Source organism: Staurois parvus, unplaced genomic scaffold, assembly GCF_062004578.1.
Source record: "Staurois parvus isolate SC_StPar_1 unplaced genomic scaffold, SC_StPar_1.0 ptg001683l, whole genome shotgun sequence".
NCBI classification, from domain to species: domain Eukaryota; kingdom Metazoa; phylum Chordata; class Amphibia; order Anura; family Ranidae; genus Staurois; species Staurois parvus.
The window spans coordinates 1-110,000 of NW_028319479.1; the positions used below are offsets into that span (position 1 = coordinate 1).

General features: G+C 53.5%; 2 protein-coding genes across 4 annotated transcripts; one reads left to right on the forward strand and one right to left on the reverse strand.

Moving 5' to 3' along the window:
- Nucleotides 1-10,730: 10,730 nt before the first annotated feature.
- LOC149434764 (chloride channel protein ClC-Kb-like) lies at nucleotides 10,731-48,093 on the forward strand. 2 transcript variants are annotated; one of them, XM_089663417.1, is made up of 20 exons: nucleotides 10,731-11,789; nucleotides 19,634-19,771; nucleotides 23,974-24,102; nucleotides 26,363-26,491; nucleotides 26,899-27,038; nucleotides 29,321-29,398; nucleotides 29,684-29,762; nucleotides 30,187-30,312; nucleotides 32,592-32,676; nucleotides 33,223-33,324; nucleotides 34,447-34,531; nucleotides 35,702-35,875; nucleotides 38,301-38,370; nucleotides 38,480-38,590; nucleotides 39,913-40,126; nucleotides 42,563-42,696; nucleotides 44,760-44,857; nucleotides 45,882-45,965; nucleotides 46,045-46,131; nucleotides 47,336-48,093. In XM_089663417.1, exons 2-20 carry the CDS (start codon nucleotides 19,675-19,677, stop codon nucleotides 47,372-47,374), a joined length of 2,061 nt encoding a protein of 686 aa, XP_089519543.1. In that variant the 5' UTR covers nucleotides 10,731-11,789; nucleotides 19,634-19,674; the 3' UTR covers nucleotides 47,375-48,093. The 2 variants fall into 2 exon arrangements, with proteins under 2 accessions (XP_089519543.1, XP_089519544.1); XM_089663418.1 differs by having other exon boundaries at nucleotides 19,637-19,771.
- A 2,017-nt stretch (nucleotides 48,094-50,110) lies between these two features.
- LOC149434765 (protein FAM131C-like) lies at nucleotides 50,111-94,866 on the reverse strand. 2 transcript variants are annotated; one of them, XM_089663420.1, is made up of 6 exons: nucleotides 94,733-94,866; nucleotides 61,091-61,254; nucleotides 59,198-59,291; nucleotides 56,052-56,234; nucleotides 54,039-54,149; nucleotides 50,111-51,171 (listed from the first exon to the last, which is right to left on the reverse strand). In XM_089663420.1, the coding sequence occupies exons 1-6, from the start codon at nucleotides 94,758-94,760 to the stop codon at nucleotides 50,825-50,827; spliced, it is 927 nt and encodes a 308-aa protein (XP_089519546.1). In that variant the 5' UTR covers nucleotides 94,761-94,866; the 3' UTR covers nucleotides 50,111-50,824. The 2 variants fall into 2 exon arrangements, with proteins under 2 accessions (XP_089519546.1, XP_089519545.1); XM_089663419.1 differs by lacking the exon at nucleotides 94,733-94,866 and adding an exon at nucleotides 87,272-88,483.
- Between the last annotated feature and the right edge of the window lie 15,134 nt (nucleotides 94,867-110,000).

A 110,000-nucleotide genomic window follows, 5' to 3' on the forward strand; every position in this document is an offset into this window, starting at 1 on the left:
TGGACCCCGCATTCACTATATCCGCTCTCCCCGGACCCCGCATTCACTATATCCGCTCTCCCCGGACTCCGCATTCACTATATCCGCCCTCCTTGGACCCCGCATTCACTATATCCGCTCTCCCTGGACCCCGCATTCACTATATCCGCTCTCCCCAGACCCCGCATTCACTATATCCGCTCTCCCCGATCCCCGCATTCACTATATCCGCTCTCCCCGGACCCCGCATTCACTATATCCGCTCTCCCCGGACCCCGCATTCACTATATCCGCTCTCCCCGGACCCCGCATTCACTATATCCCCTCTCCCCGGACCCCGCATTCACTATATCCGCTCTCTACGGACCCCGCATTCACTATATCCGCTCTCCCTGGACCCCGCATTCACTATATCCGCTCTCCCCGGACCCCGCATTCACTATATCCGCTCTCCCCGGACCCCGCATTCACTATATCCGCCCTCCTTGGACCCCGCATTCACTATATCCGCTCTCCCTGGACCCCGCATTCACTATATCCGCTCTCCCCAGACCCCGCATTCACTATATCCGCTCTCCCCGGTCCCCGCATTCACTACATCCGCTCTCCCCGGACCCCGCATTCACTATATCCGCTCTCCCCGGACCCCGCATTCACTACATCCGCCCTCCCCATACACCGCATTCAATATATCTGCTCTCCCCGGACCCCGCATTCACTATATCCCCTCTCCCCGGACCCCACATTCACTACATCCGCCCTCCCCGTACCCCGCATTCACTATATCCGCCCTCCCCGGACCCCGCATTCACTATATCCGCTCTCCCCGGACCCCGCATTCACTATAGCCGCACTCCCCGGACCCCGCATTCACTATAGCCGCACTCCCTGGACCCCGCATTCACTATATCCGCTCTCCCACAGTACACACCTCAACCCTACTGAACAGTCTTCGAATTAAATGGAATGGTGGGGATTGTGGCGGTGGAGGGATTAATGGTTGGGATTGTGGTGGTGGAGGGGTTAATGGTGAGTACTCTGGTGGTGGAGGGGTTAATGGTTAGGATTTCTGGTGGTGGAGGGGTTAATGGTTAGGATTCTTGTGGTGGAGGGGTAATGGTGAGGATTCTGGCGGTGGAGGGGTTAATGGTGAGGATTCTGGTGGTGGAGGGGTTAATGGTGGGGATTGTGGTGGTGGAGGGGTTAATGGTGAGTATTCTGGTGGTGGAGGGGTTAATGGTGGGGATTGTGGCGGTGGAGGGGTTAATGGTGAGGATTCTGGCAGTGGGGGGGGTTAATGGTGAGGATTGTGGCGGTGGGGGGGTTAATGGTGGGGATTGTGGCGGTGGGGGGGGTTAATGGTGAGTATTCTGGCGGTGGAGGGGTGAATGATGAGGATTCTGGTGGTGGAGGGGTTAATGGTGATGATTCTGGTGGTGGAGGGGTTAATGGTGAGGATCCTGGTGGCGGTGGGGTTAATGGTGAGGATTCTGGTGGTGGAGGGGTTAATGATGAGGATTCTGGTGGTGGAGGGGTTAATGGCGATGATTCTGGTGGTGGAGGGGTTAATGGTGGGGATTCTGGTGGTGGAGGGGTTTAATGATGAGAATTCTGGCGGTGGAGGGGTTAATGATGAGGATTCTGGTGGTGGAGGGGTTAATGGCGATGATTCTGGTGGTGGAGGGGTTAATGGTGGGGATTCTGGTGGTGGAGGGGTTAATGGTGAGGATTCTGGTGGTGGTGGGGTTAATGGTGAGGATTCTGGTGGTGGAGGGGTTAATGGCGATGATTCTGGTGGTGGAGGGGTTAATGGCGGGGATTGTGGCGGTGGAGGGATTAATGGTTGGGATTGTGGTGGTGGAGGGGTTAATGGTGAGTACTCTGGTGGTGGAGGGGTTAATGGTTAGGATTCTGGTGGTGGAGGGGTTAATGGTTAGGATTCTGGTGGTGGAGGGGTAATGGTGAGGATTCTGGCGGTGGAGGGGTTAATGGTGGGGCTTCTGGTGGTGGAGGGGTTAATGGTGAGGATTCTGGTGGTGGAGGGGTTAATGGTGGGGATTCTGGTGGTGGAAGGGTTAATGGTGAAGATTCTGGAGGTGGAGGGGTTAATGGTGGGGATTGTGGCGGGGGAGGGGTTTAATGGTGGGGATTGTGGCGGTGGAGGGGTTAATGGTGGGGATTGTGGCGGTGGAGGGGTTAATGGTGAGGATTCTGGTGGTGGAGGGGTTAATGGTGGGGATTCTGGTGGTGGAGGGGTTAATGGTGAGGATTCTGGTAGAGGAGAGGTTAATGGTAAGGATTCTGGCAGTGGAGGGGTTAATGGTGAGGATTCTGGAGGTGGAGGGGTTAATGGTGGGGATTGTGGTGGTGGAGGGGTTAATGATGAGGATTCTGGTGGTGGAGGGGTTAATGATGAGGATTCTGGTGGTGGAGGGGTTAATGGTTGGGATTGTGGTGGTGGAGGGGTTAATGGTGAGGATTCTGGTGGTGGAGGGGTTAATGGTTGGGATTGTGGTGGTGGGAGGGGTTAATGGTGAGTATTCTGGTGGTGGAGGGGTTAATGGTGGGGATTGTGGCGGTGGAGGGGTTAATGGTGAGGATTCTGGCAGTGGGGGGGTTAATGGTGAGGATTGTGGCGGTGGGGGGGTTAATGGTGGGGATTGTGGCGGTGGGGGGGGTTAATGGTGAGTATTCTGGCGGTGGAGGGGTGAATGATGAGGATTCTGGTGGTGGAGGGGTTAATGGTGATGATTCTGGTGGTGGAGGGGTTAATGGTGAGGATCCTGGTGGCGGTGGGGTTAATGGTGAGGATTCTGGTGGTGGAGGGGGTTAATGATGAGGATTTCTGGTGGTGGAGGGGTTAATGGCGATGATTCTGGTGGTGGAGGGGTTAATGGTGGGGATTCTGGTGGTGGAGGGGTTAATGGTGAGGATTCTGGTGGTGGTGGGGTTAATGGTGAGGATTCTGGCGGTGGAGGGGTTAATGGCGATGATTCTGGTGGTGGAGGGGTTAATGGCGGGGATTGTGGCGGTGGAGGGATTAATGGTTGGGATTGTGGTGGTGGAGGGGTTAATGGTGAGTACTCTGGTGGTGGAGGGGTTAATGGTTTAGGATTCTGGTGGTGGAGGGGTTAATGGTTAGGATTCTGGTGGTGGAGGGGTAATGGTGAGGATTCTGGCGGTGGAGGGGTTAATGGTGGGGCTTCTGGTGGTGGAGGGGTTAATGGTGAGGATTCTGGTGGTGGAGGGGTTAATGGTGGGGATTTCTGGTGGTGGAAGGGTTAATGGTGAAGATTCTGGAGGTGGAGGGGTTAATGGTGGGGATTGTGGCGGGGGAGGGGTTAATGGTGGGGATTGTGGCGGTGGAGGGGTTAATGGTGGGGATTGTGGCGGTGGAGGGGTTAATGGTGAGGATTCTGGTGGTGGAGGGGTTAATGGTGGGGATTCTGGTGGTGGAGGGGTTAATGGTGAGGATTCTGGTAGAGGAGAGGTTAATGGTGGGGATTTCTGGTGGTGGGGGGGTTAATGGTGAGGATTCTGGCGGTGGAGGGGTTAATGGTGAGTACTCTGGTGGTGGAGGGGTTAATGGTGAGGATTCTGGTGGTGGGGGGGTTAATGGTGAGGATTCTGGTGGTGGGGGGGTTAATGGTGAGGATTCTGGCAGTGGAGGGGTTAATGGTGAGGATTCTGGAGGTGGAGGGGTTAATGGTGGGGATTGTGGTGGTGGAGGGGTTAATGATGAGGATTCTGGTTGTGGAGGGGTTAATGATGAGGATTCTGGTGGTGGAGGGGTTAATGGTTGGGATTGTGGTGGTGGAGGGGTTAATGGTGAGGATTCTGGTGGTGGAGGGGTTAATGGTTGGGATTGTGGTGGTGGAGGGGTTAATGGTGAGTATTCTGGTGGTGGAGGGGTTAATGGTGGGGATTGTGGCGGTGGAGGGGTTAATGGTGAGGATTCGGGCAGTGGGGGGGTTAATGGTGAGGATTGTGGCGGTGGGGGATTAATGGTGGGGATGTGGCGGTGGGGGGGGTTAATGGTGAGTATTCTGGCGGTGGAGGGGTTAATGATGAGGATTCTGGTGGTGGAGGGGTTAACGGTGATGATTCTGGTGGTGGAGGGGTTAATGGTGAGGATTCTGGTGGTGGAGGGGTTAATGATGAGAATTTCTGGCGGTGGAGGGGTTAATGATGAGAATTCTGGTGGTGGAGGGGTTAATGGCGATGATTCTGGTGGTGGAGGGGTTTAATGGTGGGGATTCTTGTGGTGGAGGGGTTAATGATGAGAATTCTGGCGGTGGAGGGGTTAATGATGAGGATTCTGGTGGTGGAGGGGTTAATGGCGATGATTCTGGTGGTGGAGGGGTTAATGGTGGGGATTTCTGGTGGTGGAGGGGTTAATGATGAGAATTCTGGCGGTGGTGGGGTTAATGATGAGAATTCTGGTGGTGGAGGGGTTAATGGCGATGATTCTGGTGGTGGAGGGGTTAATGGTGGGGATTCTGGTGGTGGAGGGGTTAATGGTGAGGATTCTGGCGGTGGGGGGGTTAATGATGAGGATTCTGGTGGTGGAGGGGTTAATGGCGATGATTCTGGTGGTGGAGGGGTTAATGGTGGGGATTCTGGTGGTGGAGGGGTTAATGGCGATGATTCTGGTGGTGGGGGGGTTAATGGTGGGGATTATGGTGGCGGTGGGGGGGTTAATGATGAGGATTCTGGCGGTGGAGGTGTTAATGGTGAGGGTTCTGGCGGTGGAGGGGTTAATGGCGATGATTCTGGTGGTGGAGGGGTTAATGGTGGGGATTATGGTGGTGGAGGGGTTAATGGTGGGGATTATGGTGGTGGAGGGGTTAATGGTGGGGATTATGGTGGTGGGGGGGTTAATGGTGGGGATTATGGCGGTGGGGGGGTTAATGGTAGGGATTCTGGTGGTGGAGGGGTTAATGGTGATGATTCTGGTGGTGGAGGGGTTAATGGTGGGGATTCTGGTGGTGGAGGGGTTAATGGCGATGATTCTGGTGGTGGAGGGGTTAATGATGAGGATTCTGGTGGTGGAGGGGTTAATGGTGGGGATTCTGGTGGTGGAGGGGTTAATGGTGGGGATTCTGGTGGTGGAGGGGTTAATGGTGGGGATTATGGCGGTGGAGGGGTTAATGGTGGGGATTATGGTGGTGGGGGGGGTTAATGGTGGGGATTATGGCTGTGGGGGGGTTAATGGTGGGGGATTATGGCTGTGGGGGGGTTAATGGTGGGGATTATGGTGGTGGAGGGGTTAATGGTGGGGATTGTGGTGGTGGGGGGGTTAATGGTGGGGATTGTGGGGGTGGGGGGTTACTGGTGGGGATTTTGGGGGTGGAGGGGTTAATGGTGGGGATTGTGGGGGTGTGTGTGTGGGGGGGGGGGTAATAGTGGGGATTCTGGTGGTGGAGGGGTTAATGGTGGGGATTATGGTGGTGGGGGGGGGGGGGGTAATAGTGGGGATTCTGGTGGTGGAGGGGTTAATGGTGGGGATTCTGGTGGTGGGGGGGTTAATGGTGGGGATTATGGTGGTGGGGGGGTTAATGGTGGGGATTATGGTGGTGGAGGGGTTAATGGTGGGGATTATGGTGGTGGGGGGGTTAATGGTGGGGATTGTGAGAGTGGGGGGGTTAATGGTGGGGATTGTGGGGGTGGAGGGGTTAATGGTGGGGATTCTGGTGGTGGGGGTAATGGTGGGGATTATGGTGGTGGGGGGGTTAATGGTGGGGATTATGGCTGTGGGGGGTTAGTGGTGGGGGGGGGGGGGTAATAGTGGGGATTCTGGTGGTGGAGGGGTTAATGGTGGGGATTATGGTGGTGGAGGGGTTAATGGTGGGGATTGTGGTGGTGGAGGGGTTAATGGTGAGGATTATGGTGGTGGGGGGGTTAATGGTGGGGGTTATGGTGGTGGGGGGGTTAATGGTGGGGATTCTGGCGGTGGGGGGGGTTAATGGTGGGGATTGTGGTGGTGGAGGGGTTAATGGTGAGGATTATGGTGGTGGGGGGGTTAATGGTGGGGATTGTGGTGGTGGGGGGGTTAATGATGAGGATTCTGGTGGTGGAGGGGTTAATGATGAGGATTCTGGTGGTGGAGGGGTTAATGATGAGGATTCTGGTGGTGGAGGGGTTATTGATGAGGATTCTGGTGGTGGAGGGGTTAATGGTGGGGATTGTGGTGGTGGGGGGGGTTAATGGCGATGATTCTGGTGGTGGAGGGGTTAATGATGAGGATTCTGGTGGTGGAGGGGTTAATGATGAGGATTCTGGTGGTGGGGGGGTTAATGATGAGGATTCTGGTGGTGGAGGGGTTAATGGTGGGGATTGTGGTGGTGGGGGGGGGTTAATGGCGATGATTCTGGCGGTGGAGGGGTTAATGGTGGGGATTATGGCGGTGGGGGGGGGGTTAATGGTGGGGATTGTGGCGGTGGGGAGGTTAATGGTGGGGATTCTGGCGGTGGGGGGGTTAATGGTGGGGATTCTGGCGGTGGGGGGGGGTTAATGGTGGGGATTATGGCTGTGGGGGGGGGTTAATGGTGGGGATTATGGCTGTGGGGGGGTTAATGGTGGGGATTATGGTGGTGGAGGGGTTAATGGTGGGGTTTCTGGTGGTGGGGGGGTTAATGGTGGGGATTCTGGTGGTGGAGGGGTTAATGGTGGGGATTATGGTGGTGGGGGGGTTAATGGTGGGGATTGTGGGGGTGGAGGGGTTAATGGTGGGGATTGTGGGGGTGGGGGTAATGGTGGGGATTATGGTGGTGGGGGGGTTAATGGTGGGGATTATGGCGGTGGGGGGGTTAATGGTGGGGATTGTGGGGGTGGGGGTAATGGTGGGGATTATGGCGGTGGGGGGGTTAATGGTGGGGATTATGGTGGTGGAGGGGTTAATGGGTGGGGATTATGGTGGTGGAGGGGTTAATGGTGGGGATTATGGTGGTGGGGGGGAATGGTGGGGATTATGGTGGTGGGGGGGTTAATGGTGGGGATTGTGGTGGTGGGGGGGTTAATGGTGGGGATTGTGGTGGTGGGGGGGGTTAATGGTGGGGATTCTGGCGGTGGGGGGGGGTTAATGGTGGGGATTGTGGCGGTGGGGGGGTTAATGGTGGGGATTCTGGCGGTGGGGGGGGGGGTTAATGGTGGGGATTGTGGTGGTGGGGGGGTTAATGGTGGGGATTATGGTGGTGGGGGGGTTAATGGTGGGGATTCTGGCGGTGGGGGGGGGGTTAATGGTGGGGATTGTGGCGGTGGGGGGGTTAATGGTGGGGATTCTGGCGGTGGGGGGGTTAATGGTGGGGATTATGGTGGTGGAGGGGTTAAATGAGGTGGGGATATGGTGGTGGGGGGTAATGGTGGGGATTCTGGTTGTGGGGGGTTAATGGTGGGGATTGTGGCGGTGGGGGGGTTAATGGTGGGGATTCTGGCGGTGGGGGGGTTAATGGTGGGGATTATGGTGGTGGAGGGGTTAATGGTGGGGATTCTGGTGGTGGGGGGGTTAATGGTGGGGATTATGGTGGTGGAGGGGTTAATGGTGGGGATTATGGTGGTGGGGGGGTTAATGGTGGGGATTCTGGTTGTGGGGGGGTTAATGGTGGGGATTCTGGTTGTGGGGGGGGGTTAATGGTGGGGATTCTGGCGGTGGGGGGGTTAATGGTGGGGATTATGGTGGTGGGGGGGTTAATGGTGGGGATTATGGTGGTGGAGGGGTTAATGGTGGGGATTATGGTGGTGGGGGGGTTATGGTGGTGGTGGGGGGGGGGGGGTTAATGGTGGGGATTCTGGCGGTGGGGGGGGTTAATGGTGGGGATTCTGGTGGTGGGGGGGTTAATGGTGGGGATTGTGGTGGTGGAGGAGTTAATGGTGGGGATTCTGGCGGTGGGGGGGTTAATGGTGGGGATTCTGGCGGTGGGGGGGGGTTAATGGTGGGGATTATGGTGGTGGGGGGGTTAATGGTGGGGATTATGGTGGTGGGGGGGTTAATGGTGGGGATTCTGGCGGTGGGGGGGGTTAATGGTGGGGATTGTGGCGGTGGGGGGGTTAATGGTGGGGATTCTGGTGGTGGGGGGGTTATGGTGGGGATTATGGTGGTGGGGGGGTTATGGTGGTGGTGGGGGGGGGGTTAATGGTGGGGATTCTGGTGGAGTAGTGATACGCGGCCCCCCGGATCCTCTCCCGATCCCATTGTTCCATATTATGGAGATTCTCAGATGTTGCTGTCCCCCCGGTTGGTCGGTCAGTGGGATCCGGTTGGGTCCAGGAGGAGGTGATGGGGGTCATTGGCTGTGACCAGTGATGGGGGAGGTGGGAGGATTCTGGGGAAAGTGCTATAGAAATATGATGATTTATGGGGCAGCACAGTGGCTGAGTGGTCAGCACCTCCGCCTGGCAGTAATCGGGTCGTTTGTTCGAATCCCAACCACGGCACCACCTGCCTGGAGTTTGCATGTTCTCCCTGTGCCTGCGTGGGTTTCCTCCGGGTACTCTGGTTTCCTCCCACATTCCAAAGACATGCTGGTAGGTTTGTTGGCTCCTGTCTATATTGTCCCTAGTCTGTGTATGTATGAATGTGAGTTCGGGACCTTAGACTGTACGCTCCTCGGGGGCGGGGCCTGATGTGAATGTAATATAGATGTAAAGCGCGGAGTACATTGAGGGCGATATATAAGTACCTGAAATAAATTTATGATTGATTATGATCTGCCACAGCGGTCCACTGTAGTCACCCTCAGGAAACTCGCCCTGGGGCCCGTGGGGACAGGAAGTGGCTGCAGAGAGGCCGCAGGAGACGTGCAGCGCTGAGCGAAGGATACATAAAGGTGAAAGCGATGATTGTAGAATAAATCATGACCATCGTTGCTGATCATGTCCCCGGTGGGGGGGGGGCACACCGGGGGGGAGGTGTCACATTGGTATGGGGGTGTCACATCGGTGTGGAGGGGCACACCAGGGGGGGGTGTCACATTGGTATGGGGGAGGTCACATCGGTGTGAGGGGGCACACCAGGGGGGTTGTCACATTGGTATGGGGGGGGTCACATCCGTGGGGGGGCACACTGGGGGGGGGGTGTCACATCGGTGGAGGTCACACCAGGGGGGGGTCACATCGGTGTGGGGGGGCACACTGGGGGGGGGTCACATCGGTATGGGGGAGGTCACATCGGGGGGGTCACATCGGTGTGGGGGGGCACACTGGGGGGGGGTGTCACATCGGTGGAGGTCACATCGGGGGGGTCACATCGGTGTGGGGGGGTCACACCGGGGGGGGTCACACCGGTGACATTGGAGATTCCAGTGACATGACGGCGCTCAGCCGTGGTGCTCGGCGTGGACATACATGGACGTGGCGGAGTACGCGGTGAGATCCCGGCGGGTCGGACAGCTGCTGTCCCGGCTGAGTCACGGCTCTTCCTGATGTCTGACATCAGCCATGATCCATTCCTGGGCCACCCTTCCCCCGCCCTCTGCTGGCCGAGCACCGTCATGTTTGTCCTCCCAGTACGCCCCCAGATCCCTCCCCGGGGTGAACCCCGACACTGAGCGGCTGATCTGGTGCGCGGCTAGCAGTCTGCACAGACCACGGGCAGCAACGGAAGAAATGAAGCTAATTGGTTTTATCTCAGCAGTTGTTCAGTATCATGCTCACTGCACTGCCTGCTCTCCTCACCGCCACCAGAGGGAGTACCTGTGAAGGGTGGTGGGCAGCCATGTTGGCAGAAAGAGGGTGTGACCTCCTCTGTTGTAAAATCACTTTTATTAAATGTTTTCACAACATTGAGACGGTGTTGTCACAACACCCCGGGGGGGGAGGGGGGGGGCACTCCGCACCACAGACAGCACTGAAACCCCAACAATTCCCGCACCAATAATCTGTGTGTGTGGAGGAATCATCTGCAGAATATATCAGTATGGATCTGTCAGGAGGGGGAGGGACGGAGCGATGTTCTGCAGATCTGTAGTGAGGTCATTGGTGGGATAATCTGCAGAATATATCAGTATGGGTCTGTCAGGAGGGGGATGGGACGGAGCGATGTTCTGCAGATCTGTAGTGAGGTCATTGGTGGGATAATCTGCAGAATATATCAGTATGGGTCTGTCAGGAGGGGGAGGGACGGAGCGATGTTCTGCAGATCTGTAGTGAGGTCATTGGTGGGATAATCTGCAGAATATATCAGTATGGGTCTGTCAGGAGGGGGATGGGACGGAGCGATGTTCTGCAGATCTGTAGTGAGGTCAGTGGAGGAATCATCTGCAGAATATATCAGTATGGGTCTGTCAGGAGGGGGATGGGACGGAGCGATGTTCTGCAGATCTGTAGTGAGGTCAGTGGAGGAATCATCTGCAGAATATATCAGTATGGGTCTGTCAGGAGGGGGATGGGACGGAGCGATGTTCTGCAGACCCCCATAGAGGTCAGTGGAGGAATCATCTGCAGAATATATCAGTATGGATCTGTCAGGAGGGGGAGGGGACGGAGCGATGTTCTGCAGATCTCTAGAGGGGTCAGTGGAGGAATCATCTGCAGAATACATAACTATGGATCTGTCAGGAGGGGGATGGGACACAGGACAGGGAATGTGGCCCCTCACACACCTCTGGGGCCCCTCTGGAAAGGTTTTGGCCCCCAGGATCTGGAGGGAGGGGTGGAGGGATGATATGGCCCCTCCCCCGTGCTATGAAGGTGACTGGCCAGGAATTTGGATACACCTGCTGAGAATTTTTATTCCACGCACAGGACGCCCCGGGGCCACTTCCACCTGACTTGTCAAGGACTTCCTGACCATTCCTACAAACCTCTCTGTGCTGGGGACAGAAGGGGGGACCCTGGGGTGTCTCTGGGGGTCTCATCACTGCAGGATCACCCCATCAGGGGGACTGTGGGGGTACCACCACCATCACTGGAGGATCACCCCATCAGGGGGACTGTGGGGGCACCACCACCATCACTGGAGGATCACCCCATCAGCGGGACTGTGGGGGCACCATCACTGGAGGATCACCCCATCAAGGGGACTGTGGGGGCACCATCACTGGAGGATCACCCCATCAAGGGGACTGTGGGGGCACCATCACTGGAGGATCACCCCATCAGGGGGACTGTGGGGGCACCATCACTGGAGGATCACCCCATCAGGGGGACTGTAGGGGCACCAACACCATCACTGGAGGATCAGACCATTAGTGGGACTGTGGGAGTACCACCACCATAACTGGAGGATCACCCTATCGTGGGGGACTTTGGGGACCTCACTGTCATCACTGAAGGATTAGCCCATCAGGGGGACTGCAGGGGTACCACCACCATCATTGGAGGATCACCTCATCAGGAGGACTCTGGGGGTACCACAACTCGGGGATTATAACATTGGGGTGACCCTAGGGGCACCACCACCATCACTGGAGGATAACCCCATCAGGGGGACTGTGGGGGCACCACCACTGTAGGAGAACCCCATTGAGGTGACTCTGGGGGTACCACCACCATCACTGTAGGAGAACCCCATTGAGGTGACTCTGGGGGTACCACCACCATCACTGTAGGAGAACCCCATTGAGGTGACTCTGGGGGTACCACCACCATCACTGTAGGAGAACCCCATTGAGGCGACTCTGGGGGTACCACCACCATCACTGTAGGAGAACCCCTTTGAGGTGACTCTGGGGGTACCACCACCATCATTGGAGAAAAACCTCATTAGGGGGACTGCAGGGACACCACCAACACCACTGGAGGATCAGCCCATCGGGGTGACACCAGGAAGGAACACCTCAGAGGGGTCACCGCCGAGACCTCGTCTGGCACAGGTGAGTGCGGTCTGCATGGAGGGTGTACCGGCATAGGTTGGTGATATCTGTAGGTGTAGCTGTCCGTTCGTCTCCATGGTTTCCGGCCGGAGGACGTCCTCCTGATCACATTGTTATCAATTCCTATCAATACCTTTCCAGGGGAGATATTGACGGATTTCCTCCTTTATCTGTTTGGGGTTCAGCAGGGGGACCCCAAAGTGGATCAGAACCGGGAATGATGGCGGGGGAGGTGGGGGGGACCCCAAAGTGGATCAGAACCGGGAATCATGGCAGGGGAGGGGGGGGGGCCAAAAGTGGATCAGAGCCGGGAATCATGTCGGGGGAGGTGGGGGGGACCCAAAGTGGACCAGAGCCGGGAATCATGGCGGGGGAGGTGGGGGGACCCCAAAGTGGACCAGAGCCGGGAAACATGGCGGGGGAGGTGGGGGGACCCCAAAGTGGACCAGAGCCGGGAATCATGGTGGGGTGAACGCAAAGGCGCAGGCAATACCGATATCGACGACGCCCTTCACTGAAACGCATTGTAGACCCGCGTGCCACACGTTACAACGCACGCTGGCGTGTCACTGCGCCCCGCTGTGCCCCACTGCGCCCCGCTGCGCCCCGCTGTGCCCCACTGCGCCCCGCTGCGCCCCGCTGTGCCCCACTGCGCCCCGCTGCGCCCCACTGCGCCCCGCTGCGCCCCGCTGCGCCCCGCTGTGCCCCGCTGCGCCCCGCTGCGCCCCGCTGTGCCACAGACATACAGAGAAGTAAAACCGCTAAAGGTCTATTAAGAAGCTGCTGCGCGCGGTGACACGCATGCGTTACGCAGATGATGACACGCCCTGCGCGCTGTGAAGGAACCGAACGTTTCTATGATCTCTCAGCCGCCATCCTCCTCATTGGTAACATTATGTCACCGGTCACACGGCTGCGATTTCGGCGCGATTTGTGAAGACTTTATTGCGACTTGTGAAGATTTTCAGCGATTTCTGGCGATTTGCGGAGCGATTTCCATTCTATTCCATGTCTGTGAAATCGCAATAAACTGCAGAAAAAGTCACAAAGAACTACTTTATAAATGGCGCCGCAGCAAATCGCACGTTAGGACGCAACATTCACATTCATTAGATGCGATTTCAGGCGTGATTTCCATTCCCGAATCGCAGCGACGTGACCGGCACTCAGAGGAAATCTTTTCTGTACTGAGCAACAAAGTATCTGATTTCCCGAATGTGCCCCTCCCCCGGCCGGAGGGGGTATAATGGCGGGATGGGACATGGAGGGTGTCTGGGGTATTAATAGATGGAGTATGTCTGGTGCGGAATGTCAGATTATCATTGTACAGCTGAGATAAAACCGGAGGGGAGGGCAGACCCAGCGCCTGACTGCGACTCGCTGTGACCTTGGCGGAGGTCGCTGCATCCATCGCATACACAGCGCCCCCTACGTGTCATCATTGTTACTACGAGTACAGGACACCGCCTGCAGAACATGTATGTAATGTGTACAGGGCCCCTCCCACCTCTGCAAAACATGTATGTAATGTATACAGGGCCCCTCCCGCCTCTGCAGAACATGTAGGTAATGTATACAGGGCCCCTCCCGCCTCTGCTGAACATGTATGTAATGTGTACAGGGCCCTCCCGCCTCTGCAGAACATGTATGTAATGTGTACAGGGCCCTCCCAGCTCTGCAGAACATGTATGTAATGTGTACAGGGCCCCTCCCACCTCTGCAGAACATGTATGTAATGTGTACAGGGCCCTCCCGCCTCTGCTGAACATGTATGTAATGTGTACGTGGCCCCTCCCGCCTCTGCAGAACATGTATGTAATGTATACATAGCCCCTCCCACCTCTGAAGAACATGTATGTAATGTGTACAGGGCCCCTCCCACCTCTGCAGAACATGTATGTAATGTGTACAGGGCCCCTCCCACCTCTGCAGACCATAAAGGGGGTGACAACATTACTTGTGTGTCTCCACCCCGCCTCCCACCTGTGAGGTCATCAGTTCTGCATTCTCTCCTTCATGTGACTCCACCCACAACCCTCCCCTGCTGCTTATTTGCTCACAGAGTAGCCACTCCCCCTGTAAGTCTGATTCCTTCCTTCGCCTGGTGTGTATTATCAGCATCAAATCCTCTGGAATTTCTCCACCCTTAATAAATGATTTCCTAATTACTGAACAAGTCCTGTTCACCGGGGCTGACTGGTACCAGGCTCCGCCCCAAACCGCACACCGGAGAGCTCTTCATTGTGACCGACTGGTACTAGGCTCCGCCCCAAACCGCACACCGGAGAGCTCTTCATTGTGACCGACTGGTACTAGGCTCCGCCCCAAACCGCACACCGGAGAGCTCTTCATTGTGACCGACTGCTACTAGGCTCCGCCCCAAACCGCACACCGGAGAGCTCTTCACTGTGACCGACTGGTACTAGGCTCCGCCCCAAACCGCACACCGGAGAGCTCTTCACTGTGACCGAGTGGTACTAGGCTCCTCCCCAAACCGCACACCGGAGAGCTCTTCACCGGGACCGACTGGTACTAGGCTCCGCCCTAAACCGGACACCGGAGAGCTCTTCATTGTGACCGACTGGTACTAGGCTCCGCCCCAAACCGCACACCGGAGAGCTCTTCACCGGGACCGACTGGTACTAGGCTCCGCCCTAAACCGGACACCGGAGAGCTCTTCATTGTGACCGACTGGTACTAGGCTCCGCCCCAAACCGCACACCGGAAAGCTCTTCACTGTGACCGAGTGGTACTAGGCTCCGCCCCAAACCGCACACCGGAGAGCTCTTCACCGGGACCGACTGGTACTAGGCTCCGCCCTAAACCGGACACCGGAGAGCTCTTCATTGTGACCGACTGGTACTAGGCTCCGCCCTAAACCGGACACCGGAGAGCTCTTCACTGTGAACGACTGGTACTAGGCTCCACCCCAAACCAGATCCAGTGCCGGGGTCATGGCTGAAGTGTCTGTAGACCCTCCATGTCCCCAGTGCAGTGACCGGCCTCAGGTGATACACAGAGAGGAAACCCAATCTCCTACAGAAGTTGTAGCTGTTTATCTGCAGCTCTCTCTCCTCTACAGCCATTCAAAGTGCAGAATTTATACATCTTGTTTGAGGTGTCAGAAAGCAGGGGGTGGGGAGCTGAAGTCACACACTGCAGAGCTCAGTGAGGAGAGCTCTGAGAGCTGATTGGATGGAAGGAACCCCCCCCCTCCTCCTTTGCACACAGGAACAGAGCTGGGGCTGTCAATCACAGGCTGTGTGCTGGAGCTCCTCCCCTGTCCCCATTTTTCTCCTGGTGTCAGATGTGACTTATGCTGATAGCAGAGGAAGGAGGCAGCAGACAGAGGTGACACTCAGTGCTCTGGACTGAGACGAGGACACACTATGGAGGGATGTGCTTTGCTCATATTTCATGTCTGAGGGTCACAATGAGGGGTGGTCCTGCGTCCAGTACTTGTAGTGCGTCTCCATGCATTGCGCTGCAGTGGGGCTCACATGACACGCAGGGCAGACCAATCATTGCGACTCTTCTGCGGTGCAACGAACGGCAACAGATGTGTACTGGGTGACAACTCGCCAAGCTATAAAAGTGCGTTTGCTTGTCCTATCACCCCGTAAAATTCCGACTTCTGGCCGCATTACCGCCCCCCCTCCCGTCACAGGACATATATTTATATATACACACACAGGGAGGGACAGGGACTTCACCAGGTCACATGTCTCCCCCTGCTGGTTCACAAGGACAGTGACAGCCTCTTCCCCACCTCCGCACTCCGTGATTGGATAATTGATAATTGATCAGTCTGTCCGGGTGGTACTGTCACCTGCTGACCTGACACCATCCCATCAAAAGTAAAAGAAATCCCAAAAATTTGGGGTTGTCACCAGAACAGGAATAGAGAGGAAATCATCCAACGGGGACACTGATTCTGGTGACCTGGGGAAGGGGGGGGGGGGGGGGCAATGGATTCCCTTAAGTCTATGAGAAAAGAGATTTATCAGGTTATATTTACTAAAATAATTGCATTTCCATGTTGTGTGTACTGTGGGAGTGGGATATAGTGAATGCGGGGTCCGGGGAGACCGAATATAGTGAATGCGGGGTCCGGGGAGACCGAATATAGTGAATGTGGGGTCCGGGGAGAGCGGATATAGTGAATGCGGGGTCCAGGGAGAGCGGATATAGTGAATGCGGGGTCCGGGGAGAGCGGATATAGCGAATGCGGGGTCCGGGAGAGCGGATATAGCGAATGCGGGGTCCGGGGAGAGCGGATATAGCGAATGCGGGGTCCGGGGAGAGCGGATATAGTGAATGCGGGTCCGGGGAGAGCGGATATACTGAATGTGGGGTCCGGGGAGACCGAATATAGTGAATGTGGGGTCCGGGGAGAGAGGATATAGTGAATGCGGGGTCCGGGGAGAGCGGATATAGTGAATGCGGGGTCCGGGGAGAGCGGATATAGCGAATGCGGGGTCCGGGGAGAGCGGATATAGTGAATGCGGGGTCCGGGGAGAGCGGATATAGTGAATGCGGGGTCTGGGGAGAGCGGATATAGTGAATGCGGGGTCCGGGAGAGCGGATATAGTGAATGCGGGGTCCGGGGAGACCGAATATAGTGAATGCGGGGTCCGGGGAGACCGAATATAGTGAATGCGGGGTCCGGGGAGAGCGGATATAGTGAATGCGGGGTCCGGGGAGACCGGATATAGCGAATGCGGGGTCCGGGGAGAGAGTATATAGTGAATGCGGGGTCCGGGAGAGCGTATACAGTGAATGCGGGGTCCGGGGAGAGCGGATACAGTGAATGCGGGGTCCGGGGAGAGCGGATACAGTGAATGCGGGGTCCGGGGAGAGCGGATACAGTGAATGCGGGGTCCGGGGAGAGCGGATATAGTGAATGCGGGGTCCGGGGAGAGCGGATATAGTGAATGCGGGGTCCGGGGAGAGTGGATATAGGAAATGCGGGGTCTGGGGAGAGCGGATATAGTGAATGCGGGGTCCGGGGAGAGCGGATATAGTGAATGCGGGGTCCGGGGAGAGCGGATATAGTGAATGCGGGGTCCGGGGAGAGCGGATATAGTGAATGCGGGGTCCGGGGAGAGCGGATATAGTGAATGCGGGGTCCGGGGAGAGCGGATATAGTGAATGCGGGGTCCGGGGGAGAGGATATAGGGAATGCGGGGTCCGGGGAGAGCGGATATAGTGAATGCGGGGTCCGGGGAGAGCGGATATAGTGAATGCGGGGTCCGGGGAGAGCGGATATAGTGAATGCGGGGTCCGGGGGGAGAGAATATAGTGAATGCGGGGTCCAGGGAGAGCGGATACAGTGAATGCGGGGTCCAGGGAGAGCGGATACAGTGAATGCGGGGTCCGGGGAGAGCGGATATAGTCAATGCGGGGTCCGGGGAGAGCGGATACAGTGAATGCGGGGTCCGGGGAGAGCGGATATAGTCAATGCGGGGTCCGGGAGAGCGGATATAGTGAATGCGGGGTCCGGGGAGAGGGGATATAGTGAATGCGGGGTCCGGGGAGAGGGGATATAGTGAATGTGGGGTCCGGGGAGAGCGGATATAGGGAATGCGGGGTCTGGAAGAGCGGATATGGTGAATGCGGGGTCCGGGAAGAGCGGATATAGTCAATGCGGGGTCCGGGGAGAGCGGATATAGTGAATGCGGGGTCCGGGGAGAGCGGATATAGGAATGCGGGGTCCGGGGAGAGCGGATACAGTGAATGTGGGGTCCGGGGGAGAGCGGATATAGTGAATGCGGGGTCCGGGGAGAGCGGATATAGTGAATGTGGGGTCCGGGGAGAGCGGATATAGGGAATGCGGGGTCCGGGAGAGCGGATACAGTGAATGCGGGGTCCGGGCAGAGCGGATACAGGGAATGCGGGGTCCGGGGAGAGCGGATATAGTGAAACCAACTAGCACTAAACAGGAGGGGAGGACAGAGGAAGATACCAAAACCACACAGTAAACAAGTTGCAGTGCCCCAAAACCACCACTAGATGTCCGCATACTACCAAACAATAACAACCTAATGCAATGCAATACCATAGATAGTGGGGCAGAACATTCCCGGATGGGAGATTTCTCCTGGCTGTGTCTCCAGTCCCTCTGTCTGCGGGGACCCCCCTGTTCTAGTTGGGGGGGTCAGTCATGCAGCAGATATAGAGAGTGCTAATATAAAGACGGGTCGGGGGCCGTATACTGGCTGTATGTACAATACATGGGATGCTTCCGAGGACAGCGCTGGTCAGTAGAGTTCTTCTTTAGGTTTTCTTCATGTGTTTCCCTTTCCTCCTGCTTTTCATATCTGCCCCCCCCAGTATATAATACTGCTGCCCCATTCGCTGTATTCTGCCCCCCCCGGTATATAATACTGCCGCCCCATTCGCTGTATTCTGCCCCCCCGGCCGGTATATAATACTGCTGCCCCATTCGCTTTTCATATCTGCCCCCCCCAGTATATAATACTCCCGCCCCATTCGCTGTATTCTGCCCCCCCCAGGTATATAATACTGCCGCCCCATTCGCTGTATTCTGCCCCCCCCCCCGGTATATAATACTGCCGCCCATTCGCTGTATTCTGCCCCCCCGGGTATATAATACTGCCGCACCATTTGCTGTATTCTGCCTCCCCCCCCCCCCGGTATATAATACTGCCGCACCATTTGCTGTATTCTGCCTCCCCCCCCCCCCGGTATATAATACTGTCGCCCAATTTGCTGTATTCTGCCCCCCCGTATACAATACTGCCGCCCCATTCGCTGTATTTTGCCCCCCCGGTATATAATACTGCCCCCCCATTCGCTGTATTCTGCCCCCCCCCGTATATAATACTGCCGCTCCATTCGCTGTATTTTGCCCCCCTGGTATATAATACTGCCCCCCATTCGCTGTATTCTGCCCCCCCCTGGGTATATAATACTGCCGCCCTGTTCGTTGTATTCTGCCCCCCCGGTATATAATACTGCTGCCCCATTCGCTTTACTCTGCCCCCCCCGGGTATATAATACTGCCGCCCCATTCGCTGTATTCTGCCCCCCCCCGTATATAATACTGCCGCTCCATTCGCTGTATTTTGCCCCCCCCTGGGTATATAATACTGCCGCCCTGTTCGTTGTATTCTGCCCCCCCGGTATATAATACTGCTGCCCCATTCGCTTTACTCTGCCCCCCCCGGGTATATAATACTGCCGCACCATTTGCTGTATTCTGCCTCCCCCCCCGGTATATAATACTGCCGCCCCATTCACTGTATTCTCCCCCCCCAGTATATAATACTGCCGCCCCATTCACTGTATTCTCCCCCCCCAGTATATAATACTGCCGCCCCATTCGCTGTATTCTCCCCCCCCAGTATATAATACTGCTGCCCCATTCGCTTTACTCTGCCCCCCCCGGGTATATAATACTGCCGCCCCATTCGCTGTATTCTGCCCCCCCGGGTATATAATACTGCCGCCCTGTTTGCTGTATTCTCCCCCCCCAGTATATAATACTGCCACCCCATTCGCTGTATTCTGCCCCCCCCGTATACAATACTGCCGCCCCATTCGCTGTATTCTGCCCCCCCCCGTATACAATACTGCCCCCCCATTCTCTGTATTCTGCCCCCCCCCGTATATAATACTGCCGCTCCATTCGCTGTATTTTGCCCCCCTGGTATATAATACTGCCCCCCCATTCGCTGTATTCTGCCCCCCCCCCCGTATATAATACTGCCGCCCCATTCGCTGTATTTTGCCCCCCTGGTATATAATACTGCCCCCCATTCGCTGTATTCTGCCCCCCCAGTATATAATACTGCCCCCCATTCTCTGTGTTCTGCCCCCAGCAGGGAAGTAGAGGACCTGAAGGACCTGGAAGGAGGGGGCCATGGATACGACCACCATTGAGCAGGGGGAGGAGGAGCGGTTGATGGTGCGGAAGGACGTGTTCCGGCCGTGGCCCAAGACCCGGCGCACAGTGAAAGGTGAGGAGGAAGATTCCATCGATGAGGAATTATTGGGGAAGTTCGTCTGTCCCGGTGTGAGAATCCCTCCATGTCAGGGGGGCTACTTCTGCCGGGGCAAGGGGTGGGCAGGAGGGGCAGCTGCCCTGGGCGCAGTGGTGTCATGTGAGGTGGGGGGGGGGGGCTGGTGGAGAGTTCCTACCGACAAACTGCCAGGAGGAGTGACAGCAGCTACAGAGGAACAAACATTTGGGGTGGGGATGAGTATTTGTGTAAGGAGGGGGAGGGAGAGGAGGATTAGTGCTAGGAGGGGGATTGGGGGGAGATATGTGCTAGGAGGGGGAGTTTGGGGGGGAGATATGTGCTAGGAGGGGGAATTGGGGGGGAGATATGTGCTAGGAGGGGGATTGGGGGGGAGATATGTGCTAGGAGGGGGAATTGGGGGGGAGATATGTGCTAGGAGGGGGAGTTTGGGGGGGAGATATGTGCTAAGAGGGGGATTGGGGGGAGATATGTGCTAGGAGGGGGAGTTTGGGGGGGAGATATGTGCTAGGAGGGGGAATTGGGGGGGAGATATGTGCTAGGAGGGGGATTGGGGGGGAGATATGTGCTAGGAGGGGGAATTGGGGGGGAGATATGTGCTAGGAGGGGGATTGGGGGGGAGATATGTGCTAGGAGGGGGAATTGGGGGGGAGATATGTGCTAGGAGGGGGAATTGGGGGGGAGATATGTGCTAGGAGGGGGATTTGGGGGGGGGGATATGTGCTAGGAGGGGGAATTGGGGGGGAGATATGCGCTAGGAGGGGGAATTGGGGGGGAGATATGTGCTAGGAGGGGGAATTGGGGGGGGGAAATATGTGCTAGGAGGGGAAATTGGGGGGGAGATATGCGCTAGGAGGGGGAATTGGGGGGGAGATATGTGCTAGGAGGGGGAATTGGGGGGGAGATATGTGCTAGGAGGGGGAATTGGAGGGGAGATATGTGCTAGGAGGGGGATTGGGGGGGAGATATGTGCTAGGAGGGGGAATTGGGGGGGGGGGGGATATGTGCTAGGAGGGGGAATTGGGGGGAGATATGTGCTAGGAGGGGGAATTGGGGGGGGGGAATATGTGCTAGGAGGGGGATTTGGGGGGGGGGGGGGATATGTGCTAGGAGGGGGAATTGGGGGGGAGATATGCGCTAGGAGGGGGAATTGGGGGGGAGATATGTGCTAGGAGGGAAATTGGGGGGGAGATATGTGCTGGGAGGGGGGATATGTGCTAGGAGGGGGTATTGGGGGGGAGATATGTTCTGGGAGGGGGGATTGGGGGAGAGATATGTGCTAGGAGGGGGGATTAAGAGGGAGATATGTGCTAGGAGGGGGGGATTAAGAGGGAGATATGTGCTAGGAGGGGGAATTGGGGGGGGGGTGGGGTATGTGCTGGGAGGGGGTATTGGGGGGAGATATGTTCTGGGAGGGGGGATTAGGGGGGAGATACAGTCAGGTCCATAAATATTGGGGACATGGACACAATTCTAACATTTTTGGCTCTATACACCACAATGGATTTGAAATGAAACAAACAGGATGTGCTTTAACTGCAGACTGTCAGTTTTAATTTGAGGGTATTTACATCCAAATCAGGTGAACGGTGTAGGAATTACAACAGTTTGCATATGTGCCTCCCACCTGTTAAGGGACCAAAAGTAATGGGACAATTGGCTTCTCAGCTGTTCCATGGCCAGGTGTGTGTTATTCCCTCATTATCCCAATTACAATGAGCAGATAAAAGGTCCAGAGTTCATTTCAAGTGTGCTATTTGCATTTGGAATCTGTTGCTGTCAACTCTCAAGATGAGATCCAAAGAGCTGTCACTATCAGTGAAGCCATCATTAGGCTGAAAAAACAAAACAAACCCATCAGAGAGATAGCAAAAACATTAGGCGTGGCCAAAACAACTGTTTGGAACATTCTTAAAAAGAAGGAACGCACCGGTGAGCTCAGCAACACCAAAAGACCCGGAAGACCACAGAAAACAACTGTGGTGGATGACCGAAGAATTCTTTCCCTGGTGAAGAAAACACCCTTCACAACAGTTGGCCGGATCAAGAACACTCTCCAGGAGGTAGGTGTATGTGTGTCAAAGTCACCAATCAAGAGAAGACTTCACCAGAGTGAATACAGAGGGTTCACCACAAGATGGAAACCATTGGTGAGCCTCAAACACAGGAAGGCCAGATTAGAGTTTGCCAAACGACATGTAAAAAAGCCTTCACAGTTCTGGAACAACATCCTATGGACAGATGAGACCGACATCAACTTGTACCAGAGTGATGGGAAGAGAAGAGGATGGAGAAGGAACTGCTCATGGTCCTCAGCATACCACCTCATCAGTGATCATGGTGGTGGTAGTGTCATGGCGTGGGCATGTATGGCTGCCAATGGAACTGCTTCTCTTGTATTTATTGATGATGTGACGGCTGACAGAAGCAGCCGGATGAATTGTGAAGTGTTTCGGGAATATTATCGGCTCATATTCAGCCAAATGCTTCACAACTCATTGGACGCTTCACAGTGCAGATGGACAATGACCCAAAGCAGACTGCAAAAGCCACCAAAGAAGTGGAATGTTCTGCAATGGCCAATCACCTGACCTGAATCCGATGGAGCATTTCACTTGCTGAAGATAAAACTGAAGGGAAAATGCCCCAAGAACAAGCAGGAACTGAAGACAGTTGCAGTAAAGGCCTGGCAGAGCATCACCAGGGATGACACCCAGCGTCTGCTGATGTCTATGCGTTTCCACACTTCAGGCTGTCATTGACTGCAAAGGATTTGCAACCAAGTATTAAAAAGTGAAAGTTTGATTTATGATTATTATTCTGTCCCATTACTTTTGGTCCCTTAACAAGTGGGAGGCACATATGCAAACTGTTGTCATTCCTACACCGTTCACCTGATTTGGATGTAAATACCCTCAAATTAAAGCTGACAGTCTGCAGTTAAAGCACATCTTGTTCGTTTCATTTCAAATCCATTGTGGTGTATAGAGCCAAAAATGTTAGAATTGTGTCCATGTCCCAATATTTATGGACCTGACTGTATGTGCTAGGAGGGGGCATGGGGGGGGAAATATGTTCTGGGAGGGGGGATTAAGGGGGATTTATGTGCTGGGAGGGGGATGGTTGGGGAGATATGTTCTGGGAGGGGGGAGTAGGAGGGAGATATGTGCTGGGGGGGAATATGTGCTAGGAGGGGGGATTGGGGGGGGGGGGAGATATGTGCTAGGAGGGGCGATTGGGGGGGATTTTTACTGGGAGGAGGAAATTTAGGGGTGCATATAACTTATTTTAGGAAGCAAAATCTGGGCGAGAGGGGGCTGTGGAGAGGATTTGTGCCGGGGGGGGGGGGGGATTTTGGGGGTTTGTGTAAGGAAAAGAGATCTGGGAGAGGGGGGATTTGTGCTAGGTAGGGATGAATTGGGGGAGATTTGTGCTAGGCAGGGGAATCAGGGAGAAAGATCTGTGCTATGGGGGGATTTGGAAGAGGAGAGGATTTATGCTCAGGGGGGAAATTTGAAAGATAGAGGATTTGTGCTGAGGTAATGGGGGGGGGGGTTACTGGGAGGGGTGATCTGGGGGGATTTGTGCTGGGAGGAGGGATGGAAAAAAAAGGATTTGTGCATGGAGGGAGGATGTATGTTAGGAAGAGAGACCTGGGGGAAAGATTTGTGCTAGTAGGGAAGAATTGGGGGGGGGGGGAATTTGTGCTAGGAAGGGGATTTGGAGGGGTAGAGGATTTTTGCTAGGAGGGGGGGAATTTTTGTCTGTGGAGAATTTTGGCTTGCTAGAGGAAGTTACGCTTGGGAGTAAGCGTGCAAATTCTTGCCTGAATTTTTTTTTGGGGGGTGGGGATTTTTGCTGACACATAATGCTCATACTTTTTTTTTTTGGGGGGGGGGGGCATTTGGACCTCTTCTGGAGATATAGACATAGGCCAGGCCAGCGCCATGCCGGAATAAAGCTGTAGAAGTGCTTAGGGGGGTGTTTGCCTTTACAATAAGCATGTGATCGATTCCAGATCAAGGCTTTCTCCATAGACATGCATACATGACATCATGACGTCATTGACGTCATCAGGGCAGGAAACCCGAAGGCATTGCTGGGGATGCCACATTCATACACAGGATGTGGAGTTCCATGTCAAAACTAACCAGCTGACCGTTCCTCTCCATCTCCTGCAGCCTGCCTTCTGGCCATCAAAGGGATCCTGTTCCGAGTTGGAGATGACTGGTACTTCCTCTTCGCACTGGGAGTCATCATGGCCCTCATCAGCTTCACCATGGACTTCACCGTCTCCAGGATGCTGAATGGTAGAGGATTCCCTCCCGTACCGGTTTAGTCACACCATTAATAGACCCTTCCACCAGTATGCCCGCCATTCCTGCCATTAGAACGTGATTTGGCCTTTACATGACTATGAAGATTTCCCTCATTAATACCAGGGTCCCCTCGTCATCCTGGGGGGGTACACCCGGCCATGTGTGGAAGGAGTTGTCTTGGCCGGTTCACCTAGTTTGTGTAACATTTATATAATATTATTGCATTGAACAGGATTGGTCTGCTGGTATATATGGTCCTGACCAATCAAAATCTTTTATTGTTGGGCCTCTGAAGTCTACATGGGGTGTCTGTTGTGATGTGTCTTCTGTTTACTGGTCCAGGTTTCTGTATATGGTGGGTCTGAGGTTCTCTATATGAAGGGTCTGAGGTTCTCTATGTGGTGGGTCTGAGGTTCTCTATATGGTGGATCTGAGGTTCTCTATGTGGTGGGTCTGAGGTTCTCTATATGAAGGGTCTGAGGTTCTCTATGTGGTGGGTCTGAGGTTCTCTATGTGGTGGATCTGAGGTTCTCTATGTGGTGGATCTGAGGTTCTCTTTGTGGTGGATCTGAGGTTCTCTATGTGGTGGATCTGAGGTTCTCTTTGTGGTGGATCTGAGGTTCTCTATATGAAGGGTCTGAGGTTTTCTATATGAAGGGTCTGAGGTTCTCTATATGGTGGGTCTGGGGTTCTCTATGTGGTGGATCTGAGGTTCTCTATGTGGTGGATCTGAGGTTCTCTTTGTGGTGGATCTGAGGTTCTCTATATGAAGGGTCTGAGGTTCTCTATATGGTGGGTCTGAGGTTCTCTATATGGTGGATCTGAGGTTCTCTATATGGTGGATCTGGGATCCTCTTTATTATGGGTATTGGTTCCTCTCTATAGTGATTAATGTTTTTTATGGTCCAGGGTCCTCTGTATGCTTTTTCAAGGTACTCTATATGGTGGGCCTGAGATCCTCTACATGCTGGATCTTGGGTCAGCTATATATTGTGTATTGGGACCTCTATATGATGGGTCTTGGATCCTTTATATAGTGTGTCTTGGGTCCGCTACATGGTACAACTTGGGTCCTCTATATGGTCTGTTTGAGATTCTCTATATGGTGTATCTTGGGTCATCTGTATGGTGTATCTTGGGTCCTCTATGGTGTGTCTAAGATCCTCTCTATGGTGTATCTTTGGTCCTCTATGGCGTGTCTTGGGTCCTCTATGGTATGTCTAAGATCCTCTCTATGGTGTGTCTTGGCTCCTCTATATGGTTGGCATGGGTCATCTATATGGTGGTCCTCTATATGGTGTGTTTTGGGTCCTCTATATGGTTTGTTTTGGGTCCTCTATATAGGGTGTCTTGGGTCCTCTATATGGTGGATCTTGGGTTCGGTATATATGATGGATATGGAATTCTCCGATCTGAGTGTTGGGTCCTCTTTATGGTGTGTTTTGGGTCCTCTATATGGTGTGTTTTGGGTCCTCTATATGGTGTGTTTTGGGTCCTCTATATGGGGTGTCTTGGGTCCTCTATATGGTTTGTTTTGGGTCCTCTATATGGGGTGTCTTGGGTCCTCTATATGGTGGATCTTGGGTTCGGTATATATGATGGATATGGAATTCTCAGATCTGAGTGTTGGGTCCTCTATATGGTGCGTTTTGGGTCCTCTATATGGGGTGTCTTGGGTCCTCTATGTGGTGTGTTTTGGGTCCTCTAAATGGTGGATCTTGGGTTCGTTATATGGTGAGTATGGAATTCTCAGATCTGAGTGTTGGGTCCTCTACATGGTGGGTGTGGGGTGTTCAAGATGGTGGGTCTTGGGTCCTTTATATGGTGGGTCTTGGGTCCTCTATATGGTGGATCTTGGGTTCGGTATATATGATGGATATGGAATTCTCAGATCTGAGTGTTGGGTCCTCTATATGGTAGGTGTGGGGTGTACAAGATGATGGGTCTTGGGTCCTTTATATGGTGGGTCTTGGGTCCTCTATATGGTGGATCTTGGGTTCGGTATATATGATGGATATGGAATTCTCAGATCTGACTGTTGGGTCCTCTACATGGTGGGTGTGGGGTGTTCAAGATGGTGGGTCCATTATATGGTGGGTTTCATTAATAGGTCTACAAATTGTGCTGGCTAAGAGAAGATAATGTGTTGGTACAGAACCCCCCTACAAGTACCCATCGCCCCCCGTTCTGTACTAGAAGTGTGTGATTGCAAGGCTGTGTTCTGATTCTCCTACCTCTGATTCTTCATCAGTTCACCGCTGGCTTCAGCAAGAGTTGGGGGGACACACACTGCTCCGCTACCTCTCCTGGGTGGTCTACCCCATCGCCTTGGTGTCTTTCTCCACAGGATTTGCTCAGAGCATAACACCTCACTCCGGAGGTAAGATGTCCTCTTTGAAGTATGAGTGGGTCACTTCAGGGGTAAGATGTTCTCTCTGGGGTACAATGTCCCTTCTAGGGGTACAAGGGGTCACTTTGGGGGTGTGATGTCCTGTCTGGGGTAGAAGGGGGTCACTCTGGGTGTAAGATGTTCTCTCTTTTGTACAAGGGAGTCACTGTGGGGGCAAGATATTCTCTCTGGGGTATAAAGGGGTCCCTCAGGGGGTCCATCAGTTGACACAGGAGGAGAACATTCCATAGAGGATGAGCTGGTTGGTGGGAATGATACGGTCGCAGATTTCCAGGGAAATTGTAATAACGGGGAAGATTGGTGAATTCGGGATATAATAGGCCGGGTGCTGCTGCCACATATATGGGATCAACACACACGCCTTTCTGAATGCGCAGGCTCTGGAATCCCAGAACTGAAGACCATCCTCAGCGGGGTCATCCTGGAGGAGTATCTGACCATAAAGAACTTTGGAGCCAAGGTGGTGGGTCTGACCTGCACCCTGTCCGCGGGCAGCACCATGTTCCTGGGCAAAGTGGTGAGCAATGCAAGAAGAAACATCATCATCAACCCAGAGTATGAGAGTTCCGATGATACTGACGCGGCATTACTGCGCTGGGACCCTGGACGCACTTCCACCAAGATTCTGTCTGCATGGAGTGTGTACACGGTGTCTGCGGTTCACAAAAACAGTGTGACTGTGGGGGAGGGGACATTAGAGTGTAAGCTCCTCTGGTACAGAGACTAATGGGACTGTGGGGGGGGGGGGGGGTTATTAGAGTGTAAGCACCTCTGGCATAGAGACTGATGTGACTGTGGGGGAGGGGACATTAGAGCGTAAGCTCCTCTGGCACAGAGACTGATGGGACTGTGGGGGAGGGGACATTAGAGTGTAAGCTCCTGTGGTACAGAGACCGATGTGACTGTGGGGGAGGGGACATTAGAGCGTAAGCTCCTCTGGCACAGAGACTGATGGGACTGTGGGGGAGGGGACATTAGAGCGTAAGCTCCTCTGGCACAGAGACTGATGGGACTGTGGGGGAGGGGACATTAGAGCGTAAGCTCCTCTGGCACAGAGACTGATGGGACTGTGGGGGAGGGGACATTAGAGTGTAAGCTCCTCTGGTACAGAGACCGATGTGACTGTGGGGGAGGGGACATTAGAGCGTAAGCTCCTCTGGCACAGAGACTGATGGGACTGTGGGGGAGGGGACATTAGAGCGTAAGCTCCTCTGGCACAGAGACTGATGTGACTGTGGGGGAGGGGACATTAGAGCGTAAGCTCCTCTGGCACAGAGACTGATGTGACTGTGGGGGAGGGGACATTAGAGCGTAAGCTCCTCTGGCACAGAGACTGATGGGACTGTGGGGGAGGGGACAGTAGAGTGTAAGCTCCTCTGGTACAGAGACTGATGGGACTGTGGGGGAGGGGACAGTAGAGTGTAAGCTCCTCTGGTACAGAGACTGATGGGACTGTGGGTGAGGGGACATTAGAGCGTAAGCTCCTCTGTACAGAGACTGATGGGACTGTGGGGGAGGGGACATTAGAGTGTAAGCTCCTCTGGTACAGAGACTAATGGGACTGTGGGGGGGGGGGGGGTTATTAGAGTGTAAGCACCTCTGGCATAGAGACTGATGTGACTGTGGGGGAGGGGACATTAGAGCGTAAGCTCCTCTGGCACAGAGACTGATGGGACTGTGGGGGAGGGGACATTAGAGTGTAAGCTCCTCTGTACAGAGACTGATGGGACTGTGGGGGAGGGGACATTAGAGCGTAAGCTCCTCTGGTACAGAGACTGATGGGACTGTGGGGGAGGGGACATTAGAGTGTAAGCTCCTCTATACAGAGACTGATGGGACTGTGGGGGAGGGGACATTAGAGCGTAAGCTCCTCTGGCACAGAGACTGATGGGACTGTGGGGGAGGGGACATTAGAGCGTAAGCTCCTCTGGCACAGAGACTGATGGGACTGTGGGGGAGGGGACATTAGAGCGTAAGCTCCTCTGGCACAGAGACTGATGGGACTGTGGGGGAGGGGACATTAGAGCGTAAGCTCCTCTGGCACAGAGACTGATGGGACTGTGGGGGAGGGGACATTAGAGCGTAAGCTCCTCTGGCACAGAGACTGATGGGACTGTGGGGGAGGGGACATTAGAGCGTAAGCTCCTCTGGTACAGAGACTGATGTGACTGTGGGGGGAGGGGACATTAGAGCGTAAGCTCCTCTGGTACAGAGACTGATGGGACTGTGGGGGAGGGGACATTAGAGCGTAAGCTCCTCTGGTACAGAGACTGATGTGACTGTGGGGGAGGGGACATTAGAGCGTAAGCTCCTCTGGTACAGAGACTGATGGGACTGTGGGGGAGGGGACATTAGAGCGTAAGCTCCTCTGGTGCAGAGACTGATGGGACTGTGGGGGGAGGGGACATTAGAGTGTAAGCTCCTCTGGTACAGAGACTGATGGGACTGTGGGGGAGGGGACATTATAGTGTAAGCTCCTCTGGTACAGAGACTGATGTGACTGTGGGGGGAGGGGACATTAGAGCGTAAGCTCCTCTGGTACAGAGACTGATGGGACTGTGGGGGAGGGGACATTAGAGTGTAAGCTCCTCTGGTACAGAAACTGATGTGACTGTGGGGGGAGGGGACATTAGAGCGTAAGCTCCTCTGGTACAGACTGATGGGACTGTGGGGGGAGGGGACATTAGAGCGTAAGCTCCTCTGGTACAGACTGATGGGACTGGCTCAGCGATCTCTGTACTGCGCTGCAGTATATGTCAGAGCTATGTCAATGTAAGAACTCATTTCTCCATTTCCCAGGGTCCCTTTGTTCATCTCTCCAGCATGATTGCCGCGTACCTGGGTCGAATGAGGTCCTCGGTCACTGGGGACTATGAGGTACGGACCCCCGATCAGCCCTTCTCCATTCTTAGTTTTTCTTCCAACAAACATTGATATAGGGTACCTTCAGTGCCATGTACTACCTGGCTGGACCAGCAGGCGGCGCCATTGTTTTGCCCTTTGACTTTCTGTACATTGCCCTGAATGTAATAAACACATAAAATGACACAAACAGTAATAATTGTATCCATAAAGATAATGATCCGTGTCACCGCCATGCGTGCCATAAATAAACACGTGTGTCTGATGCGGTGGAGCAGTACATGCATCTTCTCATTGCAGAATAAAAGTAAGGAGCACGAGATGCTGGTGGCGGCCGCGGCGGTGGGCGTGTCTACAGTATTCGGAGCTCCAATAAGCGGTAGGAAGAAGATCTTCTAAATGCTCTCTTGAATTTTTTCAACCTAAGTTACTAGAAATGTTCAACTTATCAAATAAATACGAATTTTATTTTATTGTTCGATATGAATTTGGGTGGAAATCATCTCCAGGAGATAACTGAACAAGAAGATCCTCCTTCCTGCGTATGAATCCCTGTTTGGTTCATCCAGAAGAAGACACAATGGGGGGATATTTACTAAAACTGGAGAGTGCGAAATCTGGTGCAACTCTGCAAAGAAGATAATCAGCTTCCAGGTATTATTGTCAAAGCTTCATTGAACAAGCTGAAGGTAGAAGCTGATTGGCCGCCATATACAACACCAGATTCGGAGTGCTCCACTTTTATTAAATCTCCCCCAATGTTACCTGTTGCGTCGCTCTCCTCACCATGGCTCTCATTGCAGGCGTGCTGTTCAGCGTGGAAGTAATGTCATCGCATTTTGCTGTCAGAAATTATTGGCGTGGATTCTTCGCTGCGACCTGCGGGGCGTTTATGTTCCGACTTTTGGCTGTCTTCAACAGTGAACAGGGTAACTTGGCGTAGAATGTATAGGCCATGGATTGGTAGTAAAGAGCGGATTTGGTGCAGAGAGTACAGGATATGGGTTGTTAGGAGAGTGCAGAGGCGGTGTAGAGGGTACAGGCCATGGGTTGGTAGTAGAGCAGTATGGTGGTGTAGAGGGTACAGGCCATGGGTTGGTAGTAGAGCACTATGGTGGAGTAGAGGGTACAGGCCATGGGTTGGTAGTAGAGCAGTATGGTGGAGTAGAGGGTACAGGCCATGGGTTGGTAGTAGAGCACTATGGTGGTGTAGAGGGTACAGGCCATGGGTTGGTAGTAGAGCAGTATGGTGGTGTAGAGGGTACAGGACATGGGTTGGTAGTAGAGCACTATGGTGGTGTAGAGGGTACAGGCCATGGGTTGGTAGTAGAGCAGTATGGTGGTGTAGAGGGTACAGGCCATGGGTTGGTAGTAGAGCAGTATGGTGGAGTAGAGGGTACAGGCCATGGGTTGGTAGTAGAGCACTATGGTGGTGTAGAGGGTACAGGCCATGGGTTGGTAGTAGAGCAGTATGGTGGTGTAGAGGGTACAGGACATGGGTTGGTAGTAGAGCAGTATGGTGGTGTAGAGGGTACAGGACATGGGTTGGTAGTAGAGCACTATGGTGGTGTAGAGGGTACAGGCCATGGGTTGGTAGTAGAGCACTATGGTGGTGTAGAGAGTACAGGACATGGGTTGGTTGGTGGTAGAGTGCAGAGGCGGTGTAGAGGGTACAGGCCATGGGTTGGTAGTAGAGCAGTATGGTGGAGTAGAGGGTACAGGCCATGGGTTGGTAGTAGAGCAGTATGGTGGAGTAGAGGGTACAGGCCATGGGTTGGTAGTAGAGCAGTATGGTGGAGTAGAGGGTACAGGCCATGGGTTGGTAGTAGAGCACTATGGTGGTGTAGAGGGTACAGGCCATGGGTTGGTAGTAGAGCAGTATGGTGGTGTAGAGGGTACAGGACATGGGTTGGTAGTAGAGCACTATGGTGGTGTAGAGGGTACAGGCCATGGGTTGGTAGTAGAGCAGTATGGTGGTGTAGAGGGTACAGGCCATGGGTTGGTAGTAGAGCAGTATGGTGGAGTAGAGGGTACAGGCCATGGGTTGGTAGTAGAGCACTATGGTGGTGTAGAGGGTACAGGCCATGGGTTGGTAGTAGAGCAGTATGGTGGTGTAGAGGGTACAGGACATGGGTTGGTAGTAGAGCACTATGGTGGTGTAGAGGGTACAGGCCATGGGTTGGTAGTAGAGCACTATGGTGGTGTAGAGAGTACAGGACATGGGTTGGTTGGTGGTAGAGTGCAGAGGCGGTGTAGAGGGTACAGGCCATGGGTTGGTAGTAGAGCACTATGGTGGTGTAGAGGGTACAGGCCATGGGTTGGTAGTAGAGCAGTATGGTGGTGTAGAGGGTACAGGCCATGGGTTGGTAGTAGAGCACTATGGTGGTGTAGAGGGTACAGGACATGGGTTGGTAGTAGAGCACTATGGCGGTGTAGAGGGTACAGGACATGGGTTGGTAGTAGAGCACTATGGCGGTGTAGAGGGTACAGGACATGGGTTGGTAGTAGAGCACTATGGTGGTGTAGAGAGTACAGGATATGGGTTGGTTGGTGTTAGAGTGCAGAGGCGGTGTAGAGGGTACAGGCCATGGGTTGGTAGTAGAGCACTATGGTGGTGTAGAGGGTACAGGACATGGGTTGGTAGTAGAGCACTATGGTGGAGTAGAGGGTACAGGCCATGGGTTGGTGGTAGAGCACTATGGTGGAGTAGAGGGTACAGGCCATGGGTTGGTAGTAGAGCAGTATGGTGGAGTAGAGGGTACAGGCCATGGGTTGGTAGTAGAGCACTATGGTGGTGTAGAGGGTACAGGCCATGGGTTGGTAGTAGAGTACTATGGCGGTGTAGAGGGTACAGGACATGGGTTGGTAGTAGAGCAGTTGGTGGAGTAGAGGGTACAGGCCATGGGTTGGTAGTAGAGCAGTATGGTGGAGTAGAGGGTACAGGCCATGGGTTGGTAGTAGAGCACTATGGTGGTGTAGAGGGTACAGGACATGGGTTGGTAGTAGAGCACTATGGTGGTGTAGAGGGTACAGGCCATGGGTTGGTAGTAGAGCAGTATGGTGGTGTAGAGGGTACAGGCCATGGGTTGGTAGTAGAGCAGCATGGTGGAGTATACGGATCACGGGTTGTCGGTATGAGAATACACGGAGAGGAAACAGCCATTATAAATGGTCAGACACATAAATGAACCCCTGGTGTCCCCTGCAGAGACAATTCTGGCCATCTTCAAGACCAGCTTCAGGATCTCGTTTCCCTTTGACCTCCCGGAGATGTTCTTCTTCATGATTCTGGGGTGAGTGTGGCCGGCACGTCTGATGTGTGAATGCAGGAATGTCTGTGTGTGATGTCAGCGCCGGAGCCCCGCTGACACCATCCCGCATTCTATGAATCGGTGGATTAGGTCAGACGGCCGGGAGGTTGGATCATGTGGCAGGAAAAGGCTGCAGGTCCATGAAGATTGGGAGGCCCACGATGGCACGGAGCGCCTCTGTAACCCACAGGGTCAAATAATTCATCCATATGTATAGATCCTAATGGATATCATTGATCGAATTATCTGAAATAAGAACTGTCTGTGTTGCCTGATAATTCTCAATGAAAGTCATCATCAATATTAGAACCTTTAGAAATGAGGCCAATCCATTGAGTAGGGTGAGGCCATCAATAGGTCTTGTAATGGCGGCAGCAGGAGGGTGGATCTGGGAACTGTGAAATAATACTTATTCTAGTCCTAGCGATGTCATCACTTGGTCTCTGTGCTTCTCTATGCAATGCAGGCAGATCATGGCCGGCAGGGTGCTGTACATAGCTTTCTGAAAATGTTTCTTGTCGTATACAGGGTGATCTGTGGGACGGTGAGCTGCGCCTATCTCTTCTGCCAGCGCTGGCTCCTCGGCTACGTCAGGCGGAGTCCCATCACCTCCAGGCTGTTGGCGTCGGAGTGAGTGCCGGTTTTATCTTCCAATCCTGAGATCAGCCCCGACCAATGGGAAGGCAAGACAGGCGACGGCCTAGGGCAGCACAGCTTCGGGGGCCAGCACACGTCTGGCCTTGTGCTTTCATCTTCCAGTCACATGTCTGTGCAGATCCTTCGATCTCATAGAGCCTCATACATCTGCCTGTGCAGGCCATGCTTGTACTTGTAGTTCACCAGCAATTGGGGAGTCCCATGTGGATGTGGGAGTCTTTGTGACAGAACTGAACTCCGGACACCAATATATCCATCAAAAGAAACATGGAGGCCATTAACGTCCCCTCGGAAGCCTGGCTGAAAAACTCCCAGAGATGACATCATCCCATCCTGCCTTGTTGCTAGGATGTTGCTAAGACACTCCCAGCTGTTACTGCTTACCCCCCCACCCCACCCCCATCTCTGATTCAGACCCCCCCGCATGCTCTTTCTCTCCCCTGTTGCGGTAGATCCGAGCTCAGTGTTTGAGAGCTCACTCCTGTGCTGGTGGGGGTGAGCAGTAACGGATGGGAGCGTCTTAGCAACATCCTAGCAACAAGCTGGGAGCGTCTTAGCAACATCCTAGCAACAAGCTGGGAGCGTCTTAGCAACATCCTAGCAACAAGGCAGGATGGGATGATGTCATCTCTGGGAGTTTTTCCGCCAGGCTTCAGGAGGTACACCTATAGCAGGGGCATTATTTAACTTTGTTCAAAGCTGCACAGTTTGTTTGTATCTACAGATGCCCCTGACCTGCAGATCTCTGGTAAAGGTGAACTATGCCTTTAAATGCCTGAATTTGGCAGCAGCACTTAGTCTGGGAGCCAATCAGGTGTGCTGTATGCTGAGGATCATGCTGGTAGGGTGAGAGAGCAGAGGGATGGGCTCGTTTGTCTGCTGTTGGGTGGAGAGGTCACCTAGCTGTATTGCTCAGCTTTAGTAGAGAACGGGTCACTGGGCTAGATATGGTGTATGGCAGAGCAGTGTAAATCTCAGGACCGCATGGAAATGCATACAGATCCGTTGGCAGGTGAATTTCTTTCTAGATGTACATTCTGGTTATTCAGCCATTTTCATGGAGATCTAATGATATATCTGAGCTTCTCTCCCCAGGAAACCCATGTATTCAGCCTTGGTGGCCATACTGATATCCACCATCACATTCCCGGACTTCTTGGGGCGGTTCCTGGCCTCCCGGGTGAGTTCAGGGTCAGGTTGTCCTGTGGACAGGTTCAGGGTCGGGTTGTCCTGTAGACAGGTTCAGGGTCAGGTTGTCCTGTGGACAGGTTCAGGGTCAGGTTCAGGGTTGGGTTGTCCTATGGATAGGTTCAGGGTCAGGTTGTCCTGTGGACAGGTTCAGGGTCGGGTTGTCCTGTGGACAGGTTCAGGGTCGGGTTGTCCTGTGGACAGGTTCTGGGTTAGGTTCAGGGTCGGATTGTCCTGTGGACAGGTTCTGGGTCAGGTTGTCCTATGGAGAGGTTCAGGGTCGGGTTGTCCTGTGGAGAGGTTCAGGGTAGGGTTGTCCTGTGGACAGGTTCAGGGTCGGGTTGTCCTGTAGACAGAGTTTCAGGGTCGGGTTGTCCTGTAGACAGGTTCAGGGTCAGGTTGTCCTGTAGACAGGTTCAGGGTCAGGTTGTCCTGTAGACAGGTTCAGGGTCGGGCTGTCCTGTAGACAGGTTCAGGGTCAGATGGTCTTGTAGACAGGTTCAGGGTCGGGCTGTCCTGTAGACAGGTTCAGGGTCAGATGGTCTTGTAGACAGGTTCAGGGTCGGGTGGTCTTGTAGACAGGTTCAGGGTCAGGTTGTCCTGTAGACAGGTTCAGGGTCGGGTGGTCTTGTAGACAGGTTCAGGGTCAGGTTGTCCTGTAGACAGGTTCAGGGTCGGGCTGTCCTGTAGACAGGTTCAGGGTCAGGTGGTCTTGTAGACAGGTTCAGGGTCGGGTGGTCTTGTAGACAGGTTCAGGGTCGGGTGGTCTTGTAGACAGGTTCAGGGTCGGGCTGTCCTGTAGACAGGTTCAGGGTCAGGTGGTCTTGTAGACAGGTTCAGGGTCGGGCTGTCCTGTAGACAGGTTCAGGGTCAGGTGGTCTTGTAGACAGGTTCAGGGTCGGGCTGTCCTGTAGACAGGTTCAGGGTCGGGTGGTCTTGTAGACAGGTTCAGGGTCGGGTGGTCTTGTAGACAGGTTCAGGGTCGGGCTGTCCTGTAGACAGGTTCAGGGTCAGGTGGTCTTGTAGACAGGTTCAGGGTCGGGTGTCCTGTAGACGCTCCCATAGACATAAGATATAGATTGGATGGATTGTCCACCAATACTAGGAGGTGGGAATTAGACATTCTTGTTGGTCTGCTGAGTTTCTTCTTCTTGTCCTCCAGCTGACTATGAAGGAACTCCTCGTCTCGCTCTTCGACCACCGCACATGGTGGACGCTTTCCCAGAATGCCTCTGCGGAGCGGCCCGTGGGAGTTGACCCCAACAACCTGTGGCTGGAGTGGGCGGACCCCCAATTCACCATCTTCGGTACGCTGGCATTCTTCATCGTCATGAAGGTAAGGGACACAATGATCTGATCTGTTCACTGTTCAGGTACAGTCCTCCGCCTATAAATGAATTCTGAGACTTCGCATTACAAGCGGCGCCCCCCGGTGGCTGTGTGTCTGAATTGTTGTATGTTCCTGGAACACATCCACCTTCAGGGGCGCAGACCACGTTCAGCAATGGGTGACCTGGTGTGAGGTGGAACCGGCTGATCCAGTTGGTTCATAGTCCATCAAAGCTCTGTAGATACAATGTGACTCTATCAGCCTTTATATAGAGGGGAATATTATAAAGCCGTGAATGTGACTTTCACCAAACATTCTCTGCTGGAGAATCAATCTGTGCCATGTAAAACCCCCAGACCTGGAGGGTTCACTTGTGGAGAATGTTTGGTGGATGTCACCTTCGCAGGTTCAGGGTCGGGTTGTCCTGTGGACAGGTTCAGGGTCGGTTTGTCCTGTAGGCAGGTTCAGGGTCGGTTTGTCCTGTAGGCAGGTTCAGGGTCGGGTTGTCCTGTAGACAAGTTCAGGGTCGGGTTGTCCTGTGGAGAGATTCAGGGTCGGGTGGTCTTGTAGATAGGTTCAGGGTCAGGTGGTCTTGTAGACAGGTTCAGGGTCGGGTGGTCTTGTAGACAGGTTCAGGGTCAGGTGGTCTTGTAGACAGGTTCAGGGTCAGGTGGTCTTGTAGACAGGTTCAGGGTCGGGTTGTCCTGTAGACAGGTTCAGGGTCGGGTTGTCCTGTAGACAGGTTCAGGGTCGGGTTGTCCTGTGGACAGGTTCAGGGTCGGTTTGTCCTGTAGGCAGGTTCAGGGTCGGTTTGTCCTGTAGGCAGGTTCAGGGTCGGGTTGTCCTGTAGACAAGTTCAGGGTCGGGTTGTCCTGTGGAGAGATTCAGGGTCGGGTGGTCTTGTAGATAGGTTCAGGGTCAGGTGGTCTTGTAGACAGGTTCAGGGTCGGGTGGTCTTGTAGACAGGTTCAGGGTCAGGTGGTCTTGTAGACAGGTTCAGGGTCAGGTGGTCTTGTAGACAGGTTCAGGGTCGGGTTGTCCTGTAGACAGGTTCAGGGTCGGGTTGTCCTGTAGACAGGTTCAGGGTCGGGTTGTCCTGTAGACAGGTTCAGGGTCGGGTTGTCCTGTAGACAGGTTCAGGGTCGGGTTGTCCTGTAGACAGGTTCAGGGTCGGGTGGTCCTGTAGACAGGTTCAGGGTCGGGTGGTCCTGTAGACAGGTTCAGGGTCGGGTTGTCCTGTGGACAGGTTCAGGGTCAGGTTGTCCTGTAGACAGGTTCAGGGTCGGGTTGTCCTGTAGACAGAGTTTCAGGGTCGGGTTGTCCTGTAGACAGGTTCAGGGTCAGGTTGTCCTGTAGACAGGTTCAGGGTCAGGTTGTCCTGTAGACAGGTTCAGGGTCGGGCTGTCCTGTAGACAGGTTCAGTGTCAGGTGGTCTTGTAGACAGGTTCAGGGTCGGGTGGTCTTGTAGACAGGTTCAGGGTCGGGTGGTCTTGTAGACAGGTTCAGGGTCAGGTGGTCTTGTAGACAGGTTCAGGGTCGGGTGGTCTTGTAGACAGGTTCAGGGTCGGGTGGTCTTGTAGACAGGTTCAGGGTCGGGTGGTCTTGTAGACAGGTTCAGGGTCGGGTTGTCCTGTAGACAGGTTCAGGGTCGGGTTGTCCTGTAGACAGGTTCAGGGTCGGGTTGTCCTGTAGACAGGTTCAGGGTCGGGTGGTCCTGTAGACAGGTTCAGGGTCGGGTGGTCCTGTAGACAGGTTCAGGGTCGGGTGGTCCTGTAGACAGGTTCAGGGTCGGGTGGTCCTGTAGACAGGTTCAGGGTTGGGTTGTCCTGTAGACAGGTTCAGGGTCGGGTGGTCCTGTAGACAGGTTCAGGGTGGGGTTGTCCTGTAGACAGGTTCAGGGTCGGGTTGTCCTGTAGAAAGGTTCAGGGTCGGGTTGTCCTGTAGACAGGTTCAGGGTCGGGTGGTCCTGTAGACAGGTTCAGGGTCAGGTGGTCCTGTAGACAGGTTCAGGGTTGGGTTGTCCTGTAGACAGGTTCAGGGTCGGGTGGTCCTGTAGACAGGTTCAGGGTGGGGTTGTCCTGTAGACAGGTTCAGGGTTGGGTTGTCCTATCAGCCTTTATATAGAGGGGAATATTTATAAAGCTGTGAATGTGACTTTCACCAAACATTCTCTGGTGGAGAATCAATCTGTGCCATGTAAAACCCCCAGACCTGGAGGGTTCACTTGTGGAGAATGTTTGGTGGATGTCACCTTCGCTGCATTCGAAACATCGCTATGAATTGTAGAAGGAGGCCATGGAAATCCATACAACATGGAGTCGGACTCTTCTACAAGGAGGACAGGGCGGCCTCTGGTTATACAGAGAGATCCCACCCTATGACATCATCATGACATCACAATTCCTCGGTTTCATTCTCTCCTCTCTTCCAGTTTTGGATGTTCACGTTGGCGACCACCCTGCCCATGCCCGCCGGGTACTTCATGCCGGTCTTCATATATGGTGAGCTGTGTGTCCACCCTAGGGGGCGTGTCCTACTGACCGGAAAATGTATTAATCGCCAATCACAGGCATTGATCCCATCAGATAGTGACATTGGTATCGTCCGCAGGGGCCGCTATCGGGCGCTTGGTGGGAGAAACCGTCTCGTACATTTTCCCGGGAGGCATCACGTCAGACGGAGTGGCCAATCCCATCATCCCCGGGGGATACGCGCTGGCAGGTGAGAGGATCAGTAGCTGGTGGGAATTACGACGCTGGAGTGGCTGACAGGAAATGACATCATAACCATGTAGTTCCCCTAGACAGAGGGAGCAATTCACTACCCAAGCATTAAACATCAACGCTGCCACCTCATGGCTGAACTATGAACTGCAGTATAAAATATGAGAATGGCTGTTGCACCTCGGTCTGCATGAACGTCACACCAACACCCCCTATGAATAGCATGGCTCCATAGAGCATGGCACAGTGGGTAGTAATGTTTATGGGACTCTCAGCACAGTGGGTAGTAATGTTTATTGCACCCTTGACTCAGTGGGTAGTAATGTTTATGGCACCCTTGGCACAGTGGGTAGTAATGTTTATGGGACCCTTGGCACAGTGGGTAGTAATGTTTATAGGACCCATGGCACAGTGGGTAGTAATGTTTATGGGACTCTCAGCACAGTGGGTAGTAATGTTTATGGGACTCTCAGCACAGTGGGTAGTAATGTTTATGGCACCCTTGGCACAGTGAGTAGTAATCTTTATAGGACCCATGGCACAGTGGTTAGTAATGTTAATGGGACCCAGGGCACAGTGGGTAGTAATGTTTATGGAGCCCATGGCACAGTGGGTAGTAATCTTTATAGGACCCAAGGCTCAGTGGGTAGTAATCTTTATAGGACCCATGGCTCAGTGGGTAGTAATCTTTATAGGACCCATGGCACAGTGGGTAGTAATGTTTATGGAACCCATGGCACAGTGGGTAGTAATCTTTATGGGACCCATGGCACAGTGGGTAGTAATGTTTATGGAGCCCATATCACAGTGGGTAGTAATCTTTATAGGACCCATGGCACAGTGGGTAGTAATGTTTATGGAGCCCATGGCACAGTGGGTAGTAATCTTTATAGGACCCATGGCACAGTGGGTAGTAATGTTTATGGAACCCTTTGCACAGTGGGTAGTAATGTTTATGGCACCCATGGCTCAGTGGGTAGTAATGTTTATGGCACCCATGGCTCAGTGGGTAGTAATGTTTATGGCACCCATGGCTCAGTGGGTAGTAATGTTTATGGAGCCCATGGCTCAGTGGGTAGTAATGTTTATGGCACCCATGGCTCAGTGGGTAGTAATGTTTATGGCACCCATGGCTCAGTGGGTAGTAATGTTTATGGAACCCATGGCTCAGTGGGTAGTAATGTTTATGGGGCCCATGGCACAGTGGGTAGTAATGTTTATGGAACCCATGGCTCAGTGGGTAGTAATCTTTATAGGACCCATGGCTCAGTGGGTAGTAATGTTCAGGTATCTGAGCGTGGACTTTCCATCTCTCTCCAGGAGCGGCGGCCTACTCGGGGGCGGTGACCCACAGCCTGTCTACGGCTCTGCTGGCGTTGGAAGCCACGGGTCAGATCGCACACATCCTCCCGGTGATTCTGTCGGTTCTGGTCGCCAACGCCATCTCCCAGAAGTTCCAGCCGTCCTTCTATGATGGAACCATTATTGTGAAGAAACTTCCGTACCTTCCCCGGATCCGGAGCCGCCAGATAAAGTGAGCGCCATCTACAGGACACTCAGCAAGAACCATCAGGGTTACCCAGTGTGGGCGGAGTCACTCCTGGCGTCTGCCATAGATCTGGCTCTGTTCCCGCCCACTTTGGCGTTTCTGTTTCTCATTCTCCATATTATATATATAAATATACAGTGTATCTATCTGTATCTATATATTCCGGCAGGGAGGGTTAGCGCCCTTACAATGCCCCCTTACCAATATTATGGCCCCGGATCCCGGGACACTGGTGACCCCGCCCTTGGTCAGCGTTTTATTTGGATGTGCCCACATCATGCCCACTTTACAGGTTGCTCCTCTGGGGACCTCCCATCACAGGTCCATCCTGTCCAAAACCCGCACATCTAAATTGGGGGGACCCCTGACTTGCAGTCCCGATCCCCTCAGAAGAAAAGGTTGATTGTGGGATTCGGGGACACAGCCCAGGACACAGCACTGGTGGGACAGAAAACCAGGATGTGGGAGTGTCCCTGGCAGATTCCAGCCAGTTGGCATCTATGATTATGAAGTGTGCAGACCAGGGGCGGACTGACAACTCATGGGGCCCCCAGGCAATAGGGGATCATGGGGCCCCTGTGTTCTCGCCCACACCCAAAAAAGCCCATGAAAAAGCCATTGAAAGGTACCAGGGGCATCTCATGGGGCCCCCTACTGACCCCGGGCCCTCGGGCAGTGCTAGAGTGCTCAAATGGTCAGCCCACCCCTGGTGCAGACCGAGGACCTCAGCATAGAGATTAGAGCCCGGTACGTGGTCTGACTCTCCAGCAGCCAAGAAAGCATGAAATGTCAGCATTAGGTGGACTGACCCCCGTAAATATCCTTGCACGTGGTATAATTCGGGGGGGAATGTGGGGGGTATGAGGGGGGGAACATGGGGGGAACGCGGGGGGAAATGTGGGGGGAACGCTGGGGGGAATGTGGGGGGAACGCTGGGGGAACCTGCAGCACTGAATATGTAATGGCGAGGGGTGCTGGGGTGTATTGGAAGGTCTATTGACACTGGCTTCTAGGGGATCTATTGTTACTGGAGGGGATTTTGTTCTGCATGGCGGTCTTCTGCTGCTTGGGGAGGTCTGTTGTTGCTTATGGGGGGGATTTATTGTTGCGGGGGGCAATTGTTTCTGGAAGGGATCTACTGTTAAGGGTTGGGGTCTCTTATTGCTGCCTCCTGGAGAGTCTATTGATGCTGACCACTGGGAGATCTGTTGTTGTTGCTGGGGATCTACTGTTGCTAGGATGGTATTATGTTGTGGGGGTCCATTGTTGCTGCAGGAATCTATTGTTGCTGGGGGGTCTATTGTTGGTGGCTGCGGGGAATCTATTTTACTGCTTTTCTTGTTATCATTAACAAATTGCTTAGCAACACAAAATAATACTCTGCTCTGTTTATTCTAAAAGGAGCTGTATGGGAGGTGGGTAGGAGGGGGAACCGAGGGACAATGCTCAGAGGTGGGTAGGGGTGGAACCAAGGGATGATGCTCGGAGGTGGGTAGGGATGGAACCAAAGGATGATGCTCGGAGGTGGGTAGGGATGGAACCAAAGGATGATGCTCGGAGGTGGGTAGGGATGGAACCAAAGGATGATGCTCGGAGGTGGGTAGGGATGGAACCAAAGGATGATGCTCGGAGGTGGGTAGGGATGGAACCAAAGGATGATGCTCGGAGGTGGGTAGGGATGGAACCAAAGGATGATGCTCGGAGGTGGGTAGGGATGGAACCAAAGGATGATGCTCGGAGGGGGGTAGGGGTGGAACTAAGGGATGATGCTCGGAGGTGAGTAGGGGTGGAACCAAGGGACGATGCTCGGAGGTGGGTAGGGGGTAGAACCAAGGGATGATGTTCGGAGGTGAGTAGGGGTGGAACCAAAGGATGATGCTCGGAGGTGGGTAGGGGGTGGAACCAAGGGACGATGCTCGGAGGTGAGTAGGGATGGAACCAAAGGATGATGCTCGGAGGTGGGTAGGGGGTGGAACCAAGGGACGATGCTCGGAGGTGGGTAGGGGGTGGAACCAAGGGACGATGCTTGGAGGTGAGTAGGGGTGGAAGCAAGGGACGATGCTCGGAGGTGGGTAGGGGTGGAACCAAGGGACGATGCTCAGTGGTTGATAGGGGGTGGAACCAAGGGACAAAGCTCGGAGGTGGGTAGGAGGTGGAACCAAGGGATGATGCTCGGAGGTGGGTAGGGGGCAGAGACAAGAAGTGACTCAGAAGGGGGAGTTCCTGCACCTATTCTCTGAGAAATAAAGCCCTGGTTATAGCTGTTTAAGTCAGTAGAGGGATAATTACCTCCCTGCTGGGATATTGACTTACATGTAATGAAAGGTCCATGTCCTGTGTTTGGGTCATGTTGGTTAACCCGTGTGTCCAGGTAACCCTTGTGTCCTCTCCTGTATTACGATGTTTGTGACGCTCCTCCAGCTCCTACAAGGTGAACACCCAGGAGTTCATGAAGACAGACCTCGAGGTCTTGGCTAAGGACGCAAGCTTTGAAGATGTTCTTCAGGTCGTAACGTCATCTGACTACTTGGAGTATCCAGTGGTGGACAACACAGGTAAGTGTACATTTGGGTGGCACAATAAGTAAGGGACTTCGTGTTTAGGATATGCTACATTTGTCAGGGGTGTGTAAGCTCCAGGTTGGTATACAGATAGACTGGAGGGTGGAGGACCACTGTAGGGTGGATGGTGGACTCTTGGTCAGCATGGAAAGTGTTCTCCCCCCTCCTCTTCCCCATTTTCCTGGCATTGGGGTGCCATTTGGGTGGCACAATAAGTAAAGGATTCAAGGTTTAGGATATCATGCATTTGTCAGGCGTGTTGGTATACAGGTATACTGCAGGATGGAGGACCACTGTAGAGTGCATGGCGGACTCTTGGACAGCATGGACAGCATGTGCCTCCTCTTCCAACGCCTCCATTTTGTTTTCGTGGCATTGGGGTGCCATTTGGGTGGCACAATAAGTAACAAAGTGGCGGTATAGGAGATTTAGAACATTTTTCAGGGGTGTATAGGCTCCATGTTGGTATGCAGTCATACTTGGGCTTGGAGGACCACTGTAGGGTAGATGGTGAACTCTTGGATAGCATGGAATATGTGCCTCCTCCATTTTTTTTTCCTGGCATTGGGGTGCCATTTGGGTGGCACAATAAGTAAAATAGTTGCGGTTTAGGAGATTTAGGACCTTTGTCAGGGGTGTATAGGCTCCATGCTGGTATGCAGTCATACTTGTGCTTGGAGGACCACTGTAGGGTAGATGGTGAACTCTTGGACATCATGGAATATGTGCTCCCCCCCCCTCCCCTTATTCCTAGCTCTTAATACAAATTTCTGCATTTTTTATGGAATTCTTGCACCAGAAACTGGACGGACGGACGGGGGGGGGGGGGGGGGCATTGTAAATTGAAGGGGTGTGTACACTTACTTTGGATGTGAAGGACATTCGGGAGGAGCCCATAATTCACTTTGGGGGAGGTATGACTTTGCATGCAGCTGAGTAGAGAAGTTTTCTATGGAACTGAATTGTCTTCTGTTAGGAAGCTCATTTCCTATCCGAGGTTTGATGACCGGTTCACTTTGAGGAACCCCGGGGTGGGTATTTGAGGAGCCCCTCGTACAAAAAGTTCATATCACTTGGAGGTCTTTTTGAAGCATGTATTGGTTAAGCGCATCAGTCACATCCAGCATGTTCCGGGGGAAGGGCCCTTCCTCAGGGCTGAGCAGATGAGGATGAGATGCAATAGGAGACCTCCATTACAAAGACTATCAGCACTATGAACCTCCAGGTGGGTCACTCTGAGGGTTCAGGCACTGAGTCATGTCTCCTGGATTCTCGGTGGAGACCGTTCTTCACTCTGGGAATGCTGGGTAGACAAGTGTGTCGGCCTTCCCAGGGTAAGGAACGGTCTCCACCGAGAATCCAGAAGATTCCTCCACAGGAAATATGACTTGGCGCCTAAAGAGGGAATCCGACCTGTAGATAGGTTGGCACCACTGATGGACACGCTTTGCACTGACCACCACCGATGAACCTCCAGGTGGGTCACTCTGAGGGTTCAGGCACTGAGTCACTTCTCCTGGATACTCGGTGGAGACCGTTCTTCACCCTGGAAATGCTGGTAGACGAGTGTGTCGGCCTTCCCAGGGTAAGGAACGGTCTCCACCGAGAATCCGGAAGATTCCTCCACAGGAAATGTGACTTGGTGCCTAAACAGTGAGACCTGTAGATAGGTTGGCACCACTGATGGACACGCTCTGCACTGACCACCACTGATGGACACGCTGTGCACTGACCACCACTGATGGACACGCTGTGCACTGACCACCACTGATGGACACGCTGTGCACTGACCACCACTGATGGACACGCTGTGCACTGACCACCACTGATGGACACGCTGTGCACTGACCACCACTGATGGACACGCTCTGCACTGAACACCACTGATGGACACGCTCTGCACTGACCACCACTGATGGACATGCTCTGCACTGACCCCCACCGATGCACCTCCCAGGAAGCCAATAGGAATACAGAATTCACGTGTTCAGTGTAGAGAGGACTATATATACAATAGACTGCATAGAATGAGCCCCCTGTGTGTGACTTCTCCGCAGAGTCCCGGGTCCTGGCGGGCACCGTGAAACGCTCTCAGCTGATCCGATTCCTGGAGACACACGAGTCCCAGCAGGGGCCACCAACCGCAGATCACAAGGTGAGTGTCACCATCCACCTAACTCTGCTGCAAAATCTCCACCATATCGCTACTATGGCGCCCGACTGCGGTCAGTCCTGCGATCTGCACGGGGCAAGTCTGATGGGGAATCCAAAAACCTGTCTGGAGGAAACGGTCCTTTACATAGTCCTGGGTGCAGCTCCAGATCCTGAGAGCGATCGGGCTGGGCCGCGGGGTGGGCTAAAGAGGCTTCCAAATGCGTTTTCAATGCGTTTCAGATGCGTTTTCAATGCGTTTCGGATGCGTTTTCCGTTTGTTTCAATGGGGATATGCGTTTTTGCTGCATTTTTGTGCGTTTTCTGGATTCCTGGCTCCCAGCATGCACCTGTTAACCTGGGTCATGCGACTCAAAAATGCATATGCGGTTTTACTGCATTTACTGCGTTTTCTGGATTCTTGGCTCCCATCATGCATCTGTGAAACTGGTACATGCGACTCCGAAATGCATATGCGTTTTACTGCATCTTGGTGTGTTTACTGGATTCCTGGCTCCCAGCATGCATCTGTGAACCTGTAACATGTGACTCAAAAAAATGCACGGGGAGATGCGTTTTTGGTGCATATTTTAAACATGTGCCAAAAATGAAGCATGCGGGACTTTTTAAAACGCAGCGCAATGGTGTGAAGAGTTCCAGGGGATTTATAGGGACGCATTTTTCATGCATTTTTCTGCTCTTTTAAACCCCAAAATCGCATCAAAACCTGATGAGCGTGAAGAGTCCCGCAGGCTGCGTTTGTGCTGCATCACCAACAACACGCCTCCCCATGGAAATGAATGGAAAACGCATCCGACACGCGTGGAAATCGTGATCCGCATTTCTGCCAAGCGCGCCAGCGTGGAAAGGGCCCCGGAAATCAATGTGCAGCGGCTGAAGGGTCACAGAGAACAATCAGAATGTTTTTATTATGGGCGGCGATGGAGAGATTCGGGCTGCGGAAGGTACAGCGCCCCCCGGGGGGCTCTCCTGCAATGTTCTGCTGACAGGCGCTCCTCCATTTTCAGGTTTCCTGCGCTGGCACGCTGGGAGAGGGATGCGTCATTGATCCGGTCACTTTCCAGCTCTCCTCCTGGACTTCCCTGCATGAGGTAAGAGCGCCGCTATGTCCAGCACGCTGGAAATTTCTTCTGTGTCCAGCCTGTAACATGTCTCCCCCATCCCCTGCAGGCCCATCACCTATTCGAGCTGCTCAGCCTCCAGCATGCTTTTGTCACCGAATTCGGCAAAGTCGTCGGCTGCGTCACCCGGAAGGAGGTAAGTCGCCCCAATCATCCTCATTCTCTCACCCAATGAATGGAAGAGGGCGCCACTATCAAAGTGTAGGCTGGAGATGGTGGCGCCCTCTTCTGTTTATTCACAAAAAGTGCATTAGGGTCATGCACAGCCTGGATTTGAGGGGCTGCAGCCATCTATGGTGACTAATCTACACTTTGATGGTGGCGCCCTCTTCTGTTTATTCCCAGTAAGTGCATTAGGGTCACGCTAGACCCGGATCTGAGGGGCTGCAGCCATCTATGGTGACTAGTCTACACTTTGATGGTGGCGCCCTCTTCTGTTTATTCCCAGTAAGTGCATTAGGGTCACGCTAGACCCAGATCTGAGGGGCTGCAGCCATCTATGGTGACTAGTCTACACTTTGATGGTGGCGCCCTCTTCTGTTTATTCCCAGTAAGTGCATTAGGGTCACGCTAGACCTGGATCTGAGGGGCTGCAGCCATCTATGGTGACTAATCTACACTTTGATGGTGGCGCCCTCTTCTGTTCACAATAAGTGCATTAGGGTCACGCTAGACCCGGATCTGAGGGGCTGCAGCCATCTATGGTGACTAGTCTACACTTTGATGGTGGCGCCCTCTTCTGTTTATTCCCAGTAAGTGCATTAGGGTCACGCTAGACCTGGATCTGAGGGGCTGCAGCCATCTATGGTGACTAATCTACACTTTGATGGTGGCGCCCTCTTCTGTTCACAATAAGTGCATTAGGGTCACGCTAGACCCGGATCTGAGGGGCTGCAGCCATCTATGGTGACTAGTCTACACTTTGATGGTGGCGCCCTCTTCTGTTTATTCCCAGTAAGTGCATTAGGGTCACGCAAGACCCGGATCTGAGGGGCTGCAGCCATCTATGGTGGCTAATCTACACTTTGATGGTGGCGCCCTCTTCTGTTTATTCACAGTAAGTGCATTAGGGTCACGCAAGACCCGAATCTGAGGGGCTGCAGCCATCTATGGTGGCTAATCTACACTTTGATGGTGGCGCCCTCTTCTGTTTATTCACAGTAAGTGCATTAGGGTCATGCAAGACCTGGATTTGAGGGGCTGCAGCCATCTATGGTGGCTAATCTACACTTTGATGGTGGCGCCCTCTTCTGTTTATTCACGGGGGGGATAGCATGGGGGTAAATAATAATAAAACCTGACAAGGGGGTCTAACTTTATAATGTGATTTTCCATTTCAGATGGGAAAAGCCATCGAGGATCTCGCCAACCCCAAGTAATGGCGCCATCTGATGGCCGGAGGAGGACTCTTTGCTTTATATTGTCTGTGGAATCCTCAAATGTCACTGAATGTTGATACATTTTATACACTCCAATCCCTCCATCATGGTACCGCCCCCAGGCTTAACCCCGTATGTACCGCCTCCATGCCGGCCCTTGGATTCATTCTTCACTCGGGACAAAGTGCCCCAAAAACCCCTACAAGGGGCGGGAGCCAGATTTCCCCAACGTATATTTGCAGCAAGAGGGGTGAGACTGCAACCCAGAGTCAGTTTATAGAGGTTTGGGTCAAGGGGGGGGAATTCTCATCTGTAGAAAGTAGATACAGCCAGTGCCGGGACAAGGTCATCCAGCGCCCAGGACAGACTGCGCCCCCCCCCTCGCCCCTCCCCCGTTCAGCATTTGCAAGGTGAGGGAGAGTCTACGCCCAGAAGTCATCACTTGTCAAAGTCACTCCTGTCAGCCTTGTAACAGAAGGAAGGCGCCCCCTACAGTACACCATTGTGCCCGGGGCGGCCGCCCCTCCTGCCCACCCCTTGTCCCAGCCCTGCATACACGACCTGATCACTGACATGTTGCGCCCCCTCTGTGAGATCCTTCCAATGAATCTTCCGTTATATATGGAATCGGCCGTCTGATGTTCCCTCTGATGATCGCTGGACGCAGATTTGGGTTTTTTTTTCTATATTTATACAATTTAATAAAATGAATCAGTTTTTTTGGTCTTCTCCATTTATTATGTGGGCCAGCAGGTGTCAGTAGAGCTCCGTGGACTTTCACTGGGAGCCTGCCGGCACTATTATATTCTGAGGAGGTGATGAGTTGCTGCAGGTGACACCCGTCTGTCAGTTCGTGACGCGTCTCGGCGCCGGGGCCCCTGCGATACGCCTGCTTCTGTTCCAACGGCCCGTTCAGACTTTTGCAGTAAAAGGCGCATTTTCCTGCCCATTACCGCAACACGCCGGAACTGACGGAACAAATGCAGCGAATGCGCCTTGGCAGGACGTTCTCGAGGGTGTCACCGCGTATCTGGGGGGGGGGGGCAGGGGGGGGTTCAACGCACGCTGCTTGATGAACCTGCAAAACTGATTTTTTCCAAGCAACAGTGCAGTCCAATAACGCTTTGTAAATGGGCCCCCAGAATGTAAATGGGTGTCCAGAATATAAATGGACCTCTAAAATGTAAATGGGCCCCTAAAGTGTAAATTAACCCCTAAAAATGTAAATGGGCCCCAGAATGTAAATGGGCCCCTAAAGTGTAAATGAACCCCTAAATGTAAATGAACCTCTAAATGTAAATGGACCCCTAAAATGTAAATGGGCCCCTAAAATGTAAATGGACCCCTAAAATGTAAATTGGTCCCCAAACTGTAAATGAACCCCTAAAATGTAAATGGCCCCCAGAATGTAAATGGGCCCCTAAAGTGTAAATGAACCCCCAAAATGTAAATGGCCCCCAGAATGTAAATGGGTCCCTAAAGTGTAAATGGGCCCCTAAAATGTAAATGGGTCCCCAAAATGTAAATCAAACCCCCTAAAATGTAAATGGCCCCCAGAATGTAAATGGGCCCCTAAAGTGTAAATGAACCCCTAAAATGTAAATGAGCCCCCAAAATGTTAATGGGCCCCTAAAATGTGAATGGTCCCCAGAATGTAAATGGCCCCCAAAAGGTAAATGAACCCCTAAAATGTAAATGAGCCCCCAGAATGTAAATGGGCCCCTAAAATGCTCTGCAACTGTTATAAACCCAGACACTGTGTTGGAGATTTGCGCCCGGCGCCCACTCAGCGCCATCGCTCTCCTCCCTCGCCCCTCAGCGCCATCGCTCTCCTCCCTCGCCCCTCAGCGCCATCGCTCTCCTCCCTCGCCCACTCAGCGCCATCGCTCTCCTCCCTCGCCCCTCAGCGCCATCGCTCTCCTCCCTCGCCCCTCAGCGCCATCGCTCTCCTCCCTCGCCCACTCAGCGCCATCGCTCTCCTCCCTCGCCCCTCAGCGCCATCGCTCTCCTCCCTCGCCCCTCAGCGCCATCGCTCTCCTCCCTCGCCCCTCAGCGCCATCGCTCTCCTCCCTCGCCCACTCAGCGCCATCGCTCTCCTCCCTCGCCCCTCAACGCCATCGCTCTCCTCCCTCGCCCCTCAGCGCCCTCGCTCTCCTCCCTCGCCCACTCAGCGCCATCGCTCTCCTCCCTCGCCCCTCAGCGCCATCGCTCTCCTCCCTCGCCCCTCAGCGCCATCGCTCTCCTCCCTCGCCCCTCAGCGCCATCGCTCTCCTCCCTCGCCCACTCAGCGCCATCGCTCTCCTCCCTCGCCCCTCAGCGCCATCGCTCTCCTCCCTCGCCCCTCAGCGCCATCGCTCTCCTCCCTCGCCCACTCAGCGCCATTGCTCTCCTCCCTCGCCCCTCAACGCCATCGCTCTCCTCCCTCGTCCACTCAGCGCCATCGCTCTCCTCCCTCGTCCACTCAGCACCATCGCTCTCCTCCCTCGCCCCTCAGTGCCATCGTTCTCCTCCCTCGCCCCTCAGCGCCCTCGCTCTCCTCCCTCGCCCCTCAGCGCCATCGCTCTCCTCCCTCGCCCCTCAGTGCCATCGTTCTCCTCCCTCGCCCCTCAACGCCATCGTTCTCCTCCCTCGCCCCTCAGCGCCCTCGCTCTCCTCCCTCGCCCACTCAGTGCCATCGCTCTCCTCCCTCGCCCCTCAGCGCCCTCTCTCTCTCTCCCAGGAAAGACGCCACAAAGCTGGTGATCGATCGATATATTCGCACAGTAGATGGGACACAGAATTGCCAATCACTGGAATCAATACAGCGACATGACCTCACGGAACGCCAGCGCCAACAAACGTACATGAAAGCACAAGGTACGGGCCGACTCCACCTCAGCCTGCATTTCAGTTATGTGTGGAGCCGACTCATTGTCCCAGCCCCTCCCCCCCAGCAGCCATTACTAAGCACAGAAGTCTCACTCCCTCTGCTGCATTCTTTTGTGTAATGGCCGTGGAAGGTGGGAACACTCCCCTGGAAGTCAGAGAAGCCGACCACCGGCATCCACATAAAACTGAAATGGCGGTTCGGGGTGGACTGGCCATTGAAGTAAAGTAAGGCTTTGGGTCGGAGCCTCCTTCAGCAGAGAAGGCCGGGCCCTCCGAAGTGACAGACATATTGCTGATGTGTGGGGGTCCCGTCCCGCTCAGCTGCTGCAAGTCCAGTGGCTCCCCCCTCCCCCCACCGGGTCCCAAAATGCTCCGCAGCAGTCTCAGCCTCCTCGCCTCTAGAGGCAGCAGCCTCCCCCAGCTGGGAATTCGGAGATTGGTAGGCTTCCCTCTCTACTTCTTTAATGAGTCCCAGGAGGAAAGGCTGGAGTCCACGTAGTCCCTCCCCCGAGGAGCACCTGAAAAACACCAGGAAAGGGGCTCATTCGTCAGCCACAGAATGCCGGCCTCCCAGCAGTGCAGTCAGTTGTAGAAGACCTCGTCCTCCGACAGCGAGCTGCTGTCCACGTAGTGGAGCGATTGGTTGAGCCGGGGTTTGCAGGTTTCAGGGGGGACCTCCCCCTCCGCCGTCGCCGGCGCTTTGGAGTTGTCCGAGCTGCTGCTTCTGCCACCGTCCACCGGGGGGCACTGGAAGGCAGAGGGGGGCTCCGACACGTCCCATCTATCCATGGGCAGCAGCTGCTGGGAAGTGGCAGCCAAGGACACGGCGGAGGAATAGGAGAGGCCGGGCAGGCTGCCCCCCAGATCCGAGCCGCAGGCCCCGTGGGCGTAGCTCAGCAGTCGGCTCTGCAGGTAGAAGCTCTCCAGATCTGCGGGGAAAAAAGAAAAGAGAAATACATTGACAACCTTCAGCCACTAGAGGGCGACTCAGAAATATAACTTCCAAAGCTGCTGCCACTCAGGGTCTCTCTGTAGAGCAACATGCTCCGGCATCCTCACCAAGAGGTATAGAGATCCCAGGAAGACGACTTCTATATAGAACCGTCAGGGCTTTATGGTTTTACTGCCCCCCTCCAGAGTACACACAACACGCTCACCTGCCTGGGGTGCTTCTCTATGTCCCATGTGATCCATCCTGTCAAATGTCTACTGTGCGAGATTTACCTTCTCCTGGTCTTGGTGTCACCAAGACAGGAAGTGATGGGAAAATCCACAATATGACAGTTGTCAGGAACCGAATCTTCCAACGGGGACACCTGTTTCGGTAACCGTTGTCCACAATGGGACTTTCCCCACTTTACAGAGATTTATTCTCACTTCCTGTTGTGTCTCCTGGACAGGAAGTGAAGGGAAATCTCCCCAGTGGGACACAGACGAGGAAAAAAAAAACTCAACAGAGGATTTAATCCTTTCCTACCCAGGGCTTTTCTTTTGGGGGAACGCAGATCCGGCACCTCCAGCACTGAATGTATGTAATGGCAAGGGGTGCTGGAAGGTCTATTGATGCTGGCTGCTGAGGGATCTATTGTCACTGGAGGGGGTCTGTTTTTGCATGGTGGTCTGTTGCTGGTGAGGGATCTATTGCTGCTGGAAGGGATCTACTGCTGAGGGAGGGGTCTGTCATTTCTGGCTGCTGCTGGGGGATCCATTGTTGCTGCTGGGGGATATATTGTTGACGTTAGGGGCACATTGTTGCTGCTGGGGGATCCATTGTTGCTGTCGGGGTCTGGTGTGTTATTATGGCCTATTGTTGCTGCTGGGGGTAAGTTTTTGCTGCTGAGGGTCTATTGTTGCTGCTGGTTGCTCTATTGTTGCTGCTGGAGGTAAATTGTTGCTGCTGGTTGGTCTATTGTTCCTGCTAGGGGTCTGTTGCTGCTGGGAGTCTATTTTTTCTGCTGGGTGTTTATTGCTGCTGCTGAGGGTCTATTGTTTCTGCTGAGGGTCTATTGTTGCTGTTATGGGGCCTATTGTTGCTGCTGTGGGTCTATTGTTTCTGCTGGGAGGTTCTTGCTGCTGCTGCGGTCTATTGTTGCTCCTGGGGGCATGAAGGGGTCCAGACTACGGGTCCATGGGGGGTAATCAGCAGCACCGGGAAGGTGAACGGCGTTTTGTTAAAGGGGAGATCCATCAATGCAGCAGGTGGGGGGCGGGGACAGACACTGATGGATTGTCACGCAGACGGTGTCACTGCCCCCTAGTGGATAGGATGAGGTCAGAGAGGAGAAGCGGGGGATCTTCCTTCCGGGGGGGGGGGGGGGGGACTATCCGAAACTCTATCCAAAGCTAAAGAAAAAAGTTGGGGGTGGAGTGACCCTTTAAGGACCCCCATTGCGGCTCCTCAGGCTCCCGCCCGCTGCCTACACTGGGTTGGTTCCATTCATCAGGAGCAGAAGGCGCTGCGCGGGCCCAGAGCTTCCCAGGAGGACGCAGCGGATGGCGGTGCCCCGAGGGGCCTGCGGGAGTTCACAGATGGGCCCCATTAATCCTCGCTCTGCCGGCCCATCTTCCATACAGCACACCCTCATAAGGGGCAGGAGTCATGTGACCCGGTGTGCTAATAATAGCCCAGCAGAGCAGATTCCCCGCCCCCCCCCCCTTCCCCAGACGATAACCCCTCCACTAGTCACCACTGAAGCGGAAGAGCGCCGTGCGGAGCTTACTAAGAATAGCCGCGTGAGCGGAGCATCATGGGAGAAGCACAACCGGGGAAGATATTCGCTTTCTGAAAATAGGAAACAAAATTGACCGCCATTGTTTCCCTTTTAGGACGTTCCTCCGTAAACCCTTCTCATTGGTGGCTGAGCGGGGGGGGGGGGGGGCATCCGCTCTCACCAAGCCTGCAGTACCACACAAGGGCCCATCGGCTCCCAACTAACCCACCCACTGCAGCGAACAAATAACTCAATATCCTTTTACCCAGGGCTTTGTATCTCAGAAGATAGGTGCAGGAACCCCGCCCCCCCTTCTGAGTCACCCCTTGTCTCCGCCCCCTACCCACCTCCGAGCACCTTCACTTGTCTCCGCCCCCTACCCACCTCCAAGCACCTTCACTTGGTTCCACCCCCTACCTACCTCTGAACACCCTCACTTGGTTCCACCTCTGAGCACCTTCACTTGTCTCCACCCCCTACCCACCTCCAAGCACCTTCATTTGGTTCCTCCCCCTACCTACCTCTGAGCACAGTTAGCAACAATAAACCCCCCTCAGCAGTAACAGATCTTCCCCACAGCAATAGATCCCACTAGCAACAAGTGCCCCCAGTTACAATAGATCTACGCCAGCAATAATAGACCAAAAACAGCAATAATAGATCTCCCAGCAGTTAGCATCAACAGAAGATCCCACCCAGCAACATAACCCCCCAGCAACAATAGATCCCCTCCAGTATCAATAGACTCACACAGCAACATAACCCCCCCCAACAACAATAGATCCCCTCCAGTATCAATAGACTCACACAGCAACATAACCCCCCCCGGCAACAATAGATCCCCTCCAGTATCAATAGACTCACACAGCAACATAACACCCCCCGGCAACAATAGATCCCCTCCAGCAACAACAGACCTCCAGCACACCCCAGCAGTCCTTGCTATTGATTCATTCCTGGGGGTGCCGGAGCTGCGTCCCCCACCCCCCCCAATCCCTGGTTTCACCCAATGAGGACGATTCTATGTTATGGCCATTTTGCGATGGTTGGCCCCTAACTGGCAGAGCGATGGAGATATCTGTTACCTTGAAGCTGCCGCATCTCCTGGGAGCCCAACCCATAATGCATCTCTTCATCGTCCAGCGAGGACCAGGCACTCAGGGTGGCTTCAGTGATGGCAAACTGCTCGGCAACCCCTGAAAGAGACAGCAAAGGGTGAAATCTGCCCCGGGCGGCTCTACACAGCTACAGTGCCATTCCCGAACCAGAATCCTTGGTCTGACCAGTCCTGATAGTCCCAGGTGGAGAGTCCTAGGAGGGAGGTCCCAGGTGGAGAGTCCCAGGTGGAGAGTCCCAGGGGGAGAGTCCCAAGGAGGGGAGTCCCAGGGGGAAAGTCCTAGGAGGGGAGTCCCAGGGGGAGAGTCCCAGGTGGAGAGTCCTAGGAGGGGAGTCCCAGGTGGAGAGTCCCAGGGGGAGAGTCCCAAGGAGGGGAGTCCCAGGGGGAAAGTCCTAGGAGGGGAGTCCCAGGGGGAGAGTCCCAGGGGGAGAGTCCCAGGTGGAGAGTCCTAGGAGGGGAGTCCCAGGTGGAGAGACCCAGGTGGAGAGTCCCAGGTGGAGAGTCCTAAAAGGAGAGTCCCAGGGGGAGAGTCCTAGGAGGAGAGTCCTAGGAGGGGAGTCCATGGGGGAGAGTCCCAGGGAGGGAGTCCCTTGGGGGGAGAGACCCCAGGGGAGAGTCCAGGGGGAGAGTCCCTCGGGGAGAGTCCCAGGTGTCTGACCTAATGGTGAAAAATGCCTCTGGGTGGAGGAAATCTGTAACTGGTTCTGCTCACTTCTACATCTTCCAGCTGTGTCAAAGTGGCAGTTGAAAGGGTAGGTAGGCAGACATGAGGACCGACCAATCACCACATTTCAGACTGTTAAGTGGGACCTAACTCAGTCCCGCCAGCACCGCGCCCTTCTTGCCCCTTAGATGTTCATCTACAGGCAGCCCTGAGATTGATGGGGGGCGGTAATGGGGGGAATCTCCATCCACGAGGCTCTGAGGGTGAATACAGGACGTTCCCATCGGCGGGGATCCGCAGAGCTCCATCATCGGGTTCATCTGACATTTATTATCGCAGACGTGAGAAGCAGCTGCACAGCAGATCTGCCCCAGAAATGTGACACTTCCAGGGCCGGGAGGAACCCCGGGGGGGGGGGCAAAATGAGGCCTAATAATCCATGAATCATGAAGATTGTCCGAGGATTCCCCGGGGACGGGCGAGGGGGAGGAATGGGGTCACCCAGGAGAGAGAAGACTGACCGGCAGATGTAACACCAATGATGACCGCCTGCCTGACCTCTGCTCCCTACTGAACCTCTGCTGCCTGCCTGACCTCTGCTCCCTACTGAACCTCTGCTGCCTGCCTGACCTCTGCTCCCTACTGAACCTCTGCTGCCTGCCTGACCTCTGCTCCCTACTGAACCTCTGCTGCCTGACCTTCTCTGCTCCCTACTGAACCTCTGCTGCCTGCCTGACCTCTGCTCCCTACTGAACCTCTGCTGCCTACCTGACCTTCTCTGCTCCCTACTGAACCTCTGCTGCCTGCCTGACCTTCTCTGCTCCCTACTGAACCTCTGCTGCCTGCCTGCCTGCTTGCCTGACCTTCTCTGCTCCCTACTGAACCTCTGCTGCCTGCCTGCCTGACCTTCTCTGCTCCCTACTGAACCTCTGCTGCCTGCCTGACCTTCTCTGCTCCCTACTGAACCTCTGCTGCCTGCCTGACCTTCTCTGCTCCCTACTGAACCTCTGCTGCCTGCCTGACCTTTTCTGCTCCCTGCTGAACCTCTGCTGCCTGCCTGACCTCTGCTCCCTACTGAACCTCTGCTGCCTGCCTGACTTCTGCTCCCTACTGAACCTCTGCTGCCTGTCTGACCTTCTCTGCTCCCTACTGAACCTCTGCTGCCTGCCTGACCTTCTCTGCTCCCTACTGAACCTCTGCTGCCTGCCCTCCATGATCTCTAGCTGGTCATGGTCCTAGTCATGGTCATCCTCTTCAGGTGTGGTCATCTGGTGGAGGAACATTCTGCGCCCCCCACGCTGTGTTGGCCCCGCGTACCGGCTGCAAATCGCGCCTCCTTCAGCTCATCGGTGAGATCGGAGTAATGCTCCTCATCGGTCAGCGAAGGTTCCCAGCCGGACTGGGGGGCGCTCCAACCCTTCCACTCTATCAGGTGGGCCACTCGTCCCCGAGCCATGGCTGTCGGCTTGGTGATGTGATCCTTGATGGTCTGAACCAAACCTGGGAACCGGGAGAAAGGACATGTGAGAGATCGATCGTTGTATGTGAGAGATCGATCGTTGTATGTGAGGGACCGATCGTTGTATGTGAGGGACCGATCGTTGTATGTGAGAGATCGATCGTTGTATGTGAGAGATCGATCGTTGTATGTGAGGGACCGATCGTTGTATGTGAGAGATCGATCGTTGTATGTGAGAGATCGAGGGACCGATCGTTGTATGTGAGGGACCGATCGTTGTATGTGAGAGATCGATCGTTGTATGTGAGGGACCGATCGTTGTATGTGAGAGATCGATCATTGTATGTGAGGGACCGATCGTTGTATGTGAGAGATCGATCGTTGTATGTGAGAGATCGAGGGACCGATCGTTGTATGTGAGAGATCGAGGGACCGATCGTTGTATGTGAGGGACCGATCCTTGTATGTGAGGGATTGATCGTTGTATGTGAGAGATCGATCTTTGTATGTGAGAGATCGATTGTTGTATGTGAGGGACCTATTGTTGTATGTGAGAGATCGATCGTTGTATGTGAGGGACCAATCGTTTTATGTGAGAGATCGATCGTTGTATGTGAGGGATCGATTGTTGTATGTGAGGGATCGATCGTTGTATGTGAGAGATCGATCGTTGTATTTGAGAGACCGATCGTTGTATGTGAGGGACCGATCGTTGTATGTGAGGGATCGATCGTTGTATGTGAGAGATCGATCGTTGTATGTGAGGGACCGATCGTTGTATGTGAGAGACCGATCGTTGTATGTGAGGGACCGATCGTTGTATGTGAGAGATCGATCGTTGTATTTGAGAGACCGATCGTTGTATGTGAGGGACCGATCGTTGTATGTGAGGGATCGATCGTTGTATGTGAGAGATCGATCGTTGTATGTGAGAGACCGATCGTTGTATGTGAGGGACCGATCGTTGTATGTGAGGGACCGATCGTTGTATGTGAGGGACCGATCGTTGTATGTGAGAGACCGATCGTTGTATGTGAGAGACCGATCGTTGTATGTGAGAGACCGATCGTTGTATGTGAGGGACCGATCGTTGTATGTGAGAGATCGATCGTTGTATGTGAGGGACCGATCGTTGTATGTGAGGGACCGATCGTTGTGAGAGATACCCCCTTCAACCCCCCCTGTACAAATCCCCTCCCCCTGTACAAATCCTCCCCCCTCAACCCCCCAACCTCCAGCACAAATCCTCCCTCAGCTCCCCCCTCCCACCACAAATCCTCTTATTAACCCCCATCCCCCCTCCCAGCATGAATCCCCCCTCCCAGGACAAATCCTCCCCAATTCAACTCCCCCCAGCATAAATCCTCCCCTTTACCCCCCCTCGTAGCACAGATCCCACCCCTCAACCCCTCCCACCTCCAGCACAACTCCCCCCTCCCACCACAATTCCTCTTATTAACCCCCCCCATTACTCCCCCCCCCGCCCACTAATCTTTGTTAACTGCTCCACCCCCTTTGGGTCAGATGCCCCCCCCAGTCCCTTCCCCCGGTTCCTCCTCCTCTTGCAATGGCAGCTGCTGCAGAGGGCAGGATGGGGGTGCTAGAGAGACTCGGGGCAGGTCCCCGGGGGGAGGGGCATTTGTGGTGGAACATGTCCTGGCACTGGATCCGCAGGGAGCCGGGACTTTGCTGAATTCTCGGGACAGTCCTGCAGAGTCCAGGATAGTCGGGAAGTTTCATTTTGCCCCTCTAAGAATTGTGCGCCCAGGAAAATGGTCCCTGTGGCCCCGCCCACATCACACCACTGGAGGATGGCCCCGCCCCATCTCCGACCTAGGAGCCGGTTGTGGCTCTTCTATCATGGCCATTCATTGGTCCATGTTGGACCATCTATGGTGGGCTTCTATGGACCTCTGACCAGGGTGGGGCTGGGGGGGTCTTCTCCCTCCCATAGGGACATGATTCCATATTTCCGTGTTTTACAAACCTCCTGACATGCGGGCCCCGGAACGTTCAGTTTGTGGAAAGGCGAAGGGGCCCAATGAGGGTCAGGAGTGTGCGGTTTCCACAGAAACGGTCATCAAATCGCTCTCAAGATCCGAGCTAATTACTTGAATGTCTGCAAGTGGGAGACCCTCCAACCCCCCGCCGGCGGCTGCATACAGATCCCAGAATTAGCCCATGATTGGGGAGAAGACAACCGGAACCCCGGCGGAGACCTAGCGGGGCCACGATGTGCCGACATGTCCCTGACCTATATCACCATGATTGGGGAGAAGACAACCGGAACCCCAGCGGAGGCCTAGCGGGGCCACGATGTGCCGACGTGTCCCTGACTGATATCACCATGATTGGGGAGAAGACAACCGGAACCCCGGCGGAGGCCTAGCGGGGCCACGATGTGCCGACATGTCCCTGACCTATATCACCATGATTGGGGAGAAGACAACCGGAACCCCGGCGGAGGCCTACCGGGGCCACGATGTGCCGACATGTCCCTGACCTATATCACCATGATTGGGGAGAAGACAACCGGAACCCCGGCGGAGACCTACCGGGGCCACGATGTGCCGACATGTCCCTGACCTATATCACCATGATTGGGGAGAAGACAACCGGAACCCCGGCGGAGGCCTAGCGGGGCCACGATGTGCCGACGTGTCCCTGACCTATATCACCATACCGGAACCCAGGCGGCGACCTACCGGGGCCACGATGTGCCGACGTGTCCCTGATTGATATCACCATGATTGGGGAGAAGACAACCGGAACCCAGGCGGAGGCCTACCGGGGCCACAATGTGCCGACGTGTCCCTGACTGATATCACCATACCGGAACCCCAGCTGAGGCCTACCGGGGCCACGATGTGCCGACGTGTCCCTGACTGATATCACCATACCGGAACCCCAGCTGAGGCCTACCGGGGCCACGATGTGCCGACGTGTCCCTGACTGATATCACCATACACCCCCTGGAGGCGGCCACATACACTGCGCCACTCACCGATCAGAGATGAGGTCGCCAACTCTGTGATGTCATAGCTGACCGAATTCGATTTGGATTCGCACATCAAGCCGTTGGGGGTCTTAAAACATTTCTGTAAAAGAATCAGAAGACGGCAGAGGTTAGTTCAGGGTGATCGATCGCTGATCAATGATCGATCAATAACAACCACCCAACGGGTCACCGACCTTCCGTGATCAATGATCGATCAATAACAACCACCCAACCAATCACCGACCTTCCGTGATCAATGGAGCCGGAGAAAGAGAGGATATCAGATAGAAAGGAATGCCGAGGTTTTCCCTCACATGGAACCCTAACACTGATCCTCACGGGACCCAAACGCTGACCCTCATGGGACCCCAATGCTGACCCTCATGGAACCCTAACACTGACCCTCACGGGACCCCAACGCTGACCCTCATGGGACCCCAACGCTGACCCTCACGGGACCCCAACGCTGACCCTCATGGAACCCCAATGCTGACCCTCATGGAACCCTAACACTGACCCTCACGGGACTCCAACACTGACCCTCACGGGACCCCAACGCTGACCCTCACGGAACCCCAACACTGACCCTCACGGGACCCCAACACTGACCCTCATGGAACCCCAATGCTGACCCTCATGGAACCCTAACACTGACCCTCACGGGACCCCAATGCTGACCCTCACGGGACCCCAATGCTGACCCTCACGGGACCCCAATGCTGACCCTCACGGGACCCCAACGCTGACCCTCACGGGACCCCAACGCTGACCCTCACGGGACCCCAACGCTGACCCTCACGGGAACCCTAACACTGACCCTCACGGGACCCCAACACTGACCCTCACGGGACCCCAACACTGACCCTCACGGGACCCCAACACTGACCCTCATGTGCCGCTCTGCTCAGTAGCCAATCAGCTTCCTGGAGTTATTGTCGAACCTTCGTTGAAGAAGCTGAAGTTAGAAGCTGATTGGTTCTTCTCTGGGCTCCAGTTTTAGTGAATCTCCCCCATAAGAATCTCCGGGGGTCTGCACACAGCGGGAATCATTGACATGAACACTGCATTGCTGGGAATCAAACAATCCCCCCCCCCCCCCCCAAGGTCGGCTCTCTTGGGGATCCTCACTGTGGGGATTCTGCTCTGGAGATGTGGAGAGGGGCCACAATGAGGGCTTATGGAGAGCTTCTCCCATCACATGAGCGTTCCTTTAGTTCCCTGCACCCCTCGTGTCCCTCATCGGAGGTGAAGCCACTAAACCTTCAGATGCTGCGGGGGGCACTGCGGGGGGCACTGCAGGGGACGCTGTGGGGGATGCTGTGGGGGGCACTGTGGGGGATGCTGCGGGGTACACTGTGGGGGACGCTGCGGGGTACACTGTGGGGGACGCTGCGGGGGACGCTGTGAGGGATGCTGCGGGGGACGCTGTGGGGGACGCTGCGGGGTACACTGTGGGGGATACTGCGGGGGGCGCTGCGGGGGACGCTGCGGGGGACGCTGTGGGGGACGCTGTGGGGTACACTGTGGGGGGCACTGCGGGGGGCACCATATTCCATTCAGCAGGCTGCCTGCACATGAACACACAAGGGTCCCAACAGTATATGGCAGCTGAAGTCACTTGCAGATCTTCACTTCTCCTGTACAATCCAGGCTGAGCCCAAACCTCCCATTTCCCTTTATTATGACGGACAGCCCCAGTGACCAATAGGGAGGAAGGGGCGGGACCTGGCCGGGCATTAATAGGAGGAGTGCTGATCTGCACATGACTTCAGCCGCCTGTCTGGATCCGGTGATGACATTCCGTTCAGTCTGCATGGCCCAAATCCCATCAGTTGCACACCAATCCGTCTGGTTCAATCCCCGCCCCCCCCATCCGTCCAGCCCCTCTGGAGGACTCACCTTCCCCAGGACATCCTCATCCTCCTCTTCCTCATCCTCCTCTGGGCTCTCGGTGGGGGCAGCGCCCTCCGGTGGTGGGGGGATTTCTTCGGCCGGCGGGGGGTTCGCTGGTTTGGTGTTCTGATTGGACAGTTGGAACTCTTTGTGACCGCTGAAGAAGAATTCTGAAAGAGAGGAAAAGTTCGATGGAGGTTTACTGAGCGACTCGTGTCCTCGCCTCGTCCCAAGAGCTGACAGTCTGCAATGTGGAATCCACTGATACCTTCAATCAATTGATATTAAAGTGGACCTGTCAGTGTTCCGTCTCCATGACTACAGTCCTGACGTCCCCATAGAGGATCATCACCCACATCTAATCGTCAGTGACTGCGCCTAGGCTGGGGTGATGTCATCAGTCTGCTGCAGGCAGGAGCAGGAGTTTCCTCAGTCTCCCCTCCCCCAGTGATCAGACTGTACATTGTAACTTTGTAGAAGTGGGAGGAGGCATTTCCTCAGTCTCCCCTCCCCCAGTGATCAGACTGTACATTGTAACTTTGTAGAAGTGGGAGGAGGCATTTCCTCAGTCTCCCCTCCCCCAGTGATCAGACTGTACATTGTAACTTTGTTGTCTCCCCCATCCCGTGTGTCTGCCCCTCCCCCTCGTCTCCCCCATCCTGTGTCTCTGCCCCTCCTCCCGTCTCCCCCATCCTGTGTCTCTGCCCCTCCCCCCGTCTCCCCCATCCTGTGTCTCTGCCCCTCCCCCCGTCTCCCCCATCCCGTGTCTCTGCCCTTCCCCCCATCTCCCCCATCCCGTGTCTCTGCCCCTCCCCCCGTCTCCCCCATCCCGTGTCTCTGCCCTTCCCCCCGTCTCCCCCATCCCGTGTCTCTGCCCCTCCCCCTCGTCTCCCCCATCCTGTGTCTCTGCCCCTCCTCCCGTCTCCCCCATCCTGTGTCTCTGCCCCTCCCCCTCGTCTCCCCCATCCTGTGTCTGCCCCTCCCCCCGTCTCCCCCATCCTGTGTCTCTGCCCCTCCTCCCGTCTCCCCCATCCTGTGTCTCTGCCCCTCCCCCTCGTCTCCCCCATCCCGTGTCTCTGCCCTTCCCCCCGTCTCCCCCATCCCGTGTCTCTGCCCTTCCCCCCGTCTCCCCCATCCCGTGTCTCTGCCCTTCCCCCCATCTCCCCCATCCCGTGTCTCTGCCCTTCCCCCCATCTCCCCCATCCCGTGTCTCTGCCCCTCCCCCCGTCTCCCCCATCCCGTGTCTCTGCCCTTCCCCCCATCTCCCCCATCCCGTGTCTCTGCCCTTCCCCCCATCTCCCCCATCCCGTGTCTCTGCCCCTCCCCCTTGGTACAGAGCGCTCAGCGGCGTCTCTCCCTCCGGTTGGTACAATGAGGCCGTTTTGTTCCCCTTTTGATGTCACCTCGGAGCTCCATCCATCGCTATGGTAACCAAGCTCTGCGTTCAGCATCGCCGTAACAAAGCTCTGCGGGGGGCGAGCGCCTCCAATAGATGGCGGAGAGGAAGGCGAGACAGTTACCATGGCGACTGAGACACGCTCCAATGAGAAACACACCAAACACACAAACAGCGCACACATGGCGGGGGACCACCAGCCATACCAGGGACCGCCAGACAAGCCAGGGACCACCAGCCATACCAGGGACCACCAGCCATACCAGGGACCGCCGGCCATACCAGGGACCACCAGCCATACCAGGGACCGCCGGCCATACCAGGGACCACCAGCCATACCAGGGACCGCCAGCCATACCAGGGACCGCCAGCCATACCAGGGACCACCAGACAAGCCAGGGACCGCCAGACAAGCCAGGGACCACCAGCCATACCAGGGACCGCCAGACAAGCCAGGGACCGCCAGACAAGCGAGGGACCGCTGACCATGCCAGGGACCACCAGACAAGCCAGGGACCGCCAGACAAGCCAGGGACCACTGGCCATACCAGGGACCGCCAGACAAGCCAGGGACCGCCAGACAAGCCGGGAACTACCAGACAAGCCAGGGACCACCAGACAAGCCAGGGACCGCCAGACAAGCCGGGGACCGCCAGACAAGCCGGGGACCACCAGACAAGCCAGGGACCACCAACCATACCAGGGACCGCCAGACAAGCCAGGGATCGCCAGACAAGCTGGGAACCACCAGACAAGCCAGGGACCACTGACCATGCCAGGGACCGCCAGACAAGCCGGGGACCACCAGACAAGCCAGGGACCACCAACCATACCAGGGACTGCCAGACAAGCCAGGGACCGCCAGACAAGCCAGGGACCGCTGACCATGCCAGGGACCACCAGACAAGCCAGGGACCACTGGCCATACCAGGGACCACCAGACAAGCCTGGGACCGCCAGACAAGCCAGGGATCGCCAGACAAGCTGGGAACCACCAGACAAGCCAGGGACCACTGATCATGTCAGGGACCGCCAGACAAGCCGGGGACCACCAGACAAGCCAGGGACCACCAACCATACCAGGGACCGCCAGACAAGCCAGGAACCGCCAGACAAGCCAGGGACCACTAACCATACCAGGGACCGCCAGACAAGCCGGGAACCACCAGACAAGCCAGGGACCACTGACCATGCCAGGGACCACCAGACAAGCCAGGGACCACCAGACAAGCCGGGGACCACCAGACAAGCCAGGGACCGTCAGACAAGCCGGGGACCACATAACTAGACATCTGTGTTGTGTATTACAATGTAACCGCAGGACTCCAGTACATATCTATAGTATTTAAATCAAAAAAACACACAGCGCCCAGGACCAATCTATTAACAACCAATTATAAGTGCTGCTGTGCATAGATATATAAACCAAAACAAATATTCCAATATAAACCAGCGCAAAACACAAATGTTAAAATAATAAGTGAATATAAAGTTATTATTTTATAAATAATCTTTAAAGTCCAGTGATAAAGGTAAGTGACCACAATCCCGTGACATATAAAAACGAAAAAAAACTAGACATTTTTTTTTCATAAATCAAAAGTCCAGTGATCCCTAAGAAAACTTTCTAAAAAATAAACTTCAGTTCTTCAAATAATTCTTCCACCATCCACCAACATAAACCGCACTCACCAGATATTGCTGAGTAAAACACCTTTCAGGATTATTTGGGGCTCCTGGACCCTCTTTGAGGACTCCTCTATTTTCCACCTCAGATCTCTGGGTATTTCTCCACTCGTCTCCTCGCCAAATCACCAAGTTCCAAAAAGGAGAAAAAAACGAATAGTGTGATACTGTTATACCCCTTTTATAATTCATTCAAGCCGAACCACTTACATTTCATAGGATAAAAACCAGCATTTATTTAAGGACATCAAACGAATTTCCGAATAGCAAAACGAATTTCCACAACTCCTAGGAACTCACAGCCTTGTGTGCAGCAGGACGACAGTAGTACAGTTGCAAGAAAAAGTATGTGAACCCCTTGGGATTCCGTGGAGTTTTGCATGAATTGGGCATAAAATGTGCTCTGAACGTCATCTAAGTCACAACAATAGAAGAACACAGTCTGCTGAACATAATACTACACAAACATTAGATGTTGCCATGGTTTCATTGCACATAACATGTAAACATTCACAGTGCAGGGAGGAAAAAGTATGTGAACCTTTGGACTTAATAACTGGTTGACCCTCCTTTGGCAGCAATAACCTCAACCAAACGTTTCCTGTAGTTGCAGATCAGACCTGCACAATGATCTGGAGTCATTTTGGACCACTCCTCTTCACAAAACTGTATCAGTGTAGCAATATTCTTGGGATGTCTGGTGTGAATCGCTCTCTTAAGGTCATGCCACAGCATTTCAATGGGGTTGAGGTCAGGACTCTGACTGGGCCACTCCAGAAGGCGTATTCTGTGCTGTTGCAGCCATTGTTTTGTTGAATGACTTGTATGCTTTGGGTCATCATTGTCCTGTTGCATCACCCATCCTCTGCGGAGCTTCAGTTGGCGGACAGATGGTCGTACATTTTCCTGCAAAATGTCTTGATAAACTCTGGCATTCATTTTCCCATCAATGACAACAATCCGTCCAGCCCTGAGGCAGCAAAGCAGCCCCAAACCATGATGCTCCCTCCGCCATGTTTCACAGTGGGGATGAGGTTTTGATGTTGGTGTGCTGTGCCTTTTTTTCTCCACACATAGTGTTGTGTGTTCTTCCCAAACAACTCAATCTTGGTTTCATCTGTCCACAGTATATTCTGCCAGTAGTGATGTGGAACATCCAGGCGCTCTTTTGCAAACTTCAAACGTGCTGCAATATTCTTTTTGGACAGCAATGGCTTCCTCCGTGGTGTCCTCCCATGTACTCCATTCTTGTTTCATGTTTTCCTGATTGTAGATGTGTCAACAAAAATGTTAGCATGTGCCAGAGATTTCTGTAGGTCTTTAGCTGACACTCTGGGATTCTTCTTTACCTCATGCAGCATTCTGCGCTGTGCTCTTGCAGTCATTTTTACAGGACGACCACGCCTAGGGAGAGTAGCAACAGTGCTAAACTTTCTCCATTTGTAGACAGTCTGTCTTACCGTGGACACATGAACATCAAGGCTCAAGGAGATACTTTTGTAACCCTTTCCAGCTTCATGCAAGTCAACAATTCTTGATCGTAGGTCTTCTGAGAGCTCTTTTCTGCGAGGCATGGTTCACATCAGACAGTGCTTCTTGAAACCAGTAAACCCAAAACAGGTGTCAGCAACACATCCAATATCATCACACTGATTGGAGTCAAGGTTGGCTCACTCTTGGCTCCAATTGGCTCTGGGAGAAGTCATTAAGCTAGGGCCTCACATACTTTTTCCTCCCTGCACTGTGAATGTTTACATGTTATGTGCAATTAAACTATGGCAACATCTAATGTTTGTGTAGTATTATGTTCAGCAGACTGTGTTCTTCTATTGTTGTGACTTAGATGACGTTCAGAGCACATTTTATGCCCAATTCATGCAAAACTCCACGTAATCCCAAGGGGTTCACATACTTTTTCTTGCAACTGTAGCTATAAAAGTGCTTTGTTAATGGAAGTAGGCGTCTTGAGAACGCCCTGTGGGTGGGCCGAAACGCGTTGACGTACTTCCGGTTGGTCTCCCGAACAACCGACGTCATTTCCGTTGAGTGGAACGCACACCGAGGGATGCGTTCCAGGCGGCCATTTTGACTAGTGAAGAAAGTTCGTTTGTTATGGAGGCTGTCATCCTGCTGCACACAAGGCTGTGAGTTCCTAGGAGTTGTGGAAATTCGTTTTGCTATTCGAAAATTCGTTTGATGTCCTTACATAAATGCTGGTTTTTATCCTACGAAATGTAAGTGGTTCGGCTTGAATGAATTATAAAAGGGGTATAACAGTATCACACTATTCGTTTTTTTCTCCTTTTTGGAACTTGGTGATTTGGCGAGGAGACGAGTGGAGAAATACCCAGAGATCTGAGGTGGAAAATAGAGGAGTCCTCAAAGAGGGTCCAGGAGCCCCAAATAATCCTGAAAGGTGTTTTACTCAGCAATATCTGGTGAGTGCGGTTTATGTTGGTGGATGGTGGAAGAATTATTTGAAGAACTGAAGTTTATTTTTTAGAAAGTTTTCTTAGGGATCACTGGACTTTTGATTTATGAAAAAAAAATGTCTAGTTTTTTTTCGTTTTTATGTGTCACGGGATTGTGGTCACTTACCTTTATCACTGGACTTTAAAGATTATTTATAAAATAATAACTTTATATTCACTTATTATTTTAACATTTGTGTTTTGCGCTGGTTTATATTGGAATACATATCTAGAGTAGATTACAATGTAACTTGATGATCATATATCTTTGTAGCAATATAACTATAAATCAATGTAACGATATAACAATGTAACCGTTCAGTGACGGCACAAACCTAGATATCTACAGTCTGTATCAATGTAACTATATTACAACTATTTCCCAATGGAACTCCTCAACAACTAAACAATGGATGCAGCAATGTAACTATATTACAATGTAACAACAGAACATGTATCTAGGTAACCATGCCAACATACAACAATGTAACCACGCAGTATAACGATGTCATTGCAGTATATATGTATCAATGTAACGATATAATCAGATAACAATGTAACGGTGAACCTCTGCAGAGATCTGACATTGTAACTCTGTAACTAGGTAACAGATTGTCATGTAGGACAGGGAATGGAGGTCACATCTGATTGGTTACTGGCAGGGTCACCAGTTTCTCCCCCCCCCCCTCCCCTCCCCCATAATGGAATATTTTTTATTCTTTATAACAATTTATTCCAATGATATTACAGGTGAGTGCGGAGCGTCGGTGTCACTGAACTCCCCATATATCGGTGTCACTGAACTCCCCATATATCGGTGTCACTGAACTCCCCATATATCGGTGTCATCGCCAATCAGACGGTTCTCCCTGTGGAGATGTAACATCACCGGTGACGTCAGAGACCGGGGAGGACGGGGAATGGGGGGGGGGTTAACTATTATTATTCCAGTGCCATGTACAGACTCCCAGCCTCCGATACACCGCTCCCAGCCTCCGATACGCCGCTCCCAGCCTCCGATACCACCGCTCCCAGCCTCCGATACGCCGCTCCCAGCCTCCGATACACCGCTCCCAGCCTCCGATACACCGCTCCCAGCCTCCGATACCACCGCTCCCAGCCTCCAATATGCCACTCCCAGCCTCCGATACACCGCTCCCAGCCTCCGATACCACCGCTCCCAGCCTCCGATATGCCACTCCCAGCCTCCGATACGCCGCTCCCAGCCTCCGATACGCCACTCCCAGCCTCCGATACGCCGCTCCCAGCCTCCGATACCACCGCTCCCAGCCTCCGATACCACCGCTCCCAGCCTCCGATACCACCGCTCCCAGCCTCCGATACGCCGCTCCCAGCCTCCGATACACCGCTCCCAGCCTCCGATACCACCGCTCCCAGCCTCCAATATGCCACTCCCAGCCTCCGATACTCCGCTCCCAGCCTCCGATACCACCGCTCCCAGCCTCCGATACGCCGCTCCCAGCCTCCGATACACCGCTCCCAGCCTCCGATACCACCGCTCCCAGCCTCCGATACGCCGCTCCCAGCCTCCGATACGCCGCTCCCAGCCTCCGATACGCCACTCCCAGCCTCCGATACCACCGCTCCCAGCCTCCGATACGCCGCTCCCAGCCTCCAATACGCCGCTCCCAGCCAGTGATCTGCTGTCAATGTTCTTTTACTGAAGTGGCGTCCGCAGCCGCCGACATGCGATTTTACTCGGTATAGATTGTAAGCTCTCAGGAGCCGGGCCCTTCTAGCCCTTCGAACTCTTTATTTCAATGTGACCCCCAACACCCCTCCCCCCCGACATGAACAGGCCGATAAAGGTCACAATCACTAGAATCCGTGAGAAAAGGAAAGATTGAATTTAGCATTTTATGAAAAGGGCGCAACTCACAAATCTAATGCTGGAAACGGATACGAGCCGCCTCCCACCTCTCATGACCATCGAGGAATGCCGGCATTTATTATATGTTATTACATACAAGGAGAGCCCCCAATACACGCATGACGCGGGGGACCTCGGGATGGTAACATTTATTATAAAATATGTTATTACATACAAGGAGAGCCCCCAATACACGTATGACGCGGGGGACCTCGGGGATGGTGACATTTATTATAAAATATGTTATTACATACAAGGAGAGCCCCCAATACACGTATGACGCGGGGGACCTCGGGATGGTGACATTTATTATATGTTATTACATACAAGGAGAGCCCCCAATACATGTATGACGCGGGGGACCTCAGGGATGGTAACATTTATTATATGTTATTACATACAAGGAGAGCCCCCAATACACGTATGACGCAGGAGACCTCGGGGATGGTGACATTTATTATAAAATATGTTATTACATACAAGGAGAGCCCCCAATACACGTATGACGCGGGGGACCTCGGGGATGGTGACATTTATTATATGTTATTACATACAAGGAGAGCCCCCAATACACGTATGACGCGGGGGACCTCGGGATGGTAACATTTATTATTAAATATGTTATTACATACAAGGAGAGCCCCCAATACACGTATGACGCGGGGGACCTCGGGGATGGTGACATTTATTATGTGTTATTACATACAAGGAGAGCCCCCAATACACATATGACGCGGGGGACCTCGGGGATGGTGACATTTATTATATGTTATTACATACAAGGAGAGCCCCCAATACATGTATGACGCGGGGGACCTCAGGGATGGTAACATTTATTATATGTTATTACATACAAGGAGAGCCCCCAATACACGTATGACGCGGGGGACCTCGGGATGGTAACATTTATTATAAAATATGTTATTACATACAAGGAGAGCCCCCAATACACGTATGACGCGGGGGACCTCGGGATGGTAACATTTATTATTAAATATGTTATTACATACAAGGAGAGCCCCCAATACACGTATGACGCGGGGGACCTCGGGGATGGTAACATTTATTATAAAATATGTTATTACATACAAGGAGAGCCCCCAATACACGTATGACGCGGGGGACCTCGGGGATGGTGACATTTATTATAAAATATGTTATTACATACAAGGAGAGCCCCCAATACACGTATGACGCGGGGGACCTCGGGGATGGTAACATTTATTATTAAATATGTTATTACATACAAGGAGAGCCCCCAATACACGTATGACGCGGGGGACCTCGGGATGGTAACATTTATTATTAAATATGTTATTACATACAAGGAGAGCCCCCAATACACGTATGACGCGGGGGACCTCGGGATGGTGACATTTATTATATGTTATTACATACAAGGAGAGCCCCCAATACACGTATGACACGGGGGACCTCGGGAATGGTGACTTTTATTATATGTTATTACATACAAGGAGAGCCCCCAATACACGTATGACGCGGGGGACCTCGGGATGGTGACATTTATTATTAAATACTGCGATCTCTCCCAATCCTCTCACTGGAAGAATAATTGGAGAATAACTCCGAAATCCGACCCGATAGATGATTTATCGAAGCCGTGAGACTGCCGGGAGCCGTCCAGATTCCTCCTTATATGTTCTCTTGGTTTTTATTATATTTCCATTATCGTTACTAGATCTAAATTGGTTCTTTATTGTGACATTTCCATCGATTTTGATTTCTTTTTATATTTACATGAAGATTTATTATAATATTTGCGTTGATTAGGATTTATTATTACATTTAAATGATTATTTATTATTAGATTCATTACGATCTATTATTATATTTAGGTGATTTATTATAATATTTACATTATTTAGGATTTATTATTATTATTATTATTATTGCATTTGCTATCATTGTTGCGATTATTATGTTTCTTGTATTTATATTCTCGTTGTTTCCTATTATAGTTCCTCTGGTTACAATGTATTATTATGTTTGTGTTGATCTGATATTGTGATGACGTTTTCTTTGTTTTTTCCCCCCCCCTCCCCCCTCCCCCGATGTCTGGACTTTTATTATGATTTCAATGAATACAAATATAAATCACAAATCTGACAGAGCGGGATGAGGATGGTTGTTTTCGGATCTGAAGATGGCAGTTGCAGGGCTGAAGGTGAAGATCCTCATCGGGGTGATATGGGGACGTCTGTGGCCGGCGGAATGGCTGAATCCGGGAAAACCCGATCAATAAAATCTCAAATCATCTCCGCCATGTGAAAGCTGAACTCCGGGCACAAAAGCCTTCGTTTATATATGTTCCTCGATAGACATGAAGGATATAAATGCACTTTGTGAGCACCGAATGTCTTTACAAACCCAGATATTACCTTGTAAACTAAACGGTGACATCATCACTGTGCTGTGCAGAGAGCAGAGCTGTGGGAGGGGCCCAGCAGGCTTCACCAGCCACAGGAGGGGGTGGAGACAAGACCAGTCCACTCTGCACAAAGGGAGAGAGCATAGCTGTGGGAGGGGCCCAGAAGGCTCCACCCATTATGGAAAACTACAGGAGGGGGTGGAGACAAGACCAGTCACCCTGCAGAAGGAGAGAGAGCAGAGCTGTGGGAGGGGCCCAGCAGGCTCCACCCACCACAAGAGGGGGAGGAGACAAGACCAGTGCACCTGCACAAGGAGAGAGAGCAGAGCAGTAGGAGGGGCTCAGAAGGCTCCACCCACCACAGAAGGGGGTGGAGACAAGTCCAGTACCTCCTGCACAAGGAGAGAGAGCAGAGCTATGGGAGGGGCCCAGCAGGCTTCACAATCCACAGGAGGGGGTGGAGACAAGACCAGTCCACTCTGCACAAAGGGAGACAGCATAGCTGTGGGAGGGGCCCAGAAGGCTCCACCCATTATGGAAAACTACAGGAGGGGGTGGAGACAAGGCCAGTCACCCTGCACAAGGAGAGAGAGCGGAGTTGTGGGAGTGGCCCAGCAGGCTCCACCCACCACAAGAGGGGGAGGAGACAAGACCTGTCCCTCCTGCACAAGGAGAGAGAGCAGAGCTGTAGGAGGGGCTCAGAAGGCTCCACCCACCACAGAAGGGGGTGGAGACAAGACCAGTCCCTCCTGCACAAGGAGAGACAGCAGAGTTGTGGGAGGGGCCCAGCAGGCTCCACCCATTATGGAAAACTACAGGAGGGCGGAGTCAAGACCAGTCGCCCTGCACAAGGAGAGAGAGGAGCAGTGAGCGGGTGACAACTTCCTGTTATAGGGTGACAGCTTCCTGTTATAGGGTGACAACTTCCTGTAATAGGGTGACAGCTTCCTGTTATAGGGTGACAACTTCCTGTTATAGGGTGACAACTTCCTGTTATAGGGTGACAGCTTCCTGTTGAAGGGACTCCTCTATGTTGCTGGCACTTGTAACCTAACACCCCGCAGAGCTAAAAAGTGCAGCAATGGTGGTGATGGCCCAGCTCCGCCCCTTCTCTGTCATTTAGGTCACACCCTCTTGTCAGCCTGATGTGAACTTTCGGCTGGTGTGTAGAGACGCCCGCCATTTTGAAGAGATTGCGCCGAGCGCAGAGAGGATTTCCGTGTTGTCTGGATGGAATGGCGTTCTCCAGGCGGATGTTTGTCACGTCTCAGTGACAGATAATGGCTTTCCCATTGTCCTCGCCGCTCGCTAAAAGCTTTCATCGCAGTCAGCGCACTCGCAGATCTACCTGGAGGAACGCCGTGCGCATTTTGTTCAGGGGGAGGGGAGAGGCAAAGCAGTAATGAGCGCACTGCGATGGGCGCGATTTATTAACGGATAATCGGCGTCCGCTAAGTGCCACTTGTGACATCGGGGTCCGAAGATCACGGATCGATGTCGCCATGGGAACGATGACGGCGTGACGTTCAGACGTGGAGAGCGAATATTATCCGGCTAAACTCCGAGTGCAGCGAGGAACCCAACTGACCGACCGGACGCGCTTCTATTGTACGCGGATGTCTGACGCAAAACATGGCGGCTGCAACCTGAGGATTGGTTCACACCTGCAGCCGCATTTCTCTGTCTTCTTCTTGCATGTATGCGTGAGAACCATACACAGCGCAGGTACATGGGGGGGATTAACAACCAATGGCATCACTGCGTGTGCTACATGTGATGGGAAAGTGCGCAATTATATGTACCTACCCTACACGTGTAGATACAAACCTAGACTAACGCTGGCCCCAAGCTTTCCCACCAGTGGGGGGCCCATACCTGAATGTGACCTGGTATCAGCTTCCTGCACAGCAGAGCTCAGGCTGGGAGAAGTATTGCTCCCCCCCATATCATGTGATTCAGGTGTTCCAATCCCCTCATATCATGTGATTCAGGTGTTCCAATCCCCTCATATCATGTGATTCAGGTGTTCCAATCCCCTCCATATCATGTGATTCAGGTGTTCCAATCCCCTCATATCATGTGATTCAGGTGTTCCAATCCCCTCATATCATGTGATTCAGGTGTTCCAATCCCCTCATATCATGTGATTCAGGTGTTCCAATCCCCTCCATATCATCTGATTCAGGTGTTTCAATCCCCTCCATATCATATGATTCAGGTGTTCCAATCCCCTCCCAATCATGTGATTCAGGTGCTCCAATCCCCTCCCAATCATGTGATTCAGGTGCTCCAATCCCCTCCATATCATGTGATTCAGGTGTTCCAATCCCCTCCCAATCATGTGATTCAGGTGATCCAATCCCCTCCCAATCATGTGATTCAGGTGCTCCAATCCCCTCCATATCATGTGATTCAGGTGTTCCAATCCCCTCCATATCATGTGATTCAGGTGTTCCAATCCCCTCCATGGACACAGGTGTATACAATCAAGCCCCTAGGCATGCAGACGGCTTCTACAAACATTGGTGAAAGAATGAGTCGCTCTCAGGAGCTCAGTGACTCCAAGCGTGGTCCCGTGATAGGTGGCCACCTGGGCAATAAGTCCATCCGTGACATTTCCTGGCTACTAAATATTCCACGCTCAACTGTTAGTGGGATTATAACAAAGTGGAAGTAACTGGGAACAACAGCCACTCAGCCACCAAGTGGTAGGCCACGTCACATGACAGGGCGGGGTCAGCGCATGCTGAAGCGCACAGTGCGCAGAAGTCACCAACTGTCTGCAGAGTCAATAGCTAAAGACCTCCAAACTTGGTGTGGCCTTCAGATGAGCCCAACAACAGTGCGTAGAGATCTTCATGGAATGGGTTTCCATGGCCGTGCAGCTGCATCCAAGCCTTCCATCACCAAGTGCTATGCAAAGCGTCGGATGCCGTGGTGTAAAGCAAGCCGCCACTGGACTCTACAGCAGAGGAGGCGTGTTCTCTGGAGGGACCAATCATGCTTCTCTGTCTGGCAATCCGATGGACGTGTCTGGGTTTGGCTGTTGCCAGGAGAACAGTACTTGCCTGACTGCATTGTGCCAAGTGTAAAGTTTGGTGGAGGGGGGATTATGGTGTGGGGGTGCTCAGGGGTTGGGCTTGGCCCCCTAGTTCCAGTGAAGGGAACTCTTAAGGCGACATTTTGGACAATCTCATGCTCCCAACTTTGTGGGAGGAGTTTGGGGATGGCCCCTTCCTGTTCCAACATGACTGCCCACCAGTGCACAAAGCAAGGTCCATAAAGACATGGAGGAGCCAGTTTGGGGTGGAGGAACTTGACTGTCCTGCACAGAGTCCTGACCTCAACCCCATAGAACACCTTTGGGATGAATTAGAGCGGAGACTGCGAGCCAGGCCCCCTCCCCCGACATCAGTGCCCCTCCCCCGACATCAGTGCCTGACCTGACAAATGTGCTTCTGGAAGAATGGTCCAACCTTCCCATAGACACCCTCCTAAACCTTGTGGACGGCCTTCCCAGAAGAGTTGAAGCTGTTATAGCTGCAAAGGGCGGGGCCAACTCAATATTGAACCCTACGGACTAAGACTGGGGGGCCATTAAAGGTCATGTGTGTGGAAAGGGCGGGGCCAACTCAATATTGAACCCTACGGACTAAGACTGGGGGGCCATTAAAGGTCATGTGTGTGGAAAGGGCGGGGCCAACTCAATATTGAACCCTACGGACTAAGACTGGGGGGCCATTAAAGGTCATGTGCGTGGAAAGGGCGGGGCCAACTCAATATTGAACCCTACGGACTAAGACTGGGGGGCCATTAAAGGTCATGTGCGTGGAAAGGGCGGGGCCAACTCAATATTGAACCCTACGGACTAAGACTGGGGGGCCATTAAAGGTCATGTGTGGGGAAAGGCCGTTGGCCCAATACTGAACCCTCCGGACTAAGACTGGGGGGTCATTAAAGGTCATGTGTGTGGAAAGGGCGGGGCCAACTCAATATTGAACCCTATGGACTAAGACTGGGAGGCCATTTAAGGTCATGTGTGGGGGGGGGAAAGGCGGGGCCAACCCAATATTGAACCCTACAGACAAAGACTGGGAGGCCATTACAGGACATGTGTGTGGAAAGGGCGGGGCCAACTCAATATTGAACCCTACGGACTAAGACTGGGGGCCATTAAAGGTCATGTGTGTGGAAAGGCCAGTGGCCCAATATTTGGGGCAATATACAGTATATATTTTTTTTTGTAATCTTCAACAAAAAAATTGCCCGATGCCCATATAGACAATAATAAAGAATCGTGGTGACAACAATTCGATTACTCGATTCATTCTCTCATGTCCCTCAAAGCCCGACGTGAATTCTCGTGTCCATAAAAATGATAGGCGACCATTCAAAGTTTTTTTTTCTTGTTTGTGAGATTTTAGACCACCAAAAAAAGTGTTCTTCCTCCACCGAACAGATGAAACGTTCTCACCGGAGCGATATGGTGGTGAAATCATCGACCTGTGGCTGTGGGAGTGACGATCTGCGCCTCCAGGGGCCTCTTAGAACGGCACATTCACCTCATATTCACTCATAGAAGGAGAGGAGAACGTCCACAGCGTGAAAACATTCACCATATGTATTCGAATAAAACAACAGAAGACCACTCACATCGAATTGTGCCTCTAATCCATCTAAAACCGCGAAGACTCAACCCGCCGTGTGTGGTGACGTCACCTCCTGGCCCCACCCTGCGCGTTTCGTCACTTGAGGTCCTCTGGGAGAATATAACCGATTACTGGACTCGTCTAATGCGCCGCTCGAATTCTCCCTCTTTGGCCCCCCCCAGGAAACGATCTCACACTCACATCGAATTGTGTCTCTAATCCATCTAAAACCGCGAGACTCAACCTGCCGTGCGTGGTGACGTCACCTCCTGACCCCACCCTACGCGTTTCGTCACTTGAGGTCCTCTGGGAGAATATAACCGATTACTGGGCTCATCTGATGCGCCGCTCGAATTCTCGCTCTAGACACCCCCAAGAAACGATCTCATACACACAAATCAATGTTTCTAAAGATTTTGCTAGACTGAAACAACTTCCTGTGATGTCACCACACACTGGGAGCGTCTCACAATGTGCATTAGAAGCTCCAGCCAATCAGATAGAGCTCCGCCCCATTTCCTGGCTGGGGGACGTCCAGCATCATCTAGTGCTTTCCGCTGCAGAATGACTGCCCCTGCCCGCCTTTAACTGGATTTCAGTTACTGCAATCATGGAGGCTCAGCATGACTTGTGGGTGTTACCTATGCAAATGCAGCCTAGGCACGCCCACTCCTCCACACCCATCAACACATTCTGATATTTCCATAACTCCTCCCAAGAGCCCGCCCACTGATTGTATCAGGGCTGAGGACTCCTGAGAGAAGCACTGAGGCAGGGTGCTGTGATGTGTTCAGGAAGCTATGCACAGCCCCCTGCTGGCCCCTCCCATCAGCCATAATCTGCCTGCATTGCATAGAGAAGCACAGAGACCCAGCGATGACATCATTGGTTCTAAAATAAGGTATGTTGTGAAAATAGAAAGGTTTTATTTAAAAATGTCATTATCACATTGACGCGGGGAGGGGGGGGGACCAGGGAAGGTGAAATATAAGCAGATTAAACTTCATCTTGTGGTAAATATTCGCAAAGTTGCGCAGATTCTGGTAGTAAAACTTTGCACCTCCCTTCCCCCGCACACACCTCATTATCACTTCTGAAGACGCTCCTCATGTTCCTGTATGGTGGGGATGAGGAATATGGCGGCTCCTCAGTGCCCCGGTTCTGCTCCCTCGCGCGCGCCATCCATCATTTTGTAGTCCGCCGGCGCAAGTGAACCGACGTGCGGAAAATCAACTGAAGACCATGGAGGGGTTCTGCTGTGTCCTGTACAGAATGGGTAAAAAGAGGGGGATGGGGAGTCATCTGGGGGCCCCCTGTCCTATTGGGCCCCGGGACAGCTGCCCTCCGGGGTCACACCTTACACGGTTGGAGGCTCATCATCCCAGGGCCCCTCCCCCCCACAGAAGCCAGATAGTCAGGCGACAGCGTTGTCAGGGGCTCGCGTGCCATGAACACACATGGCGCCATCACACGCGGTTTGTCTTCATCTTCATAACCGCCATGACATCCACAGAGGAGACCCCGTCATAAAGGAGACCTCCGCTGAGCGCCGTCTGCATGGACACTGGACGCACAACGTCATCAGGCGGATCTGGTCCCCAGCCGTTCGGTGGATCGGATTGGATAGCAGTTGGATGGAATCAGACAGGCGATCCTTTTCCATCCCCGTAGAGGACAGCGGGCTGTGTCTGTGTCCGCTCTGCATAGGGGACCCATACATGTCATCCGCCCGCTCAGCGGGGATCAGCGGGGGTTAGTGGGGATCAGCGAGGGTTAGTGGGTATCAGCGGGGGTTAGTGGGGGTCAGCGGGGATCATTGGGGGTTAGTGAGGATCAGCGGGGATCAGTGGGTATCAGTGGGGGTCAGCGGGGATCAGCGGGGGTCAGTGGGGATCAGCGGGGGTTAGTGGGGATCAGCGGGGGTTAGTGGGTATCAGCGGGGGTTAGTGGGGGTCAGCGGGGATCATTGGGGGTTAGTGGGGATCAGCAGGGATCAGCGGGGGTTAGTGGGTGTCAGTGGGGGTCAGCGGGGATCAGCGGGGGTCAGTGGGGATCAGCGGGGATTAGTGGGGATCAGCAGGGGTTAGTGGGGGTCAGCGGGGGTTAGTGGGTGTCAGTGGGGGTCAGCGGGGATCAGCGGGGGTCAGTGGGGATCAGCGGGGGTTAGTGGGGGTCAGCGGGGGTTAGTGGGGATCAGTGGGGGTGAGCAGGGGTCAGAGAAATCTGAGATGGCTCCAGACCATCTGAAAGGGCCCATCAGTCAGGAACATCTGAAAGGGTGACTACATGAGATCCTCCTCACGCCTAGTCCCCTGGAGGTGAGGAGGATCTCATGTATGTAGGTCTGTACATGCTGGGCCGTGGGAACACTGGGGGGGGGGGGGCAGGAGGGGCGGCTGCCCTGGGCACTGTGGTATCATTTGAGGTTGGGGGGGGGAACTGGAAGGAGACTGGGGGGGAGATTTGTGTTGGGAGGGGAAATGTGAAGGACGGTAGGGGGAAAGAATAGTTGTGTTAGGAAGAAGGACCTGGGGGGAGGATTTTTGCTGGGGGGGAGGTTGTGATAGGTGGAGGTATGGATGGGGGCTTTGGAGTGGGGGGGGGATTTGTGCTCAGAGGGGAAATTTGAGGGGCAGAGGATTTGTGCTGGGGGATGGGGGGGGGGGGTTGTGTTAGGAAGAAGGACCTGGGGGAGGATTTTTGCTGGGGGGGAGGTTGTGTTAGGAAGAGGGACCTGGGGGGAGGATTTGTGCTGGGAAGGGTTGTGTTAGGAAGAGGGACCTGGGGGGAGGATTTGTGGTGTGGGGGGGGGGGGTTGTGTTAGGAAGAGGGACCCGGGGGGAGGATTTGTGCTGGGGGGGGTTCTGTTAGGAAGAGGGACCCGGGGGGAGGATTTGTGTTGGGGGGGTTGTGTTAGGAAGAAGGATCTGGGGGGGGGGAATTTGTGATAGGTGGACGTATGGATGGGGGCTTTGGAGTTGGGGGGGAGATTTGAGGGGTAGAGGATTTGTGCTGGGAGGAGGAGGGTTAGGAAGAGGGACCTGGGGGGAGAATTTGTGATAGGTGAGGGTATGGATGGGGGCTCCCCCAGTCTGAGCTCTGCTGTACAGGGAGGTTGATAAGGTCACACTCACTGCTTGTGTGTAAACATACATGAGATGATGATCGGCGCTGAGCTGCCTCCACTCGGGCCCCTATGGAGGTCAGCTATAGGGCCCTCTGGGGTCAGAGGATGGAGAACAGAGGAAGCCAAATATAGAAACCCGCAATCTACGGAACATTCAGTGGAGTGGAGGAGACACAATGGGAGGTACAATAATACATTGTATGACTCTGGGCTGCTCTATTATGGGATGTACGCAGATAATATTCACACATTCCATACGATGGGATCAGAATCGTGTACATCAGACCCCCCAGCACGCCCCCCCGTAGGGTACGCAGGACCCCAATCCTGGACTTCTCTGAGAGAAATCACCTGACAGCTAAACACAAGTACAGAGAACCCCAGGAGGGGAGTATTGATGCTGCACAGAGGAGGTCATGATAGAGGTTACTCTGCGTTAGAGTGTAAGCTCTTCTACCTCTGTATCCCCTGTTATCCCCTAATAGAGTGTAAGCTCTTCTACCCCTCTATCCCGTATACCCCAATAAAGTGTAAGCTCTTCTACCCCTGTATCCTCCCGTATACCCCAATAGAGTGTAAGCTCTTCTACCCCTGTATCCTCCCGTATACCCCAATAGAGTGTAAGCTCTTCTACCTCTGTATCCCCTGTTATCCCCTAATAGAGTGTAAGCTCTTCTACCTCTGTATTCCCTGTTATCCTCTAATAGAGTGTAAGCTCTTCTACCCCTGTATCCCCTGTTATCCCCTAATAGAGTGTAAGCTCTTCTACCCCTGTATCCCCTGTTATCCCCTAATAGAGTGTAAACTCTTCTACCTCCTGTATCCCCTGTTATCCCCTAATAGAGTGTAAGCTCTTCTACCCCTGTATCCCCTGTTATCCCCTAATAGAGTGTAAGCTCTTCTACCCCTGTATCCCCTGTTATCCCCTAATAGAGTGTAAGCTCTTCTACCTCTGTATCCCCTGTTATCCCCTAATAGAGTGTAAGCTCTTCTACCCCTGTATCCCCTTTTATCCCCTAATAGAGTGTAAGCTCTTCTACCTCCTGTATCCCCTGTTATCCTCTAATAGAATGTAAGCTCTTCTACCCCTGTATCCCCTGTTATCCCCTAATAGAGTGTAAGCTCTTCTACCTCTGTATCCCCTGTTATCCCCTAATAGAGTGTAAGCTCTTCTACCCCTGTATCCCCTGTTATCCCCTAATAGAGTGTAAGCTCTTCTACCCCTGTATCCCCTGTTATCCCCTAATAGAGTGTAAGCTCTTCTACCTCCTGTATCCCCTGTTATCCCCTAATAGAGTGTAAGCTCTTCTACCCCTGTATCCCCTTTTATCCCCTAATAGAGTGTAAGCTCTTCTACCTCCTGTATCCCCTGTTATCCTCTAATAGAATGTAAGCTCTTCTACCCCTGTATCCCCTGTTATCCCCTAATAGAGTGTAAGCTCTTCTACCTCCTGTATCCCCTGTTATCCCCTAATAGAGTGTAAGCTCTTCTACCCCTGTATCCCCTGTTATCCCCTAATAGAGTGTAAGCTCTTCTACCTCCTGTATCCCCTGTTATCCCCTAATAGAGTGTAAGCTCTTCTACCCCTGTATCCCCTGTTATCCCCTAATAGAGTGTAAGCTCTTCTACCCCTGTATCCCCTGTTATCCTCTAATAGAGTGTAAGCTCTTCTACCTCTGTATCCCCTTTTATCCCCTAATAGAGTGTAAGCTCTTCTACCTCTGTATCCCCTGTTATCCCCTAATAGAGTGTAAGCTCTTCTACCTCCTGTATCCCCTGTTATCCCCTAATAGAGTGTAAGCTCTTCTACCCCTGTATCCCCTGTTATCCCCTAATAGAGTGTAAGCTCTTCTACCTCTGTATCCCCTGTTATCCCCTAATAGAGTGTAAGCTCTTCTACCCCTGTATCCCCTTTTATCCCCTAATAGAGTGTAAGCTCTTCTACCTCCTGTATCCCCTGTTATCCTCTAATAGAGTGTAAGCTCTTCTACCCCTGTATCCCGTTATCCTCTAATAGAGTGTAAGCTCTTCTACCTCCTGTATCCCCTGTTATCCCCTAATAGAGTGTAAGCTCTTCTACCTTCACCTTCTGTATCCTCCCTTTTATTCTAATGGATTGTCAGCTCCTACGTCTCCTGTTTGGGGACTCTCTGGGGGGTCTGGGGGGGGTGTTCTCTCTCACAATATCTCACACTGCAGAGGGGCTCCGGAATCACAAAGCGCCGTTTTTGCCGCTGACAGCCGTAGACGCGATAAAAGTGAATAATACATTCTGACGCGTTGGGGAAGGAATGGCGGTCGGTCGCAATCTCGTCTTTCTGGTAATATTTCGGATCCTTCGCTTCCTTCCCCGAATTATCACCACGTTGGCGTGCGCGCTGATCGCCCGGGCGGAAGCGCGAGAAGCTGGCCGGCGCTCCATTCCAAGCCAATTAGAGCTTCCTTCAGCCTCCCCCGCCTCTGCGGCGTCATCGGGAAAACAGCACCTGGACTGCCAGTTCCCGAAGCCGTCAACAACAGCTGCTGCTCGGCACCGCGCCGCGAATCGTGTGGGAGGGCAAAACATTTCCAGACATCAGGAAGCACAACAAGCGACTGCTGTCATGTGTGCAGACTGTGACCTTCGCGGCGACCCCCGGGGACGCAGCGTTTCATCATCATTAGCGCCGCGTCTTTATTAGGAACCGCCAGATCCGATAACGTTGTGCGCTGAAAACAAACAGGCGCTGTCATTGGTCGGGTCAGGTACCCGCGACGCAGCCATGTGACTGCGAGGAATAATGAATAGCTCTGGTCCCAGAAGTAGCGCTCAGGTGGCGTCTCTCCCGCGCCGTCTGACGCTCGATAGTGAATCTCCCCCCTAAACAGACATCAGATTTCATCCAATCCACACAGATACAGCGTAACCGTCCAATCAAACGAATCGATATTCTGAAAAGTGCGGACAATTCTGTTGTTTGGCGTTGATGAATTTCCTTCGCTTGGGCCAATCGACTTGATCATTTTCAATCGATGAAAAAATCCAAGTGCGTGAGAGCCATGGACCAATCGCCTTCGGCAATTGCTCATTGGTTGGATCAACGCGGTCAGACGGCCCGCCGGGTTTTTGTACCTTTTTGGAATTTTTGATTGTGAAAAAAAAGATCTGCCTACAACCAGGGGCGGACTGACTGTTTGGAGACTCGGGCACTGCCCGGGGGCCCAGGGTCAGTAGGGGGCCCCATGAGATGCCCCTGGTACCTTTTTCATAGGCTTTTTTTGAGCTTTGGCAAGGACACAGGGGCCCCATGATCCCCTATTGCCCGGGGGCCCCATGATCCCCTATTGCCCGGGGGCCCCATGATCACCTATTGCCCGGGGGCCCCATGATCCCCTATTGCGCGGGGGCCCCATGATCCCCTATTGCCCAGGGGCCCCATGAGTTGTCAGTCCGCCCTTGCCTACAACCAATTGCAGAGTTGTGCAGGCCATAGACGGATCGTTTATCGGCCGATTTTCGCACCATTAGTGGGGCAATGGCATCGGATGATTTTTGCGATTCCTTCTCATTTCTTTTACCGAGTTCCAGCCGGCTACTCGGTATCATCCAATAAAATGCAAATCTTTATTAGCTACATAATAAAACACAAATGTGTCGTCCCAACGCGTTTCGACTTTGGTGGCCTTCTTTGTGGCATAGACTTGCTACGAGGAAGGCTGCCGCAGCCGAAACGCGTTGGACAGACACATTTGTGTTTTATTATGTAGCTAATAAAGATTTGCATTTTATTGGATGATACCGGGTAGCCGGCTGGCACTCACTACAAATATGAAGAGGTGGATTGTGGGTCACAGGAAGGCGGTGATCTCGCCCTGGCCACACATTGGTAATGCAGGCCATAGATGGTTCATTTATCGGCCGTTTTTCGCACTATTAGTGGGGCGATGGCATCAGCCGATTTTCGCGGTTCCTCCTAATTTCTTTTATCGGTCATGCTGGAAAATTTGCGAAAAACGGACGATTTTTGCAATCATTGGTGGCAACAGAACAACCGATGTTTCGTTTTTCGGATGAAAAATCGGCCGATAAACGAACCGTCTATGGCCTGCATTACCAATGTGCATTACCAATGTGTGGCCTGCATTACCTTCCTGCTACCCACAATCCACCTCTTCAGATTTGTAGTGAGTTCCAGCCGGCTACTCGGTATCATCCAATAAAATGCAAATCTTTATTAGCTACGTAAAACACAAATGTGTCTGCCCAACGCGTTTCGACTTTGGTGGCCTTCTTCGTGACACAGACTTGCTATGAGGAAGGCTGCCGCGGCCGAAACGAGTTGGTAAGACATTTGTGTTTTACTACGTAGCTAATAAAGATTTGCATTTTATTGGGTGATCCGAGTAGCCGGCTGGATCTCGTTACTCATTTTGCCGTTTGAGTGTGGAGACACTTCATGGAGAGCGCCGGGCCGGCCACAGGACGCTGTATTTGTGGTAGAACAGACCTTCTCCTCAGAAGAGGAGGTGCAGCAGCTGCTGAGCGCTGAAAGGAGTTGGCATTTGTTCAAATCTGATTTAACGACCCATGAGATGGAAATTGTTGGATTTGTGGAAACTATCCAGCGGGCTGGAAAATCTCTACCTAAGCTGCAGGGAAGAAGAGCGACCAGGCAGGTGATTGTGTTTGGCTTCAGCAGAATGTGACCTGACCAGAAGGGCCACTGTAGGAGGCTGTGACTGTGCGACCTGCCAAGGTGACCTAAGGGGGCGACCTTCTGCTCTTTCCCTGCATAACGAGCATCAAAGTGCGACCTGCCAAGGTGACCTAAGGAGGCGACCTTCTGCTCTGTCCCTCCATAGCAAGCATCAAAGTGTGACCTGCCAAGGTGACCTAAGGGGGCGACCTTCTGCTCTTTCCCTGCATAGCGAGCATCAAAGTGCGACCTGCCAAGGTGACCTAAGGGGGCGACCTTCTGCTCTGTCCCTCCATAGCGAGCATCAAAGTGTGACCTGCCAAGGTGACCTAAGGGGGCGACCTTCTGCTCTGTCCCCGCATAGCGAGCATCAAAGTGCGACGTGCCAAGGTGACCTAAGGGGGCGACCTTCTGCTCTTTCCCTGCATAACGAGCATCAAAGTGCGACCTGTCAAGGTGACCTAAGGGGGCGACCTTCTGCTCTGTCCCCGCATAGCGAGCATCAAAGTGCGACCTGCCAAGGTGACCTAAGGGGGTGACCTTCTGCTCTGTCCCTGCATGGCGAGCATTAAAGTGCGACCTGCCAAGGTGACCAAAGGGGGCGACCTTCTGCTCAGTCCCCGCATAGCGAGCATCAAAGTGCGACCTGCCAAGGTGACCTAAGGGGGCGACCTTCTGCTCTGTCCCTCCATAGCGAGCATCAAAGTGCGACCTGCCAAGGTGACCTAAGGGGGCGACCTTCTGCTCTGTCCCCGCAAAGAGAGCATCAAAGTGCGACCTGCCAAGGTGACCTAAGGGGGCGACCTTCTGCTCTGCCCCCGCATAGCGAGCATCAAAGTGCAACCTGCCAAGGTGACCTAAGGGGGCGACCTTCTGCTCTGTCCCCGCATAGCGAGCATCAAAGTGCGACCTGCCAAGGTGACCTAAGGGGGCAACCTTCTGCTCAGTCCCCGCATAGCGAGCATCAAAGTGCGACCTGCCAAGGTGACCTAAGGGGGCAACCTTCTGCTCAGTCCCCGCATAGCGAGCATCAAAGTGCGACCTGCCAAGGTGACCTAAGGGGGCAACCTTCTGCTCAGTCCCCGCATAGCGAGCATCAAAGTGCGACCGCTGAGTCGCTGCAGAGTATCGCAATCTCATTTTTCAGGATCCATAAAGCTGCTGACGCGATTCCCAAATGTGACATCACTGATGACATCACGGCAATCCCGAAATAAAAGAATATCTCGCCGTACATTGGCAGACACCGCGAGCGCCCAACCGCAGCCTGTCCTACCAGGTCTGAAGTGGTCCAACTTCTCACAACGACAGGTCCTCTTCAACCTCCAGACGTCATGTATCTGCGCCGTATAGCGACGCGCGTTTATCTCGCCATCCATGTGTCCTTTATCAGTCCGTCTCATTTTTCTGCCATGAAACGTTGGGTGTAGCTGCCCAACCAGGAGTCACTCACTGTGTAATTTCTGCCCCCCCCCTTAACGTGTACTCGTGAAGGCTAATGTGGTGTCTTTTATAAAGAGATGGTGGCTGGCGATGGGGGGGGGGAGATGGTGACTGGCAATGGGGGGGAGATGGTGGCTGGCGATGGGGGGGGAGATGGTGGCTGGCAATGGGGGGGGGAGAGATGGTGACTGGCGATGGGGGGGAGATGGTGGCTGGCGATGGGGCGGGGGACGGTGGCTGGTGATGGGGCGGGAGATGGTGGCTGGCGAAGGGGGGAAAGATGGCTGATGATGGGGGGGTAGATGGTGGTTGGCGATGGGGGGGGAGATGGTGGCTGCGGATGGGGAGGGTGGCTGGCGATGGGGGGGAGACGGTAGCTGGCAATGGGGGGGGGGAAAGGTGGCTGGCAATGGGGGGGGGGAAGGTGGCTGGCGATGGGGGGGGGAGATGGTGGCTGGCGATGGGGGGGGAGATGGTGGCTGGCAATGGGGGGGGGATGTTGGCTGGCGATGGGGGGGAGACGGTAGCTGGCAATAGGGGGGGAGATGGTGGCTGGCAATGGGGGGGAGATGGTGGCTGGCGATGGGGGGGGAGATGGTGGCTGGCAATGGGGGGGGGGAGAGATGGTGACTGGCGATGGGGGGGAGATGGTGGCTGGCGATGGGGCGGGGGACGGTGGCTGGTGATGGGGCGGGAGATGGTGGCTGGCGAAGGGGGGAAAGATGGCTGATGATGGGGGGGTAGATGGTGGTTGGCGATGGGGGGGGAGATGGTGGCTGCGGATGGGGAGGGTGGCTGGCGATGGGGGGGAGACGGTAGCTGGCAATGGGGGGGGGGAAAGGTGGCTGGCAATGGGGGGGGGGAGGTGGCTGGCGATGGGGGGGGGAGATGGTGGCTGGCGATGGGGGGGGAGATGGTGGCTGGCAATGGGGGGGGGATGTTGGCTGGCGATGGGGGGGAGACGGTAGCTGGCAATAGGGGGGGAGATGGTGGCTGGCAATGGGGGGGAGATGGTGGCTGGCGATGGGGGGGGAGATGGTGGCTGGCAATGGGGGGGGGAGAGATGGTGACTGGCGATGGGGGGGAGATGGTGGCTGGCGATGGGGCGGGGGACGGTGGCTGGTGATGGGGCGGGAGATGGTGGCTGGCGAAGGGGGGAAAGATGGCTGATGATGGGGGGGTAGATGGTGGTTGGCGATGGGGGGGGAGATGGTGGCTGCGGATGGGGAGGGTGGCTGGCGATGGGGGGGAGACGGTAGCTGGCAATGGGGGGGGGGAAAGGTGGCTGGCAATGGGGGGGGGGAAGGTGGCTGGCGATGGGGGGGGGAGATGGTGGCTGGCGATGGGGGGGGAGATGGTGGCTGGCAATGGGGGGGGGATGTTGGCTGGCGATGGGGGGGAGACGGTAGCTGGCAATAGGGGGGGAGATGGTGGCTGGCAATGGGGGGGAGATGGTGGCTGGCGATGGGGGGGAGATGGTGGCTGGCGATGGGGGGGAGGTGGTGGCTGGCGATGGGGGGGAGACGGTAGCTGGCAATAGGGGGGGAGATGGTGGCTGGCAATGGGGGGGAGATGGTGGCTGGCGATGGGGGGGAGATGGTGGCTGGCGATGGGGGGGAGATGGTGGCTGGCAATGGGGGGGGGATGTTGGCTGGCGATGGGGGGGATGGTGGCTGGCGATGGGGGGGGAGATGGTGGCTGGCGATGGGGGGGGAGATGGTGGCTGGCGATGGGGGGGGAGATGGTGGCTGGTGATGGGGGGGGAGATGGTGGCTGGCGATGGGGGGGGGGGGATGGTGGCTGGCAATGGGGGGGGGAGATGGTGGCTGGCAATGGGGGGGGGGGATGGTGGCTGGCAATGGGGGGGGTGGCTGGTGATGGGTGGAGATGGTGGCTGGCGATGGGGGGGGAGATGGTGGCTGGCGATGGGGGGGGAGATGGTGGCTGGCGATGGGGTGGGGAGATGGTGGCTGGCGATGGGGGGGATGGTGGCTGGCGATGGGGGGGGAGATGGTGGCTGGCGATGGGGGGAAGGAGATGGTGGCTGGCAATGGGGGGGGGAGATGGTGGCTGGCAATGGGGGGGGGAGATGGTGGCTGGCAATGGGGGGGGGGGATGGTGGCTGGCAATGGGGGGGGTGGCTGGTGATGGGTGGGGATGGTGGCTGGCGATGGGGGGGGAGATGGTGGCTGGCGATGGGGGGGATGGTGGCTGGCGATGGGGGGGGAGATGGTGGCTGGCGATGGGGGGGGGAGATGGTGGCTGGCGATGGGGTGGGGAGATGGTGGCTGGCGATGGGGGGGATGTTGGCTGGTGATGGGGGGGGAGATGGTGGCTGGCGATGGGGGGGGAGATGGTGGCTGGCGATGGGGGGGGAGATGGTGGCTGGCGATGGGGGGGGGTAAAGTGGCACTGAAAGGGTTCATTCTGCAACAAGGCACACGAAGCACCAACTTACCTTTGGATATGCAGGAGCCCATGCTGATGAGTAGAGAGGCCTGTGCCATGAAAAGCCTCGGAGATGATGGTGGTCCAGGGTCAGCGCTGGCCGGACCAGTGTCCCCCCGGGCATCTGAACCCCAACATCCTTATGGCACCAGCAGCTCACCCCGGAGGTCCACAGATCCTCTCCTGGCCTCCAGACCTTCACCCCAGACTTGACCTTCCGGCTACCTTGTCTGCCGACAGTCCTCAGGTCTTCTCAGCCTAGTTTGCGCCCCTCAACTTTGGTTTTTAGCCGATTTGTGGACACCCCCAACTCCAGCTGCGGAAGGCTCTCCTGATGTTCAACAAGTTGTCGGGAGACCCAGAATCCTGCGAGATGCCCCAAATCTCCAGCTGTTGTCACCCCAAAGACTACAGCAGTTGCTTCTTCTGACACCCAGAAAATTGAAGTATCAGCAGCTTCTGATTCCACAAAGCTGGGGGGGGGGACCTCCAAATCCTCCCCAGAGTTAGGGGCTTCTCTGATCTTACATGGAACCCCACAACTCAGGCTGTTGGCTCCCCAAAATCTGCAGCAGCTGCTTCTCCTGAGGTCCACAAAATTGAGAACTTAACAGCTTCTCTGCTTCCACAAAGCTAGGGACCCCCAAATCCTCCACAGAACTGGGGGGGCTTCTCCAACTTGGCAGGCTCACCACAACCGGAGATGTTGGCGCCCCAAAATCTGCAGCAGCTGCTTCTCCTAACACCCAGAAAACTAAGGAGTCTCTTGTGGTTCCACAATGCTGGGGGTCTCGGCCTTCTCTGGTCCTTGAGGTCTCTCCCGGACCCCCTGTTGTGCACCGGGCTGGCTGGCAGGAGTTGGCAGAGGCTGGTGACTGGCATTCAGAAGGCCAGCGGACATGGCAGAGGCGACGAGTTGCGTGCGTTGGAGTGCGTTGGGATTGCACGGGAATAACGATCAGGGAACGGCAGGAGGATCGTCACGTTGGGTAACGTTGTTGCATGGAGACGCGCAGCCAGCGGTGATGATTCCGCCCCTTTCTGTCCTCGCTCGTCTCGGGGAGGGGGGCTCTCCTCTAAGTGGGGACAGGACCAGCTCTCTCCTTTATTTCAGGAGCTGAAAGTGGCGGTCGATGTCAATAACGTTCGCTCCTGGGGGGGCTTAACGCTACCTGTGCCGGGCGCGCTCTGCGCTCACAGCGGCAACAGGCGAGAGAGGAAGGAGACGGCACGACGTATCAAACAATGTATCAGCCAGAGAGGAGAGTCACCCATCGGCGGAGTCGCTCGTTTCATCATCTGATCACCAGGACCATTGTGCTGCTTTACATTGTTACGTAGCTTCATCCATACATTGTTACGTGGCTTCATCGATACATTGTTACGTAGCTTCATCCATACATTGTTACGTAGCTTCATCCATACATTGTTACGTAGCTTCATCCATACATTGTTACGTAGCTTCATCGATACATTGTTACGTAGCTTCATCCATACATTGTTACGTAGCTTCATCGATACATTGTTACGTAGCTTAATAGATACATTGTTACGTAGCTTCATCGATACATTGTTACGTAGCTTCATAGATACATTGTTACGTGGCTTCATCCATACATTGTTACGTAGCTTCATCCATACATTGTTACGTAGCTTCATCCATACATTGTTACGTAGCTTCATCCATACATTGTTACGTAGCTTCATCCATACATTGTTACGTAGCTTCATCCATACATTGTTACGTAGCTTCATCGATACATTGTTACGTAGCTTCATCCATACATTGTTACGTAGCTTCACTGATACATTGTTACGTAGCTTCATCCATACATTGTTACGTAGCTTCATCCATACATTGTTACGTAGCTTCATCCATACATTGTTACGTAGCTTCATCCATACATTGTTACGTAGCTTCATCCATACATTGTTACGTGGCTTCATAGATACATTGTTACGTAGCTTCATCCATACATTGTTACGTAGCTTCATCCATACATTGTTACGTAGCTTCATCCATACATTGTTACGTAGCTTCATCCATACATTGTTACGTGGCTTCATAGATACATTGTTACGTGGCTTCATCGATACATTGTTACGTGGCTTCATCGATACATTGTTACGTGGCTTCATCGATACATTGTTACGTGGCTTCATCCATACATTGTTACGTGGCTTCATCCATACATTGTTACGTGGCTTCATCCATACATTGTTACGTAGCTTCATCCATACATTGTTACGTAGCTTCATCCATACATTGTTACGTAGCTTCATCGATACATTGTTACGTAGCTTCATCGATACATTGTTACGTAGCTTCATCGATACATTGTTACGTAGCTTCATCGATACATTGTTACGTAGCTTCATCCATACATTGTTACGTAGCTTCACTGATACATTGTTACGTAGCTTCATAGATACATTGTTACGTAGCTTCATCGATACATTGTTACGTGGCTTCATCGATACATTGTTACATGGCTTCATCCATACATTGTTACGTAGCTTCATCCATACATTGTTACGTAGCTTCATCGATACATTGTTACGTAGCTTCATCGATACATTGTTACGTAGCTTCATCGATACATTGTTACGTAGCTTCATAGATACATTGTTACGTAGCTTCATCCATACATTGTTACGTAGCTTCATCCATACATTGTTACGTGGCTTCATCCATACATTGTTACGTAGCTTCATAGATACATTGTTACGTGGCTTCATCGATACATTGTTACGTAGCTTCATCGATACATTGTTACGTAGCTTTATCCATACATTGTTACGTAGCTTCATCCATACATTGTTACGTGGCTTCATCCATACATTGTTACGTAGCTTCATAGATACATTGTTACGTGGCTTCATCGATACATTGTTAAGTGGCTTCATCGATACATTGTTACGTGGCTTCATCGATACATTGTTACGTAGCTTCATCGATACATTGTTACGTGGCTTCATCGATACATTGTTACGTGGCTTCATCGATACATTGTTACGTGGCTTCATCGATACATTGTTACGTGGCTTCATCGATACATTGTTACGTGGCTTCATCGATACATTGTTACGTGGCTTCATCGATACATTGTTACGTGGCTTCATCCATACATTGTTACGTAGCTTCATAGATACATTGTTACGTGGCTTCATCCATACATTGTTACGTAGCTTCATCGATACATTGTTACGTAGCTTCATCCATACATTGTTACGTAGCTTCATCCATACATTGTTACGTAGCTTCATCCATACATTGTTACGTGGCTTCATCCATACATTGTTACGTGGCTTCATCCATACATTGTTACGTAGCTTCATCGATACATTGTTACGTAGCTTCATCCATACATTGTTACGTAGCTTCATCGATACATTGTTACGTAGCTTCATCGATACATTGTTACGTAGCTTCATAGATACATTGTTACATAGCTCATTGATACATTGTTACGTAGCTTCATAGATACATTGTTACGTAGCTTCATAGATACATTGTTACGTAGCTTCATAGATACATTGTTACGTAGCTTCATCGATACATTGTTACGTAGCTTCATAGGTACATTGTTACGTAGCTTCATAGATACATTGTTACGTAGCTTCATAGATACATTGTTACGTAGCTTCATAGGTACATTGTTACGTAGCTTCATAGATACATTGTTACGTAGCTTCATAGATACATTGTTACGTAGCTTCATCCATACATTGTTACGTAGCTTCATCCATACATTGTTACGTAGCTTCATCCATACATTGTTACGTAGCTTCATCCATACATTGTTACGTAGCTTCATAGATACATTGTTACGTAGCTTCATCGATACATTGTTACGTAGCTTCATCCATACATTGTTACGTAGCTTCATAGATACATTGTTACGTAGCTTCATCGATACATTGTTACGTAGCTTCATCGATACATTGTTACGTAGCTTCATCCATACATTGTTACGTAGCTTCATAGATACATTGTTACATAGCTCATTGATACATTGTTATGTAGCTTCATAGATACATTGTTACGTAGCTTCATCGATACATTGTTACGTAGCTTCATAGGTACATTGTTACGTAGCTTCATAGATACATTGTTACGTAGCTTCATCCATACATTGTTACGTAGCTTCATGGATACATTGTTACGTAGCTTCATAGATACATTGTTACGTAGCTTCATCGATACATTGTTACGTAGCTTCATCGATACATTGTTACGTAGCTTCATCCATACATTGTTACGTAGCTTCATAGATACATTGTTACATAGCTCATTGATACATTGTTACGTAGCTTCATAGATACATTGTTACGTAGCTTCATAGATACATTGTTACGTAGCTTCATAGATACATTGTTACGTAGCTTCATCGATACATTGTTACGTAGCTTCATAGGTACATTGTTACGTAGCTTCATAGATACATTGTTACGTAGCTTCATCCATACATTGTTACGTAGCTTCATGGATACATTGTTACGTAGCTTCATCCATACATTGTTACGTAGCTTCATAGATACATTCTTACGTAGCTTCATAGATACATTGTTACATAGATACATTGTTATATAGATACATTGTTACGTAGCTTCATCCATACATTGTTACGTAGCTTCATAGATACATTGTTACATAGATACATTGTTACATTGATGCACAATTATATAGTTATAAGAATACATAGTTACCTAGGGGGGTTATTTACTAAAACTGGGGAACCAATCAGCTTCCAGGTTTTCTTTTTTGTCAAAGCTTCATTGAACAAACTGAAGGTAGAAGCTGATTGGCTCCCGTGTACAGCTGCACCCGTTCTGCTCTCTCCGGTTTTAGTAAATCCCCCCCATAGATGGAATAGATAGGTAGGTATACACTTACAGAGACACATAGTATACAGATACATATACTTGTAGTAAGATTGATACATTGTTGTATAGTATATAGTTACATAGTTATGTAGTTTATTCTCCCCTCTCTTCCATAGGCCCAGGTTAGGAATGATGTTCATTTCATGGCAGTATTTGGGGAGGAGAAAGGTATGGCAGTGGGAGGAGGAGGGGGTGGGTTGCCCTCAGTGGCGTCCTGAGGCAGGCGCGGTGGGTGCGGTCCACATGAGGTGACACTGACCACACCGGGTGACACCGGACCCGCTCCACAAAAAGGTAAGTTGTAAGAGAGAGTACAGAGTCCAGGAGTGCGCTACGCACAGAGCGCAGAGTTCAGGGGTGCGCTACACACAGAGCGCAGAGTTCAGGGGTGCGCTACGCACAGAGCGCAGAGTTCAGGGGGTGCGCTACGCACAGAGCGCAGAGTTCAGGGGTGCGCTACGCACAGAGCGCAGAGTTCAGGGGTGCGCTACAGACAGAGCGCAGAGTTCAGGGGTGCGCTACGCACAGAGCGCAGAGTTCAGGGGTGCGCTACGCACAGAGCGCAGAGTTCAGGAGTGCGCTACACACAGAGCGCAGAGTTCAGGAGTGCGCTACACACAGAGCGCAGAGTTCAGGAGTGCGCTACACACAGAGCGCAGAGTTCAGGGGTGCGCTACACACAGAGCGCAGAGTTCAGGAGTGCGCTACACACAGAGCGCAGAGTTCAGGAGTGCGCTATGCACAGAGAGCAGAGTTCAGGGGTGCGCTACACACAGAGCTCAGAGTTCAGAGGTGTGCTACACACAGAGCGCAGAGTTCAGGAGTGCGCTATGCACAGAGAGCAGAGTTCAGGGGTGCGCTACGCACAGAGAGCAGAGTTCAGGGGTGCGCTACGCATAGAGCGCAGAGTTCAGGGGTGCGCTACGCACAGAGCGCAGAGTTCAGGGGTGCGCTACGCACAGAGCGCAGAGTTCAGGGGTGCGCTACGCACAGAGCGCAGAGTTCAGGGGTGCGCTACGCACAGAGCGCAGAGTTCAGGGGTGCGCTACGCACAGAGCGCAGAGTTCAGGGGTGCGCTACGCACAGAGCGCAGAGTTCAGGGGTGCGCTACGCACAGAGCGCAGAGTTCAGGAGTGCGCTACGCACAGAGCGCAGAGTTCAGGAGTGCGCTACGCACAGAGCGCAGAGTTCAGGGGTGCGCTGCACACAGAGCGCAGAGTTCAGAAAAACAAGTGACTTTTATCCATGTGTTGGTGTCAGTGTGGCCATAATATTACCACCCCCTCCCCTCCTTCCCCTTAGCTGGCCTTCCTCTGCTAGAACAAGGAGGATGAGACCCCCCAGGAGCGCGCTCCGATCTCGCCGCATTCCCATTCCCCGGGATTCCTGGGAGAAAAGGATTGCGACTTCTGCTGAGGATTCCTGCAAGAGATGGGGGGCGCTCCGCAGGGTGGGGGGGCACTCCGCAGGGGGGGGGCGCTCCGCAGGGTGGAGGGGCACTCCGCAGGGGGGGGGGCACTCCGCAGGGTGGAGGGGCACTCCGCAGGGTGGGGGGGGGGCGCTCTGCAGGGTGAGGGGGCGCTCCGCAGGGTGAGGGGGTGCTCTGCAGGGTGGGGGGGCGCTCCGCAGGGTGGGGGGGGCACTCCGCAGGGTGGAGGGGCACTCCGCAGGGTAGGGGGGCGCTCTGCAGGGTGAGGGGGGCACTCCGCAGGGTGAGGGGGCGCTCTGCAGGGTGGGGGGGCACTCCGCAGGGGGGGGGCACTCCGCAGGGTGGAGGGGCACTCCGGAGGGTGGGGGCGCTCTGCAGGGTGAGGGGGGCACTCCGCAGGGTGAGGGGGCGCTCCGCAGGGTGAGGGGGGCACTCCGCAGGGTGAGGGGGCACTCCGCAGGGTGGGGGGGCGCTCCGCAGGGTGGGGGGGCGCTCTGCAGGGTGAGGGGGCGCTCCGCAGGGTGGGTGGGGTGCTCTGCAGGGTGGGGGGGCACTCCGCAGGGTGGAGGGGCACTCCGCAGGGTGGAGGGGCACTCCGCAGGGTGAGGGGGCGCTCCGCAGGGGGGGGCACTCCGCAGGGTGAGGGGGGGCGCTCTGCAGGGTGAGGGGGCGCTCCGCAGGGTGGGGGGGCTGCACTCGGTAGTACAGGAGGATTCTCATGGTGACACATCAGGCTAATTCTGGAGCCGGTGACTAAAATAGAGCGAGATAACGGGAGGGGGGAGGGGGGGCGACATTCCAGATCTGCAATCTGGGGCATCCTCACCGCAAACAATAATAGCCGACTATAAATATCAGGAGAAGATTCCGTCACTGCAGCCACAGGAGTGAGACTACAGCTTCCCCATAGATGCCAATGGGATCTGGAGTCCTCCAGCAGCGCAGAGTATTTCAGGAGAGGAGAGTTGGTGGTCCTTCTCCTGTGGCCCCCCATCTTTCCTCCATGGACCCTCTGGTAGGGTTCCCCCCTGATGTCCCCAGTCTGTCCTGTATTCCCATGATGGCCTTCGTCTGCCTGGATCTCAGTAGGAGGAGGGGGCTGGGTGGTCCCTTGGTGCTCCTGCCATCGTTCAGCGGTCCCTCACAGGCACTTACTGCTGATGACAGGATCCGACAGCCTCATGAAGGAAGCAGCCTGTGCGGTGGTGCTGAACGCGTCCTTTGGGCAAAGTCATTCCGTCCCGACGTGTGTCAGATGCCAATTACACGGCTGCGCCTGCGAGGGGCTGACAGCGACGGTGCGAGGAGCCGCCATGGCCAGCCGACACGTTTAACCCTCACCCTGCCTGCGGGAACACCGAGCACGGGGGGGGGGGGGGGGGCAGGATCATTATAGTGACATGAACACGTCATGGGGGTCCCCAGAGCCAAGAGGACCACCACAATGATTCCTGGTGAGCGGAGGGACCACCCCCCCCCCCCCTGAGAAACCAGTTATGGAGGGAAATCCATCAATTCTGGCCCAATGATCACCATGTGGAAACCAATCACTGCTGTTCACAAAACCCATCCCCCCTATTGATCCCCCCACTGATCCCCCCACTGATCCCTTCACTAATCCCCCCACTGATCCCCTCACTGATCCCCCCACTGATCCCCCCCACTGATCCCCTCCACCCACTGATCCCTTCATTGATCCCCCCCCACTGATCCCCCCACTGATCCCTTCACTGATCACCCCACTGATCCCTTCACTGATCCCCCCACTGATCCCCTTACTGATCCCCCCCACTGATCCCCTCACTGATCCCCCCCACTGATCCTCCCCACTAATCCCCCCCCCCACTGATCCCTTCATTGATAACCCCACTGAACCCCTCACTGATCCCTTCACTAATCCCCCCACTGATCCCTTCACTGATCCCCCCACTGATCCCTTCACTAATCCCCCCACTGATCCCCTCACTGATCCCCTCACTGATTTCTTCACTGACCCCCCCACCGCTCCCACTGATCCCCTCACTGATTTCTTCACTGACCCCCCCACCGCTCCCACTGATCCCCTCACTGGTCCCCCCACTGATCCCTTCACTGATCCCCTCACTGATTCCCCCCCATTGATCCCCTTACTGATCCCCTTATTGATCCCCCCACTTATCCCTTCACTGACCCCCCCCCCCCACTGATCCCCTCACTGATCCCCTCATTGATCCCTTCACTGATCCCCTCACTGATCCCCCCCCTACACTGATCCCTCACTGATCCCCCCAACTGATCCCCTCACTGATTCCTTCACTGATTCCCCCCCCACACACACACTGATCCCCTCACTCATCCCTCCCCATTGATCCCCTCAGTGATCCCCTTATTGATTCCTTTACTGATCCTCTCACTGATCCCCTATTAATTCCTTCACTGATCCCCTCAGTGATCCCCTATTGATTCCTTTCACTGACCCCCCCCCCCAGTGATCCGCTATTGATTCTTTTACTGTTCCTCTCACTGATCCCCTCAGTGATCCCCTTTTTGATCCCTTCACTGATCCCCTCATTGATTCCTTCACTGATCCCCTCATTGATTCCTTCACCGATCACCTCAATGTTCCCTTCACTGATCCCCTCGGAGATCCCCTTACTGATCCTTTCAATGATTCTATCACTGATCCCCTCACTGCTCCTCTTATTGATCCCCCTCACTGATCCCCTCCTTGATCCATTCATTTTTCCTGTTATTGAACTTTGTTTTGATCCAATCATTGATCCCCTCATTGCTCCTCTTATTGATCCCCTCATTGCTCCTCTTATTGATCCCCTCATTGCTCCTCTTATTGATCCCCTCATTGCTCCTCTTATTGATCCCTTCACTGATCCTCTTATTGATCCCTTCACTCATCCTCTTATTGATCCCCTTATTGATCCCCCTTTGATCCACTCATTGATCCTCTCATTGATCCCTTCACTGATCAATGAGATTGATGAACAAAATCAACTTTAATGAACTGGAAACGTTTAGCAGCAAAGTCATTCTCTGTGAGGGGATCCCTCCAGGACGGGACTTCTATTGGAGGGGACTCTGCAGGATGAGGATGATGGCCAGTAAATACCAGGCCACGACTAGTCAGCAGTACTTTCAGATTGTGCCACCATACCAGATCTCACCAGCAGGCGGAGCCCTGAATGGGATTTCTCTTATCCCGGATCGGATGCAATGGATCGCCGACATTCTTCTCCCATTTTGATGGTTTTATGATATCAGACTATTGATTATGGAATCTCTGGAGGTGCGATTCCTCATCACTGAAGTCTCTTCTAATTGTTAATGAATCTCAAAAGTCATTTTCAATCTTTTTTAAATCTGCAGATTTCATTAAGATAGTCCCTGGTGATCCTGCCTTAGAGATCCTTGTCCAGGCACTTCCTGTTATAGGGTGACAACACTCTGTCCTCGTCTCCCAATGGTGCTCCTGTGTTGTCACACGGGCTTCATATGAAGACTACAGGTGGCTGTACCAACACATATCTCACAGACATGGCCCGCTGTTGTCACCATCAGGAAACCCGCCCTGAGAAATGCCGCGCTGCCATTTTTGAAATGCATGTAGATGGGAAGTGGCTGCAAAGAGGCTGCAAAGGATCCGCAACACTGGACAAAAAGGAGGAAAAAACAAGATTTTTATAAAAACAAAATAAGAATAGATTATGACATTCAGTACACAGAGCAAACTAAGGGGGCGCACCCTAGGAATGATTGCCTTGTACTATGCCCAAGCATGATTGCCTCCCCTCCCCCACTGGCCTTTGCTCACATTGTGCCGGCCCAGGCCACCTTACATCCTCCCCTCCAGCGAGACCAACGTGATCCCTGCTCTGTGCTGTGTGCTCCCTGTGTGCTCTGTGCTCCCTGTGTGCTCTGTGCTCCCTGTGTGCTCTGTGCTCCCTCAGTGCTGTGTGCTCTGTGCTCCCTCAGTGCTGTGTGCTGTGTGCTCCCTGTGTGCTCTGTGCTCCCTGTGTGCTCTGTGCTCCCTCAGTGCTGTGTGCTCCCTGTGTGCTGTGTGCTCCCTGTGTGTTCTGTGCTCCCTGTGTGCTCCCTGTGTGCTCTGTGCTCCCTGTGTGCTCCCTGTGTGCTCTGTGCTCCCTCAGTCCTGTGTGCTCTGTGCTCCCTGTGTGTTCTGTGCTCCCTCAGTCCTGTGTGCTCTGTGCTCCCTGTGTGCTCTGTGCTCCCTGCGTGCTGTGTGCTCCCTGTGTGCTGTGTGCTCCCTCAGTCCTGTGTGCTCCCTCAGTCCTGTGTGCTCTGTGCTCCCTGTGTGCTCTGTGCTCCCTGTGTGCTCCCTGTGTGCTCTGTGCTCCCTCAGTCCTGTGTGCTCTGTGCTCCCTCAGTCCTGTGTGCTCTGTGCTCCCTGTGTGCTCCCTCAGTCCTGTGTGCTCTGTGCTCCCTGTGTGCTCTGTGCTCCCTGTGTGCTCCCTGTGTGCTCTGTGCTCCCTCAGTCCTGTGTGCTCTGTGCTCCCTGTGTGCTCTGTGCTCCCTCAGTCCTGTGTGCTCTGTGCTCCCTGATTAAGGGAAGTCCTGTCCTGATATTTGTTGCCATGGCAGCAAGCAATACAAATTTGACATGTTGTGACAGAATTCTGGGTGGAGCCTAATAGAGGATGAATATTTCTAATATAAGGCCACCGACAGAAGTGACAGTTGTTGGGTGGAGTCCTTCCTGTGCTGTAGAGCTGAATTCTCCGCAGGCTGCAGTTCTCGGTTCTGGTCAGCAGGGGGCGCACCGCCCTCATATTTGTAATATTCATCACTTCATTCCTGAACAATTCCATCCCCAGCAAGATGATCCCTAAAGTAGCCCCCCCCCCCCGCAGGGACACAGCGACCTGCTGGACCCACTCCGTGTTCCCGGAGAAATTAGGTTTCTGTTGTTAGTGGTGCTGGGAGTACACAGACCTTCTCCCGGGCATGGCGGCACCTTCATGTATATCCTGGTGCCTGTTCCTGGCGGTGTTCCCAAATGTATGACACAGATCAGCCCCTGCTGCACAATGTACAGTCTGATCACTGGGGGAGGGGAGACTGAGAAATACCTCCTCTTCCTTCACAAAGTTACAATGTACAGTCTGATCAGGGGGGGCAGGTGATGATACGCCGGGGGGCAAGTGATGGGGTGCGGTGATCAGACTGGACTCAGGTATGGGGGGGGGTCAGGTGATGGGGAGCGGGGATCAGACTGGACTCAGGTATGGGGGGGGGTCAGGTGATGGGGTGCGGGGATCAGACTGGACTCAGGTATGGGGGGGGTCAGGTGATGGGGTGCGGGGATCAGACTGGACTCAGGTACGGGGGGGGGCAGGAAGGCAGTCAGTAATATTCGGGGCGTTCCTTCCTGCGGTGGAATGTCTGAGTCATGTTCTGGCAGTGAAGTCCATTCCTGACATTCCTGATGATGGGACTGAGGCCGCTTCCCCAGCGCTGTCCATTCATCTGTATCTATGGCCTGTAATTACCTCCAGCCTCTCTGAGAACACGCCACAGCCTTCTATATATGTCTGCCCCCCCCACCCGGCCTGCCCCCCACCATGGCGGCCTCCATCCCTACACGTCTCCATTCAGGGGTGGACTGACAACTCATGGGGCCCCCAGGCAATAGGGGATCATGGGGCCCCCGGGCAATAGGGGATCATGGGGCGCCGGGGCAATAGGGGATCATGGGGCCCCCGGGCAATAGGGGATCATGGGGCGCCGGGGCAATAGGGGATCATGGGGCCCCCGGGCAATAGGGGATCATGGGGCCCCTGTATCCTTGCCCAAACTCAAAAAAGTTATGAAAAAGGTACCAGGGGCATCTCATGGGGCCCCCTACTGACCCCGGGCCCTCAGGCAGTGCCCGAGTTTCCAAATGGTCAGTGCGCCCCTGTCAGTGACCGGTCTATGGTGGAGGGCTCCTAGTCCCAGTGGTCCTGGTCACAGAGGATTAAGGGAGAAGGGGGCGGAGTCATAATGGTTCAGCAGCCTCCTCCTCCTGTGGGACTATAAGAAGGATGACATCATAGGACATGTGACCCGAGCCGGGGAAATCGCACTTTGTATTTCCTCATATCTCTGATATGTGATCCGTGAGATAAGTGGCGCCTCAGGGAAGAGACGCGCCTAAAACAAAACGCCATTTCCACCGCTGTGCACACCAAAGTCTGCAGAACATCGCTCTGTCCCCTCCCCCTCCTGACAGATCCATATTGATATATTCTGCAGATTATTCCACCAATGACCTCTATGGGGATCTGCAGAACATCGCTCCGTCCCATCCCCCTCCTGACAGATCCATATTGATATATTCTGCAGATTATTCCACCAATGACCTCTATGGGGATCTGCAGAACATCGCTCCGTCCCATCCCCCTCCTCACAGATCCATATTGATATATTCTGCAGACTATTCCACCTCTACAGATCTGCAGAACATCGCTCCCTCCCTCTCCCTCCTCACATATCCATATTGATATATTCTGCAGACTATTCCACCTCTATAGATCTGCAGAACATCGCTCCGTCCCATCCCCCTCCTCACAGATCAATATTCATATATTCTGCAGACTATTCCACCTCTACAGATCTGCAGAACATCGCTCCCTCCTTCTCCCTCCTGACAGATCCATACTGATATATTCTGCAGACTATTCCATTTCCGGTGACGCTGTAGATCTGCAGAACATCGCTCCTGACAGACAGGACATTCTGGGGATTGGGAGTCGGAACGCGTTGGGAGCGGTCCTCACTTTATTGTCGCCACACAAACAAGTTTTCTGTCATCTGGTTGCCATGGAGACCAGATAAGCCTCCCGCTGATAAGATTGTTACATTGTATTCTTCATGGGAACAATTCTACACACGTCATGTGACTGCAAGAAGGACTGTCTGCGCTCCCCACTGCAGCCAATGGTATGTATCCTGTGGTGAGGGCTGCCATGTGATTGGATGCTGTGAACACCCCGCCTGGACCCCCTGTGAAATGAGAGAATATGATTGGTTCTCAGCCCGTTATTCCCTTTTATTGCCCTCAGATTATTCATGTTGTAACGCCCCTCCCCCATCACATGGACTGAGAGGGTCCATCGTCCTGCACTGACCCGGCACTCTGAGGGTCTCCATGGAATTTACTGACAGCCAGCGTTGGGGCCCAATCAGACAGGCGGCGCGCTCTGCAAACGCAGCATCATCATGGGCGCTAGGAGCGATTCCCCTCCCACAATGCTGACCTATCGCCTTCTCACACCGACTCCAAGCAGCCAATTACACAAGGCTAACTGATCTTATCTCAGCAGTCATGTAGAAGGATTGGCAGGAAGTGAGAGCAGCCAATGAGATCACAGGGGAGGGCGCCTCTAACTAGTCCACTGCTTTCCGGTGTGTGAGCAGCTGACACAATTGCCTGTGCTTGGTTGTCATGGTAACAGAGGTGTCGGTGTCGGTGACACTTCACATTCACACTTTGAAAAATAGTAAGAAAAAAGGCCCAAAAATAGAGGCGACAGCCACCAGAACCTTTCATCTCCTCCCCCGACCGCCATCTGCAGAGCCTCGCTTTGTACCAGAGGAGCTTACACTCTAATGTCCCCTCCTTCACAGTCACATGTCTCTGTATAGAGGAGCTTACACTCTAATGTCCCCTCCCCCACAGTCCCATGTCTCTGTATAGAGGAGCTTACACTCTAATGTCCCCTCCCCCACAGTCACATCAGTCTCTGTACCAGAGGAGCTTACGCTCTAATGTCCCCTCCCCCACAGTCACATCAGTCTCTGTACAGAGGAGCTGACACTCTAATGTCCCCTCCCCCACAGTCACATCAGTCTCTGTACAGAGGAGCTGACACTCTGATGTCCCCTCCCCCACAGTCCCATGTCTCTGTATAGAGGAGCTTACACTCTAATGTCCCCTCCCCCACAGTCCCATGTCTCTGTATAGAGGAGCTTACACTCTAATGTCCCCTCCCCCACAGTCACATCAGTCTCTGTACAGAGGAGCTTACACTCTAATGTCCCCTCCCCCACAGTCCCATCAGTCTCTGTACCAGAGGAGCTTACACTCTAATGTCCCCTCCCCCGCAGTCATGTCAGTCTCTGTACCAGAGGAGCTTACGCTCTATTGCCCCCATTGCAGACACTCACCATGAGCCGTTTATTTCACAGATCTATATTTTTGGACATCTGTAGGTGGATGGGGACAACATACAAACTCCATGCAGTCATAATGTAATTGTTGGGGGATGGGTCTCCGCCCTACACAGGTGACATGTGAACCCGTCATTATCTCGGGGACAACGCTCCCCTTTACCCTCCATTCTGTCTCTACCAATGAAATGTCATTTCCGACTGACCTGGAGCGCGCTCAGTGGCGTGTCGATGAACACACCCGGCCGGCCTCCTCCTTCCTGGAGCCTCGCTCATACATTGTGCAATCAGACGACTCGGGGAGAGAATGTCACCTAACACAGAGAGCGCACAGTGACTGCTGAGTGACACCGTGACCGCACAGGAGCACAGTGACTGCTGAGTGACACCGTGACCGCACAGGAGCACAATGATTGCTGAGTGACAACGTGACCGCACAGGAGCACAGTGACTGCTGAGTGACACCGTGACCGCACAGGAGCACAGTGACTGCTCAGTGACACCGTGACCGCACAGTGACTGCTCAGTGACACCGTGACCGCACAGGAGCACAGTAACTGCTGAGTGACACCGTGACCGCACAGGAGCACAGTGACTGCTCAGTGACACCGTGACCGCACAGGAGCACAGAGACTGCTGAGTGACACCGTGACCGCACAGGAGCACAGTGACTGCTGAGTGACACCGTGACCGCACAGGAGCACAGTGACTGCTGAGTGAGCGAACCTCCATGTCAGAGTCAGTGTTAACATTTATATTAGAGTTAACATCAGGGTCAAGGATCACATTAGGGTCAGGGTTAGGGTCAGGGTTAGTGTTAGGGTCAGGGTTAGGGTCAGGGTCAGGGTTAGTGTCAGGGTCAGGATGAGAAAGCCCCTCCTTCCCTCCTAAAGACTCCTGGGATGTATGACATCATTTTGGCCTAGGCCAGAAACCAGGAAGTAACTAAAGAAATGTATAAAGAAAGGTATAACCCAGTGAATGTGATCTCCTCCTGTCTATGTACTAATACCGGCCGCGTGGGGATGACGCGGAGTCCATGTTGGTTGAGAATTTAGTTCCAGTTTAAAGTGTGACTCCTCATTAGCAGGACCCGGAACAGCGGAGAATCGCTCCACATGCCTGGAGCCCACTGAACGGTGACATATCGGTTCTGGGTGGACCTGCAGCGCCGTCAGCGGTTCCCATCCCTCGCAGACCGTTGCGTCATTTATCGGCGGAGGCGCCGGGTGCAGAAGAGCCGTCTGTCATTAGAGCCAATTGCGGCAGATCCAGCGAGGTTGAGGGATGAATCGTCCCTTTCATTTGGCCGAGTCGGGGATGTCACGCTGGTGTGGCCCCCGGGACCAGGCGGGTTCATCTCATCTGTGTTCACCTGCCAGGGGCCGCCGAGGCTGCCAATTACCAGCAATTAAGCCGGATTAAATGAAGGTCATTAGCGGGGCATGCTTGGTTCCCTGGCAGCGCCCTCCTGCCCCTCACCAGCCAATCACCATCCACCAACAGGCGACGTGCCGCTAACTCACATCTGTCCTCAGCCTGGAGGAGCTCGGCGTGTCGGGACGCACCGCCGCTGGCAGGAGGCCTGGAAACTCCTCCATCCATGTCTCACCACTTGTTCTACACTGTGACTACCAGTCTGAGGTCTGTGAGGTGGAGGGAGCGACCGAGCGCCAGCGCTGCAAGAGGGGCCCCCATTTCTGGTGTCTGGGACCCAATCAGGGAAGGAAGTTCCAGCGCAGAAGGAGATTTGTATTACTATTACATGACGTCTGAGGAGCGTCCGCCATACTCTGTTCACACGAAAAGTCACAGTTTATGGATAATAGGGAGTTCACCCCCTTCCATGGAAATCTACCTTCTTCTTCCCCCTTCCATGGAAATCAACCTTCTTCTTCCCCCTTCCATGGAAATCTACCTTCTTCTTCCCCCTTCCATGGAAATCTACCTTCTTCTACCCCCTTCCATGGAAATCTACCTTCTTCTTCCCCCTTCCATGGAAATCTACCTTCTTCTTCCCCCTTCCATGGAAATCTACCTTCTTCTTCCCCCTTCCATGGAAATCTACCTTCTTCTACCCCCTTCCATGGAAATCTACCTTCTTCTTCCCCCTTCCATGGAAATCTAACTTCTTCTACCCCCTTCCATGGAAATCTACCTTCTTCTACCCCCTTCCATGGAAATCTACCTTCTTCTTCCCCCTTCCATGGAAATCTACCTTCTTCTTCCCCCTTCCATGGAAATCTACCTTCTTCTACCCCCTTCATTGGGATTTTACCCCCTTGTTCCCCTTCAATACAAATCTACCTTCTTCTACCCCCTTCAATGGAAATCTACCTTCTTCTACATCTTTCATTGGGAGTCTCCCCTTCTTCTACCTTCTTCATTGGGATTTTACCCCCTTCTCCCCTCTTCAATGGAAATCTACCTCCTTCTACCGCCTTCAATGGAAGTCTCCCCCTCTTCTATACTCCTCATTAGACATCAACCCCTACTGCCCCCTTCTTTGGGATTTTACCCCCCTTTTCCCCCTTCAATAAAAATCTGTCTTCTTCTATCTTCTTCATTGGGATTTTACCCCCTTCTCCCCTCTTCAATGGAAATCTACCTTTTTCTACCCTTTTTACTGGGAGTCGCCACCACTTCTATCCTCTTCCTTAAGAGTCTACCCCCTTCATTGGGATTTTACCCCCTTCTTCCCCTTCAATGGAAATCTACCTTCATTTACCTTCTTCTACCCCTTCATTGGAAGTCTACCCCTTTCTACTCCTTTCATTGGGAGTCTACCCCTTTCTACCCCCTTCATTGGGAGTCTACCCCTTTCTACCCCCTTCATTAGGAGACTACCCCCTTGTACCCCCTTCATTGGAAGTCTACCCCTTTCTACCCCCTTCATTGGGAGTCTCAGCCTTTCTACCCCCTTCGTTGTGAGTCTACCCCTTTCTACCCCCTTCATTAGGAGACTACCCCCTTGTACCCCCTTCATTGGGAGTCTCCCCCTTGTACCCCCTTCATTAGGAGACTACCCCCTTGTACACCCTTCATTGGGAGTCTACCCCCTTGTACACCCTTCATTGGGAGTCTACCCCCTTGTACACCCTTCATTGGGAGTCTACCCCCTTCTACACCCTTCATTGGGAGTCTACCCCCTTGTACACCCTTCATTGGGAGTCTACCCCTTTCTACCCCCTTCATTGGGAGTCTACCCCCTTGTACCCCCTTCATTGGGAGTCTACCCCTTTCTACCCCCTTCATTGGGAGTCTACCCCCTTGTACCCCCTTCATTGGGAGTCTCCCCCTTCTTCTGGGTGCACACAGTACTGGTACACAAAGGTTTAGGACCGATGTATATGAGTTTGTTGATCGTTTGCCTTGAAGTCCTACCCAATAAAACTGCCAAAACTCGAACCTTCTTCCCCCAGATGCCTCCAGTCCAGGCCTGCATGTGAATGGAGGTTAGTGGGGAGCCCAGACAGCTCATATTTCAGACGTCAGCTCAGTATTAGTCGTATTGTACAGACAATGGGGGATATTCTGACAGTTTCCATCCCTCTGTGTGTATACATGGCTGTCCGTTTCCCGGGGGGATTTGAGGGTCCCGGGATCCGGCCTCGCTGGGCCTCTGCTTCTCTCTGCAGCTTCCTTGTGGCGGCCTCCATGGAAATATGTGAATTCTCTGGTCGTCTTCGCATTGCCCAATCTTGCAGCTGACATTGCGCAACGCTGAGCCGCATTTTTCAGAAATAACGTTTACTGGAAAAACATAAAGTGTTTGTTTTATAGAACAACATTCTGCGGGTCCCAACATGACACGGAGGGGCCCCCGGGATGCCACGTCCGCCTGTCACCTACACCTGACTACTAAGGTCAGAGCCGGATTCCGGTGATTCTCATCACATGCCGGTCCCATGCCGGTGACTACACAGAGGAGGTCATGGCGGTCACCCCAGGACCCCCCCCCAGGGAAAGTCAGAGGAACCTGCCCTGGCCCACAGAAAGCCCCTCTACTTTCCCTGGTCCTTTGAGCCCCCCTCCCCCCTGCCATGTCTTGTCCCTCAGGAATCCCCTCTTCTTGCCCCAGCCTTCTGAGCCCCCCCATCCCTGCCCTGGCCCTCATGGACACCCTTGTCTTGCCCCAGCCCTCTTAGCCCCCCTATTTCTGCCTTAAACCTCAGGGACCAACTTTTCCCATATCTGCCTCCATTGACCCCTTTATCCTGCCCTGGCCCTAAAGGAACCCCTGCTTCTTGCCCTGGCCTTCTGAGCCCCCCTATCCCTGCTTTGGCCCTCAGGGACCACCTCTTCCCATATCTGCCTTCATTGACTCCTTTATCCTTCCCTGACCCTAAAGGAACCCCCTCTTAATGCCCTGGCCCTCTGAGCTCCCTTATCTCTGCCTTGGCCCTTAGGGACCACCTCTTCCCGTACCAGCCTTAACTGACCCCTTTATCCTTCCCTGGTCCTAAAGGAAACCCCTATTCTTGCCCTGGCCCTCTGAGTCTCCTATCTCTGCCTTGGCCCTCAGGGACCACCTCTTCCCATATCTGCCATCACGGGCCCCTTTATCCTGCTCTGGCCCTCTTCTTGTCCTAGCCCTCTGAGCCCCCCTATCCATGTCTTGGCCCTCAGGGACCACCTCTTCCCATATCTGCCATCACGGGCCCCTTTATCCTGCTCTGGCCCTCTTCCTGTCCTAGCCCTCTGAGCCCCCCTATCTCTGCCTTGGCCCTCAGGGACCACCTCTTCCCATATCTGCCTTCATTGACTCCTTTATCCTTCCCTGGCCCTAAAGGAACCCCATCTTAATGCCCTGGCCCTCTTCTTGTCCTAGCCCTCTGAGCCCCCCTATCCATGTCTTGGCCATCAGGAACCCCCTCTTCTTGCTCCTGGCCCCCTATCCCTACCCTAAATCACATGGGCATCCTTGTCTTGTCCCCGTCCTCTTAGCCCCCCTATTCCTGTCTTGGCCCTCAGGGATTACCTCTTCCCATACCAGCCTTAACTGACCCCTTTATCCTTCCCTGGTCCTAAAGGAAACCCCTATTCTTGCCCTGGCCCTCTGAGCCCCCCTATCTCCACCTTGGCCCCCAGGGACTACCTCTTCCCATTCCAGCCTTAACTGACCCCTTTATCCTTCCCTGGTCCTAAAGGAAACCCCTATTCTTGCCCTGGCCCTCTGAGCCCCCCTATCTCCACCTTGGCCCCCAGGGACTACCTCTTCCCATTCCAGCCTTCACTGACCCCTTCATCCTGCCTTGGCCCTCAGGAACTACCTCTTCCCATATCTGCCTTCATTGACTCCTTTATCCTTCCCTGCCCTGGCCCTCTGAGCCCCCTTATCTCTGCTTTGGCCCCCAGGGACTACTTCTACCCATATCTGCCATCACGGGCCCCTTTATCCTGCTCTGGCCCTCTTCTTGTCCCCGTCCTCTTAGCCCCCCTATTCCTGTCTTGGCCCCCAGGGACTACCTCTTCCCATAGCTGCCTTCACTGACCTCTTTATCCTGCCCTGGTCCTAAAGGAAACCCCTATTCTTGCCCTGGCCCTCTGAGCCCCCCTATCCATGTCTTGGCCCTCAGAAACCCCCTCTTCTTGCTCCTGGCCCCCTATCCCTACCCTAAATCCCATGGGCATCCTTGTCTTGTCCCCGTCCTCTTAGCCCCCCTATTCCTGTCTTGGCCCCCAGGGACTACCTCTTCCCATAGCTGCCCTCACTGACCTCTTTATCCTGTCCTGGCCCTAAAGGAAGCCCCTCTTCTTGCTCTGGCCCTCTGAGCCCCCCTATCTCCGCCTTGGCCCCCAGGGACTACCTCTTCCCATTCCAGCCTTCACTGACCCCTTCATCCTGCCCTGGCTCTCAGGAAGCCCCTTTACTTGCCCTGACCATCCCTTAGATCCCTCTTCCCTTGGTCTTGGTTGGATCCGAACCGATTTCTATAGTAGTCCATGCGCTACGTTTGTTGCGATTTGCATAGACCTCTGCGTCAGATGACTTGCAAATCGCAACAAAATCGGCAGGTCACCCGAAATCGGGTGACATCCCTGTAAGTCGCACAGTTTCAAAATCGGCTTTGATGTGACCCCGGGGGGGGGGGTTATAGCAATACTCATTTATTTGTCTTCATCACGGATTTAAATTTCCTGATATTTATATACAATCTCCGCTTTTCAGTTCAACATTTCATTCACGACAAAGACTCCCCAGAGCACTAGGGGTTACCCAAAGAGGCAGCTCGCCCTGCAGCTCCCTGCGCCTCCCTGACATCTCTGCTGCGACGGGTCATTGACTTCATTCAACTGCTTTCCGTAGGATCCGACGGTCATTTCCAGACGTTGCGTGTTGTGGGGTGTCGGGAACCGATTACTGGAAGTGTAGAATCGCTGACAGGTCCACTTTAACACGCAATGTCTCGGATGGAGCCGGGGTTCACGCTGATGCGGTGCGGAATTCGCAGCGTTTTCAGTGCAAATTCCGCATCGCATCAGAATCTCACCCCGTTCATGCGAACCGCTGCGGGTGTGTATGTTAACGACATCCCGAAATCGGTCCGCAGAACGCGGTGCGATGTGCAGAATCGGATCGCGTAGGTGTGAACACCCGTGTGATCCGATTCTAGTCCTGCGCCTTTTTGGTGGGAATAGAGCCATACATAATGTACGCCTTCCGATCGCACCGCGCACAAATCGCATGTGATCCGCAGAGGAATGCGGTTCGGTTCCCGTGCGAATCACATACGCTATACCGCGCCGCATGTATGTGAACCCGGGCTGAATCACGGATTTATATTTCCTGATATTTATATACAATCTCCGCTTTTCAGTTCAACATTTCGTTCACGACAAAGACCCCCCAGAGCACTAGGGGTTACCCAATGAAGCAGCCCAGCAGCTATGCGATGTGCAGAATCGGATCGCGTAGGTGTGAATACCCGTGTGATCCGATTCTAGTGCGGACCCAAAAAAGGGTCCTGCACCTTTTTGGTGGGAATAGAGCCATACATAATGTACGCCTTCCGATCGCACCGCGCACAAATCGCATGTGATCCGCAGAGGAATGCGGTTCGGTTCCCGTGCGAATCACATACGCTATACCGCGCCGCATGTATGTGAACCCGGGCTGAATCACGGATTTAAATTTCCTGATATTTATATACAATCTCCGCTTTTCAGTTCAACATTTCGTTCACGACAAAGACCCCCCAGAGCACTAGGGGTTACCCAAAGAGGCAGCTCGCCCTGCAGCTCCCTGCGCCTCCCTGACATCTCTGCTGCGACGGGTCATTGACTTCATTCAACTGCTTTCCGTAACGATCCGACGGTCATTTCCAGACATTGCGTGTTGTGGGGTGTCGGGAACCGATTATTGGAAGTGTAGAATCGCTGACAGGTCCACTTTAACACGCAATGTCTCCGATTTCCCTCCCATACTTCTGCAGACTCCCAGAACGCCCCCCCCCCTCCGGAACACCTGGGGACGGTTGTGTCTGTGCGAAGTTCCATCCAACGATCGTCCTGCCGCCGTCACTCTGGAAATATGATAATGACAGGGAGTCGTCTATTATGTATCACCGATGAGAGATATGAATGGGGGGGGGGGGGGGGGGGGGGTAATCCTGTCTCCTCCAGGCACACAATAACCCCCATTCACACATTTCCTCCTGCGCAGACATTCACCTGGCGGCGGAACAAACGCCATAAATCACAGAAAGAGTGCGATAAACCAACAATCACAGACATTCCTGACCCCTCCCACCCAGAGCCCCCCCAGCAGGTCCAAATCCCGAGATCAAAGAACAGGAGAGTCCCAGCGAGGACCACCGAGGGGCGGTATAGAGTCCGTTCACAATGGAGCGCTGGAACGCGTCATCCCCCAGGGCCTGAAAACAAAGAGGGGGGGGGGGACAGGGCAGTGAAGGAACCACAGAAACTTCTTGGCACCTTCAGTCCCTGAGTGGCCCCCAAATGCCCGTTTCACTGCCGTGGCGCGTTGGCTTTCGGTATGAAATGCGTAAAAAAAATAGTTTCCTTTCGGCTCGATTCGTTATGTTACATTATTCCCATCGATTGAAGTATTCGAATCAAATCCGAAACAAAGAAATCTGAATTCACCGTGAAGAATAGCTGCTTCTATTCGATTCTAATTTTTGAAGATAGTTATATTCTGTTTTATTCTATTCTATATTTTTTTTTTATATTCTATTCTGTTCTTTTATTTTCTATTCTTTTCCATTCTTTTTATTCTACTCTATAATTCTCCTTTATT

What these genes read in the sequence shown, in the direction of transcription:
- LOC149434765 (XM_089663419.1), bottom strand. Translation starts at nt 87,320, where the DNA reads ATGGCACAGGCCTCTCTACTCATCAGCATGGGCTCCTGCATATCCAAA. An exon ending in GGAGGCGCGATTTGCAGCCG is followed by an intron (nt 54,150 to 56,051) that starts GTACGCGGGGCC and finishes TGTCTCTTTCAG; the next exon opens with GGGTTGCCGAGCAGTTTGCC. An exon ending in GGAGATGCGGCAGCTTCAAG is followed by an intron (nt 51,172 to 54,038) that starts GTAACAGATATC and finishes TTTTCCCCGCAG; the next exon opens with ATCTGGAGAGCTTCTACCTG.
- LOC149434764 (XM_089663417.1), top strand. Translation starts at nt 19,675, where the DNA reads ATGGATACGACCACCATTGAGCAGGGGGAGGAGGAGCGGTTGATGGTG. An exon ending in ATTCGGAGCTCCAATAAGCG is followed by an intron (nt 29,763 to 30,186) that starts GTAGGAAGAAGA and finishes CTCTCATTGCAG; the next exon opens with GCGTGCTGTTCAGCGTGGAA. An exon ending in CCTGGACTTCCCTGCATGAG is followed by an intron (nt 45,966 to 46,044) that starts GTAAGAGCGCCG and finishes CATCCCCTGCAG; the next exon opens with GCCCATCACCTATTCGAGCT.